At 41.9% G+C, this 129,550-nt stretch overlaps 2 protein-coding genes across 3 annotated transcripts; one reads left to right on the forward strand and one right to left on the reverse strand.

Annotated features, from left to right (window-relative positions):
* Positions 1-27,417: 27,417 nt before the first annotated feature.
* LOC307118074 (uncharacterized protein) lies at positions 27,418-65,237 on the forward strand. The gene is made up of 14 exons (XM_079803444.1): positions 27,418-27,464; positions 31,060-31,700; positions 36,533-36,628; positions 44,104-44,337; positions 44,841-44,988; positions 45,095-45,121; positions 47,596-48,135; positions 49,777-49,866; positions 51,892-52,541; positions 59,279-59,374; positions 62,511-62,744; positions 63,538-63,685; positions 64,401-64,427; positions 64,544-65,237. Exons 1-14 carry the CDS (start codon positions 27,458-27,460, stop codon positions 65,095-65,097), a joined length of 3,492 nt encoding a protein of 1,163 aa, XP_079659570.1. The 5' UTR covers positions 27,418-27,457; the 3' UTR covers positions 65,098-65,237.
* Positions 65,238-68,824: 3,587 nt separating this feature from the next.
* LOC307142473 (E3 ubiquitin-protein ligase TRIM21-like) lies at positions 68,825-103,908 on the reverse strand. 2 transcript variants are annotated; one of them, XR_013818480.1, is made up of 8 exons: positions 103,783-103,856; positions 88,830-89,407; positions 88,121-88,216; positions 74,206-74,439; positions 73,966-74,107; positions 70,704-70,730; positions 69,364-70,481; positions 68,825-69,034 (listed from the first exon to the last, which is right to left on the reverse strand). XR_013818480.1 is itself a non-coding variant. In XM_079843387.1 (7 exons), exons 2-7 carry the CDS (start codon positions 89,382-89,384, stop codon positions 69,925-69,927), a joined length of 1,611 nt encoding a protein of 536 aa, XP_079699513.1. In that variant the 5' UTR covers positions 89,385-89,407; positions 103,783-103,908; the 3' UTR covers positions 68,865-69,924. The 2 variants fall into 2 exon arrangements, 1 of the variants encoding a protein (XP_079699513.1); XM_079843387.1 differs by having other exon boundaries at positions 68,865-70,481; positions 103,783-103,908.
* Positions 103,909-129,550: the final 25,642 nt, after the last annotated feature.

Here is a 129,550-nt window from a genome sequence, read left to right on the forward strand (position 1 = left end):
ATTTTGAAGAGGTTGAAAATGATAGTTTTGAGAATATGTTTGAGATTGCGAATATGTCTCAATATTGGATATATTTCCGTTTTAAACCATTAAGGCGAACCAGTGGATATCACAAAAGCAATGTGCAAACTCTGTGTGAGAGTTATGCCGGTGAAGAAGTCTCAAGCAAGTCAATTCACTACAGAGTGTGAAAGTAAAAACTGACTGCGCTTTCTGCATCTGACGCTGCATTAATGTCGCATATTCTCTCAGAGAGCTGAATCTAGTCAACATTTGCTGATAACGGTATATAACATCTAAATTTATTTTCTTAACATTTCGTGTGGCCCATATGTAGTGAAAAAATATTTTCTGTTTGTGTAAGTTGTTTTTGAAAGTCTGTGTTTAAAATAAGCATAAAGCTGCTATGAATTTTCATTGATGACTGATTATTGCAGTGTTTGAACATATTATAGACTGTTAATACTTTTAATTATAGGCCTGTAAATCATTGTATAATAGACCAAAGTGTTTTAAAAAAAAAAAATTCTATGAAGAGTAAGATTATCTATCTAATATTTCATTATCCTCACACTACGTCGGTTATGGTGTGATTCATTATGAAAATATTGCGGTGCAAATGAATATAATACTAATTAAATAATAACAATAAGTTAATATATTTATTGGAAATGCCCAATCCTCTTGATATATCGCCGATAGATTATGCTTTTGACGATATCTCTGGCTATCGTCGGTACACAACATTTGTAGGAGTTTCCCTTTCAGATGCAACATTTATGGGAGGAGAGTATTTAAATGAATCATGCAAGTTGATTTACTAAGGTTTACGCTCATCAATTTACTGGTGTTTGTACCCCAAAAAACAAACAAACCAGTAAGACTTACCATAAAAACACCTCAACATCATCAACTCAAGATGTTTGAGTCACATGCATTTGATTTTTTTTTTTTTTTCACCTAACAACTGCAGTTCAATGCAATAGTTATCATGGCATTAACTGTAGCACAGTTCATTTTGCAGTAGAGCAGTTATACAAAGCTGTCGTACTACTGCAGTTCAGTTCTGTAATTGATACTTGCATTACACAGAACTGTGGTTGTAAATAATGCCCTATGTATTACACTAACTATGGTTGCACTGAGTCAACTGCATTTATATTCTGGGGAAGGCAACTGGCTGTACTACAGTTACACTACAGCAGACTACAGGCACTTGTGTAATAAAAGTTAAAAGCCTTGTACGTACTTCAGTACTGTTTTTGATTGTGCAGCACAAAACTGCACTTTTTACTGCATAAATTGCAATAATACTGCAATCATACTGCAGTTAATTTTGTAAGAGGATGTTTAGCATAATGTTCACAATGCTCTTTTGTTATGCCGTGAAGTAATATACTGACAAGGGACTTGGACTTATTTTCTCAAGCATACAATAACTTTATGTAATAACCAGATTGAAATACAGATTATAGGTGTTTATAGATTTAAGGGAGTACTGTTGTTTAAGCATAGCCAGAAAACGCTACTGATTTCCAATTCTTCTCTGTGACAGCATGAAAATGCAATTGTATTTGTATAGCGCTTTTCACAATACACCGTGTTCCAAAGCATCATTACAGAAAGACATGATATTAAGGTTTATCATATCGGTAACACTTTACAATAAGGGTGTATTAGTTAACATTAGTTAATGCATTAGTTAACATGAACTTACCACGAACAACACCTCTGTTCAGCATTAGTTAATCATTGTTAACGTTAGTTAATAAAAATACAGCTGTTCATGGTTTGTTCATGTTAGTTCACAGTGCATTAACTAATGTTAACAAGATTTTAATAATGCATTAGTAAATGTTGAAATTAACAAAGTTAAATAAATGCTTTAAAAGTGCAGTTCATTATTAGTTCATGTTAACTAACGTAGTTAACTAATGTTAACTAATGAACCTTATTGTAAAGTGTTACCATAATATCTTATATCTTCATGCCTTTTAGTAGTAGATTAGAGCTGGAAAAATACACTGAAAAAGGTACTAGAAAAGCTCCTGTCTTTGTAAGGAAGTGAAAAAATAAAATAAAATCTGAAAGTGTCTCATAACTTAAAAGTGTGAGCTTCCTGGGAGGGCTGTATGTATATGCATCCACTGAATCTTTAATGGTGTTTTTTTACAAGTTTGACATTCCCTGGTCATTGCATGTTGAAAAAGAACAGCTTGTGTTTAAAATGACATAACGGTGAATAAATGAGGAAAGAGTTTTCATTTTAGGGTAAACTATTCCTTTAAACATCCTCCACGGGCCTGGTTTGCAATAAAATTATTGATTGTATGTAAAAATATTCTGCAGGACCTACAGCATTATTGAGCAAAGGGCAACACTTGGGAGTGTTCACTGTTGTGATCTCAAACAAGCGCGTGTAGCCCACAGCAGACAGTATATTGCTGGCGTGTGTCTGACCTTCTCTCTCTTTCTCTCTGCCCTCCAGCGTGGACACACAGGGGAGGCCAACAGCAGCCAAACATCCTCCACAGACAACAAAGGTCTATCTGCCGCTCCACTTATCTCTTCATACAGTCACTCTCACAATGAAACACTGGGACAATGTATCTCACATAATGTCATTGTGAATTCCAGCTGTAATTTAGACACTATATACTTTGCAACTTACAAGCAATGCATTATTAGTGGGGTTCAGAGAGTAAGGCAACTAGCATCCATCCAGCATCACGGCAGCGAGTTTTGCATGGGCACATGCAAATGTACAAATCTAGTCTCATTTGTGTCCTTGTTGAAAATAAATGCACTTAATTGCATTGAATGTGCACTTGTAGTGTAAAAATCTTTAGACATTTTTTAAAAAATGAAGACAAAACAGTTTCACTTTACAATAAGGTTGTATTAGTTAACATTAGTTTATGCATTAGTTAATATGAACAACACAGCTGTTCAGCATTAGTTAATCTTTGTTAACGTTAGTTAATAAAAATACAGCTGTTCATGTTACTTCACAGTGCATTAAAGGGTTAGTTCACCCAAAAATGAAAATTCTGTCATTAATTACTTACCCTCATGTCGTTCGACACCCTTAAGACCTCCGTTCATCTTCGGAACACAAATTAAGATATTTTAGTTGAAATCTGATGGCTCTGAAAGGCCTCCATTGGCACAATGCACGGTTCACTCTCAAGACCCTTAAAAGGTACTAAAGACGTCGTTACAAAGTCCATCTCACTACAGTGGTTCTAAAATAACTTTATGAATCGGCGAGAATAGTTTTTGTGCGCAAAACGAAGCGTTATGAATCAGTGAGCCGAATCAGCAGTTTGAATCTCCAAATTTCAGCAGTTTGGCGGTTTGACACGCGATCCGAATCATGATTCGACTCATAAAGTTATTTTAGAACCACTGTAGTGAGATGGACTTTGTAACGACATCTTTAGTACCTTTTAAGGGTCTTGAGAGTGAACCGTGCATTGTGCCAATGGAGGCCTTTCAGAGCCATCAGATTTCAACTAATCTTAATTTGTGTTCCGAAGATGAACGGAGGTCTTACGGGTGTCGAACGACATGAGGGTAAGTAATTAATGACAGAATTTTCATTTTTGGGTGAACTAACCCTTTAACTAATGTTAACAAGATTTTAATAATGCATTAGTAAATGTTGAAATTAACATTAACAAAGGTAGATAAATGCTTTAAAAGTACAGTTCATTATTAGTTCATGTTAACTAATGAACCGAAAAACAAACAGTACACTTTCATGACTGTTTCTTAACATGCTTAAGTACACTTTTAAAAAGTGCACTTTGTAATAATGACAAAGGAAAAGTTTAACTTAAAAGCACATTTTAAATAAAGTTTTTTTTTTATAGTATTTTGTCATACATTAAAGAAATACACTTATTTTGAGTCCTCTAGCTAGCATACCTAAAGTATATGTAAAGTACTTTAATTTTAACTGTAGTGTTATTCAATATTAAGGTTCAATATTAAGGTCTTAAGAGTTTGGAATTAATGTAATTAATGACAGAATTTTAATTTTTGGGTGAACTAAAGAATATTTTAGTTTACCACAATCAGTACATTCAGCAGTACACTTATTTCAATAGACAATAGAAGTAGCTTTAAAGTTACATATAAAGAAGCACTTAAGTGAAGTCCTACTTAAGTGAGTCAAAAGCACCCTAAAGTTTAGCTAATTACATTTAATGTTTAATTAACATGGAATTAAGTGCCTGAAAATATTACATTCAGTTTGCACTTCTGTTCTCTTAAATATTGTTTACATAACACTTTATAATACGGTTCTATTAGTTGACATATACATTTGTTGCAATATTTATTCATCTTTGTTAATGTTAATTAATAAATGTACAACCATTCATTGTTTGTTCATGGTTGCTCAGGGCCATTAAATTAGATTCATAAAGATTAATGAATGCTTTAGAAGTATTTTCCGTTTTTAATTCATGTTAACAAATGCAATTAACCAATGTTTACACATGGATACCATTCTGTAATAAGTATTCATTTTTATAATCTTTTTTTTTGTGCTTCTTTTTCACAAAAGTGAACTGGTGTTCTGATGAGTTGATTCACTCGGTGGTTTGGTCATTGTGTTCTAGAGAAGGCATCTGACTCCGCAGGAAAACCTGAGCAAGAGGAAGAGGTCGATATCGACCTGGAAGCCCCGGAGACGGAGAAAGCAGCCCTCGCCATCCAGAACCAGTTCAGACGCTTTCAAAAGAAGAAGAAGTAGAGATACTTGAACAATTAGGACATCTTACACATGCTTTAGGAAGAAAATGTGAGGAGGGGTAGAAAGCAAGAAAAAGAGAGAGAAGCATAACTTAATCGAGCATGAAACGTATCTAGTCTCCCCTCTGCTGCTCCTAAAGCCACATATCTACCCTCTGAACCCCTGCCCCCCAAAATCCCTCTTTAAAGTCCCGCTTTATCCCCGTCCTATATGAGAAGCCATTCTGAGAAAAACGATCTTCTTCTTTCACACATAGAGTAAGCACAGCACATGACAGTCGCATCAGAAAAGCACATTGCAAATGTCCACCGCACATCTTCTCTTGTCTCTTCTTTCCATTTCTCACTGTGGTTTTGAGAGTAGCGTGGGACAAAATCTCAGGTTTGGTTCCATTTCAGTCGATGGAAACCGTGACTAATGACGATCACTAGCACGGTTGAGTAGTCCAGAAACCACCTAGTGCCCAGTTCTCGTCAAAAAAAACCCTTAACCTAAAAGGTATGCAATTTCTTTACCAACCTGAATTATTGATGCAACTGCAGTCAGCACAGAGAAGAAAAAGACAACAAGAGCCAAGAGGACCTGTAAGGAAACAGAACCCACTGCTTCAAAAAGTGGATAAACGCTGCAGCCAATAGAAGAGATGTCTAAACGCAATGTAGTTGTTGGCAAGAAACTTTGCCCTTGTCCTTGCAATCAACCCCATTCTCCTTGTGACATCTGATCAGAATAGAACTTAGAGTGAGTGCTGATGGCCACTCAAATGAAATCATTGATCAGTTTTAGCCAGTCATTGAAGAGGATCAGAATACGTTATAGTGTTACAACGTTGGTAACGTGAGCTGAGGCACATACACAGTATTGACTGACTGCGCTTCCCAACACACAAACACAGATTTAAAGACACTGGAGAGATCAGACAAGAGAAACACGTGTAAGATGTGAGGAGGAAACAAAAACGCACAAGATTGTTCTCAATTAATAGTAACTCCAAATGCTCAATGCACAACTTTGCGGGCATTCACACTTTTCCTCGCATTAAAATCTGCATGTGGCACACTGACCTGCTCTGAAAAGCCAGGCCTCTATCTACACCAGTCTCTTGTCTCAAACTAATTAATGCTCTATTAATTATTATTGGAATGTAACCTCTTTCTCTATTTAAAGGAGAAAATCTCTTTGCTAAGACTCAGCTTTGTATGAAAGTTACCTTCATAACCCAATGGGCCAATTTGCATAGTCGAAATTTCCAAGGCGCTGTATGAGTCAGACTGCTGCACCCTTTAAGGTAAAATGCAAAAGGGTTAAAAAAACAAACTGACAAATTTCGACCACATTCCCTTGGTTTTTCCTTTTGTTTCTGCCTCTCATTAACTCTTTTTACCCACAAGACCGCTTTCATTTATCGTTCTTTATGGCCCATTTTAAGCATGGCCTCATTTTGCTTCCCCTGAAGGCTTTTCAATCCTCAATCTCTCTTGTGTGGCATGTCAACTATACTGGGATTTCAAAGCCCGTTTTAGAGTTTGATGGAATATATGACGGAGCAGCTGTGGTCCATACTGATGTCATAGATACTGTATTACAACTAGAACATAATATTATTCAACATAGAGACAAAATGAGTAGGGTACTGTATATTGAAAGCATGCAGCTGTATATCTTCAATGCCCTGCTTTCCATTCAATTCAACTGCTTTCCTTGATTCTATCCCGCACTTGAGTGATTGACATCGGTCTTGTTCCAATTCTTCAGCTGCCTGCTTTCTCCTTCGCGCCCTTCATCGCAAGCTAATCCGGTTAAGGGCTCAGAAATGAGCCGTAATAGAATTTGGCTCACAGAGAAAAGAACCTCACCATTCATTAAGTGTGTAGTACTACAGCCACATTTCACATGTGTCTAAACCTTTCCAGCCAGCTGAGAGTAAGAGAAGGGCTTGTAGAGGAGATGTTTTCTTGAAAACTGCTGGAACCTTTAGCAATAACGGTGATGCTACGAGAGACGGGAGCATTTCCAAGTGCCGGAGACACAGACAGACCTCCGCATTCACTGCAGGGAATACACCAAAGTTAAGAATTGCCATTGAATGCGTCCCTAACCTAGCCTCGCTCATCTGCTAACCTCTTTAAACAAACCAGATGGCATCGTTTTCTGTCTTTTATTGCTTGTATTCTTTCTTAACGGGCTGCTCAGATTGAACAAGATAGATGTCAGTCACGTTGTAATCTGTCCTCGATAATCCTGTTTGAATTTGACTGAGAATCCATCATTTTGTTCTTTTATATCTTGGTTTACATCGAGATGACGCAACGGTGTGGATTCGGACGCATGGGGTAGTTTGGGGTTTACAGAATATTGCTTCTTTTTCTGTGTCCTAGAGAGAAAAGTGGATATGCTTGTGACAAATCATCTTTTTGAGGTGAAGAACCCTGTATTTTCTGTTTTCAGCTTCTGTACTCTATGTGTGGTAGGAGTGAGAGATACGGCATTCAAACAGCCCTCTGTTCTTTTAACTGTGCACAATTAAAACTTGCTGCAACTTGCTTAAGAAAACCTCTACCATGGTTGTTTTGTGTTCTTCTTGCAGTATTATTTGTCTGTTTTAACTGGAACCTCACACAATCAAACTATAAACTTCCCACTGCCCTGTTGATTAAAATTTATGCACTAATTATTTTGTCCACATGGTGGCCACACTTGCCCGGGTCGGAAACGGAGGAGAAAAAACAACAACAACAAACTACAAAAGACAGCAAAAACAATAGACACCCACGTTGCCGTGCTTGTATGAGGGCAGGGCCTAAAACAAACTTTCTGCCACACCTGCCAATGGCAAGTGACTTGAATTTAATAGCCATAAATATTTTTATTACGGACCATGAAACTTTTAGATACCAGTAAAAATTCACAATTTTATATTCCAATTTCGATACCTAAAACTACCAGCCTAACTAATATAAATTTAAAATATCATTAAAGACAAGTAAACAGTTAGTAATAAAATAAGAACAAGTAATCAAATTATAAGCAATAGCACAAATACATACAAAATGACATTGATACAAATTAAATAAACAATGCTTTCCAGGTTTGGTTTTTCAGGTAGATCTAACTAGTTTTCAGGTATATAAATTGAATAAAGTAGGTGAATAACACCGCATAGCCTTCACATAAATTAAACATAGATTAATCCTTATTTAAAGTTACAAAAGTTATTCAGTCAAGCGCCGTGAGTGTTTTCATTTGTGATATCAATTAAGTTTTTGGGCTTTTGGTCCAAGGAAGGAACAGTGGTGAACCGGCAACAGGGTCATGGGTGGCCAAGTTTCATTGATGCACGTGGGGAGCGAAGGCTGCCCCGTGTGGTCCGTTCAAACAGACGAGCTACTGTTGCTCAAATTGCTCAAGAAGTTAATGCTGGTTTTGATAGAAAGGTGTCAGAATACACAGTTCATCGCAGTTTCTTGCGTATGGGGATGCATAGCCGCAGACCAGTAAGGGTGCCCATGCTTACCCCTGTCCACCAACAAAAACGGCAACAGTGGGCACGTGAGCATCAGAACTGGACCACAGAGCAATAGAAGGTGTGCGTCGCTTGTGTGTGTATGTATGTGTATATATATATATAGTAGAACCTCGGATTCAGGAGGAACAGTCTGGTTTTCACCCGGGCCGTGGTACACTGGACCAGCTCTATACCCTCTACAGGGTGCTGGAGGGTTCATGGGAGTTTGCCCAACCAGTCCACATGTGTTTTGTGGATTTGGAGAAGGCATTCGACTGTGTCCCTCGCGGCATCCTGTGGAGGGTGCTCAGGAAGTATGGGGTCCGGGGTCCTTTGCTAAGGGCTGTCCAGTCCCTGTACGACCAAAGCAGGAGTTTGGCCCGCATTGCCGGCAGTAAGTCAGACTTGTTCCCGGTGCATGTTGGACTCCGGCAGGGCTGCCCTTTGTCGCCAGTTCTGTTCAAAATTTTTATGGACAGAATTTCTAGGCGCAGCCAGGGGCCGGAGGGTGTCAGGTTTGGGGACCACGCGGTTTCGTCTCTGCTCTTTGCGGATGACGTTGTCGTGTTGGCCCCTTCTAACCAGGACCTTCAGCATGCACTGGGACAGTTTGCAGCCGAGTGTGAAGCGGCTAGGATGAGGATCAGCACCTCCAAATCCGAGGCCATGGTACTCAGTCGGAAAAGGGTGGTTTGCCCACTTCAGGTTGGTGGAGAGTTCCTGCCTCAAGTGGAGGAGTTCAAGTATCTAGGGGTCTTGTTCACGAGTGAGGGGAGGATGGAACGGGAGATTGACAGACGGATCGGTGCAGCTTCTGCAGTAATGCGGTCGATGTACCGGTCTGTTGTGGTGAAGAAAGAGCTAAGCCTTAAGGCGAAGCTCTCGATTTACCGGTCAATCTACGTTCCTACTCTCACCTATGGTCATGAGCTTTGGGTCATGACCGAAAGGACAAGATCCCGGATACAGGCGGCCGAAATGAGCTTTCTCCGCAGGGTGGCTGGGCGCTCACTTAGGGATAGGGTGAGAAGCTCAGTCACTCGGGAGGAACTCGGAGTAGAGCCGCTGCTCCTCCACATCGAGAGGGGTCAGCTGAGGTGGCTCGGGCATCTGTTCCGGATGCCTCCTGAACGCCTTCCCGGGAAGGTGTTTCGGGCATGTCCAACTGGGAGGAGGCCCCGGGGAAGACCAAGGACACGCTGGAGGGACTATGTCTTCCGGCTGGCCTGGGAACGCCTCGGTGTCCCCTCGGAAGAGCTAGAGGAAGTGTCTAGGGAGAGGGAAGTCTGGGCATCTCTGCTTAGACTGCTGCCCCCGCGACCCGGCCCTGGATAAAGCGGAAGAAGATGGATAGATGGATATATATATATATATATATATATATATATATATATATATATATATATATATATATATATATAGATGGATAGATAGATAGATAGATAGATGCGCCTCAATTTGTAAGAATTAAACAAATGTACATTTATATAAAATAGCATCATTTTATGAAAAATTTACTTTAAAGAAGATCTACATTTCTCAATTTCATTCAAGGTAATAACATGACAAATGGAAGATTACTGCCATCTGCCGCTCACGAGCACCCTTCTTTAAGCTTAAATGAAGAATGGAACACCCTACGGTCTTATGGACTTAATGGACACGCGCACGCAGCAGCCATTTTAAGTCCACAAGACCGAGAGTGCACATGAAGTGTGCCATTTGGGACAGGGCCGAAGTGTGCCATTTGGGACTGGGCCGAAGTGTGCCATCTGGGACAGGGCCATACACCGGATGTTGCAATAATTCAAGTGAGTAAGGTGTACAGCAGGAAAAAAAACCATAAAAAAAAAAAAAAACTAGTAAAACACTAAATAATGTTTTTGAATATGCAGAATTCTTTTTTTTTTTTATTACAATGACCAAAACTTCTCAAATCCAGTACATTTTTGCGTGTGTATTCCAATTTCAAATGTGCCAAAAGTGAAAAGGTCTTGTACTGGTTCGATGAACACTTAGTTTTTAAAAATTAAAAGAAAATTAATTTCCAGTGACTGAGGAGGGGATGAAGTTTAAGCATATATATATTAACTTCAGATGCAAAAGCCTCTAAGTCCATCTGACGTTTTTCTTTAAAATAAGCATTTTTGTCAGGCTTCTATGTATAGGTTTCTACCCAAGTACCGGTACTTCTGAATGGGCTGAGGCTGGGATTTAGTTGGTTTGAAGTGAAAGTATTTTATGAACATATACTATATGCGGAGAGCTTTCACTCAGTATCGTTATCTCATTTTTGACCGAAGTGGCTTTTAGAGGCTTTCTATAGATATATGAATGAGAGAGAGAGAGAGAGAGAGAGAGAGAGAGAGAGAGAGAGAGAGAGAGAGAGAGAGAGAGAGAGATTTGTGTATGTGATTTCATGATTGCATGTGATTTCATGCAAACTACAGATAATGAAGGTGGCTGTAAAAAAACATTTACAGGCCAGAGGATAATACATCTGATACTCACACTTTAGAACGTTGACCTCATTAATCCATGTTATGACGTCCTTGTGCTAAAATGTTTCCCTCCGTCATCTCCCATCTGTGCTATGTTTTCCTACTGATAGGAGGCCAGTGTTTTGTTCCCTATAATAATGGTTACCTGTGTGATTAGAACAGGGCAAGCTGGTCCAAGATCAGCGCTGAAGGAAAACTTCCTCCCAGTTCGTGTAGTTATTCCCACAGGAGGCTTGTTTCCGTCTCTCTATCCCCCGAGTCTAGCTGTTTGGCTTCACGGCTGATGAGTATAGACTTCAGCTTCATTAGCCGCTGTCTCTAGAGTGCAAAAGCCCATCAGCAACTGCCTTGGGCCTCTGTGTTATCTCCCAAAAGCAGCACATGGGAAGAGACAGAACAGCACTGGATATCAGTATGGAAACTGATGTGCAACACCTATGAAGCAGGAGATAAACAGAGCGGATACAATTTCCTGGATGCTGACAGCTGTAAACAAAATTAAACCGGTGATTGTAAAAATTGTCATAATTCATTTTCATCTCATAATTAGTATGTATTATGTCATAATTCATATTTATGAAAGCATGATTTTCATGTGGCAGAAATGGGCTTCCAAAAAAAATTATCAAATGGGCTTCAGAATACCAGTAGAGTGCACGTGTCTGCAGCTTCAGTTAAACACATAACAGTTTTTTTGAAAGACTTGCCCTAAAAGGGAAAAACATGTATCAAAATGATGATGCAATAAACTGAGCCATGAGACCCCTCCAGACGGCCCTTCCAGATATCGCACTGAAATTAAGCGCCGTAACACCATATCACACTCTGCTCAGAAACATCCCTGGAGCTGCTCTCGTACAACAAGCACTCACAGTGTGAAGAGAAAGCACAGTGTCAATGCAGTGAGACAGGCTGTTTAAAAGGTAAAATATGGTATGATTAGCACATGAAGCTCTGGTGGAGAACTGCCCAGTGTTTACTGTATTGTGATCAGTGACAGTGAGAAAATGGAAACAGATGTGCAAAAATGAACTCGATCCAGAGTGAGATTTCATTATACCACTGGAGTCACATGGATTACTTTAATGATGTCTTTACTTCCTTTCTGGGGCTTGAAAGTGGTGGTATCGTAGGCTGTCAATGGAAGGACAGAAAGCTCAGATTTAATTAAAAATGAACATTAAAATTGATGTTCCAAAATGAACGAATGTCTTACGGGTTTGGAATGAAATGAGGGTGAGTAATTCATGACAGAATTTCCATTTTTGGGTTAACTAACCCTTTAAGAGGAGAGTGTGTTGTCATATCAGTAAAAGTCTATCAAACTTTTAAAAGCCTTCCAAAATAGGGCCACATTCAAATAATTGACAATAATAATTGTGATGTCACTTGCCCAAAAAACAAAAACGTTTTAGTCAGAATGTATGGCTAATTTTTAATCACTGGCTATTTTGTGGTCTTTCTTATGCTTTTGTAAAATCTGCTTATGGTTAGGTTTAATGATACACCTTCTTGCTTCCTTTTTTTTTCTTAAAATAAAAAAAAATTGCCACGTTGTAAAATATTCACGTTTTCTCATGAGATCAGGTTTGACTGTGAATTAAGATGATTTTGTCTACATAATGGTCCTGTTAGAATTAACCGGACCTAACCAGCCAAACTTTGACCCAGTGTAATTGCAAAGCATTTGTGCTTGTGTAAAGTATGTTTCCAGCCTTGAAGGGTTAGTTAACCCAAAAATTACTCACCCTTATGATGTTCCAAACCCGTAAGACCTTTGTTCATCTTCGGAACACAAATTATTATATAAATATTTTTGATGAAATCCGAGAGCCCTCTGACCCTCAATTGAATTACCACTTTCAAGGGCCAGAAAGGTAGTAAAATAGTTCATGTGACCACAGTGGTTCAACGGCGGCTTTGTATTGGCCAGCTCTTGCGTCAGCATTATACAGACAAAAGAACAACACACTCGTGGAAATTCATAACTATTTTCAAGTTATTTAAGTTACTTATTTCTATAAAAATTTTTTGTACGACCTCACTGACCTTAGTTTTAGGGGTGGACCTTCATGCTTACTTTTCCTAAAAATTGCACACTTCCATATGAATCACATTGGCTGCGTCCGAAATTGCGTACTTTCATGAGTAGAGTTTTAAATAAGTAATTACGAATGCTAAAAAAGTATGTTTTATATAGTATGGGTGTGTGTGTAGTATGAATGCAATCCGGATATACATTCGCCATGCTGTCATTATTATGTGACCTACCAGAGTCAGTTACTTTCCTTCATTGCCATTTACAAATCCTCTCCCGTGGCTTCATGGAATAGTGAAGGCTGCGTTTAACTCCACTTTTAGACATAGGTTGGTAATGCAGCAAGTTACATGAGATGTGAACGACCAAAGAAAACGTCTCGGTTACGTATGGTAACCCTCGTTCCCTGAAGGAGGGAACGGAGACGTACGTCGGACGTACCGACGAATTGGGATCACTTCTGGGAGCCCCTATCAGCTTCGAGCTATATAGAACCGGCCAATGGAATTGGCGTGCGAGACAATTGGCGGACGTACCGACGAATTGGGATCCCTTTGGAAAACGCCATAGTTACTACCACTTCCAGCGCCCAGCGATGAGCCCCTCAGACCCCGATCTGATGCGGGCGGGGAAATTCACGCAGGGAGAGTCAAAGCTGCTGTTCCGCAAGACCCATTCAGCTGACTGTATTGGATAACGCTGGGAAAGCGAGCCTTTGAAGGCCGCTGCGGAAGCCACATCTTGCCCAGAGGGAGTTACCATGTGGAGAATACACGTATGGGCTGGCCGTAGGCAGCACAACATACGGAAGTCCCAGGGGTGGCCCCGGCCAATTAGAGGAGGGGGACAACACCTACCTGAGACGGCAGAGGGGATTCTGCCGAGGGAAAGACATGGGCTCGCCGTAGGGAGCCGTACCGTGGAAGAATACACATATGGGACCGCCGTGGGGGTCACTACATATGGAACCCAGCCTAACACAAGTTCCACCAATGCATACGAGTGTTAGACCTGGCGTCGAACGCTCCGCCACGCCGTTCCGGGGAACTCGACTGGAGCAATAAGCGCACGCATCCGTCTACCATAGGGGAGGGAAATGCGCAGCAAGCCGACACTAGAACAGGCACTTCGGTGTTACTGACTATGGGAAGTGAGCACACAGGAAGATACCGGCTCTAAACGGAGGCTATAGAATCTAGCGAACGTGTTAGGTGTCGCCCAGCCCGCAGCTCTACAAATATCTGTCAGCGAGGCGCCACAAGCCAGCGCCCAGGAAGAGGCAACACCCCTAGTGGAGTGGGCTCTTAACCCGAGCGGGCAGGGCACGTCTTGGGACTCCACTATCCAGTGGGCCATCCTCTGCTTGGAGACAGCCTTTCCCTTCTGCTGTCCTCCGTAACAGACGAAGAGCTGCTCTGAGGTCCTGAAGCTTTGCGTTCTGTCCACGTAAGTCCGGAGAGCACGGACGGGACAGAGAAAAGCTAGGGCTGGGTCTGCCTCCTCCGAAGGCAGCGCTTGCAGGCTCACCACTTGGTCCCGGAAGGGAGTAGTGGGAACCTTGGGCACGTATTCCAGGCACGATTCGTCGACCGAAAATGCCTGCAGGTCCCCTACCCTCTTGATGGAGGCCAACGCAGTCAGGAGTATTGTCTTTAACGACAAGATTTTCAACTCAGCAGACTGCAAAGGCTCAAAGGGCGCTCTCTGTAGTGCAGTTAGCACCAGAGTTAAGTCCCAAGAGGGTATGGAGGGAGGACGAGGTGGATTTAGTCTCCTCGCCCCCCTAAGGAACCTGATGACCAGATCGTGCTTACCTAGAGATTTTCCATCTACTAGCTCATGATTAGCGGCGATAGCGGCAACATAGACTTTGAGGGTGGAGGGAGACAGCCTTCGCTCCAACCCATCTTGTAGAATGGAAAGCACAGATCCGATCGAACATCTTCGGGGGTCTTCTCGGCGAGAAGAGCACCAATCGACGAACAGGTTCCACTTCAACGCATAGAGGCGCCTCGTAGAGGGGGCTCTAGTGGAAGTGATGGTGTCAACTACCGCTTGCGGTAGGTCACCTAGAACCTCCGCGTCCCGTCCAGGGACCAGACATGGAGTTTCCAGAGGTCTGGACGCGGGTGCCATAGGGTGCCCCGTCTCTGAGTCAGGAGGTCCTTCCTCAGAGGAATGGGCCAGGGAGGTGCTGTCGCAAGGAGCACTAGTTCCGGGAACCAAGTCCGGTTGGGCCAATACGGAGCGACCAACAGGACTAGATCCTCGTCCTCCCTGACTTTGCATAGTGTCTGTGCAAGAAGGCTCACAGGGGGAAACGCATACTTGCGTTCTTCCCGGGGCCAGCTGTGGGCCAGGGCATCCGACCCGAGGGTTCCCTCTGTCAAGGAATAAAACCACTGACAATGGGTCGTCTCTGGGGAGGCAAACAGGTCTATCTGTGCGGCCCCGAAACGACTCCAGATTAGCTGGACCGCCTAGATGGAGTCGCCACTCTCCCGGAAGCACCTGTTGACGTGACAGCTCGTCGGCTGCACGATTGAGCAGGCCCGGAATGTGAATGGCACGAAGCGACCTCAGATGCTTCTGACTCCATAAGAGGATATGGCGGGCGAGTTGTGACATGCGACGGGAGCGTAGACCACCCTGTTTGTTGATGTACGCTACGGCCGCAGTGTTGTCCGTCCGGACCAGAACGTGCTTGCCTCTGAGCGGCACTTTGAAGCGGCTGAGTGCAAGACCAACTGCTAACAACTCGAGGCAATTGATATGCCATTGCAGTTGAGGCCCCGTCCACAGACCCGAAACTGCAAGCCCGTTGTACGTGGCACCCCAACCCGTGGATGAGGCATCCGTGGAGACAACGGAGTGCCTGGACACTTGTTCTAGGGGAACTCCCGCCGGTAGAAACAAAGGGTCCGACCGCGGGCTGAAGGTTTGGCGGCACCTCGGAGTCACTTGGACTCGAGGGAGGGAAGGGCCGGTGTCGAGGGAGAATCGAGACATGAAAGTACGCGTCCTTCAGGTCGATCGCTGCAAACCGCTGCAAATCTCGGGGACGGATGCACCTGAAGATGCGCTTCTGCGTTAGCATACTGAACGGCAGCCTGTGAAGGGACCGGTTCAGGAATCGCAGGTCCAAGATCGGTCGTAACCCACTGCCTTTCTTGGGTACAATGAAGTACGGGCTGTAGAACCCGGACCTCATATCGGCTGGAGGGACCGGCTCTATCGCGTCCTTCGCCAGTAGGACTGCGATCTCCGCCCTGAGCACTACAGTCGTGAAGTGAACGCCCCTGAACTTGGGGGGACGCCGGGCGAAATGAATCGCATAGCCGAGTCTGATGGTACGGAGGAGCCACCGAGACGGGCTGGGAAGCGCTAGCCAGGCTCCCAGACTCCGAGCAAGGGGGATCAACGGCACCACAGACTTACCCGCAGCGGGGCAGCGAGGCGGAACGCAGGGATACGGCTCGGACGGCATGGAAGCGGCCCGAAGCGGGATCTGGGGCCAGCGGCGGAACAGTCAAACAAAAGATCCTCCCCCAGCCCTCCTCCGGGGGAGGGAGTGGTGCTGCAGCCATCTCCCGAAGAGCAGTTTCCTCCATCTCTGGGCGGCCCGTCTCAGGGTCGCTTGCGACGGCGCTTGCCACCTGGCTTGGCAGCGGCCTGAGCGGGCTGGACATCCTTCCCACGGCCAGCCCCACGCCGTCGGCTGGTGTTAGGCTGCTGCGGTGCCTTGGCGGGGGCGGAGGCGGCGGCGGGTGGACGTCCTCGGCGACGAGCAGTCGGAGGCGGAGCCGCCGGCGGCGGGGTGGAGGCAGCAGCGGGCCGCCGGGGCAGGATGTGTTTAATCGCCTCCGTCTGCTTCTGGGCGGCCGAGAACTGCTTGGCAAAGCTCTCGACCGCGTCGCCGAATAACCCAGCTGACGAGATGGGGGAGTCCAGGAACCGACATTTATCGGTCTCCCTCATGTCAGCCAGGTTCAGCCAGAGATGACGCTCCTGGACCACAAGCGTGGACATCGCCTGACCAATGGCACGGGCGGTGACTTTCGTCGCCCAGAGGGCGAGGTCCGTCGCCGTCCGGAGCTCCCGGAGGAGCTCTGGGTCAGGCCTACCCTCGTGCATGTACCCACGAAGCAGTGCCATGCCATGCAGGGCGGACGCAGCCTGTCCGCAAGCCTTGTAAACCTTTCCAGTCAGACCGGAAGAGAACTTATAGGCTCGGGACGGGAGACGTGGGTCACCGCGCCAGTTAGAGGCGGTCGCCGGACACAGTTGCATCGAGGGTAGTGAGGGGGGAGGAGTCACTCGGTCGGTTTCTGGCAGAAAAAGGTGCCGTCCACGACCTTGTGAGCTCCTCATGCACCTCCGGGAAGAAAGGTGTCGGGGTGGGACGCTGAAAACCAGCGACCCGCTCCGAGGAACCAATCGTCCAACCTAGAGGGTTCGGGACACGGTGGAGGGTTCCACACAAGCCCTACCCTTTCGGCGGCCTGGGAAATCATAGTAGCCATCTCGGGGTCCGGGAAAGCCGTTGCCACTCTCCCAGAGGGAGGTAGTACAGCTGACCCTTCATCCTCCAAGGACTGAAACTCCCCCTCCGATGCAGCGATCGACATCTGCTCGTCTGCTGGAGCTCCGAAAGACACCACTGGTCTCCCGTGGGAGGGTCCAGCGGGTTCTCCCGAGAGCTCTACCGGCTGCGGAACCGAGGGATTAGGGGCCTGCGGAGTTGTACTCGGCGGGTTTGCCCTAAACATGATCCTCAGATCACCCTGGCCATCCAAAGAAGTAGGTCTACCCGGGTTAGGGGTAGAACTAGATCGTGGGATGGGTAAGGGGACTTACGGGTAATGGGTAAGGGGACTTAGCCCGGAGGTAGGAGAGTCTTGATCTTAGCTCCGAGATAGTCATGTTCCCGCAGTGGGAACATGAACTATCCACAAAGGCTGCATCAGCGTGCTGTTTGCCCAAACACGTGATACAGCGATTGTGACCGTCAGTAGGCGCCAGGGAACGACCGCATCCAGAAACGCACGGGTGGAATGCCATCTTGAAAAAGACGCAGCGTCACCCGTGAAGCTCTTTTGTGAGGAAACGCTCTTGTGCTGAAGCACTCAGGGGGAAACGCGACAGCGCACAGGGTTTGTGTGCAGCCCGTGCCTGTACTCAGCAGGAAAAACGCCCAACCAGACCAACAGTGCTGTTGCTGTGAAAACAGCAGTTTTTCTCTGCTTGCAGAGGCAGCCGATGAGTCAGCGCGGTCCCACTGAAGTGTGCCGTTCCTCCAACACGCGTCTCCTCTGGATTCTCCGGTCTTCTCAATAGTCTTGCTGATAGCAGCGAAATACTCAAACAATGTGTTGAGAGTCTCCTTCATATGCCGTTTGGCTCCGAAGTGAATGACAGCGTGCATTTGCTCTCGCTTCCTGTTTATACCCGCAGTGCGGGGCGGAGCGCGAGATGCAAATCTCGCACGCCAATTGTCCATTGGCCAGTTCTATATAGCTCGAAGCTGATAGGGGCTCCCAGAAGTGATCCCAATTCGTCGGTACGTCCGACGTACGTCGAACGTGACCGACTGAAAGGGAACAGAAACACAGGGGTATAAATACACAGGGAAACGAGAACTAAGGAACATCAGGTGAGAACTAATCAGGGTAACTATAGAAACTAACATGGGACAAAGCAAACAGGAACTGAACACAGGAAGAAAACACAGAAACAATAGGAACAGAAAACCTTAAAAGTCCTAAAGACAGGGAACACAAGACAGGAATCATGACAGCTGCATGCTGGCACGATGAAATTATGATGTTGCCATTATGAGTGATTCTCCATTAATCAGCCAGCATAATTTTATTTACATTGATTTTTGTGACCGTCTTAATGAGTGAGTCATTGAGTCGATTCGTTCAAACGGCTGATTCATTCAAGAATTTGGCGGTCGTTTACAAATAGGTCATTGAATCTTTGATTCAACCGATTCATTAAAACGCTGAATCATTCAGTAACACGCTGTTGCTGTGAGATGCGCTATGGTTCTGCTGTGATATTTGTTTGGAACTATTTTCACTGCTGAAATAGAACAAAAACAGTCCATATTGCATCTAAAATGTAAGTGACTTAATGTTAAATAATTGTTTATGGAACTGGCGTATGAAATCAGTGTCATTTTCAGTCGTGATGGTATTCAGGAAAACAACACTCTTGTTAGTGTAATGTTGCTTAACTGTATCATATGTTATAAATATAAAAACTACACATTTTTAACCGTGTATGTTAACTGAGTTTCTTTGTATGAGCAGCGCTCATTTGTTTTCGATTTTCTCCTCGAGAGGCTGCGCGAGCCTCAACAGCACAACCTTGTCAGTTCGTTTTATATTATCTAATATCGATCGCCACTTACACTAACTGAATGCAGAGCCATTATTGCACTTTGGTGATTCCCTAGTTATTTTTTGTTTTGACGTTTTAATCAGAATACTTGTCCGTCGGGCAAGTAAAATTATTTTTCACTTGCCCCTTCAAAAAATCCACTTGTCCCGGACAAGCGTTAATGTCGAGCCCTGTTTAAATGGAAAGCCCTAAGCCCTAAGCCCTTGATCGCTTGGAATCTGCAATGGATCTGATTTATTATTTAAAGTTTTTTCCTTATGAATTTGTTTTACGCTCCATTCTATAAGCTTCTATGTACGTAAGTACAACTCCACTTTTAGACATACACTCTTAGTTTATCTTAGTTAGTGAGGGAAGGGCATAGGCTGCATCCAAAAACTTAAAAATGCTGCCTTCAGAGGACGCATTCCAAGCATAGACCGTAAAAAAATATGGACGACGCGACTTCATTGACTTCCGCTGACCAGAGTTGAAGCTTTCGCAGGCCCGCACACGGCGCTGACATCTTGGGACCGAGTCTGCGCTGTAGCGATCTCGGGACCGGAGTTGCACAGTAGAGAGCAGGAAGTAGAGGCGCGATTATCAAAAGCCCGCCCACACTCTCACAGATGCAGAACAATTCATTATGTTGGTGTGAAATAAACAGTTATAGAACTGTAGAAATTAAAGCTAAAGCTCCAATCTCCTCCCCAAAATCCAGAAAAGTCTGTTAGTGCCAACAGTGACAACAAGCCGTCAACCCCCCCCCCCCCCCCCCCCGTTTTTATAGCATCAAATAACTAACTTAAGCTAAACTTATTTAAAAAACGAACACTTGAAATGAAATCATCATAATAAAAACTGCCTAAAGTGACAGAAACCATCTTTAGGAAACAATTATTTGAAGTGTAATCGAATTGTTTAGTGTGTCTCGCGTCCATTCTAATACATGGATGGGTGGGGTTTAGGAGCTATACTGGGACCAGCCACCGGAGGGCGATCGAGGCACGGAAGCTTCAGTTTCTGACAGGAGTGCTGCAGGCTTGATTCCAAGGTAGGGAGGCATCAAGGCACATCCAAATCCAATATTAGCTTCACTTCCTGTCTCCTGAGATATCTTCACCAGATTTTTTAAGGCAGCATAGATGTATCCTTCGCTACCTTTGATATCCCACAATCCTGTGCTTTCCATTCTGTGACAGCTGAGCTAGAAAAAATAAAGATGGCAGTTGCAATTGCTGGTCTGTTTGTAGATTTGCTTAGTTATCACCAAAGCTCATGCACTCTATTTTGCTGTAGATCATTAAACCGCTAAGGGCCGTTCATACAGAACAAGTTTTTCCATTCCAATGTGCTACTTTTTCATTTTTTTCGATGTAAACACGCGCTAGATGGACGTGTATAACCATTACACTCAAGTTTTGCGTCTTTTGCAGCATCTCGCGCACGACACAGCGTTCTAAAAACACGGCGCTCAAGTTAAAATCAGTTCAACTTTTTAAAAAACGTGTTTTTCCCTATTCCACTGCCCGCGTCTCACGTTTTTTAAAAGCAAAGATGTGTTCTGTGTGAATGAGCCCTTACGCTGCCTCAGAAGTATTTTGTGACGTACCTTTGTGCGCAAACGCTGCCTGTAAAGTCATCGCCTAAGGCAACTAGGTAACAAGTCAGCTACCTAAGTTTTCGGACGCAGCCATAAAAAAAATTGGACTTAAATGCAGCCTCAAATGCAGGCTGCAGCCAAATGGTGCTCATTGAATGCACACTTCAGAATCTCGTCGGAAGTCATCCGGGAACTTTTTTGCCTACTCTTTTATGAGTACTGAAAATTTGGACATACTTCTTTTGTCATATATTGTTTTTGGCCTACTAGGCTATAGTAAGGAATGCGATTTTGAATGCAATCGTTGTATGTATCCATGCAAAATCGCTACCTCGCTAAATAGTTACATTTTCTAATGAGAATTAACGTAAAATTTCCATAGATACCTTTTGTCCATATTATGTTCGGAATCCCTCTTTTTACTTGCATGTTTTCTGTACAGTTTAAAACAACTGTGTGACTCAACATGATGTAATGAGAAATCTCGCCTGTATGTTCTTTTCTGGGCTCATAGTGGGTGGGAGTGAAAACGAGAGAGGGAAAGAGAGAGAGGGGGGAGGAAAATTAGGTGACATAATGGGTTGTGTGTAAGTGTACACTTAAAGAATACATCGACACAGGATCTGAGGGGAAGAAAATGTGTGTGCGCGCTTGTAGCAGCAGCGTAAAAGTGCTGTTACGTGGGGGTGGAGAGACAGAGGGAGAAAATAAAAGAGAGAGAGAGAGAGCAGAGCTTCTAATAATAACTCTGAAAGGGAACACAATGATTGAGGCACATAACACACGGTGATAAGAGAAAAAAAACAGGGAGAAACCGTGAAATGAAATGCAGACTGAGTAGCTAAAAACAAGAAAAAAGAAAAGAGGATTAGATGTGGAATTAATTAACATCTATCAGACACAAACGCATATTTCAGAGTGGTTCTGTTCATGTTCACATCCCCACAGTATAATTTCTAGCAAATAGCAGTTCAATGCTGCATGTGCCTCTTTGTCCATGAACAGCTTTAGGCCTATGTAGGCTATAGAGTATGTGCAATGATTAAAGACGTCTCAAAACAACACAAACTGAAATGACTCCAGATGAGAATGTGAACACTGATCAGGTGTATGTGTGTACTGTCAGGGCACTAAAACATTTAAAGGATTGCGGCAATGCTGTGACAGGAATAAAGATGGCTGAGTGCTGCCCTCCTCTGGTGTGATGAAGGTAAAACAATCTTCCTCTCAAGACTGTCAGGAACGAAAATGTATCTGAATGTATGTATACATCTGCAGCTGAATAATGTGCACCCTGTGTTCATATGAATGTAAAACTAATAACTAAAAAAATATAAACATGTTTGAAATAGCCTACAAATAAAAATAATAAAACAAAATTTAAGATTAAGAAGTTGGTAGTAAAAAACTTGTGGATATATGAAAGAAACTACTCAGAAACTTGTACATTATGGTACATTATGTACAATGCTGTTCCAAATTTTGGGGTCAAGAAATTAATACTTTTATTCAACAAGAATGCATTAAACTGATCAAAAGTGACAGTAAAGACTTTTATACTTTAAAATAAATGCTATTCTTTTGATATTTTTATTCATCAAGAATCCTGAACAAAAAGTAAAGCGGTACAGAGTAGCACAACTGTTTTCAATCAGCTGAAATCAGCTTAGAAGAGATCAGATGTGTTCCAACAGATGTGTTTCAACAGTGGCCACATTCAAATCCAGACTGTTAATGAATGAGCACTGTGCTTGTCATGGATTGCTCTGAGACTTGCTCTGCAGAGGGGAGGGTGGCTAGGTCCATGGAAGGGGAACTGGAGACAAAGGCAGAGCAGGCAGCCAGGGCGTAGAAGGCTAAGCAGGCGGCCAGGGTGGAGTGGGCTGAGCAACCGGCCAGGGCGGAGCCGGGGGGACGGACCAGGTGGGCTCTGTTGCATCTGGAGTCCCGGCAGAGGACCAGAGGGGTGCTGGAGGGACGGGCCAGGTGGGTTCCGTCACATCTGGAGTCCCAGCAGAGGACCATGGTGGTGCCGGAGGGACGGGCCAAGGAGGCTTCGGTTTTTCAGGAACCTGGGTCAACAGATCAGAGAGCTTTACTGGGTCCGGTTGAGCAGGAAGCTTGAGTGGGACCAGCAGAGCAAGGGATTTAAGTTGGGAAGGCATGACGTGAAGAAACTCAGGCTTGGCAGGCATGACGTGAACAGTCTCTGGCTTGGCAAGCATGACATGAAGAAACTCAGGTTTGGCAGGCGTGACGTGAAGAGGCACTGGCTTGACAGACATCAAGGGCGGCACCGGAGGGCAAGGAGCACAGTTGGCACCAGGACGGCCTCTGGGGTGGCCTCCGGGACGGCCTCTAGGCCTTGAGGGATGGAGAAAGCCTTCTCCCTCTTCTTGCTTCTTTTGTGAGGACGAGGAGGTGGCATGGCGGCTGGAAGCTCTGGCGTGGCGGCCATCTTGGCTGAAGACTCTAGCGTGGTGGCCATTCTGGCTGAAGACTCTGGCTCAGCGGCAATCTTGGCCCAAGACTCTGGCTCAGCGGGCATCTTGTAAATAGGCTCCACCCGACCAGGAGAAACAATTTGATTTTGATATCGAAGATAGTCAATGAAACCCTAAAAAATCCAGAGTCTTAAGTTCCTCCATCTCCCATGAAGGCAAAGGGTAGTTCAGGCATCCATTAAGAAAAACTATTAGCACAGTATCATTATATTCCAGCCCCACGGCCAGGGAACAAAATAGCTGAGCAAATCCACCTACCCCGCACCCCCTGCTGACGTAGGGCAGTCAATGGCTGATGTCGTGCTCTCCACTCCTTTTTAGTGGCTGGAGGAAGAGTCTGAATTCCCATGCTGCTGAATCTGAGATGATCAAGGTTTTTGTCAAGGATTGCTCTGAGACTTTGGTAAGATCCAAGCGCAGCTTTACTTGAAAATCCAGAATTGTTGTAATATGCCAGGCAAAGGGTCAACACACTTGCAAACAATCCACAAGGGACAAGGGAGAGTGCTCAGACGTGCAGTGTGACAACTACAAAACCTTGATGAGAAATGACAGAGAGGACATGGTATAAGTAGGCTGAGACAAACAATGTAATGATAAACAAGTGAATGCAATAATTCATGATGAGTCCGGGCAAAGGATTATAGGGACTGAAGTTCATGGCTGAGTGGCAAAGGTCAGGGAAGGACTACCCTCTAGTGGTCAACCTGGGCACACCAGCTGGTGAATGTGACAGTGCTACGGCTGACTGATTGCACTGCATCTTATCTATGTATCCTTCTCTTTTTATCTCTGTTTTTTAAATAAATATGCAATAATTTTGTATTTATTTGTGTATTGTTTTTATTGTATGCTTTTATTGTTATTTTTTATTTCTTATGCATTTTGTGATTATTTTATTCTTTTTTTTAAAAGAATATCCTTTTTTTTACCTTTCTATGTAAAGCACTTTGAATTGCCATTGAAATATGCTATTTGAATAAACTTGCCTTGCCTTGCGTTGCTGTTTTTACTTTTGATCAAATGCAGCTTGGTGAGCATAAGAGACCAACTCAAACTTTTGAATGGTGTATATACAGTACAGTGTATATATGCATTGATTTTTCAACTACAAATGCATACATATATGATTGATTAATGTGCTAATGTTTCACATATACGACTGTGGATTTATATCAATGAATATTGGGTGCAGCTCTATTCTATACTTTCATGAATTCTATTGAGAAACCATGAGAAAAAGGTGAATAAAGACGGAAAGTCAATGTTCAGAAATTATTTATTCATAATATAAAACTATGCTGTATAGCTGTTTTGTGGTGTGTTTGCTGTCAAACACTATTATTATACTATTATTATTATTATTAAAAAATAGCCTTATTTTATTTGAAACCTTGATAATTGTATTTTTTTTGTCTTGTATATTTTTATGATTAGATCAGATAACATTTTAAGCTGTCATATGGTCATGTTACAATGTGCCCCTCACATGTTGCAATGTACCCCACCTATGGGGCATGTTGTCACATTTCACTTCCATTCTTTTGGGGTATATTAAGAAAAAAGTATGCACTGTATTGAAGGTAGGGTATAGGATTTGGTTAAAAAACTTTTTTTCCAAATTTGTTTAAACTTTCTTTATATATCAATACATAATTAAAATGTAAGTACTCAGAAAAAGAAAGTATAAAAATTGAGTGTCTATAGACCTCTCATGACTGTTTTAAAGACAGCTCATTATTTCCATTCACTCCACCTTCTCCCTTCTGGGCTCTTTCCAAAGCCACGCCCCCAAAACACATGAACGCGCAACGCCGACCACGATCAGCTCAGCTGAAAGACGCATTATTTACCTGAGGCGAGCGGAGAAGAAGTGCATGTAGTGACATCATGTCAGAATCACATAAAAAATCGAACTTTATCATTATGAATATAAACAAATAAGATGTCTTTTAGTAGGCTACTCACTATCAAGCTAGAATAACGATACTGGTAAAGTTTAAAATACACACACAACACAGTGTCTACGACACACACAGATACAAGATAAAAACATCAACATAAACATTGGTAGAGTATATAAAAACAAACCAAGGGCCGAAATAAACGTGCAGGTAAAGTTCCAGGTGAACATGGTAAAAGTTTAGACAGAAGGTAGTAGCTAAAGCTAACTTAGTTCTAAAAAAAGGTCCTGGATGCGGTGTACTAGCTTTTACACATGCTTTTTGTTATCTAAAGTTACATTTTGTGAAATTCAACACGACAGCGATCAACTTGAGCTAAGCATATTGAGTATTTATCATCTCTACTAATGGTTCGCTAAGTGTATAACATTGTAACTTTATGCTAAGTAATGTTATGTTAGCTATATTAGGCAGCTACATGTGCTAGTGAGACATTCTTCATGAAAACATAAACCAAAAAAATGTATAATCAAAATGAAAGATTACCTGTCCAGCAGAAATACAGCCTCTTGAACTCAAATCAAACGGGTGCGCCAGGGTTGCCAGGTTTTCACATCAAAATCATCCGCCCAATTGCTACTCAAAACTAGCCCAAAACAAGCCCAATCGTGTTTCTCCGGTAAAAATCGCGTTTGGGGGGTAAAATATGTGTCTTTTTGGTAGGGCTGCCTGCTAAAATTCGCCAATCCCGGGGCAAAATATCACATAATTGGGGTCGCTTCAACCCGCGGACATGAAAAACAGCCCGCGGCAACAGTGTTTGAAGTAGCCCGACTTGGCAACACTGGGGCGCGCGCATGTGGGCAGATCCTGGAGCAAAAGCGGCGGTAGCCATGGTAGCGAGAGAGAGTGACTGTCCCCCAAGCCAATCACTTGTTTCGGCCCGAACTAAAATAATGAGCGGTGTTTATTGCAGATTAAAAAGTCTAGAGTCACTCGATTTTTATACTCTCTTTTTCAGAGTACTTACATTTTAATTATGTATTGACATATAAAGAAAGTTTAAACAAATTTGGACAAAAGTGTTTTAGATCATTCTTTCCTACCCCACCTTTAATGAAACAAAACCACACTGTACTAGACATGTGTGAAATTAATGTGGGAAAAAAGAAATACTCTGAACCCCAAGTGGATTTACACAAACTGATAATATCAAAAAGTGTTAGGTTGTGCCCTTCTTTCCCCTATAGAACAGCAATCACTCTGCTAGAATATCAAACAACGCTCAATCACTACGACACACTGATTGACAAAAGGCAACAACGGCAACTATTCTCTCTCTCTTGATCTCTGTAGTGTCCAGGTATTTCAAAATACGCCAGTCCTCAGGTGACGAATCAGCAGGTGCGCTTCCATATATCCAATTAGGGCGGAGTCACCTAAGAGCGAGAAAGACGAGAGAGAGAGAGGGGGGAAGGAGGGAGTGTGCTTGGGTGTTTATCTGACAACTGCTAGTGGTCACTCATATTGTGCTACAGCACTAGCAAAGCTAAATATGCAATTGCACTCTGGAAATAAGCCAATTAAGGTGGTCAGGATGGGACAGTTGTAATGCTGTGTATGATATGTAAATTATACAATTTATTAGGCACTGAACAGAGAAGCCATTAAAAGATCCTTCAGACAATAGAACTGCCTGAGTATTTTACCTTCCTGCGTATTTTTTACAATATCTTTGATTTTCTCTGCTTTGTGTAATAAAACGCTTAAGTTTTCCTAACATTTCCCCATTCTCCAAAGAAAAACACGTCAGTTGGTGTACCAATTTACATCACTAGGCTAAAACAGGCAAACCTCTGATCCGACTGTTTGCATTTCACACCATGCATGAACCTCAACCCATAATCATAAAACGATCTTACATCATGACACATGTCATTTGAATAATCATTATAATCATAAAGTGTCAATGATCATAGTGACTTGCACAAACTGTTCTGTGCTGATTACAGAATTCATCAAAGACCTTTTAAAAACAAAAATGTGAATTCAAATTACAAGGTTGAATTTCAAGTCAGCAATACAAACTGCTGTTTCCTGAACTTCCAGTCGCAGGTGCTCTGAAGACACACCCACATGAGCAAACAGACGAGAGAGAATGAGTGAGAGAACAGGTTTTGTTCAGGTTTTATTCTCACACACCCTTCACAAGCCAGGAGAGCACTGAACGAAAGTACAACACGATCCTTCATCATGCAGTGTAAGTCCCAATCTATGTTTATTCAACCTACCCAAAGTCTACTCTTGGGTTATCATTCTACTTTAAATGATTGAAAATTAATGAAATTAAATATGGTGGCTGTTTTAAGAAGCACATTTGCTATATTTTTTGATAAACGTTAAGCAAATCAAAACAGCATGATTCTGCGTTTGTTTGTTGCTTACATTGATGAAGCCACATGCACTTGTGTAGGCCTAAATATTTAAAGCATTTTTTTTAACTATACTTGCTAATAATATACACTTTCATGACTGTTTCTTAACACACTTAAGTACACTTAAGATCTGCACTTTGTAATAATAAAAAGCATTGCAAGTGTTAAATTACAAATATATTTAAATACATGTAATTTTTTGTTTAAAACATTTTGTTTATTATAAATGCTTATAAAGATATGAAGATGAACTTAAGATGTCCCATTTAATTAAGTCAACAGTTTGAATTTGTGTATTTATTTGGACACAAGTAAAAGAGCAGACAGGCACTTGTTTGGATTTGAATGTTGTTGAAGTTGGAAGAAAACCTGGTTGTACAACATTCCTGGGATGACACTGTGACGTCTGCTCTCTGCTATTTGCTCGTCCTTCACACGTCTGATAAGAAACTGTGCTGAGTTTGTGCTTATATAAGCTGTACATCTGGTGTCTCACTTGTTGCTGTTAGTGACCGGCTGTTGAGTCAGGGCTGATCCATTGTGCTTGTAAATCTGTTGCAGTTTTGTGCATAATAGTGATTGAAATAAGAGTTGAGTGTCTTGTTTAATAGTACTTTAGGGGTAAGCAGGGATGTAAACACATTGCTTTCTAATATTTCTTTCTGTTGTAGAACAATATGGGTTTTTCAGTGTCTGGTTCCTAAAACGTTGCATTTCCCCTTCCAATAGATTATAATCCTCAAATGAACCTCCGCATTGTTTCATTGTTTCAGTCTTTATTTCTACACAGCAATTGCAAAAAAAAAATTCTCACCATCTGAAAGCTGAAGTAATTTGCTCAAGGACACAATAGCGACCAAGGGCTCCAGTAACTCTTCAGATAATGGGCCGCCTTTACCTGAAATTAAACATGTGACCTTTGTGTTAACAGCCTACATGCTTAACACCTACGCTAACACTCCCAGTTTAATGTCAGGCCTTTTCTCTGATACCATCACAATTGCCTGCAGAGCTGTTATTAAATATATATATATAACATAAATATTATTATTTATGTATTTGTTTGTTTTTGTGAATGTTATAAGGATTTACTGCTATTTTTTCAGTATCTGTCTAAATTCGTCTTGCATTTTGTTTGCTTGGGTTTTCCTGAAAGTCCGTTGAATAGCAGGAGGGACCTAAAAGTCTTGGGTTCAATAGCTGTTTCCATCCACATATTTTTATGCAAAAAAACAAACAAACTCACAACTATGTGTTTTATTACTGATCATTTGCGACAGTTTGCCATGAAGTCTAGATTTTGTTCTCTTGAACACATGGAATGTAAAAAGTGCTGTATTTGCCAATATTTAATGTGATATTCAGATTTTTACATTTCATTCACAACTTCGGATGGAAAGATAGCCGATCGTTTAATAGAGATGTTGTAAAGAAAATGGAAATTAGACTGAAATATTTTTGTTTACTCGCACGTTTCAAAATCAAAGACAATGTCCAGATTGTCAATGAACTAAAAGCATGTATTTCAGTAGTGATGGAAAACATGCAATCAATCCGACTGAGGTGTTTACATGTGATTCGAATGAAATACTGATCGGATTGGAAGTGTAGGCCTGAAATAATCGGATAAACAGAAAATTTTTTTGCATGAAAACACTTGAATCAGACTTCTGATTCTTCTCAATCGAATTCAAAAATATACCTTGCAAATAAAAAATAGACTAACAGCTAATGCATTTCCGTAGTGATGGGAAAGTACATACATCAGAGTAGCTATACGTTTACATCCATCTAAATAATCCGTTAGAAATCAGATGGCTCGATTTGACTGAAATCTAAAATCTGAATTAAATATGAAAGAATTTGCAAGGAGTGGTGTAGATCCGAAATAATCTGATCAAAAGGAAAATTATTTCACATGTAAACACTTCAATCTGAATTTTTATTTTTTTTTTTGATTAAAAAATACTTTGTATAGCCTACACGTGCAGTGCCGTAATGTGCATGTTTTCTTTTTAGACATGAATTAACGGAGAACATCTGGGGGGTATTCCAGAAAGCAAGGTTAACTTACCGTCACATATACCTTGAACTCTCGGTTGATTAACCAAAACCTTGCTTACTCGAGGTATGCTGGTTCCAAAAACGAGTCCTGAAGTAAGTTCAGATAACTCAGAGTATGTTCCCGGTTAACACACAAGACATTCTCAACAGAGCAACAAATCTATGTTTAACCATGGAAACAGACGCTAAGAAAAAGAGTGCCATTCTACTTCCTTCTTCTTTTGTTTAATGCCGATTTACATAACCTACTTAGTGCATATCGCCACCTATTTGGTGGTTCTGCAATCATTTTTTTCAATCTTTTAATTGAATAAGTATTCTTTATTCACTGAGAATAAGGATTATATTGTTTGTTTGATGCTAATTAATTGAATGCAGATCCATGTGTGAGATGACAATAAAATAAATAATAAATATACTTGAATTAACATTTAAACATTACCTTGTTATAATAGTGCTTTAGAATTAATTTATAATATTGTATATTATATAACTGTAACTATATAACACATTTAGTTATATTAATAACTATTTTAATTATATAAAACACATCTGAATACCTCTTAAGTAAACTAACCCTGGAACATAACCTACTCTGGAGCAGGTTGTTCTGAGAGTGAGTTGCTCTGGCTGCTTACATACCCTGAAAGTTACCTCCGTTTTGGGAACCGGAAGTGAAGGTTATCCGCTTACTTACTTTTAAACATACCAGGGTATGTCACAACCTGCTTTCTGGAATACCCCCCCTACAATTTTTTTCCTACATATGATTTACCACAGGGGCAGGTTATAAGATAAATGACTGCTTTTGTTTTACAACTTATTATTGCTTTAATGTGAATCGATTTACTGGTATGAGGGTGCTTAAATGATGTGCAACGATACGTATAGCTACACTGATTACAAGAACCACTGCGATAGTTACCTTCTGGAATGAGTGTTAATGTATTTTGTGTTGTTATAGGAGAAAAATTTGATCTCACTAGATGATCTCTGATATTACGACCAAGTTTAAACACCGTGAGACGTTATCAAAAACAACAATTATACTTGTAGTGACATAATCGCGTCAGCTTTCTCCGGTTCTGACTGGGCAATGCACAAGGATGTTTAATACATAATGCACATGTACTAATTAATCAAACTGCAATGCTTAGGGTTCACATAAACAGAACCTTCATAATATGAAATTGTATTAGATTAATTCCAATCGATGAAAATGAGTGCATGTAAACATGCCTGTATTAAGACAGAATTGCGTCTTGATACCATGGCCTGCCATCTTCCTACTCTTTCCACTTCCACTTTTTGCTGCCACCCATCTAATTCCAATCTCCTTCACCCTAACCTTTGTAGGCCCGCAATCTCCGGGACGAATCCTGTCAGAGGAGCAGTTCTCCTGCTCCATCTGTCTGGAGGTCTTTGTCGAGCCCGTCTCAACTCCTTGTGGCCACACTTTCTGCAAGGCATGTCTTCAGGGCTTCTGGAATCACAGCAAGAAGTTTGTGTGCCCCATGTGCAAGAAAACTTTCTCCAGAAAGCCAGAGCTCAGTGTCAACTGTGTGCTAGCTGAGATAGCCGAGCAGTTCCAGGGTCTGTCCACACTGTCCTCCAACGGAAATGACAAGGGCAACGTTGAATTTGCCAATTCCCCAAGCACACAGAAAGAAGATGACTGGGGAGAATTCGCTAAAGCGGGAGACGTGCCCTGTGACGCCTGCATCGGCAGGAAGATGAAGGCCAAGAAGTCGTGCCTAAACTGCCCTGGTTCATTTTGTGAAGCTCATCTGCGGCACCATAGGAAGGGAAAGGCGATGACCTCGCACAAGCTGGTGGAGCCCATACACAACCTAGAGGACAAGATGTGCAAGGTACACAAACGTCTCCTGGATGCCTACTGCCGAAACGAACATGTGTGCGTGTGTAAGGAGTGTGCGGAGTCCTCACACAAAGGCCATGATGTTGTCTCCACTGAACGAGAGTGGAAGAAAAAAACGGTGAGTTTTAACACTTGTTTTTCAAAATTGGTACACTATTTTTGGTACTGACCATAACTGGATTCAGTCCAATTCACTAAAAGTCAGACCATGAAAGAATCAGGTAAAAACAGTGAACTCCGAGCCGAGCGGCAGCGGCCGTGCGCATTTACATTCTGTGAGTGAGATCCCTCCCCTGTGGACGGGTTGAAAACATGCGGAACTAGCTCCTTCTGGCTGTAGTCTTCTGGCCAAAAAATCCTCCGATGACGCAAAAGGACGATATTTGCGTCATCTGAGGATTTTTTTCCAGAAATAAAATGCATAATTCTCTCGTCTCAGGGGGATATGAGGGGTAAAAGTACGATAATTTGAATATACTACTGGGTTTCTACTGATACAAAGCTTAATGCTAAATCGCTGAAGTAACCCTTTAAACTTAAGTTGAAAATCTAACATAATACAAAAGTGAATAATTTGTTGCAATTTGCAACAGTTCTAGTAATACCATAATGAGATGTATTTCAAATCTAAAAAATAAAAACTATCAAATCAGTTAGATGTAGAACACCTATATACAGGTGTTAGTCTTTAAATTTCATTATAATCTAACAAAAGGGGAAAACTTAGGAATAATTGTGTCCTATAATACAAACTTGGATCATATAACAGATACTGCAGTTAATTCTAAACAGTAGATAGTGTCATTCTTGTCTTATAAAGATGTTTTTTTTTTTTTTACAAAAGAAATGATGGTCCCACTTTATAATGTAGTGTAATAATATAAGGTGGCCTTAACTAATAAGAACAATGTACTTACATATTGTGTTGCTAAACACTTTTGCTGATATTGAGGTGGGATATGGGTATGGTTAAGGACAGGTGTGGTGGTATGTGTAAGTTTAAGGGTAGGGTTGGAAGGGAAGTGTCAACAGTGTAATTATAAATGTAACTACATAAATTAATTACAGATGTAATTACATGAAGGTATTTTTTTTAATGTAAGTACAATGTAAAAACATGTATGTACACAATAAGTGCATTGTATCAAATTATTAATTTAAATGTTAGTACATACAAGGCCACCTAAAATAAAGTGGGTCCGAAATTATTGTGTAATGCTACCAGTTGTTAGGATTTTTGGTAACACTTTAGTATACTGTTCCGTCATTAATGTTCCCTTTCGAAAGGGAACTCGCGCTGTGTCAGCTTGACGCTACGGGGAACGCCTTCGGCGTGACAGGTGTCTGAGTTACAATCGAATCACATCAGTCCTACTGACCGGCGACAGCCGATGATGTCATCCAGGTGCGACCAGGAAGTATAAAAGGGCGCCTCTGCCAACATGACACCGCTTCTTCGTCTTCAGTGACTGTTCTGTCTGGTGTTGCAAGAGAGAATCGCATTAGTAGGATGAAGTGCTCACAGAAAACGCGGCACTTTAGGAAGTGCGCGGATCCGTGCCCCAGGTATCTGACGCCTGAGGACACGCACAATCTCTGTGTGTACTGCCTGGGGGAAGAGCACGCGCGGGAGGTTCTCGAGGGAGCCTCTTGCGCGAACTGCGAGCGTTTCCCCATCCAAACGCTCCGCTCTCGCCTGGCCCTCTTCTCGAGGGAAGAGGGGCCAGCTTCTGGGGACGGTCCCACTCACGCCAAGGCTGAGCGGCGACGAAGGTCTTGGGGTTCCCAGACGGACTTGGCTCGTTGTCTGGAGGAGGGTGTAGTCCTCACAGACGACCAGCCAGGTCGCGAGGGGCGGCTGGCGGGGGAGGAGTCGGATTTTTTCTCCTCGTTAGCCGATGCTCTTCCATTTGAGCAGAGATCGGGTGGTCGTAGGCCCCTAGGGTGGCCTCCCAATTAGATCAGCTTTTAGGCCAGTCTGGCCTTCTAAGTGTTTCTATCTGATAATAGCTCAGTAGATCCTAGGATCGAGCAGATTAACTCTCCTCGCTGGCAAGGGTAGAAAGCGCTATGCTGAGTACTGCACTCCGGGATTCCCGTCTCTGAGATCCGGTCTGAGGAGAACATTGCCATTCTGCAGTCCCTTGGACTGGATGCCTCTCCAAGAGGCGAGTACCCAGAGGCTCTGTTATCGAACAGACAGGGATGGCCCGGCTGAAGCGCCCGTTAGAAAAAGGGGCACCAAGCTAGGCCTCCTTGGTGGCGATAGTGGCTGGCTGGGGCGCCATAGGGCCCCCTAGCCACATTCCCTTAAAGGAGCCCCCTTCTTTCGAATGGGTTGGATCCAGGCCTTTGAGCGGTCTGGGTAGAACTTCTCTAAGTGTTCGAAGCTTCCTACTTAGGCTTATAGCTTGGGCTATGACCGAAGGGAATGCTGTCACTGACAGCCTCTGTGACCAGAGGGGGGGTGGTTCAGGCATTTCAGTTGAATTTGCTTGTTCTGACAGTTGTCACTGCCAGTGGGCATGCACTCCCCTCGGCATGGCGGCGTTGGTATTTCGTTCACCGTAGCGTCAAGCTGACGCAGCGCGAGTTCCCTTTCGAAAGGGAACGTCTCCGGTTACGTATGTAACCTAGGTTCCCTGAGAACAGGGAACGAGATGCTGCGTCGCTTTGCCATGCCTCAGGGCTTGCCTGCCAAACAGTCCTTGAAGACGAAGGGCGGTGTCATGTTGGCAGAGGCGCCCTTTTATACTTCCTGGTCGCACCTGGATGACATCATCGGCTGTCGCCGGTCAGTAGGACTGATGTGATTCGATTGTAACGCAGACACCTGTCGCGCCGAAGGCGTTCCCCGTAGCGTCAAGCTGACGCAGCGTCTCGTTCCCTGTTCTCAGGGAACCTAGGTTACATACGTAACCGGAGACGATTACTACACAGGAACAAATGAGCAATGCAATATTCCAGTAACTACTATTAACTAACAAGAAACTCTGATTAACGAATTAGTAAGTAATAGTGCTCAGTTGAAAGAGGTAGCTCACTATTAGCTAATCAATAGCCACTATTAGTGTGTAACCATTCGAAAAATGTGCTGCAAATATATAGTGTTTTGCAAATGGTGACGAATGAATGACAAAAGTGTTCAAGGGTTTTGGGAAATGTGGTCATTAACCACTTCTGTCAGGCCAATGCGGCTTTCAACGTGCTGGGCTAGGCTAATAGCCTCGGACCTGTAGCACCGAGCCCAAAACCATGATGTGTTTCCACTGTCGAGCCAGAAGCTCCGCAGCGCTTCACTAAAACCTGCCGGTAACACAACTCTCTGGAACAAAATCACACAAACCAATCATTTCACCAACAAATGGAAGTTTTATCAGAAAACTAATTTAAATTAAATTACCTGAAACTAGCGAGATTGCAAACGAACATGATAAAGCAGCTGTTTGTTGTTTACTTAAAGATATAAAACCCAAGCATCGATGTTAAAGAGATGATACATACTGACATACCCAATTTTGGAATTTTACCATGTTTACTAGGTTAGCGCGCATAGTCTTTTGCATCGCATATTAATATTTCTGACTTTTACGGTGATCAGGATCCACATCAAAGTTATTTCAAACACTCGCTGCTGTCTGAAAGTGAGTCTATAATGCTGATGTTAGCTGGAATATGAAATAATTCGCTGAGCTGCCGTCTCCAGACTCAGATAAACTCCGCATTTGTTTGTAACCACTCCTCAAGCCCGAGCTGGCCCGCTTTGGACCAAGGTATTCGGTGGGCCAAAAAACCCTGGACATTGTCACCGAGGAAGACACGATGAGGCCCCGGAAGTGACAGTGGAAACACGAATGGCCCTGACTACACTCTCAAAAAAAAAGAGTACAAAATTTTACCTTTTAAGGTACAAGTGTCCGTCACTGGGGTGGTACCCTTAAGGGTACATTTTTGTACCTCTAATTCAGGGGTAAGCAAGTTCGGTCTTAGAGAGTTGATGTCCTAGAGAGTTTAGCTCCAACCTTACTAAGCCACCACAGTATAAAACTCATGGCTAGTATGTCACCATTGTTGAGATTCATATGCTGATTCTTGATATCTGTGTGCGTCTAAACTTTTTTCTCCCTAGAATGTATTTAAAAATCAAAATTCAGAATGCCTGATCTGTGGCAAGAAAATATTGTTGGTGAATATTATTTATTTATATTTTTAGTCAGTGATGAGTTTAGTCAATCATTTTTCTTCATGACAATTTTTGTTTATGGCTTCTTTCGATTTGAACAGATTTTGTGTTTTGTTAACACTGTACAAAAACCACAAACTCGCATAAAAATATAAGAGTCAAACTGCCCAACTAAAGAAAACAGAAATCTATGCAGACCAAACTGTGATTCATTTTTCATTGCTTTTAAACAAAATGCATTCAATAGCCACGTTTCCACTGTCGCGCCCAAAACGGGCATGCTACACTCTCAGAAAAAAAGGTACAGTGGAGGTACAATTTTGTTCCTTGAAGAACAAAACGTATAATTGTACATTTAAAGGTACACAATTGGTCCTTAGGGTACAATTAAACAATTGGCATCGGTCCTAGTGAGTCGCTGTCCTGCAGAGTTTGACTCCAACCCTGAAAGACATCTATAGAAGCTCTTATTGAGAATTAACAGAGGTTTAGATGTTGGTTTTATTGAAAATATTTGGTCACCATTATGGTGATGAGTGTTTCGCTGAATGTGTGAAGAGTTTTGACATGGTGACTTCATTTTTGACTAATGTATGTTAGCGATCAGTTTAGTTAGGTAGATCCTTTGGATTAAATAATAGACAAATGCATTAAACTGAACGAGAAGACATGAAAATGAAAAGTTTGATAGAAAGATTGACCGGTAATGTAATTACCGAGCTTGGGAATTCAGGAAATGTGACTGGAGTTTGTTGTTTTGTTCACAGAGTCAACTGGGAAAGAAAAGGTCAGAGTTAAAACATCTGATCAAGGAGCGAGAAAAGAAACTCGAGGAGATCAAGCAGTCTATCAAAGTCCTGAAAGTGAGTCTATTTATACTTTGGGATGCCTCTTTTCTTGAAAGCCTGAGTGATCTTTAATAATTATTCTTTTATTTTTCACTTGTATATGGCCATTTTGAATTTAGCTAAAAGGACACTTTTTTCGAAGTCCTCAAATTTTGAAACCATTATATTCAAATGTAATTAAATGCTTGTGACCTATCCATTAATCTGTAACACGTCAAAAAACACAACTGATGACTAATTACAAACCAAAGTATCTGCTTGCAGCTACCTTTATACATCAAAATCCTTATAAACAACTGGTTAAGTCCTAGTACAGACACAGGCTGGTAACTGCTTCTACCTTAGCTTGTTTTGTTGAGAATATCTGTTTACCAGTTGTTTAATCTGACAAAACCCATAAGAGCACAACAAATATTTGCCCATGTTATCACACCCCTCTTTAACTGAGACAACTTTCCAATAAAAGCTGAACCATACAAGCACTTCAGGATAAAATAAAACAAATCTCACTTTCACTCCTCTCTGGTCTTGGTCTTGGAACTGTATTTACATTATACAGTATTAGTGTGCAAGTGTTTTGCTTGTTCGATAACTGTATAGAGCACAGGGCCACCACGAGTCACTTTTATAAATACAAATGGGTCCAATTACATAGTGGTTGGAGAGAGAGAAAGATACCATACAAATATCTGCAGGCAGAAATAACTCATATTAGACTTATTAGAACATTCATAATTACAGTAATTACTTTAGACAGAGATAAAGATGTCTGATTCAGGTATTAGGTGATATATATTATATGATGGCAGATGAGCCAAACTGGTGGTGAAACAACACAATTTTCAGTATAAGTTTAAGCAGTTCAACTGGTCTGTCCTGTTAAAACACTTACAATGACATTCTGCATGCTGCTGTTAACATGAGATCATGAGTTATGCTGCATGTGTTTGTGTCACGGCTCCTCTCTGGTCTCTGTCCTGGAACTGTTCTGTGCATTTTCACAACAGAAACATGGAAAAAGATTCCCCATACTGGTCTCAAAATCACAGTCAGCACCCTGAGTGTATGTGTGTGTGTGTGTGTGTGTGTGTGGGGGCATGTTTTTGTGAAATATCAGGACACAAATGTGTATAATGACATGGGTATGACATAGGTATTACAAAAAGAGGGTGAAATATGAGGACGTTCCCCATGTCCTCACTTTTCAAAATGCTTATAAATCAAACAGAATTCGTTTTTTTTCACAGAAAGTAAACTGCACAGTCTCCTGTGATGGGTAGGTTTAGGGGCAGGGGCAGTGTAAGGGGATAGAAAATACAGTTTGTACGGTATAAAAACCATTACGCCTATGGAATGTCCTCACATTTCACAAAAACAAACATGTGTGTGTGTGTGTGTCTGAATGGATGACTCTGCAAATATCACCTGTGGCATGATGGTCACACCTGTGGACACTCGCTGGGAGGTCCCTTGAGCTCTCCTTGAGGGCCCACACAAGTAACGCCCACAGTTCGGAACTGATTGTCCCGTTCACCTGGGAAAAGAGGCCCTTCCTCAGGGGAATTGGCCATGGAGCTGCTGATAGCAGTTGAATCAACTCGGGAAACCAATTCTGGGTCCGCCAGAGTGGGGCCACTGTCAAGACTGTGTGCCCACCCTCACTGATTCTTTTCAAGACTTGGGGAAGGAGTGGGACTGGAGAAAAAGCACAAAGCAGGCAGCTGGGCCATACGTGGGTCAGCGCATCCTTGCTCTTTGAGAAATATATTGGGCAATGACAGTTGTCTTCGGAGGCGAAGAGGTCGACCTCTGCCCTCCCGAAAACATTCCATATAATTTGAACCATTTGGGGATGGAGGGTCCATTCCCCTGGGGACACCAGACCCCTGGAAAGCATATCTGCTCCTTGGTTCAACCTGTCCGGCACATGCACTGCTTTTAGCGAGCACAGTTTGCCTTTCGGCCATAGGAGGAGACGTCTGACCTGCTGGTTGAGCCGTCTCAACCTGAGCCCACCTTGGCAGTTTATGTAGGAAACCACTGTCGTGTTGTCCATGCGGACTAAGACACGATGACCCGAAAGACGTGGTAGAAAGGTCCTGAAGTAAGTAAGCATATTTCAGATCCACTGAGAAAAAACAGTCCATTGGGCGAACCTGCGTGATGATCTGTCTCAGCGTTAACAATCTGAAGGGCCGTTTGATAAGGACCCTGTTCAGATGTCTGAGGTCCAGGATGGGCCAGAGGCCGTCATTCTTTTTGGGAATGAGGAAGTAGCGGCTGTAAAGCCTGACTCACTCTGGGCTGAAGCAACCGCCTACATAGCCCCGTACTCCGATATGCTTGTTACTTTAGCTAAGTGTGTATTATGCCCACGAAGCAGGGTGGTTTGTGAGCGAATTGGAGCGAGTAACCTAGTTGTATTGTAATTATAACCCATTGTGACACACTAGGGATGGCCTTCCAAGCCTCGGCCCAGTTGTACAGGGGTTTTATAGTGTCGAGTGGTGGCACGCTGTGCCTGAGCAGGGCGCTGACCCTCGTGTGGTGCGGAAGAGAAATAATGCTCTTTTGTTTTGTTTTTTATTGGGTTCGCTATAACAGCGGTCGAGTGTAAGGGAGCGCGCATTCGAGCGGGCTCGCTGCTTACACTCACAACACATAAAACAAAGTTTTTCTCCACAGCCGGAACTGGAACCTGCTGGGGGGAAACTTTGAGCATTTTGGAGGGCGGTCCGTCCTCGGCGAGACTTAACCCTTTCCTCTTCCTGTTCTGCAAATCAGGACTGCTTCCTCTGTTCAGGGTCCAGCGTTATCTTAGGCCGGAGTCCCTGACACTTGGACGGGACTGGACAGCTGCGGTGCTGGCTTCTGCTGCTGCTGAGTTGGCACTTTAGGCGCGGAGCCTGCTTGGCCGACAGAAGTATAGGCCCTACCTGCTAAGGCTGAGGTGGTCCTGCAGGGCTTAGACGGGTGAGAACGGGCGGGCTTCCAGCCCACCTTTGAAGGCGGGTAGAGGTGCGCGGCCGCAGTCTCTTCGAGTGGAGGAAGCTTCTCATATCCCTTCTTGTCAGAGAGCTATCTGCGAGTGGAGAGAGGAGATCGGCATACTCTCACAGTGAGGGCAGCCGGACCCGGTGAGAGCGGGGTCTTCTTCATGCAGATCGTTACTGCATGTGCCACAAGTGTGGCACGACATTAGAAGGTTGCTTGCTCTTTTTGTGAAGCTGGCTTAGTAAAAAGGATACCCCATGGTGCTCACCGGAGAGCACAAGAAAACAGCGCAACAGGATTACAGGATCGCTGCTGATTGAGCACGCTGGTATCAGGCCGCTGACTCGTTTGCAGGATAGTCCAGGCTGGCTAGCTCCCTGTTCCGCTGCAGGCTCTTCTTTTCTCGGCGAGAAGGTGAAGGTTTCGAGTAGGAACGTCGCTGAAGGAGAATAATCTGAATTCTATGGCAAGCAAGCGTCTTTTATAAACCGATGCCCCACCCACTTGGCGGGCTCTGCGCTCAGCTTCGTAGGCTTCACACTGATTGGTTCGCGCAGTTCCGCCGCTTTGCCATTGGTTCATGCAGTTCCCACTGGCCAGCCAATAGCGTGCGACTGGCCTCAGCACTGTTATGGCTGTGCAGTAGCACTGCGTGATTTTATAAAAGGCTTCAGTATCTAGCAAGACGCAATACGACTGACCGTTCGAAAGGGAACAGATATATCATGTTTCAGTTTTCATTCGCGTGTTCGCAAGCTTTAAAGGCTTCGCCCTCTGGGGTGGAGAGCAGCAGCTCATTTGCATTTAAAGAAGACACACACAAAGCAGCTCATTTTTCTCATACCCATGGTATATTAAATGATCTGTTAGGAATTTTGATCTAAAAATTCACAGACACACTCTGGGGATACCTGAGACTTATATTACATCTTGTAAAAAGGGGCATAATAGGTGCCCTTTAAAGAAAATTAAAGATGCATTGCTAGAAATATTATTCTTTGACGAATGGCCTATTATTCACAGCAGAAGCAAACCAAATTCCCATCAGGCTAATGAAAAATGTATTCATGCTGTACAAAAGATGGCATAAAACACACCTTTCAACATCTCTGCCATCTTAAGTGAAAATGCATGATAACTCATTGTAAGATTTTCATTGTAATCATTGTAATCATTGTAAGATTTTGAGGTTTTATCTTTTAAAAAAGAAATACAAGACTTTCTAAAGTAAAGTCATTTGTTTTTATTTTTATTTGTGTGGTTGAATATGATCATTGAAGGACAGCAGTGAAAACATTGGTAAATAAAGTGAGACTACCGTCAAAAAAATTGAAAACGATAATGAGCGAATGCACTCCGCACTTAGTACATTCCTCAAATACTTTCGCTTCAAACCTTAAATCCCAGCCTCAGCCCATTCAGAAATACCAGTTCATTGGCAGAAGCCTGTAAACAGTAAAACATTTCAAGAGAGTCCACACACTCTACCAAAGAAGAAGTCTACAAATGCGAGATAAAATCAATCGTTTACTGAAAAAAAGGGCAAACGTTTCAGTCGCATGTGACCTCAATGCCAGCTTTGATAGCTTTTGTCAATGCCAAGCTTTGACAGTTCCTAACCATTCTTCAGAAACCTATAAACACCATTACCCTTTTGGCAGCAAAAGCCACTATGTTCCCAGAACCAATGAATGACAGCATGTGTATGAACCGGCTTTCAATTGCCGAGCTGCAAAATTGTATCCAGTTTAAAGAGACTTTTAACTATACAAGAAGGAGCAGTATGATGAAAAGGATGAACCTGTGGTAGTTTCACTCACTAGAAAACCTTATAATTCAGCTCGATCTAAAGCTAACAAAAATTGTTACAGTGACCATGACAGGATTTCACGAGTAGCATGTAAACACAACAGTGTTTTGTGTGCTGCTGTAAACTTACATAATCTACATTAAAGAACAGCTCTATTCCACCCAAGACAAGGAAAAGCAAAAAACAAATCAAATTTTTTTAAATACCAATGAATTGACTAAAGTGAAATTTTTGGAAAATAAAGCATTTCAATAACTAATAAATAATAACTTTTTCATTGCCCTTTAAGTGAAATTACTGAACGTAAACATATAAAATGTAAAGGTTCTGTATGTAGTATTTATGAGGATCTATTGACAGAAAAGCAATATAATACACATAACTATATTTTCAGTGGAGTATAAAGACCTTACATAATGTACTGTTATCGTTTTATTACCTTAGAATGAGCCATTTCTATCTGCATACACCACGGGTCCCCTTACAGTGAAATAGCCATTTTGTGCCGTCATGTTTCTGCACAGACAAACTACTCTACAGAGCGCTAGTCACTCTCTGCTCTCTCCGACGACGACATTTTTGTCCTGTGTCGGCCCCCGTAGCTTCTCTATGTGCTCCGAAAGGGGGGGGGGGGGTGTAATTCACAACCTCACCGCTAGATGCCACTAAAAATCACACACTGCCCCTTAAAAAGAAAGAAAAATTCAGACAAACTTAGAGGTTTTGCATCTCAAGTCTTCATTCGTCATTTTTTAATTAGGCTTGCATAGAGTTTAGCGTTCCCTATCAAAAGCTACACTCAATGCTGTGTTTCCTTAACGCTAATGAGAATGTTCTTTGTTCGACCAGTTGTGAAGCAGGTGTGGCAAAAAAGGCAAGGATTAGGCATAAATAACCTCTGACGATTATATCATCAAAATGTTCTATCCTTCTTTGTTAGGAGTTAGAATTGTTAGGCAGGATTCAGCCTTCTCATTTTTTCTTTTTCAAAAAGACAAAAAATTAAATAAATCATGTCGAGAGAATCCATTAAGAGATGCGTGCCACCTTGCTCATGGCCCATCTCTGAAGATGATCCACATGATTTCTTTTTGGAGTGTCTGGGGGAAGAAAACAATGTTGTTGCCCCCAATGTTGCTGAGTGTGAGCACTGTGAGCTGTTTCCCATCAAAATGCTCTGCTCTAGGCTCACTTTCTTTCAGGAGGGTTGAGCCTGTGCATCCTTGTTAAGATATTGGAGCTTGCGTGTCAATCTGGCTGAGGGACAGGAGGCGGATTCTTCCCTTGAGGCGGTGAGTGGCCAGGCTTCTGTTAGTCTGGCCACAGAAGCAAGAGACCCCCAGACGCTCCAAGTTAGATGACAGATATCTGTAGGGTGACCAAGCCGTGAAGAACAACATACACGCTGGTGAGGATGGCGTTTTAGGCAGTGGGTCAGGCTGGTGCTGCCCTGCACACCATGCAGGCGTACCAGGCTGACCTGCTGAAGAATTTGAGCATGAGCTGGGGCATTAATGAAAATGGGGCATTAATGCGCCGGGCCACAGATCTCTTTCTTTGCATGACCAAGCAGACGGCCCCTGCCATCAGCTGTTCTATGGCTGCTATGGGCGGTATGGAGAGGCATCTTTGGCTCAACCTCATGGGTATCAAGGAGAAGGATAGGGTGTTTTTCCTTAATGCCCCCGTATCGCCTTCCAGTCTATTTGACAAATCTGTTAATAAGATTGTCAGTAGGTTCTGGGAGGACAAGAGACATATGCTCAAGGGTCAGGGCTGTCGGCCACCCTGCCCCAACCATGTCCGACCCCTCCATGGAGGAAAACCCAGAAGCAGACTGTGGCGAGTCGTGCCCCCCTTCGTAGAGACTTGGGAGCGACTAGCCGCACTCAGAAACCTAAGAAAAAGCTGGACTTAAGAACGGTCATCACAGCCAAAAATAAATGGGGGTGTTCCCCCTCGGGACTGGAGGGGGCATGAAATATTTCAACAAAGTGAACTGTTATCTCTTGTGGACCTCTTTGCTTCACAGGAAACAGACCCCTCTACTTCTCTTTGACACCTACAGCCCCTATGGGTCTGGACGTCATGGCCCTTGCATGTCCCAGACTGTGTCTTTATGCAGATGGAATGCCCAAACAGGGTTTTGACCTTCATCTGTCCAGCTATTTAACCCATAGCCGGGGCTTTCTTGGTGAGGGGCCAGGGTGTGTCCCCACGTCGGTGGGCCTGCACCCTTTATTTCTGGGGGCCAAGCAACTCTGAGAATTATTCAGCCTGGAGTGGCAGGGTGTCCAGTTTCCATGTAGGGGCACAACATCAGTCTTGGTGATGGAGAGGCTTTGTACCGCCAAAGGGAGGCTTACATACTTTGGTCCCTTCTTCACCTAGGCCAGTCAGGCTATAGGCAGTGGTAGAATTTATGGTGTTATTTGCTGAACATCTGCTCTCGATTCTCATTCTCAAAGCTCACACAACACGATGTCACCAGGAATATTTGATTGTGAATATGATTTCTGAGTGGGTGCATAGTTGGTTTGAGAGTGGTAGCGTGTTAAAGATTAATAAATGATTGGTAAATTATTTGAGAGCAGCAGCATGTTAAAGACTCTGTAGTAAGTCATAGGCAATCAGTATTAACTGCTATATGATAACACATAAATCATGGCATCCTGTCTGCATTCAGGAGAACAATCAAAGAGAGATCGAGGAGAGCTGGGCAGTTTACGCAGAGCTGCAGCGGCTGTTGGAGCAGTCGCAGGCTGAGCTGCTGGAGCTCATCACGGTGCGGCAGAAACAAGGGGAGCAGCAGGCCAGAGATCTTGCCAGCGGTCTAGAGCATGAGCTCAACACGCTAAGGAAGAGGAGCAGCGAGTTGGACGCACTGGCTCAAACACAGGACAGGGTGCTTTTTCTACAGGTCAGTTTACACTACCTAAGTCTTAGATTTTTTTCATCTTTGGAAGAAATTAATACTTTTATTCAGCAAGAATGCATGCAATTGATTTAAAGTGACAGTAAATACATTTAAAATGTTAAAAAAGAATGTTACATCAAAGAATCCTGTAAAAAAAATGCATCACGTTTTCTACAAAAACAAAAAGCAGCACAATTGTTTTTCAAAATTGATAATAATAAGAAATGTTTTTTGAGCAGCAAATCAGCATGATTTCTGAAGGATCTGAAATTACATTAAAAATAAATAAAACAAATAAACGCAGCCTTGGTGAATATAAGATATTTCTTTCAAAAATATTACAAAATCTTCCCGACCCCACATATTTTGAACAATACTGTTATGTAATATTATAAAAAGCATGACGATAAGGTCAATGGAAAGTCGCTAGCATGACACAAACAAGTGTGTGCATTTGAGCTGTATTCTGTAAAATTTCACCTAAATTTTCATCTCATCTCTCATAGTTCCTCCCATCTCTTCCTCCTCCACCGGAGCCGTCTGATTGGTCAGCGGTGTCTGTGAACACAGATCTGTACCTCAGCACTATCAGGAAGTCCGTCTGCTCTCTGGTTGACAAATTCCAACAAGAGGTCAAACGGCTTTATGGGAAAGGTGAAGCACCATGTCCAGCTCTCCCCTGCACTGTTCTATACACACACATCATCTGCTAATTTACATGATCTTTGTAACCTTCATGTAATGTGTATTTCCCTTACAGAGCTCAGGAAGCTGCAAAACTATGCAAGTAAGTGCTATTTATATAAGCTTTAGATTTGAAGTGATAGAATATATTTAATTCATAATATAAATAATAAAGGTAGAGCTCACATTTTCTTCACAAAATAACAGATTTCACAGGTCATCAAAACCTCAAAAACTCTTATAAAAATATCAGTCTCCATCTTACTAAGCTAACAAGATAAATCATGCTCTCATATCTGGTTGATTGAGTTTTGTTTAAAGCAGTCAATACAATCCATTGCAGTGTAAAAGGAAGGGCATCGCAAAAGCCACAAAAGACCAGCTTTTGACCTAAAGCAAAAACTTTTAATTATATAATTCTAGACAAACTCAACTCAAAATTAAACAGGATACATTGTGCAAATAAAGAGTTATACTCAAACAATAATACAATCAGCTGCTGATTAATTTAGTTGAGCAATAGCACAAGAGCAGCACAAACTTGAATGAATTAGCATTGTTGAACAAATTGGTTGAATGAATACAGTTTTTGGACACAAAACTACACGATTTGACACATTTGTCCAAACTCAGGTAACTGCTTTTAAAACAGTTAACACCGTGGTCTGAACAGTTTGTAATGTTCTTAAACTGTAAATTGTTGTTCTGTAAATTTTCATTTATTTCACACAAATTACATGCATAATTTTCTCAAAACACAGTGCACACCACTCTTAAATGTTTTCACAGTAGTTCATACAGCCAACCAAAACTTTCATATATCTGTCAGGAATTCCAAAAGGGAGGACCCAGATGCAGAATAAGCGAGGGGTGTTATTTATTGACAAAGTAACATCACAAGATAGGTGAGGTGGGAACACAGTCCAAACAATAGGGCAGGACAGACAACTGGAGAACAGGTTGGTCGTGGGCACACAACTGGAGAACAGGTTGGCCGTGATGAGACGGCTCCAGACTTTACAGCAAACAGGCAGCAGCTCAAGGAGGCAGAAGCTTGACACTGGGAGACGTCACAGAAGTACCGGAGTTGGCTGTCAGGAATGTCAGCAACCAGGAAGGACACACAGAGCAGGGCAGGGCAGGAATCAACACAACAAAAGACAACAGGAGAGACAAAAACAAGAGCAAAATAAAAACTGGCAAAACAATTACTAGGGAAAAAGCTAATTAACTATATAACTGGAATTAGAAACGAAACAAAAGAATAGAAGTTCTAAAAATAACCTAAACTAGCAACCAAGAGAAAAGCAAAGAAATACTTGTCAAGATCAACAACTATTAAGAGCATAAATACAGGACTAGCAAGACAAAAGGCACACAATGAATGTAGTGATGTTGACACTGAAGCTTCAAAGCGCGTATCGAGTTCACAGTGCAATTTCTCATGAAGCTCCATTTCAGAGAAACATGTGATCAATGAAAAACGAAGCCTCGCTTTCTTTCCAGTCACGTGAATGCTTTAGTTTGCGTGTCGGAATGGGTTTATGAAAGTTCAAGTCCATTTACTAACATTTATCATATATAAGCCTATTTATTATATAAATCTGGAGAGAGAATTTAGCCCAATATAAACATTGTGCCACAGTCAATGTCCCTGGACAACGAGGTGGCAAGAGCACTATCTGTGCCGCAATTTCAACCACTGGTGCTGTGGCACACAATGTTGTCTTGGGGCCATACAAATAAAGGCTCCTAAATTTTCCCTCCCTCATTGAAATCCACTTTCTGCAGGGTGATCAGGAGCAAATAGAGCAACATTTTGTAGTTGTTTGGGACAATGTCCAATTCTATCAGTCAGCACTGGTGCACGAGTGGTTTGAGCATCACCCACATTTTAGGATGTTGTTCCTTCCACCATATTACCCTTTCCTGAGTCCAATTGAGGAGTTTTTCTCCTCTTGGAGATGGAAAGTATATAATTGTTTGCACTCCTTACAACCAATAAGTCTTCTTCAAGTGATTGGAAGATGCCTGTGGAAAAGTTGTGGCACAAGCATTTCAAGGATGGATCTTTGGACTTGTGAAAATACATATGCAATGTTGTTGATGAAATTATCTGGCCAGATGTAAATAAGAGGCAATAGAAATAAATATTTAATGATTGCAGTAAATTTATTTATTTACTTGCTGTTTCCAATATTATTCTAGCCAAAAGCACATTGTTATACAACCAAACTCATCATTAAAGAACTTTGAAAGACACGGAAAACACCTATTTTCATCCATGTATTTGTGTATCTATAGCTTGAAAATCAACTGAGAACACACTTATAGTTTTGATGATAGTATTTTGTTGTTGTTGATAAATGCATTAGTAATACTATACTAATAAAATGCAGTATTTCGTTGTGCAGTGAATATTTCGCCAACATTTTTTGTTTGCTGTGTTAATTGTAACCACATTAATTTGGAGAAATGTGTCAAATCGATTGAGAAAAACTAATACAATGACTCATTGAAACACTTCTGTATGTCTATTTTTGTGTTCAACATTCATGATTTTGGTTTGCTCTATAGGTGAGGTGATCTTGGATCCTGCCACAGCTCAGCGTGATCTTTGTCTTTCCGAGGACGGACGGCAGGTGCTCTATGAAGAGCAGCGCAAGAGCTCCACGCATTCTGACACGCCGCGACGCTTCAGCCCAGCACTGTTTGTCCTGGCGCGTGAGGGTCTTTCCTCCGGAAGACACTACTGGGAGGTAGACGTGGGACATAAGACAGCTTGGACCATAGGAGTGGCCCGGGGGTCAGCGCGACGCAAAGGAGAGATCCGTCTCAGTCCAGAGGGTGGCTTCTGGTGTTTATGGCTGAAAAGCGGAGAAGTGAAAGCCCTTTCAGGGTATAGAGTTCCTCTCCATCTCACCACTCTGCCTCAGAAGCTGGGCATCTTTCTGGACTATGAAGCTGGCCAGGTATCCTTCTACGATGTAAAGACACACTCTCATCTCTACACGTTTATCGATGCTTTCACCGAGAGTGTCTACCCCATCTTCAGCCCTTGCATCAACCAGGATGGAAAGAACCCCGGAGCACTGGTCATCACCTCCGTCAAACACAGCTGAGACAACATACACTCTGAGCTTTTCTCATGGGTTTCAGGGTTGGACAGAAAACATTGAAGATTGTTACAAGAATGAAGATTTTCCTTGAGAAATCAAACCCTTTTTTTAAATAAGAGTTCACTCTATATAGTTATGCAGAGGAGTGTGATCTTAAAATACATGAATCTAGTATAAAAAATAAAGTTTCAGGTCAGTAAAAGAGAAATTAAGTCTTATTCCTCAAGGACACATTCAATTAAGTCAAAAGATGAAGTAAATACATTTATTTTATATTACAAAATATTTCTATTTCAAATAAATGCTGTTCTTTTGAATGTTCTATTCATCAATAAATCCTGAAGGGGGGAAAAAATGATTTTCTGAAGAATCATGTGGCAATGAAGACTGGAGTAATGATTTTGACTTTGACATCACAGGAATCACATGCAGAATATATTACACTTTAAAATATAGGTAAAAATTTAGTTTATAGTCCAGTTCTCACTATTAACAAGTTGCTTATAATTAATAATAATAATAATAATAATAATAATAATAATAATAATGTGTTACATTTATTTAGCACTTTTCTTGGATTTACATATAGAAGGGGGGAATCTCTTCAACCACCCCCAATGTGCAGCATCCACCTGGATGAGGCTACGGCAGCCATATTGCGGCAGAATGCCCACCACACACCAGCTTAATGATGGAGAGGAGACTGATGAAGCCAATCAGTATACGGGGATGATTAGGAGGCCATGATGGACAGAGGCCAATGGGCAAATTTGGCCAGGATGCCGGGGTTACACCCCTACTCTTTTACCAAAGGACATCCAGGGATTTTTAATGACCACAGAGAGTCAGGACCTCAGTTTAACATCTCATCCATAGGACGATGCATATCACTAGGATGTTGGCTGTTTATTAGTACTTAAAAAGCCAACATTAATGCCTTATTCTGCATGACCATATTCTACGTCCCATAATCCTATCCAATACCTAAACTACATAACAACCTTACTGACTATTAATAAGCAGTTAATAAGTTAATAGTGAGAATTGGACCCTAAACTAAAGTGTGACCCAAATAAATGCAGCTTGGTGAGCATTAAAAAATTTACAAAAATCTTACAGACCCCAAACTTTTGAAGGGTAGTGTTATTTGGTTCATGTTTGGATCCATGTTAAAGACACTATAAATGTGACCATTCCATTTGTGGAAAGTTTAACATTGTAATAACTTGCTAAAAATCCACTTTGTATCCCAAATGTTTATACATATAGATTTGTTTTACTTTGTGTGTGGATGGATGATATGACAATTTACATAAGCTAAATGGAGAATATATCAACTGCATAGGTCAGATCACTTGTATATTTCCTGTTTTAATTTTTATAACAAGGGTGTCATAATGTTTGGATACAGGTTTTCTGTGAGTTTACCAGAAACTTTTAAATAAAATTAATAAATAACATTAATTTGTCATGCCTTGAATGAATAGATAATAGTTATACATAATTGCTATTCAAGACAAAAGCAACTGCAGCCAGTGAATGGTTAATATTTCTGGAGGCTAGAATAGATCCTATGTAGCCTAAGGTGTAAAAGCGAAACTGGGCTAAGGGGGAGGGGTAAGGGGGGATATTTCAGGGTAATGGGGGCCGTCAGCTGTGCCGCATGTCAGTGCTGTCCAGACCAGGACGGTCATTGTGATCAGTGGCTTTCAGCTGCAACAGACCGCCGGTGAGTGTCCTTTAAAAACACTGTGACTCTTTAAGTCAAAAATGCTTGGGTGAATGAAGATGATTGAAGATACTGCACGTTCTGCATGTCATTTCAGCAAATACATAGCCAAGATGTATAAAAGGACACTTTCTAATGAAAGCATGCTAAAATCATTTTTTAACTCTTCTGGTGCTACATAATAACAATGAATAATAATTTCTTTCTCTGCTAAAATGTGTTAAACAGCCATTAAAAACTATAGACAAAATGGTGACATGGATCCAAAAATTGCATGCAGGTGTTGTTTATTAGGTAGGACCAGGAGCAAGAGTCTGTGAAGCCTAGTATTTTTGGAGTGATGATAATCTTCTATGAATAGACAGGCTTTACAAATTCCTGAAGACTTTCAAAGACCACTGCATGTTGCTAAGAGCACAAGCCAACAGCCGGATTGCTAATCAAATCCAAATGACTCTGTATATTTAGCACATGGCATAGCTGTCAATAGAGTCCACCAAGTCGGTTTAAAAAAAGGACTGGTAATTTGTCTGTTTGTGCTAATTTTGTTCTAGTTTTATGGGATGACGTTTCAACAGTTTAAAGTCAATATGAGATTCTTGACTTTCTAAATATACATTTCTGGTCTTATTGTGCACCATACATCCTCCACGCTATTCCATGGTAATCTTTGTAATGCTCTGAAACGACTTTCCTTTTCATCTGATTTAATAGGCTATTGGTTTATTAAGCATAGCTAATTTTCAAGGTAGTATTATATGTAATAAAACCACATGTGTAATCCAAATACAAATAATGAAAAGGTAATGAAAATAATTGTTTTCAATTGAAATATGTTAAAATTAGTTATCTAGAACATGAAATTTGCATTAAGGTCCTGCTCCATTCTGGTATAGAATATTTTGCTCATTGGCTATGAATTCTATTTCATGTTGACTTTAATAATCTATAACTGGCATATCATTGCTGTCGGACGGAAATCTCCATATTTTGTTTTTATGTGTATATATTTTTCATAAATCAAAGCTATTGGTCAACCTTTAAGTCTGGGTTTTACAAATATTCAACCAATGAAAATGATTAAAAAGAGCATGTGACTACTCAATTGGATTCTCAAACTGTTGGCAAAACCTTATAGAGCCACCCCACCTCAATCTTAAATTAAGTGCTGCACACAGTTTGGTCAGTCTTTGCTTGTTTACAATGCAAGGGTAAATAAAGAATTGGTTGTTCGAATAAGTACAGCATTTGTACATTTGGTACAGGCCAAATGTATTTAATAGGGAAAAAACTGAGCAGCCAGATACTATAAACTTTGTAACCTTTAAGTTGATGAAAACGTAATGCCGATCTAATGATGGACAAAACACAGCTCCAACATCTCTGGTCAAAAACCTCATATCTCCATTTAACCTTCATCCCTCCCTCACATCCTATAGCAAATCCTTCCCTCGCGGGTTAAAATGACCCGAAACCCTAAAATTATTTCTCACATTCCATTCATTTCAAAGGGGGTCAAATTGACCAGCGAAGGAAGGATTTGTTACTTTTTTATTACAACCACATAAACACCTTAAATCCAGTCATTGTGTGTGTGTGTGTGTGTGTGTGTGTGTGTGTGTGTGTGTGTGTGTGTGTGTGTGTGTGTGTGTGTGTGTGTGTGTGTGTGTGTGTGTGTGTGTGTGTGTGTGTGTGTGTGTGTGTGTGTGTGTGTGTGTGTGTGTGTGTGTGTGTGTGTGTGTGTGTGTGTGTGTATTCGTGACTTTTGGACCAGGTTTTGGACCACTCCTATGAACACTCAATTTTATTTTATTTTTTTAAATAAGATTTTAAATGAGAAGGATGATGGTTTAAGCTTGAATTTGGTAAAATGTTAATAATATTAATATAATATTAAGCGCAAGTGCCTGATCATATGCAAAGCCAAAAAACTCTGTTTTCTATACATTTTAAAGTTTCTTTTTGATCAATGTTAGAAGACTACAGCTGTTTGGAGGGCACATGATTCTCCCTCTCTCTCTATAGAAATGGCATCTCCCACCAGCATGTTAGCGGAGGAGCAGGTGCACTGTTCCATCTGTCTGGATGTGTTTACCAACCCTGTCTCCATCCCTTGTGGACACAACTTCTGCATGGCCTGCATCGGCAGCTACTGGAAGTCCAGTGCCCTCTTTATGTGTCCGATGTGCAAAAAGACATTCTTCAAGCAGCCTGACATCAGCATCAACACAGTCCTGAGGGAAATCGCTGAGCAGTTTAAGGAAATGAAAACCAACCCAGTCGGAAACTTTCAGAAGACAATGCAGCTAAACCCAGGACTGAGCCCTGTGGAACTCCCCACAGAAATGCCTGAACTGATTCCTCCTAATGGACCGTGGACCCAGGAGGTGTCCTGCGACGTGTGCACTGGGCCTCAGCGACGAGCGGTGAAGTCCTGCTTGGTTTGTTTGACATCTTACTGTGAGGAGCATCTGAAGACGCACATTGCCCGCTTCACCAAACACAAGCTGATCGAACCTGTGCAGAACCTGGAGGACCGTATGTGTAAGAAGCACGAGAGGTTACTGGAGCTGTTCTGTAAGAAGGATCAGACCATAGTGTGTGTGCTGTGCACCGAGATGGACCACAGGGCACATTACACTGTTCCTGTTGAACGAGAGTGGACTGAGAAAAAGGTAAAAGTGCCACTTGTCATGACAGCACTATTTATGGTGGCCAATTCTCTTGTTTTGTCCACTATAAATATTAAACAACTGGATGGCAGTGAAACGCTTGGATATACTATAAATATTGCGGTGGAATGGAAAGAAAGCTGCACGCTCTGTATGCCACTGATAATCATGACAAACACTGCAATACACATCATGCTCATACATGCTATGACTTTTCCAGTGCTGGCACACCTCTACATATCAGGCTACTCATATTTCTCTCAACATAAGAAAATGAACAGGATACTTATTTAAAAAAGTAAACATTGCTTTAGTCATTACTTGTTACTGACTGAATAAAGTCATCAGATATCAAAAATGATGGGTAACTTCAGGTCCGGCAGAATTTAGCTCCAACCTGAACAAGCTAATCAATGCCTTCAGGATTATAAAAAAGCTACAAGAAATTAGCTAAACTGGCGATCCCAGTGCCCCAAATAGCAATTAAACATCTAAAAGTATCTTTATTTTTACCTTTTCTGAGAAGAGTACCTTTCCTTTGTCCATTAAAAATGAAAATTTTCTCTGCCTCAGCATTCCAACTTTGTAAATATTCATAGCGAATTCTCGATGGCAAAGTCCGAACCAATGAAATGTGATTTTCAAACTCATGCTGATGGAAACAAAACAATCTTAGTCACACTGACTGACAGATCAGAAGCCTCAGACAGCGCACAAACTGGATTTACATGTTTGGTTAACTGTTGTGGAAAAACATCCAATCTAACATTATATTGATCTGTGCGGTACAGTAGGTCTTAATATCTGCTGTTGTTTCATTAATGTTAAAGGTGCACTATATAAAAAAAATGCAGTAAAATATACAAAAACCACTAGGCCAGTGTTATATATTTTGTTCAGTTGAGTACTTATAATATCCCAAATGTTTCCAACTATTTGTAAATCATGAGAAAATTGCTATTTTAACCAAGGAACCGGGACGTGTGAGAGAGTCGCCTGTCGATTGCGTCATATCTGCGTTACTCTCAGTTTTCGGTTTTATTTTGCAGAAACGCTTTACTCTTACTGCAGTGTGCAACAAGTGTCAAAGCAGCCGCCGAGCGAACGCACAGAGTAACGTCATATCATCATTTTCAACACACTCAGATGTATCTAATATGATAAACAGAGCTGCGTTACCTCATACTAATGACCAGAAAAGCGAAAGTGGCACCGGCGACTGTGGCATATTAAAAGTCCCGCCGGCGACTATGCCATAATTACAGTCCCACTGCTCGCGAGGCGTGTGTTCCACTCTTATTAACAAACGCTCCTGCGGCCTTGCTCAGCTTCACAACACTCGGTCCTCCTCTGCTTCATACTACAGTAACGTTAATAATCGCATCCATTTACAGGATTTCTGCCCGAGTCCTATCCCAATTCTTTTCCACCGGCTGTGAGGTGAAGACCACATGTCCCAAGATTCTGCACTAAAATGTGGCGTCATCAAACTACGCCTTTGTTTTGAATAGGAGACCTCTAGTGGACGGAAAAGTTACATAGTGCAGCTTTAATCAAACAATTGTGGTATCACAAAGAAATGCTTTTCCTATAGATATTTGGTTTTGACTTGTTGTGTGCCAAATTTATATATATATATATATATATATATATATATATATCCATCCATCCATCCATCTTCTTCCGCTTATCCGGGGCCGGGTCGCGGGGGCAGCAGTCTAAGCAGAGATGCCCAGACTTCCCTCTCCCTAGACACTTCCTCTAGCTCTTCCGGGGGGACACCGAGGCGTTCCAAGGCCAGCCGGGAGACATAGTCCCTCCAGCGTGTCCTCGGTCTTCCCCGGGGTCTCCTCCCGGTTGGACATGCCCGAAACACCTTCCCGGGAAGGCGTTCAGGAGGCATCCGGAACAGATGCCCGAGCCACCTCAGCTGTCCCCTCTCGATGTGGAGGAGCAGCGGCTCTACTCCGAGTTCCTCCCGAGTGACTGAGCTTCTCACCCTATCTCTAAGGGAGCGCCCAGCCACCCTGCGAAGAAAGCTCATTTCGGCCGCCTGTATCCGGGATCTTGTCCTTTCGGTCATGACCCAAAGCTCATGACCATAGGTGAGAGTAGGAACGTAGATTGACCGGTAAATCGAGAGCTTCGCCTTACGGCTTAGCTCTTTCTTCACCACGACAGACCGGTACATCGACCGCATTACTGCAGAAGCTGCACCGATCCGTCTGTCAATCTCCCGTTCCATCCTCCCCTCACTCGTGAACAAGACCCCTAGATACTTGAACTCCTCCACTTGGGGCAGGAACTCTCCACCAACCTGAAGTGGGCAAGCCACCCTTTTCCGACTGAGGACCATGGCCTCGGATTTGGAGGTGCTGATCCCCATCCCAGCCGCTTCACACTCGGCTGCAAACCGTCCCAGTGCATGCTGAAGGTCCTGGTTAGAAGGGGCCAACACGACAACGTCATCCGCAAAGAGCAGAGACGAAACCGTGTGGTCCCCAAACCTGACACCCTCCGGCCCTTGGCTGCGCCTAGAAATTCTGTCCATAAAAATTATGAACAGAACCGGCGACAAAGGGCAGCCCTGCCGGAGTCCAACATGCACCGGGAACAAGTCTGACTTACTGCCGGCAATGCGGACCAAACTCCTGCTTCGGTCATACAGGGACCGGACAGCCCTCAGCAAAGGACCCCGGACCCCATATTCCCCCAGCACCCTCCACAGGACGCCGCGAGGGACACAGTCGAATGCCTTCTCCAAATCCACAAAACAAATGTGGACTGGTTGGGCAAACTCCCATGAACCCTCCAGCACCCTGTAGAGGGTATAGAGCTGGTCCAGTGTTCCACGACCAGGACGAAAACCACACTGTTCCTCCTGAATCCGAGGTTCCACTATCGGCCGAATTCTCCTCTCCAGTACCCTGGCATAGACTTTCCCGGGGAGGCTGAGAAGTGTGATCCCCCTATAGTTGGAACACACCCTCCGGTCCCCCTTCTTAAAAAGAGGGACCACCACCCCGGTCTGCCATACCAGAGGCACTGTCCCCGACCGCCACGCGATGCTGCAGAGGCGTGTCAGCCAAGACAGCCCCACAACATCCAGAGACTTGAGGTACTCAGGGCGGATCTCATCCACCCCCGGTGCCTTGCCACCGAGGAGTTTCTTGACCACCTCGGTGACTTCAGCTTGGGTGATGGACGAGTCCTCCTCTGAGCCCCCAGCCTCTGCTTCCCCAATGGAAGACGTGACGGCGGGATTGAGGAGATCCTCGAAGTATTCCTTCCACCGTCCGACGACATCCCCAGTTGAGGTCAACAGTCGCCCATCGCCACTGTAAACAGCGTTGGTAGGGCACTGCTTCCCCCTCCTGAGGCGCCGGACGGTTTGCCAGAATCTCTTCGAGGCCAGCCGATAGTCCTTTTCCATGGCCTCACCGAACTCCTCCCAGGCCCGAGTTTTTGCCTCCACAACCACCCGGGCTGCAGTCCGTTTAGCCTGTCGGTACCTGTCAGCTGCTTCAGGAGTCCCACAAGCCAGCCAGGCCCGATAGGACTCCTTCTTCAGCTTGACGGCATCCCTTACTTCCGGTGTCCACCACCGGGTTCGGGGATTGCCGCCTCGACAGGCACCGGAGACCTTGCGTCCACAGCTCCGAGCGGCCGCTTTGACAATGGAGGTGGAGAACATGGTCCACTCGGACTCAATATCTCCAGCCTCCCTCGGGATCTGGTCGAAGCTCTGCCGGAGGCAGGAGTTGAAGATCTCTCTGACAGGAGACTCGGCCAAACGTTCCCAGCAGACCCTCACTGTACGTTTGGGTCTACCGAGTCTATCCAGCTTCCTCCCCCGCCATCGGATCCAACTCACCACCAGGTGGTGATCAGTTGACAGCTCCGCCCCTCTCTTCACCCGAGTGTCCAAGACATACGGCCGCAGGTCAAATGAAACGACCACAAAGTCGATCATTGACCTACGACCTAGGGTGTCCTGGTGCCATGTGCACTGATGGACACCCTTATGCTTGAACATGGTGTTCGTTATGGACAAACTGTAACTAGCACAGAAGTCCAATAACTGAACACCACTCGGGTTCAGATCAGGGGGGCCGTTCCTCCCAATCACGCCCCTCCAGGTTTCACTGTCATTGCCCACGTGGGCATTGAAGTCCCCCAGTAGAACGACGGAGTCCCCAGTCGGAGCACTCTCCAGCACCCCTCCCAGGGACACCAAGAAGGTCGGGTACTCTGCACTGCTGTTCGGCCCGTAGGCACACACAACAGTGAGAGACCTATCCCCGAGCCGAAGCCGCAGGGAAACGACCCTCTCGTTCACCGGGGTAAACTCCAACACATGGCGGCAGAGCTGGGGGGCTATAAGCAAACCCACACCAGCCCGCCGCCTCTCACCATGGGCAACTCCAGAGTGGTGAAGAGTCCATCCCCTCTCGAGGAGTGTGGTTCCAGAGCCCAAGCCGTGCGTGGAGGTGATTCCGACTATCTCTAGTCGGAACCTCTCAACCTCACGCACAATCTCAGGCTCTTTCCCCGCCAGCGAGGTGACATTCCATGTCCCAAGAGCCAGATTCTGTGTCCAGGGATCGGGTCGTCTAGGCCTCCGCCTTCGACTGCCGCCCGATTCGCTTCGCACCGGCCCCTTATGGTCCCTCCCGTGAGTGGTGGGCCCACGGGAAGGTGTCCCCACGTCGCTCCTTTGGGCTGAGCCCGGCCGGACCCCGTGGGGGAAGGCCCGGCCACCAGGCGCTCGCATACGAGCCCCAACCCCAGGCCTGGCTCCAGGGTGGGGCCCCGGCTGCGCCATACCGGGCGACGTCACGGTCCTCGTTTTATTTGTCATCATAAGGGTTTTTGAACTGCTCTTAGTCTGACCCGTCACCTAGGACCTGTTTGCCTTGGGAGACCCTACCAGGGGCATATAGCCCCGGACAACATAGCTCCTAGGGTCATTCGGGTACTCAAACCCCTCCACCACGTTAAGGTGGCAGTTCATGGAGGAGTATATATATATATATATATATATATATATATATATATATATATATATATATATATATATATATATATATATATATATATATATATATATATATATATATATATATATGTGTATTTTATTTTTATTTTTTAATTTTCTCCCCTCCATAAAATTTCATTTTCTCCATTGGGAAATCTATTTTTAACGAAAACTTATAAACTGTTAAAGACAGATACTGTAAACAGACCTGTAACTATCTGAAGCTGTTAATCGATAGTCTATGCATTTGTTAAAGTCATCAATTTGCATTATTTATTTATATTTTTTGCATTAATTTTTTTTTAAGAATATGCCTTTTTATATTTTTATTATACTTACATTTATTCTAATTATATTTAGTTTTTAGTTCTTAAATTTAAAAATAAAAATAAAAAACACTTCTGGCATACATTTAAATTGACACCTGCCATAGTGTTTCTTTAGCCTGACATCATCATACTCAATTCTAGTCAGAATATGAGTCTGATACTGCTCAATTGGGCTGTGATTATGGGGCGTGTTTCAACCGAACCAGGAAAGACTTCAGGATAGACCTAAAAACAATCAGCGCAACGGAACGACGCAAAGTTGTCAACAGAACTGCATGCTCACTGGAATAAGTAGATGAAGAAGATGAGTGTAAACAATCTTTGCCTGTGTTGTAAAAAATAATTTAAGGATACACGGAGTACTTACCAACACGATCATCATTTTTGAGAGAAATAGTAATGGTGAATGCATATACGAACAAATTCTCCATTTAGGATTAGAACAAATTCAACCCAAGTGCTCTTTGGTGACGTGGATGATTAAGTTACCGTTGATCATCTGTCCATCATCGTATAAAGCCCGCCCGGACAATTTCATTGGTCCGAACAGCTCTGGTTTGAGCATAGTTGCTCCACAACGGATCAAGTCCAGACCGAATTTCCAAAACTCAAATGTTGTGGGCGAGGCTAAATTCAGCTGGCATCCAGGCTAGTGTTTCTTATTTGTTGTCTCTGATTTAGATGTGTTCTCAGCCGATGCTCTGAACCATTTAAAGGTGAAGTATGTAGTTTCTGTGACATTAGTGCCACCAAGCGGAATTACAAAAATATAGCATATTTTGCAAACGGCCCTTTAGCAAGTCGCGCCTGACTCAACTCAAACACAACTCAACAGCTTTTACGGGTGCTTATGAAGGCATCAGCCAGTAAATTTAGGCTACTTTCAATAAAAGGGCAAACATATTAAGAATAGTTTTAGCTGTGTTCCTATATGTCATGAGAGTAAGCAACTGAGAAGCTAACACTCTGTCTAGTGAACATGAACACGCTTATTATAAACCCATCCAACATGATCTGCACCAGGGGCATTTTTGACACAATGCGCCACCCATCATACCCGATTAAAAAAAGATGCCGCTCGCCACTGATATATATAAATAGCTGTATATATAAATATATATATTGTATATATATATCATATATATATTGATTTGTTGCTGTGGCATCAGCAGCCACTGAGCTTGCTGCTTAACATTCAAATACTTGGCATTATTTGCTGGTAGCAGTCTGCAGTGCACTTCAGAAACCCTCCACCTTCCCCAGCTTCACCCGTATAGATCTGCTATGTGGGTTAATTATTGTATGTTACATGTGCATCAGCAGCATGCCAGAGCAGATTTTTAAAGTTTAACACAATATATTGTGATTGACAGGCCTTGTTGCGGAAAACTGAAGCTGAAGTTCAGCAGATGATTCAGGAGCGACTGAAGAAAGTTGATGATATCAAACACTCCATTGAGTTGAACAAAGTAAGTGTTTGTGTGTTTAAGTGTTTAGATTAGTTAACAGATGCTGGGCAGATGCTAGCCTTTCTCTCATTCTAACAGTATGTGACAAGAGTAGTAGGCTATGTGCAAATTCACAGTACATAAAAGAGTATGCAAAAAGTAGGATGGCCTACTTTACTTCTTCCGGCGAGATTCTGAAGTGCGCATACGATGGATAGTGCATTAGTGATGTTTGGTTATTGAATTAATCTTTCTTTTGAGCCAATTCATTAATCAAACTGAATCAAACTTTAGTTCTGGTTGATGACACAAGACGCAAAAGCCGAAGTAGCACGTCTGACTCAAAAAGAACCGAATGAGCCTGAGGCACGCTCTGGAAATATGCTTATTATGACAACTGTTATTAAATAACATTTTATTAAAACTTGCAAAAACCTTTCTGTCAAGAGATTTAAATATTTGTATTTATTTATTCCAGTTTATTGTGCATGCAGATTATATTTTACATTGTTTAGAGAAATGTATAAGTTTTTAAATGTATAGGTTTATTCTTTCTATATAGGCTACTTTAGACATATAACATATAACTGTATGTGTGAAACTTTTAGGAATCTTATCCAAGATGTAGGCTACTCAATTTTGGTCAGTCGTATCCGACATAAAGGATCCACGAACTGTGACCACAAAAAACATTAACTTAAGTGAATGAAAGGCAGTAATCAGCAAAATGCACTCATGCAAATAACTTTATTCGATTGTTTGAATATGCATTGACACAGATTACTTTATTTGAATGTTTGCTTGATATAACAGGACACTGAGGAATGCATAAAAAAAGCATTAAATAAATTCATTGTGAAATCATTGCATGATGATGTCAAGAATCTATGAATCGGCTTTTTGAACTGGTTCATTGAGCCGAACTGTCCGAAAAGAACCGGTTCGCGGAAATGAATCAGACTTTGCATCACTATAGTGCATACTATCCATGTGGCCACGGGAGAGGATTTGTGCATGGCAGTGATGAGAGGCAACTGATGCTGGTAGCAGTTGTAGCAGTCTGATATTGATACAAGTTGTATTACGGGCTCTCTCACTTTCCTTTTTGCCTGAAAGTTTTCTTTATTTAACAACAATTGATTCCTCAAATGACTACCTTTATGAACGATCCATTATGTTGCCCTTGTTAATGCTTTCATTTGAATAACTTAAATGTGCAAGGCTTCTGGTGTCATTTGCTTGCAGTTTTTTTAGCTGTACTAAAACAGTTAATTAACTTCTTGAGATTGCAAACTGTTATTTGTCATCATATTAGGCTATTTTAATTTAATTATCATAATCATCAACACTGGTTTGTATCGCAAATAGTTTTCCAGTTTACTGCACTTTGTAATTCTTCTAGTTATTTAGGCCTACCAATCCAACTTATTTCGCAACGTGGAAGTAATTTTAATATTCTCTTCTATGTTAATATTCACACACTTAAAAAATAATATACCTCCGCGTTGCAAAATAAGGTGGATATCCGGCTGGACCTTCATTTTTTATTTATGATATAATGTAACCGTGCAAAGACAAATTACGTGAAACTCAGCCGCGAAATCCAACCCAATAGCTCAAGTTTCAAATCATTATTATAAGTTTGCCATTGTGTTTCTTAGCAAGGTAAGATATTTTGAAAACAGGTAATTGGATATATTACATTCTGGCTCAATAACTGGTTTTTTTTTGTTAATTTTCAACCAAAAAATGTTATCCAAAGGTATATATATATATATATATATATATATATATATATATATATATATATATATATATATATATATATATATATATATATATATATATATATATATATATATATATATATATATATATATATATATATATATATATATATATATATATATATATATATATATATATATACATATATATGTATATATATACCGATCAGGCATAACAGGTGAAGTGAATACATCATCACAGCACCTGTTAGTGGGTGGGATATATTAGGCAGCAAGTGAACAATTTGTCCTCAAAGTTGATGTGTTAGAAGCAGGAAAAATGGGCAGGCATAAGGATTTGAGCGAGTTGACCAGGGCCAAATTGTGAGGGTAAGACGACTGGGTCAGAGCATCTCCAAAACTGCAGCTCTTGTGGGGTGTTCCCGGTCTGCAGTGGTCAGTATCTATCCAAAGTGGTCCAAGGAAGGAACAGTGGTGAAACAGCGACAGGGTCACGGCACATTGATGCACATGGGGAGGAAGGCTGGCTACTGTAGCTAAAATTGCTCAAGAAGTTAATGCTGATTCTGATAGAAAGGTGTCAGAATACACAGTGCATCACAGTTTGTTGTGTATTGGGCTGCATAGCCGCAGACCAGTCAGGGTGCCCATGCTAACCCCTGTCCACCACAGAAAGAGCAAACAGTTGGCACGTGAGCATGAGAACTGGAGTGGACCACAGAGTAATGAAAGAAGGTGACCTGGTCTGATGAATCACATTTACTTTTACATCACATGGATGAGTGTGCGTTGCTTACCTGGGGAACGCATGGCACCAGGATGCACTATGGGAAGAAGGCAAGCCGTCGGAGGCAGTGTGCTTTGGGCAATGTTCTGCTGGGAAACATTGGGTCCTGCCATCCATGCAGATGTTACTTTGACATGTACCACCTACCTAAGCATTGTTGCAGACTGTGTACACCCTTTCATGGAAATGGTATTCCATGGTGGCTGTAGCCTCTTTCAGCAGGATAATGCACCCTGCCACAAAGTTTGAGGTGTTGACTTGGCCTCCAAATTCCCAAGATCTCAATCCAATCGAGCATCTGTGGGATGTGCTGAAAAAACAAGTCTGATCCATGGAGGCCCCACCTCGCAACTTACAGGACTTAAAGGATCCGCTGCTAACATATTGGTGCCAGATACCACAGACAGCACACCTTCAGGGGTCTAGTGGAATCCATGCCCCACATGTCAGGGCTGTTTTGGCAGCAAAAGGGGGACCAACACAGAATTAGGAAGGTGGTCATAATGTTATGCCTGATTGTTGTGTATATATGTATATATTAAATATTTCATGTAAGATTTTAAATCATACGTCATATATATGCTAAACCGATTGATTAGTGCGTATCTCCTCCCAAACACAGGGCAGCGCTAAGAGAGAAATTGAGGACAGCATGCAGGTGTTCTCGGACCTGATCCGAGCGGTCCAGAAGGCTCAGGCCGAGCTGGTGCTGGACATCGAGGAGAAACAGAGCAAGACCGAGAGCTGGGCCAACGAACAAATACAAGAACTGGGGCAGGAAATAGATGTTCTGAAACTGAGAAACACTGAGTTAGAGTATCTCTCACACACTGAAGACCACATTCACTTCCTACAGGTGGAGCATTTTTAACCAACAGGTTTTTTTTTTCATGTAATCTGTTCTGTTATTTAATTTTTACTAATGTAAAATTCTTCACTGTCAATTTTGTTCATGTGTATTATCTGAAACAAATTTAAGAACGATTAAACACATCTAGAGACCCATAACTATTTAAAACTCATAAGTAACTTGCATAATTGTACAGTGCTAAAAATGACTTTAGATATACATAGATGGTAGACTCATATTACTTATGAAGGGGAGAAAAATGCAACAAGTAATATGACATAATAAGTCCCACCTTCTTAATAAAAGAACCAATAGCTGATTGGTAAAGTCATTGCGTTACTGCAGCTGCTGTTAATCTCTGGATGCTAAAGAAGTATTGCAAATATGGCCGCCGAGTGAACAGACTTTCCTTGAAAGGGAATTTGTGGTAAAACTTCACCACAAGGTCTCATTTATTAATATTAGTTGATATATTAACTTACAAGAACTAACAATGAGCAACATTGTTACATTTGCTACAGTATTTATTCATCTCTGTTAATGTAAGTAAGTTAATAAAAATCAAGCTTTTCATTGATTGTTCATGTTAGTTCACAGTGCATTAACTCATGCTAACAAATCCAACATTTGATTTTAATAAATGTTGAAGTAGCATTAACTAAGATTAATAAATGCTGTAGACGTATTGTTAATTCTTAGTTCATGTTAACTAAAGTAGTTAACTATTGAAAACGAATGTGCAGCTTATCTCTGTTGTATGTCACACAGCTTCTTTAATGTCCTCTGTCTTCTCCTCCAGAACTTTACATCATTAATGGCTCATCCACACACTAAAGACTGGTCTGAGACCTGTGTGCATGCGGATCAGTGTGTGGGCATCACCAGAAGAGCAGTGCTCAAACTAGAAGAGACACTTACAGAAGAAGTAGAAAAACTTGTAGAAATGGGTAAGAACTTTACTGTTACTGCATTCTACTAATGTACATCACTCTTTTTCTGCCTGTAAACCTCAACAAGTGGCACAGTTTTAAGACAAAAAAGAATTAGCTGTCAGGGTCTTCCTGCCCTTCTGAAGCAGTGCATAATTGTATTGAATGTGCTCTTGTAGTGTACTTCAAAGTAAGTGTACTTTTAAACTGTCATTGCAGATTATATAATATTAATAAAATAATAGTCCTATTAAATTTACTTAAAGAGAGTACACTTTCATTATGATTGGGGCGGTTTTAATAAGCCATTATTAAATATTCTACCTTAAGGCCTACTCCTCCCTGTCTGGGAAACCACCCCTATTTTTCTAAGCACACTTTTAAAAAGTGCAGATTGTAATTATGTCAAATTCAAAGTTTTACTTTAGATTACATTTTAAATTATTATTGTATTTTAAAAATATTTTGTTGTGCTTTAAAGATGTACACTGTTTTACGTGTTAACTATACTAATGCACAAACATCTTGTTATTCAATGTTGTATTTAAAGTATACCTATTTTAAATATATCAAATTGCAACTTCATCATTACAAATATTGTATTTGTGCAATATAAGGCTTTCTAATAAAAGGCAGAAAAAAACAGAAGTAAAATAACTATAAAAACCTCTCAGATACAACCTAAAAAAAATACTTTATTGATTAATTACTATATTTTTGTCATCTTAAACAGAGCTGAGGAGAGTTCAGAAGTATTCAGGTAATGTGTCCTTGTTCATTTGAGCTGTGATATATCACTAGACCACTTTGGTGTGTTTATCTCGTCCTGGTCTGTTTGGTTTTCTTCTCATGTCTCTGTTGTATGTCCCCATGAAGTGGATGTAACCTTTGACCCGGACACAGCTAACCCTTGGCTGCAGCTATCTGAGGACGGGCATCAGATGCGTCATCTGGGAGCATGGCAGGACCTGCCCGATACACCAGAGCGCTTTGATACAGTGGTTATTGCACTCGGCCGTGAAGGATTGTCTTCCGGACGCCGTTACTGGGAGGTTCAGGTGGGCGAGAAGGACGACTGGTACCTGGGTGTCGCCCGGGCATCTGTTAACAGAAAAGGGAGGATTTCGGTGAGTACGGCTCATGGTTATTGGGCGTTAGCAATGAAGAAAGGGCAAGAATATCGTGTTTCTTCCTCTCCACCCCTCCTGGTCTCCATCGAGCCCAAGCTAAAGAGAGTGGGCCTCTTTGTGGACTATGAAGAAGGACAGGTGTCATTCTATGATGTACAAAACAAAAGTCACATCTACACCTTTATGGACTCATTTAAAGAGAAACTCTTCCCGTTCTTCTACCTCTACTGCTGCGATAAGACCTCTGACACTATGATGATCTGTCCTGTGCAGGAGACGTCTCATACTAAACAGTGCTGAAACATAAATGACTTGGTCTGGTGACATGATCTGCAATAGTGCTGTTTTTATGTGTGTTTGAGAACCGCTTTCTTTGGGTCTGACTGTTATATGGATATTTCTACAAAATAGTAATCAGTTTTATTGCATGGCCATACAATAGCAATTATGACAAAGAACCAAAGCATACAAAACGAATTAATAAATAGAATCCATGTTTACACATTTGTAGGCTACTTATGTGCATAATTAAATGTTGAAATAAACATGTAAATCAGTGTAAGTGTAAGACTTATTTCCACATATCAAACTATTAAAATACCACCGCAAGCTTCACCATTATTTTTGTTAGTGTGTTATTGGAAACTGGTGTACAATGTGAAAAGAAATGTAGTGTACAACAAGGCTGAAGGTGCCTTTGATTTTATTTTCCTCTAAACCACTAGATGGCACAAAAACCTGGCGTAGCAATTTCCAAAACATCCTCTTTTCAAGATACACATGGAAATTTGGCAGATCCCTGACTCGATCGCGGGCAACAGATTATATGCTAATTTGATCTAATATTTAATGTTATTTTTAAATGTTGTAGATTTAAGTAGCAAAGGAGAATCGCTAAAATGATTGAATATATTTTGAGACAAAGGTCTTAATGATTTTCAGTTTTGTTCTAACCAAAGCAACAGTTTTGAAGAATAGGCCTATAATGTAATATTTTGGGAAGAATATGCATAAGTATGATATTTGGGGTAAAAAGCGCACCATGCTGTTGGGTTGGAAGGCACAATAATAAACAGCTGGCTGACTTTTCCATTTGTTGACATGACATCCAGATGGTAAATATTAAGTTGGGTGCCCACCTTAGAGATAATCACCATATTTATAATGAAACCATCATATAATAAAACATCATTTATTGTACTGTAAATCTATATTACATTATTTTAGGAATCTCCTTCAATGCTTTCAGAATCTTAAAATAAGTTTATATTAACATATTTTAATGACAGTATATTTGTTGAACAAAAGTGATTTCTTTTATTCATCAAAATAAACAGGAAAAAGTTCAAACTTTGCTAAAGTGATTGTTTTGAACAAGTATAAAGCTAAAGTATTTGTATCAATACTGTGTGCCTTTTGCTGGTGAGCCTTTCCCCCGTGTGTCTGTGGGGTAAAAGGCTCCCCTCGCCACCTCATACATTTATAAGATTTTTAAACAAAGTAAACCACTTTTATGATTTATTTTCACACAAAATCTGTTGCTCCATAATAGTTCAATACAAACATATATTGTTTTTCTGCATCCATACACTACGGGAGTAGTGAAAAGCTAATTTTTTTATTTATTTTTTATTTTACAAATTTGTTTACATTTTTGGTGAAGTTCAGATGAAAATTGAAAGACCAAAAAAAAAACAAAAAAACAAATTAAACAGTAACTATTTCAGTTTTTCTACTTAAAATTTTACGTTTATTCAGTGTGTTACTTGAAATGTAATTGCTATTTTTTTTTAAGTGTAGTGGACAGGTAAAATGAACAACCTTGGCAGGGGCAGATCTAGAAAATCATGTTTAGGGTGGCAACACCAAAGCAAGTGCTCATGCATAGTTTTTGTGAATTTATGGCCTGACATACATATTCAAGTATATGAATATGCAAAACATTGCATATTGCATTATCACAAAGTAATCTATATGTTTAAAAATATCAAACACATCAACATATTCTAAATGTCTCTGTACTTGTGTCATTACACATTATTTCTGCATGAAATTACAGTATATTCCAGGTTAATAATTGCATTACTTAATTGCAGTAATTTCACAGTAGGACTTATCTTGTATCTAACTGCACTCAGACATTTCCTGTAAAAACTACAGTTGTCATGTTGCAGAGGAGGATGAAGGAGGTGAGGAAACGGATTACTTGCCACTTCAAGACACTTTGGTCCTTCGGACCTCTGTGGTCATTAAAAATCCCAGGATGTCCTTGGAAAAAATAGGAGGGGTGTAACTCTGGCATCCTGGCCAAATTTGCACATTGGTCTCCTAAATCATCTCCATATATACTGATGGGCTTCATCACTCTGTCTCCTCTCCACCAAAAAGCTGGTGTGTGGTGGGCATTCTGGCATCATCCAGGTGGATGCTGCACATTGGTGGTGGTTGAAGAAACCTCTCCTTTCGTATGTACAGTGCTTTGATGCAGAAATAAGTGCTATATGAATGTAACACATTATTATTATTATTATTATTTATTTAACTCAATAAAATAAAGAGTTTTTTAAACAAAAGAAAATATCCAAAAAGCATTGCAACAGCTTACACGCAAAGAAAATCATGACTAGACCTTAAACAGAAGACAATGAAACTAAACAAAATCCTGAAAACAGTAAAAGTACTTTACTGACAATTCTAGTCAAATTTTTACTATTAAAAAAACGGTGGGTTTTAATGTGAGTTTACAGTATTGGAAACCCACAAAAAATACTGTAAACAAACAATATATTACACTGCATTTCTACAGTGCATATGTACTGTGAAGGCACAGCATGCAATGCAGCATGAATAGATTATGCTGTGGAGTTTTTTTTTGTTTTGTTTTTTATCGTTGGTTTTATCTGAGCTTATTTTTGTTTCCTTCACTTTAGTTCAGCAGATTTTATTGTTGGGTTTATTTTGTAATGTTCAGAGTTTTTTTTTATTTTTTTATTATTATTATTATACGCTCGTAATGATGATTGACAGGACTAAATGATCTGGCCTCCTTCTGAACCTATGTTTGGAACTTTTACTGTTTTTGTTTTCCAGGATTATAATAACCATAATTCTGATAAATTAAAGTTTATTTTTAGGGTTGTTTGGCGATGATAAGGTTAATGTTTCTTTGATAAGGAACAGCAAAACGTTATTTTAACTGCATCAAAATCATGGGGACAAAGTGAACGTGATAATATTGTCATGATAAATATAATCTCACCTAACATGACCCTGATGCAACTTCTACACAGAATCAATCATTCATTCGACTCCCGTGGCTGCCAGAAAACCCAAAATAACTCAGTTAGGAGTGTCAAGGACTGGCTGACTCATCATTTCTCAGAGTAGTTTGCTTCTTGAAGTCTTTAGAGACGCTCAGATGCTGACATTTCAAAAGCTTTCATCTTGAGGCATTGTCAGGATTTTTCCTCAGCAGTCTTATCAAACCTGACGCAGATTTTTCCCCATTCAAATGTTAAAGTCAAGCACGCATTTCAGAAAGTGACTAATACAATTTTTAAGATAGATATAATAATTTTCTTGCAAATATTCAGCACTCTTCTCCACTCTCTGGAATAATCAAAGCAATTCGCTCTCCTGGCCTGCTTTTGTGATTTACATGGACAACAATACACAATGTAAAATATGTAAATATCTTGAGTTGTCCATGAGTGCATGGATATACAGTCTCTTCCTATTAGTACCTATAATAAATAATAATAATCAATTATGTCAATATAGAAAATGAGAAAGTGAGTCTTAATGTAAAAAATGAATTCCATGACGATAATAATACCTGTTTAGCAATCATGTTAAAAAAAACAATCCTCTCTGATGATAACTGTTCAACTTAGAACAAATGTTATGACTATAAATCATCTATCAGGTGCAGTGTTTTGACAATCAAAAAGCTGCAAATCAAAAGGTAGCTATTTTTCCTCTTCATTTGCCATATATGATTGGAGATATCAAAAGCAATATCTGGATAGAAAGCACAAAACACACATTGTTTTTATTTTATTATATTTATATAACATCATTTATTATAATTATGAAAGGACTTCCCATCAACAATGACCCTAGAGAAAACTTTCTGCATTTTTTCCATAAAAAAACAAACAATTTTGTATGATTTATAAGCTGTTTTCCTCGAGGTCCCCACAAGGTCAAAAAGCAAGTTTAATAAGTTACAGGTAAACTATGACAGACAGACAGACAGACAGACAGACAGACAGACAGACAGACAGACAGACAGATAGATTTTTTAAGAAAAAGTTACATTTAGAAAGTTTATTAAAATATAGGCATTTTTAAATGTAATATAAATGTCACCAGATGTACAATGTAACCCTAACCCATTTTTTTACGTTCTGTAAATTCTTCAAAGTAACATATCAATAACAGTGTCAATGAAAATAATATTATTTAAAAAAATAAACCTTCCGTCCAATTTGGTATGATTTATAAGCTGTTTTCCTCGAGGTCCCCACAAGGTCAAAAAGCAAGTTTAATAAGTTACAGGTAAACTATGACAGACAGACAGACAGACAGACAGATAGATTTTTTAAGAAAAAGTTACATTTAGAAAGTTTATTAAAATATAGGCATTTTTAAATGTAATATAAATGTCACCAGATGTACAATGTAACCCTAACCCATTTTTTTACGTTCTGTAAATTCTTCAAAGTAACATATCAATAACAGTGTCAATGAAAATAATATTATTTAAAAAAATAAACCTTCCGTCCAATTTGGTATGATTTATAAGCTGTTTTCCTCGAGGTCCCCACAAGGTCAAAAAGCAAGTTTAATAAGTTACAGGTAAACTATGACAGACAGACAGACAGATAGATAGATTTTTTAGTAGAAGTAAGAAAAAGTCACATTTAGAAAGTTTATTAAAATATAGGCATTTCTAAATGTAATATAAATGTCATCAGATGTACAATGTGACCCTAACCCATTTTTTTACGTTCTGTAAAGTCTTCAAAGTAACATATCAATAGCAGTGTCAATGAAAATATTATTATTTAAAAAAATAAACCTTTCGATCCTCCTTTGTTTCAAAATCAAGATTTGCCCTTTCTCTCACACAGAGATGTCAGTTTGATTGACAGCACAAATGACCAATGGACTTGAGTTGTTCCCGTCTTTGTTGGGATGAGGATTAAAGTATGGACGGATCGCACCATGAAAGCTGCACTTAGTAAATGTGTAAATGTGTGACAGAGTCACCATATCATAGAAGGAGACCAGAGCCTCCTCAAAGTCCACAAACACTCCCAGCTTCTGGGGTTTGGTGTTGAGATGAAGCTGGACTGGAGGGTCTTCAAAAGCTCCATACATGTCTTGACCGCAGAGCACGATGGCCCAGTAACCATCGCTGGGTTTGTAGGAGACTTTCCCTTTCCTGTTTGCATCTTCTCTTATCACCCCCAGTTCCCAGCTCACCTTCTTCCCCACCTCCACGACCCAGAATGCTCTTCCCGACGTGATGCAAGGCTTTCCCAGGACTCCTCCGACCAGGTCGAACTGTTGTGGGCTGCCTGGTATGTTGTGGTTTTCTCCAGTACCGCTCACCTCTTTGCCATCTCTAGACAACTCTAATTGTGGATGTGCTGTTTCTGCATCCAGAGTTATGTCCACTGAGCAAAGACAAGTTTCTCAGTTACTGAATGTTTGAGAGCTTCATAAGCCTAGGTCAGGATTTATTTGGCAACACTTTACAATAAGGTTTCATTAGTTAACATTAGTTAACTGCATTAGTTAACATGAACTAACAATGAACGATACTTTCAAAGCATTTATTAATAATGTTAATTTCAACATTTACTAACACTTTTGTTAATAATTATTTATAAACATACCTGAAAAGCTATGAATTCTTCTAATTTCTGTAATGAGAACAGATAAGATCACAAAACAAATCATGACAACAGCCTTACATTTACAAGTCCTGAGACAGACACACCATGAATATCAGATTTAGTTTATACACCATATTCATATGATAGATCAATGTTACTCTAAAATACATTAAATAATACCATGGTATTGCCATCTATACCACTGTCCACCTCTCTCTCCTTAACACATTATATGAGTTGTCATTCATGACTGTACACCCTTGTGAAAAATAAGTGTGTTTCATTTTATTGAATGCACACTCGAGTGTAGGCTACTTCAAGTCTTTTTAACGAATTTGTTTGCCCATATAATCTTAAGATATTTAGGTTAAGCTTATTTGGCCTGCTGTCTACTGATGAGGGGCTCGATGAAGCAGTTTCAAATCGAGCTCTGATATATCCCAATAGTGACTAAATGATTACGTAGGGCAAGGTACCTAAGATAAAAGTGGAGTTTGGGGAGGTGGTGGGATGCTGGAACATCTGAGACTAAGGAGAGGTAAGCACTAAGCAGCTGTTTATATACTCTGGCTGTTGGCTGTTGATTGGAAGATTAGAGGGGCTCGCTCCTCCCTAAATTACGTTTGGAACTTCACAAAGTATATAAAAAAAACTGTGCATGTACATAATATGATATTAAATACCTAAAGAGAGTAAAAAATATATCTTAAATAATTATGTTTTAATAATCTTTTGTTGTGCTTTAAAGAATTACATTTATTAATATGTGTTGACTAACAGGCTAAGGCCAGATTTACTAACAGCTTGCGTCAATAGCAGCTTTTATTAAGTTATATGTCATTGTGGTTATGGCTTTTGAATTCATTTTGAATTAGTTAATAGTCATGTGCCCAAACAAGTAAAGTTATAACATGATACCTTTGCAAATCGTTAGCTAATGATTAATTAATGCAGACAACTGAAAGTTGAAATGCATGGCTTCAATCATTGGGGTAACTAACATATGAATTTACATTATTAGTTAATAATATGTTATTAAGGAATTAATACAATATGACACATTTAACTAATAACAATTTAATGATTACTTAATCTAATAATCATATAGAATCTTCATTAGTTGATTAGTAGATTAAATCATCAGCTGTGCTCGCGTCTCCAGACTCAGGTATAGAGGGTATGCACGTGACGTCACCGATGGCCAGAGTGACTGAGTTTACGCCCACTGAGTGGCAAAACGACTGAGTGGCAGCACATTTTCAGCGTGAATACCGCATAAAACACAAAACACATCTACATCTGGAAAGAGCTTTGAGATTGACTTTACAATAAATCTGAGGTATATTTTTTTACAGACTGCTGAAAGCCACAGAAAAGAGAAGCAAATGGATCGCTGCAATTAACAGAAACAACTGGACTTCAGGCAGCAAAAGTGAGTTTGCTGTTATCATTTTTTGCCAATATGGTGAATTTGGGGGTAAAATCATACCATATATCGTCGCTGCCCGATGAAACTCACATATGTCCAAAACGGTTACTTTTCAGGAAGTGAAAAAAAACACCGTATTTCAAAAGCAGTTGAATGTAGCGTTGTCATACTTGGTACGGCATCTTTACATGTAACCATATTCTTGCCAGTGTAATGATATAATCTACATTTGACCAAAATTTAGTTTAAATGGACATACGTGCATATTTTACAGTAACGGTGGTCGATACGCGTTCTTCCGATCATTAATTAGAATGGCCAAGTCGCGTTTCATATTGACAGAGGAATACGCTCAGTTTATTAAATAGCCTACGTCTTAGTTTATTAAATACGCTTAGTTTATTTAATATTAATTATAATATTAATTATAAATGTATTAAATGTCTCTTGCAAACTATGAAGGGACAATGAATCAATACACTGACATGGTAATGCTAGACAGATACTTTGTTTGTACAGTCCTACCGTAATTTTGTCACTCCTAGACGTACGTCTGGCGTCAAGGGGGAAACGTTTACCTCGATGAAGGAAAGTCATTGTCTCACCAGGCTATGTTTATTTGGCAATGTATTACAGAAAAGAAGAGACCGGCAAGATCCTTCCAAAGGGCGGGAGATACGCGGCGTGATTGACAGCTTTGACACCAAATGTATATACGTGAAAATCAGATGACATGATTTCACAACTTTTCATTGGCCATTTAGATATGTGAAGCATACTGTATACGGAAATGAACCTGGACATTAAATCCGTCGAAAAATCTCAAAATCGGCAAAATGGACATACGTGGTTTTCATCGGACAGCGACGATATATTGTATTTTTTATATTGTATTGCCAACTCATCAATTAAATATTTAGAAACTTATATTCTGTATAAATTGGATGTTTTTAAACAAACACTGTACAGGTTTTAGGGATGGACGATATGACGATATACATGGGCGACATTTGACTCTAGAGTTACGTTTTTTTATTGTAGGCCCTATTTTGTATTTATATAAAGCGTTCACAGGCAAATTTGCTTTATGTATCTCCCCAGCATTGAAATCAGGCACAGAAAACACGATTCCTGGCTGCAATTTAATATCCATTCATCACTGGATCTTTGGTAAGGAGCACTAAAACCGTTCGTTTAAACTGATACTGTTTTACTCGTGTTTTTGCAGTTTCCCCTTTTAAACCCAGTCACACAACAGCTCTTCTGCCACTCAGTCCGGCTGATGGTGTGTTTTCTGGTGGGAAAGTGACATCAATGCATACCCTCTATTCGGCCGGCCAAAAAACCCTGGACGCTGGCCACTCAAATTTGCATGGTTAAACCTCAATTTTATGAAGCGACACAAGTGCTTTGTTTGCACAACAAAATAATAATAATTGACCACGCTATTTTTGAACATATTGACCTGCAATCCAGTAGGGGGAGCACCACGACACATGGGTGTTGTGTTGACTCAAGACCAGATGTTTTTTTCTGTGAATCTGCTTTGGATAATATTATTTTGTAAATGTAGAGGTCAATTACATTTTTTTTTGTGTGAAAACAAAGCACTTGCGGGTTGAGTTAAACTCAGTCTCGAGGGTCCAACCCGGCCTGCGAGGGGCGATGGGGGTAGATGGCAAGCAGGACAGGGCCGGGAGTCGTGAGAATGGTGCGAAGCCGGTGGCCCGATTGATAATGAGCGTCACCTGCATGCCTAACCTTGCTACAATCAGCAATAACAATAGGGAATGTTTGCTAATTACATCACAACTTTCAGACATAATCACTCACCAACAGTGCAAAGCTGATCCAGGCGAGTCTCAATCTCATCTAATAAGTCTGCCTTTAAGTTTCTCATTGTGCCAAAGTTTAATTCAGTGTCAAGGGAAACCATCCAGTCATCTTTGAACTCAGTTGGTACAGACGGATAAGACTGGAAAAGGGACAAAACATGCGTTAAACATTTATTAGATATATAATAGTATTATTTGTATTTGTCAAATATTAGTCTGTATTTCATTATTAACTGACCTGGAGGAATAAAATGTCATCTTCCTCATTCATAGTGCAACTCAAAAAGTTGATGGCCTCCTTATACTTGAGGATGTCTTTTTGTATTTGTTGTGTCTTCTCGTCCATCTCCTTCTCCAAACACCTCCTTCCGTCCTCCAAAGGAGCCAGAAGCACCTGCTCTGATCTCTTCACAGACTCCATCACTGCAGCAAACACCTCCTTTATCTCCTGCTGCTCTCTCTCTATCAGAGCCTGTGAAGAGTGGAGGCATATTAAACACAAAAGACAAGCATATTTTGATCTGGAAAGCTCTAAATAATTTCTTAGTCCAGTGGCCGTATTCACAAAACATCTGAAAGTAAAAGGCTAAAAGTAGCTCATAACTTGCCAATTTAGCAGAGAAACTACATTTTACAATATTATTAAATTTAAATATTTAAAATATTAATAATAGTCCTATTTTTTTGCTCTAAGAGTATTACACAAAGCATTTTAGCGCTAAAACCAGCTCCTTAATCTGTGAAAAGTTAGGGGTTGTCAAGAGGACTCCTAAGTCACTAAGACCAAATCACAAACAATCCAAAAATGGATGTCCGCCTCAATAGGCGATATAACCTTGGGTGCTGAGCCTTTTCTTCATAAATGCAATCAATATTTTGATATACAGATAGGTTATATCTGTATATCAGCCTTGTGGGCAGCTCGGGTGATCGAAAAGAGTTCGGATTCCAGCTTGTGAACTTTGCCCGATCCCATCCCACCTTTCTCTCTTCCACTTAGTTTCCTGTCTACTCACTGTCCTAAATACTGTCCACTGCAAAAAATAAATCTTTGAAAAAATAAATAAATGTGCGATTACCTGTGGCAGTTGTTTTCACGAGTTCATACTTGTGATCGAATAGAATAAAAGAGTAAAATAAGTGTATTTGGCGTGTCCTGGGGGCTGGGAATAGGAGCCAGCTAATAGTGAGGAGTTAGGGAGGCGGAGGGATGTGGAAACTGTCGATGTAACTAGGTGAGTCGGCTGTGTTTATGTGCCTCCTCTCAAGCTGATTAGATAGATAATTTGAACGTGCTCCTCCTGAACTGTTTATAAAACATAATTTGTCACTTGACTTCTGCAGCACTTCCTGGTTCTACGTCAGAGTGCCGGCTTTGTTTTAGCCAGCTCCTGCATCAGCATCACACACATGCTTTATGGTGCTTACGCGAGCAGCGTCGGCCAATACAGAGCCGACGTTCTGATGTAGAACCCGGAAGCACTGCACTGCGGTTACAATGTAAACAGCGTAGGACACTGACACAGAAGAGACAAAATTGTTGAATAAAGTAATTATTTTATAGAGAGCTCTCGGATTTCATTAAAGGTCCTGTTCTTCGTGATCCCATTTTTCAAACTTTAGTTAGTGTGTAATGTTGCTGTTAGAGCATAAATAATACCTGTAAAATTATAAAGCTCAAAGTTCAATGCCAAGCGAGATATTTTATTTAACAGAAGTTCCCTTTCAAAGCCTACAGCGAACGGCTGGTTAGGACTACATCCTGGTATTTCCTGCTTTAATTACGTCAGTAGAGCAGTTTGTCGACTAACCTCCGCCCACAAGAGTACGCGAAAAAGGGGGCGTGGTCTTGTTGCTCCCGCGTGGAGAATAGGAAGTGTTGCGTTCGGTTGCGTTTGTATGTCGCCATGCCGTCGAGACGCTGTTATTTTCACCCCGGAGTCAAGTCACCTTTGTTTGGCTTCATTGAGCGCATGCATCCCCGTTATGGTGAGAGGCGTGACCTTTCCGGTAACGTGCGCTCTGCGTGCACTAAGCTGCTGTCGAATCACAACACGGGAACCGCTGCCACAATCAGAACTCATTACGTATTTCTGAAGGAGGGACTTCATAGAACAGGGAAATCTGTCAAGCCGTTTTGAGGACAGTGAAAACAGCAGTATACAGATAAGTAAATTGTGTGAAAAATACTGTGTTTTTTTACACGCGAAACATGAACACATGTTATATTGCACACTGTAAACACAATCAAAGCTTCAAAAAAACACGAAAAACGGGACCTTTAAAAATATCTCAATTTGTGTTCCGAAGATCTTACGATTTTGGAACGACATGAGGGTGAGAAATCAATGACAACATTTTCATTTTTGAGTGAACTAACGCAAGTTGAAAACTGAAAATATAAAAAAAAATATTACAAATATTAATAAATAGAGCGAGGGGAGAAACCATTTTTTGTTCCAGCACACATCTGTTTTAATATGTGTGTTTCTTGGAAACCAGCTGGGAGATAGATTTGGATTTGTCCATAACATACACATATGCATTTCTCCTCTTGTAGACTTGTGCTTTTAAATCACTAATTCTAAACCGAAAGTAAAATGCGCACGGCCGCTCTGGCATTTATAACGGTGCGGAGTAAAGCAAAGTTGAGCTTCAATAGGAATGAACTGAAAACGCACATGTGGACATGCACCATTGTTCCTGATGAAAAACACAACAACAAAACAGTACAATGAAAAACTCAAATTGCTGCTTTTACATTTCACTTTGAAATCAAATCTTCCGTGATCATCTTGTCATTCAGCTCTCATGATAAATGAAATTTGAATAAATGACTCTCGTTCGGCTCACGCTGTTTTTAATTGTAGTGTCTGTTCTGTAACTGAACTAAATGATTTTATAACTATAAAACAAATCAATACTCGTTGCGTCTGAACACCGGTAACACCAGCAACACCGAATATCGCAGCAAGCCTAATATGATGTAATGTTTATTCTCATTGGACGGTTGCTACAGCACCCTTAGGCAATGTATAAAAACTAATTTACGAAAAGTAAAAGCAGGAGAGGTTTTGTGAACAGGAATTGGCTGCATGTTAATGACTCTTTCCATATGCCTTTGTCATTTTCAAATTACAATATGATACATACCTTGCTTGCTTGTTACATATACATGCAACATTTTGTAACAGACGGTTATCTCTTAAAGGAACATGCCGACTTTTTGGGACTTATCCCCCGGAGTTAGATAAGTCCATACATACCATTCTCATCTCTGTGTGTGCCATAACTCTGTCTGATGCACCCACCGCTAGCTTAGCACAAAGACTGGTGGTAAACGGCTCCACCTAGCCAAGGAACTTTGCTGCCGTACCATGGGTGCAGCAGCGCAATGATATTACACAGCACCTGAAAATAGGCTTACTTCCGTCAACATAACCAACATGCTTGCACAGAGAGCGTGCTGGGGACTATTTTCAGGCGCTGCGTAATATCATTGTGCTGCTGCACCCATGGTACGGCAGCAAAGTTTCTTGATTACTACACAGGAATGAGAGTATAGTTCCTAGCCATATTGGTCTAGAAAATCCCAACTCAATGTTCCCACTTCAGTTTCGACCTGATATGATCTGGGCGTTGATGCTTCTCCCCAGACTAGTCCAGTGGTCTTCGATGTCCTGATCCACACTTTCTGTCCAGGTATGATGACTGGTAAATCTTTCACTCTGTGTCTAGATTTGAATGTTTCATGTTGTTTCTCTTTTAACATCCTGTCTTTCCTTCTGAACATTTTCAGGTCCGGCCATATCTTGGCATGAGAGATTTAGGTGGAAATGGGATTGTTGACCTTATTCTCCTCCCCGTCAGGAGATCTTCAGGTGAGATCCCAAAAGCTAATGGAGTCGATCTGTATGCCAAAAGAGCTTTCTGAGGGTCTTGGTTCTTTCTCAGCATTTGTTTTACTTTATGCACAGCTCATTCTGCCTCTTCATTGCTCTGAGGGTATCGTGGACTACTTGTGACATGTTCAAAGTCGTAGTCTCTGCAAACTCACAAGATGCAAACTGGACCGTTATCTGTCACCATTGTTTCCGGTATTCCAAACCTGGCAAAGATGACCTTCAGCCTCTCCACTGTTTTTGCTGTTATGAGTTTTGGGAAGTTTGCAACCTCAATGTATCTGGAGAAGTAGTCAACCACGACCAGATATTCTCCTTCCCATTGAAAGATATCAGCTGTGACTCGTTGCCAGGTCTTGCTGGTAAAGGTGTTGGCATCAATTGTTCAGTTTTCTGCTGTGAATGCTGACAGCAGATGTCGCATCTCTCCACTAACTCTCTTACGTCTCTTATAACATCAGGCCACCATTTAGATTGCTGTGCTCTCACAATGCACTTCTTCATTCCTTGATGACCTCTCTCTGCATGGGTTTTGGAATCAGAATCTGTTTTTCTTTCAGTAGAATCCCATTCGCACTGACACTGTTTTCTGATGTTCTGGCCAGCTTTTTTGTGTATACCGTTTTAGTTGTTGGCAGGTTAGATCCTTTTTCTGTATTTCCTGAATCTGTTTCAGTTTTGGTTTTGTTGCAGGGATTTGTTGAACTATGAGATCCACCAAAACTTTGCACTCATCCTCCAATGTTTCGTTGTCTGTTGATTTTTCAGGTCCCGATTGGCGCTAGTGACAATGCATCAGCAGTGACAAGTTGTTTTGTTAGAGTCAGCAGATAAGGTGAAAACTTCCCTACGTAGTTATCCATTCCCATGAAGTGTCTCACTCCTTCCACCTTTTGTGGCTCAGGCATGTTGAGAATGACTTTAATCTTGTCCTGGTCCGCTTCGATCCCTTGTGTGTTTATTGTATGGCCTAGGAACTTCACTCTATCGACAGCGAACACACACTTGTCATTCAGCGTCAGTCCAGCTTTTTCAAACTTTTCAACACCTCACACAGTCTCTCATTGTGTTCTTTCTTGTCTTTTCCAAACACTATGATATCGTCTGCATGGCAAAGTGCTCCAGTCATTCCTGCAATGATCTGTGAGATTCTGAGCTGTAAATTCTCTGGGGCCGAAGATATCTCAAAAGGAAGACGCCATAAGCAGTATCTCCCAAAGGGTGTAATGAATGTTGTTAGTGGCTCAGAGTCTTCTTGTAAGGGTATTTGCCAGAACCCAAATGTGGCGTCTAATTTTGAAAACAAAGCTGCTATCTCTAGCTGCGCTAAATTCTCATCCACAGCTGGCAGTATGTGTCTTTGCACACATTCTCATTCAATCTTGTGAGATTGAAACAAATCCTGATATTGCCTCTAGGTTTTGGCACAACAACCATTCCTGCACTCCTTACTTTCTCCACAAGCGGCAGTGGTACCCGTTGTGGGGTTGAGTCAAATTGATGCTGTAGCTGCCCTCTAATTTCCCAAATCCCAAGAAGACTTTGCGGAACATCGCCTTGTACTGCTCTCCCGGTTCATGTAGGTTGGCTTCCTGTTGCAGTAACTGTAATCTTTGAATTGCAGGCAGTCCCAGCAGTGGCATCACTAAATCTGTGACAACATATATATCCAGCCGGATTCTCATTTTGTCCTTTTGCAGGCATGCACTGAATGTACCCATCACTTTCAAAGGATTACTGTAGGGGCCCAAGATTATCTTTTTGGAATCTTTGAGTTTCCCTTGTTTTTCAGCTGAATACATAGATCCTGGAATCGTTGTGACTGCTGAACCTGTATCCATTTTAAAGGTAATCGGTTCTTTATTCTCCAGGACTTTCTGTTGCCACATATTCTCATTTTTGGGTATGGATCGCTCCCAAGAAAGCAGACTCGTATGATCTGTCAACAATCACTTCAAGTCTTTGAGCTGACCAGCATTAAAAAAATAAATAATTTCTTCATATTCTGCATTCTGATTCTCTGATTGGCCAAGTCTTCCATGGGTGCTGTGGAATTTTCCCTCATCTCTTACAGGAATCCATCCGTTTTATTATCTGAGCTGCATTATAAGTACTTTGCGTTCTCTCAGCTGTCCCCTCTGCTCTCTGCAATGTAATTTTTGCTTTAGACGTTCTCTTTGTCATGACTGTATCAACGTTCACTTATTTCACTTCAGACTTTTCTTAACTTATTATTGGCTGCTAACGTTTTATTTCCTCATTTTGTCCGACCTGAGTTATCATTTTATCAAATGTCAAATTCTAGTTGCGGTTTTTCAGAGAGCTTTGCATCTTTTATGCCCACTACAATACCATCTCTGATCATTTCTTCATGGAGGTCGCCATATCTGAAGTGTTCCGTGATAAAACTCTCTGCTGATTCACCAGGCTATTGTAATCTGCTTTTGAATTTTGTTCTCTCATAAATTACATTATGTCTGCCAATAAAGTGCTCACTTAAAGCCTTCTTGACTTCTTCATATCTCTTTTTCTCTTCCTCACTTAGGGGTAATGTATTTATAATATTGTCACTTTTCTCCCCCATAATGTAAAGAAGCGAGTTTACCTGGTAGGGTTTATCTGCAAGGCCCGATGCTACCCTGAATCCCTCAAAGCGGTGCATCGCACTTGTGCACTCTTTCTATTTTCTTTCTTTCTTTCCAGCAGTCCGTGTGCAGTATCACTCTCTTTTCTCACTCACTTCTTTGTTGTCTTTGCTGGTTGTTGAAACCGCTTCTGACACCTTGTAACAGCTGGTTATCTCTTAAACTCTGAGGTGAAACATCAGGACATGCAAACAGCTCAGTAACTGAACATTCATTTTTATTATTCTTCTCCTATACACATCTCTCTATATCCTTTACTGAACTGGAGTGCCCTCTAGTGTCCAGTGGGTTCCACTACATACTTCAGCCATAAATAAATTATAAATGTTCGCTAGATTATGTTCATAACCTATCTAGCGATGTATGTTTATTCTGAAATATAATTTAAAAAATGGTTTGTATTTTTAGTAGTTACGTATGTGTAGTGAGTTGGCTCACATGATATAAGCTTTGCACTTCAGAACTTCCGTTAAGGCAGCATAGTGAGTATCGATGCTCCCTGGCTTTCACGGTGCATTGGGGGACTTTTTAGGGAAGTACGTTTCAGTGCACTGGAAGGATTTAAAATGGCCAACTCCCTGATTCGACTACCGAACTAGGGAGCTGATTCTGACACACCCAAAGCAACTGGTCTGGGTGTGCAGGTTTTACCAGTCCACCAGTTACTGGGTTGAAACAATAACTTTTTTTGGATAAACCACATATTTAGAGTTTTAGTAACAAGTAGGTATGCTTAAGAACAACTGTTTTTTCCACTTTATTTCTGAAAGTGTATGTGAAATAATCTGTATGTATTCATGGTGTATTCATATAATCATGGTGACACTGCAATTGTTTCATTTATTTGTTTGTTGCTTAATATTATTAAAGTATCTATTTCAGATAATCCCTGCCCCTAAATGGCATTTAAAAACAAAGTAAACTGTGATTGAACTGTGACATTCTCGTCCTGCCTATATCATCCCAAAGTTAAATGTCTGTCTATGTGACACTACCCAGCAAACATTTGGACGTTTAATGACGTTTCCCTCCGACACGTCCCGTCATGGTTGAAAAATAGTTCCAAAATGATTTGCATGATCTTTGCATATTCTTCTTTACAAGGGACCTGACTTCAAGATGAATGTGAATACTAACGTTGCCGCTTGTCTTTATCTCATGTGGTTTGATGGACGTGTTGATGTTTGTATTGTCACTGAGAACATTCGCTTGTCCTTATCTTGTGTTGAAAACATGATTCTTCAAAAAAAACAATTCTAATTCACCTGTGTGGCATGTCTTTGAAAACCCAAACAAACACATGCAGACTCCACACAGAATGGCTATATTACTATTTTAAACTGCCATTAGCTTGGTTGTTTTGTCAACTGTTTATACACAGTATACAATGCATAGTGCCAACTACTTAAGTGAATGACATTACTTGTAGCCAAGTATTGTGTCCCATACTCGGAATGTGTGCTTTGCATTTCACCCATCCAAGTGCACACACACACACACACACACACACACACACACACACACACACACACACACACACACACACACACACACACACACACACACACACACACACACATACACACACACACACACACACAGCAGTGAGTATTGAAAACACACACACCATGAACCCAGAGCAGCCGTTTTTTGCTGTGGTGCCCAATCGCTCCGATTGGGGGTTGGGTTCCTTGCTCAAGGGCAACTCAGTTGTGGGTAATGAGAGTAGGAGAGAACCCAGCTAAATGTCCTGTTTGTACTAAGACTCGAACCCATGACATTCGGGTTACAAGTCCGACTCTCTAACCATTAGGTCACAACTGCCCAAAATCTGCTCGGTTAATCTTTAAAAGATTGTGATTTCTATTCAAACACCCATGCTATCTTATTCCTGAATGACAATGTAACAAATGGGTCAAAATGCTCTAGGCACCATAAAAACATTCCCCCTTTGGTCAAACTTGATCACCGGCCCAAAGAGTTGCAAACCACCTCTCTGCAACCACTGTTATCACCTCAGCTCTCCTGAACGACCTTAGAAGAAACGATGTCTGGAACCCTCAAAGACAGCACAGGAGACCAGACGGCACTAGACATTTGGTCAAAGACTAGAGACAAACTTCCAATACACAAGGACATTGACTCCATTTTTACTCACAATCAATCTGTCCCAACTTTATATAGTATTTCTCCTGCTTTTTATGCATGTCCTTATTTTAAATTAGCCTAGTTATGATTCTTTAGTTATGTTAGTGCAACTCCAAATGCTGATATCCAAAGATTATGTATTATTGCTTTAATGTCTTCAAATCCCCCTCTTGCTTGGTATCAAAATAAACCTCTTTTCATTTTAGAATTAATGGTGTATATGTTTTGATTAAAATGCATCATAGTATGTCTGCCATGCCAAAACTGCACAAATTATCCATGCCACCATGCAAATAGGGATGAACAAAGACTTTCTCCTGGTCATCTTTGATTGGTCACCTCACCAAATGGGTGTGAACTGATAGGGCCTTTTAGAGTTCCCTGATTAGGCACATCTTTGCTCAATCTCTTTTGAGACACCACATTTCCTCCTTTTTCTGAAGTCAAACGAAGTCAATGCAAGTACCCGTTCACAACCTTTAGATGCGTTTCTCAGTCATTGTGCTCCTTTTAAGGTTGACCTGATTCTTTGATGTTTCTCGTAGGTTGTGGTTAACTGACTGTACTCTTGCCATTCTCTTCTCTCTCTCTCTCTCTCTCTCTCTCTCTCTCTCTCTCTCTCTCTCTCTCTCTCTCTTTTGCTGTACTTTTCTTCACTTTATTTATTTTGTATATAATCTTTGCTTAGTTAAGTTGTGTGTGTAGCCTACCCATAGTATTGTTTATTAAACTATTATACCTATGCTTCATTGCCTCTGTGTTTGTCGCTCACAAAATCAAAGTCTTGATCTACATGCGATTACCCTGCTAGTACTTTATACCAGGGGTTTTCAAACTTTTTGTGTGTGTGGACCACTATTTGTAATCAAAAAAATTTGCGGACCACCTCATAACACACATAATAAAATATGTCTACACACAGTCCTGAATTAATCCGCACCTCTAAATAGGCTTACTAGCACTAAAACTAGTCATCACATCAGTACAACTGCTTGTTAAAAGAATGTTTACTGCACACAACGGCTGCCACATATTTAATTTATTTATTCTGGCTCATAGATGCATCCGACTCACTGTCAATCTCTTAATTTTTTGTAACTTCTGCCTCTGTCTCTTGTCTCTTCAGAGAACCTGTTGCTATCCACCGATCCATAACGGCACTGAACTTGAACGTCACGGCTGAGCGCCACTAGCCTATTTTAGTAATCGCACAATAACTTGACAATTTAATACAAATGTTATATCAATATAGGCCTACATATTTTTACTTTTTAATTTTTTTATGGGAATTTCCTGGCAAAATGAAGGTAAAAAAATATTATTTTATTTTATTTTGCCTTTCCACGGACCACCTGCAGTACCCTCACGGACCACTTGTGGTCCGCGGACCACAGTTTGGGAATGACTGCTTTATACAGTCGGAAAATGTTATTATTTCTTGGCCAGGAATAATTTATTTTCTAGAATTGATAACTGATTCCGGTGTGTGTCGAACTGAATAAATAATTGTAATATTAATTCTGCTACAGTCAATTCTAAAACGAATCCAAATATTTATAATTATATAAATATTATAATGATTATAATCATTGTTGTAGCAAATTAGCTCAAAAGGGAAATATGTATAATTAATTAATTAATAATAATTAATTACAATAATTCAAATTATCACAGAAGTATTGGTAAAAGAGTTTATAGTTCATATATAAACACTGTCTATGGTACTGATGAAAATAGAGTAAACCACCTTTTGAAACTAACTTGAAGCTTCAAATAAAGATTGTGTCAATTACATTGTTACACCAGCAGGTGGCGACAAGTGGCTGTTCCAAATTTTTGTCATTGAATCATTCATTCAAGAGATTTGTTCAAAAACGAATTGAAGTAATGAAATAAGTTAAGTCTTTATTAGTCTCAGCCTCAGATGTCACGCCCACGGACCGTGGTTGAACGCCTGATGCATATGACACACTTATCTGGAAACACTTCAGGAGTTTCAAAGTTGTCATCTGATTGAATGAGTTCTACAGGATGTCCACGAGACGTGTGTTTTGCGTTCTTTAACAGTCCGCCGGGAAACAAATGCCGTGACGCCAAACCCCCTCAGAATCAGAATTTTTATAACAATTCCAAGTATAGGGACCGGTTCTCGATGCCCAATACTAACAATGTTGCTACCAAACATTCTCGAGCGCTCTTTAGTTCCTACTAAATTGTAACATGGCGTGCCTTTCACTTGCCCATCTAGTATTGATGGTCATTGCAAAAACTGTCATGCAGATCGGCTGAGGATGGGAACCAATGATGGTGAATTAAAATTTTACTGTAACTGTAATCATAGCCGCGAGCGAGATGATTGACAGGACGATAGCGGAGGCACAAGCGCAAGATCACTTTTGTTAATAACAAAAAACACAAACCACAAACTGAGGGCACGATTGCAAAATGCAATATTAATTTTATACAACAGTTCAATAAACAACAATTGGTCATTTTTTACAGTTTTGCTCTATTTTTCCAACAAAAATAGATTCAAACAAAGGATAGGTTTCGTTCTCAAATAATTCACCGTTTTTGAACAGGTTAGAACGAATTAGTTGAATGATTTTAGAATCCACTCACGCCGCCAACTATACTGGCAGTTTATGGTTTCATAGGCCTTGAATTATTTCATATTTCTATAATTTAAATATTATATTTAGAACATAAATCTAAAAGTCTAATTAGATTATTTAGGCAATTGTAATTACTGTGTAAGTGGATTTTGATAAATGGTAAGATGGATTTTGTTGATACTGATTTCATTTCATTCTTATAACAGCCATAGTGTATCGTGGTAAATAGTGTAATGACTTAAAAAGAGTGTCAACAATATGTAACTTTACTTTATAAGAGGTGTGCCCTAAAAAGTAAGCATGCAATTTTGAGAACACCAAGGAAAGAGCACGTTCTTTAGTCTGTTTGGATACTTCAAACACAAGTTTGCACAGTCTGTTTGGTTTACCTGTTTAGCCTAGGCTACACGTTAATAACGTGCGTTTTGTCCGACTCATAGCGCGTCCTCAACGCGTGATTCACCATATAAGCGCGCGATCTTAACGTGCGCTCTGGGGTCACGCAAAAATAGCAAATCACTCGTCATGCTTTTTAATATAAAAACCCATCGCCGTTTTCCTTGACCCCAAAGCGCACGTTAAGAACGCACATTTTTGTGGTAAATCACGCATCAAGGACGCGCGTTTTGCTGTAAAATTGCACGCTTTTGACGTGTCAATGAGCAATCAGACACCCGCCCAAGCGTATATGAACGCTTTGGCTTGCCACCGGCGCCAGGCGCGCCCACTCGCGATATTCCATTATTATCCAAAATTCTATTATGGAATCTTATGAGGGCGCCTACTCTAGCCTGTTAGTCCTCTAAAATGTTAAATAATATTGAGGAAATACAGAAACTATTTAGAAACGCACAACAGTCGCTTTGACGCCCCCAAGGTGCTGCGCCCCTATGCGCCGCATATAAAGTGCATACCCAATTTTTGCGCCACTGTTTACAACTGTGACAATGAGCTCTTACCAGGACCAACTAAATGCTGGATTTTCAAAAGCATGTTAAGTTTGCTGTTCCATTGTTGCAGTAAACTTGCACAACGTTCTTAAATTAATAATTTATATGCACACCGGTCTGTTATTGTAGGGACATCGACTTCACATTTTCACGCCCCTAACGCCCGTTTCACACATACTCCGTCTGCAGTGCGTATGCGGTGCGTGTTGCGTTGCGTATGCGGTGCAGGAGCAGCACGCGCTGTTGTGCTTTCATATATGCTGCGTTTGCAGCACGCAACTGATCCGCGGTTGTACCACAAACACAGCATTTATTCATTATTATTTTCATTTCAAATCCAAAAGTTGTTACTGAACATGGCTTGTCAGAATTGCAATTCTCTTTGTTTACACTTTCATAGATGTCACGTTTTAACGTAGTACATTTAAACAACGTTTTATTCAATTCATTACTTTATATTTATATAGCCTATATAACTTTATATAGCCTATAGCCTACTTTAGCTCACACAAGTGACAAAACATTGAAATATAACTTATAGCCTATAAACATTTTAAATTAGAAACTTACAATAGAAACAGCCGACTCTCGTCTTCTCTTTCGTTTTTAAACCCTTTTAAAAGCAGGTCATAAAGACCTTTTTGTTTTTCCACCTCCAGGAACGTACGTGCTCTTCATTATTTCAAATTTTTTAACCTAAATGCCAGGTAAGGTGTCGTTTCCTTGCTTTACCCGAGAAAAAAAAGCCATGTGTTGACTTTGAAACAGAGTAGGCCTATATTTTAAATGACATACATCTGTGGTAAAATTACTAGATTTTCGTGTCAGTACATGTTTATTTTAAAGCGAACATTGTGCTGTCACTTTAATTACGCAGTGCAGCACAGCAAAAAATAGACTCGGTACGGAAACGATCGCCGGACTGCTGCAGACGCAACGCACCTGGAACGGACTGACGGACAGCATCCGCGCGCAGTGTGAAAGCTGTAATCCGTTAACATGGGTACGGAAAAAAATACGCACCGCATACGCACTGCAAACGGAGTATGTGTGAAACGGGCGTAAACATGATGCGGAACAAAACAAACTGTGATTGGTTGCATTACATGTCAGTCAAACGTCCTCTTGGGCGGTCCTTGACCAATGAAAGCTGCGAAAGAGTCCAGACAGAAGGTCTGGCTATACACTCTAAAAAAAAAAGGTTCTATATTGCACCAAAAATGGTTCTTGGCTCGTAATCATAGGGGAACCTTTTTTAGTGCTATATAGCACCAATTTTGGTGCTTCAGTGGTTCTTCAGCGGTTCTTCAGAGGTTCTTCAGCGGTTCTTCAGCGGTTCTTCAGAGGTTCTTCAGCGGTTCTTCAGAGGTTCTTCACCGGTTCTTTGACTAAGGTGCTATATAGCACCTCTGAAGAACCGCTGAAGAACCACTGAAGCACCAAAATTGGTGCTATATAGCACTAAAAAAGGTTCCCCTATGATTACGAGCCTTTTTTTTTAGAGTGTATGCAAGATTAAGTGTTTATGAGCGAGACACTGAATCATTCATTCAATCAATTTTTAAAAATAATAATTCAAATTAATTAAATATTTTAAATAGAATGCAGCATTTAACATTTTGTCAGAACATATTATTTTCTTTAGTTGTCTATACAGAATTGTGGAAGAATCGTGATCTCTATTTTAATCACACACAAAAAAAAGAGATTCTCAGTTTACCCAGAATTGTGCAGCTCTATTGTGAAACTATTGATAAAGTTTCAATAGAATGAAACATTGTGGCCACGTGAACTCATCAGGCTGCATGCTTAATTTTGAGAGTAGTGTCAAGTCATACATTTTATTATTTTAATACAGATTTGCGTGTTTTGTAGAAAGATGTATTTATGTACCTGGCATTTTGTGGCTGATTCCTTAAGCTCCTCGAGTTTGCTTTCCCTCTGATTGATCATCCTTTCCAGCTCATCAATAATGTTTTGCTGCTCAGCCTGTACACACACAGCCACACACACAGCTTTCTGAGTAAATCGGATTCATCTAAAGTCAATTAAAAGTATATCAAAACCCAGTGTGATGGGCAACTATGTAAATCTAAGGACCAGTTATTCATAGAAGAGTGTGTTATTGAGTGCTCTCTACAAGAGTGCTGCCTTAATAAAGAGTGGGGGAGTCCGATAAGAGCGGTCTTGGTTTTGTCACACACTTTTGCTCTTGAATTTGCTCTTAGTTGGTCCTGACTTGGACTGGAATATTTCAGATTCAGATTTTTGTATTAATCAGAATTGGATTTTTATTCTGATTTTTTTAAAATTCATTTTAATTTTAGTTACAGTTTTGTTGCTGTGATGTTTGTCAATATTATTATTATTATTATCATATTATTTAAAATACTTTTATTTCATATTTAGTTTTTAGTACATCATTATTTTAGTACATCAAGTTAAACTAAATGACAATTAGAAATGTAAGTTAATAACTTGTAATTGCAATGAGTCAATAGTCTTTCTCAAGTGTTGTTTATTCTTTTTGGGAAATAATTCAAACACTAGCTCAGGTGAAAAGATTAATTTGTGTTATTTCCCGAGAACTTGATGTTCTCACCTGTCTCCTTTCTCTCTCTCTCTCCACAGGTATCACATCTCCACCCAACTTCACACATAAGGCGCAGATGCAGCGTTCGTCCTGTCTGCTGTAGAGTTCCAGAGGTCTGCCGTGCACGTTGCATGATCTCTGATCCAACTTCTCGATGGGATTCACCAGTTTATGGCCATTGAATCTCACCATAGACTGGTGCTGCTTCAAGTGTTGATCGCAGTATGAGAGAAGGCAGTTCAAGCAGGACTTCACAGCTCTAAACGTGAGGTGCTCGTCACAGGTGTCACATGGGACCACGCCTCTTTCTCCACAAAAGAGGCTCATGTTGGGTAACTGCGTCTGGTGAAATTCCTGCAGAAGGGCCTCAAGCGCTGTATTCACCGATGGCTTGGTGGACACAGGCTCCTGGCAAATAGGGCAGTGTGGCTCGGACATGCTTATGTGCTGGTCCAGACAACGCTTGCAGAAGGTGTGCCCACAGCTGGTTGAGACCGGATCTGCTAACAGGTTTTTACAGATGGGGCACTGAAGGTGGCGAGAGACGTCTACGGGGATAATCATTGTGAATGTGTCAGCTGTCAAACCTGAGAGTAGACAGAACAGCAACATTACAACAACATTAATGTATTAACGGCCATGGATTCCTTACACCTAAAAAAACAAATCAAATTATTGATAAGACTGTCTGCTCAAAGATCTTACATTTAAGATGATATTAACTAGGGGCCAGTCAACAAAGCCCTTAGAGATGTTCCGATACCCTTTTTCCCTTCCCGATACCAATTCCGATACCTGGGCTCAGGGTATCGGCTGATACCGAGTACTGATCCGATATCTGGGTGTGTATCTGTATATACAGCTGTATACTACTAGCCCTGTATGAATTGCTAGAATTATTTTATGGTGTGCTTCAGACTTATCCCTTAATAAAACATACAGTGAACTACTGTATTTATTACAGTATTTTTATTATCTGACATGCATTTGACATTAATATTATTTATTTTTCTTAAGCGAAAAAGAACTTCAAATGCAGCCATATACAATATAACAACATAACTGTATAAAAAAACAGTGCAACAAATAAATGTAGGAATATAAAAATATATATATTAATCAAAAAATAATCTCTTTACAACCATCTAGGTATTCTTATTATTATTAGCAGCTAAAACTACTGTAGGCTACCACAGTAGCCAAATATATTCTGTCAATTTCTTCATGTTAAACCAAACTTTTATTTTGACGGGTTGCCGTGAAGACCTTTGAGTGTCTGTATTCATGATATGACAAGTTTTCTCAAATGAAACAGTAAATTTTCATCAAGTGATGGGTTATGTGTTTGTGTCCTCATATAGTGACCATAGACTGTAAAAATAAAATTAAAAAAAGGACGTAAAGAAACTGGAGGAGGTTGCCGCTTGATAGTGACACATGGCAGAGACTACAAAGACAGCGAGCGAGTGTCACGCACATGTGTGTGCGCGCGTGCCCGCCATCCACACAGATACGCATAATTTGCAGGAGTAATATTTAAATAGTATTTTGCAATATAATATTCACAGACACTAGAATATATTCGGCTACAGTCTGGAGCACTGCGCTTAGATTAACACGGAAGCGACTGAACACAGCTGCGGGTACCGAATATACTCGGGAGTTGTACTACCGGTACTACAGAAATGCTGGTATCATCACATTTTTTACATTTCAGTACCGACTTGGTACCGAAGTACCGGTACTTGTGACATCCCTAGTCGCCGTTTTACTGGCTGGTTGGTCCAGTCTGAAATACTGCTAAACAGCGGACATACTGCAAACGTGTTTCATTTCTTCTTCGCTGCTCTAAACAGTGGTTGCTTGTGGCAACACAGCAGAACTTCCTGTGTTTGCAATGCATTCTGAGCAGGGAAGAAGAACCGTGCAGCAGTTAGGCAAAGTTAGCGGTCATAATAACTGGGTCTTGTTTAAGAAAATGGTGTCGGATCGGTACATGGGTTCAAGTACTCGCCGATACCGATGCCAGAATTTGTAGTGGTATCTGTGATATTTCCGATACTAGTATCAGAATCGGAACAACGCTAAAGTTAAGAACAGTTATAAGTTATACGTTTAAGAATATCCTTAGTGAAACATTGGTTGCAAGAAAAAAAAAATCTGTCCTGCACGTTTTGTATGTCTCCATCATCAAGCACACCTGATTCAACTCATTAGGTCATTGGTACAGAATGCAAGACTTGTGCTGAATTTCTATGGCAGAAATAGTAAGAGTAGTATGCTACTATGCGTTTCTGAAAATCAGTATTGATTTGGGTGTGACTGCTGAAGGAGACCTCCAAAATGTGCAATGGTGGGGGATCCCCAGGACAGGTTTGAGAAGCACTGCCTTAAAGTCATCAAGTATTTCCCCTAAAAGGAATAATTCACTATAAAATGAAAATTACTCACCCTCAAGCCATCCTAGGTGTATATGACATTGTTTTCTGATGAACACAATCTGAGTTTTATTAATATGTATCCTGACACTTCCAAGCTTTATAATAGCATTGAAAAGGCCCATGAGTTTGAAGCTCAAAAAAGTTTATCCATCCATCATAAACTTACTCCAGGGTGTTAATCAAGGCCTTCTGAAGCGAAGCAATGCATTTGTGTAAGAAAAATATCAATTTTTATTACGTTATAATGTAAAATATCTAGCTTCCGCCAGACCACCCTTCTGAATACAACTTACGCCTACTAACGCCTCTCGCAGTTCAAAGCGCTTACGCTACATCCTAGACAGTTACGCTTTTTCTTAAGTTCAGAAGCTAGATATTTTACTTTATAACGTGTTAAATATGGATATTTCTTAACACAAACGGCAGAAAGCCTTTATTAACCCCCCGGGGTCGAGTGGAATACGTTTATGATGGATGGATGCACTTTTTTGCGCTTCAAACTCAATGGACCCCGTCACTGTCATTATAAAGCTCGGAAGCGTCAGGATATTTATTAATATAACTCTGATAGTGTTCAGAAAGAAGATAGTCATATATACACTTAAGATGGCTTGAGGGTGAGTAAATCCTGGGGTAATTTTCATTTTAAAGTGAACTAATCCTTCAATTGCTAAAGTTATTTTAAAGGAACACTCCACTTCTTTTGAAAATAGGCTCATTTTCCAAGTCCCTTAGAGTTAAACAGTTGGGTTTTACCGTTTTTGAATCCATTCAGCCGATCTTTGCATCTGGCAGTAGCACTTTTAGCATAGCTTAGCATACATAATTGAATCGGATTAGACCATTAGCATTGCGCTCAGAAATTACCAAAGACTTTGAATATTTTTCCTATTTAAAACTTGACTCTTCTGTAGTTACATCGTGTACTAAGACCGACAGGAAATGAAAAGTTGCGATTTTCTAGACCGATATGGCTAGGAATGAGTCTGACGTTGTCATACTCAATTCTAGTCAGAATATGAGTCTGATACTGCTCCATTGGGCTGCGATTATGGGGCGTGTCTCAACCGAAATGCCTCTGCACTCAATTGGATAGACCTACAACCAATCAGAGCAACGGAGTAAGTTACGTATGTTGAGCGACGCATAGTAGTTAGTGGGAAGTTGGGATCATTTTACGGACTCTGATCTTTGAAACTCGTTCAGCAAAATGACTTGTTTTTAAGTCATTTCGTTAATTTCAGCAGAATATAATTAAAATGTCACATGTTAAAGTCCCCAACAATCTAGTATTTATGATTGAATCAACCAGTGTTTTGATATCTATGTTCAGAGCAGCCAACCATTGATTCTTTTGTCCCTTTTTTTTTGTTGGTATTCTGTGAAACTTGATGGTAGAATACCAGTGGCCCCACAAACCCCACGCCGCCATAACAACACCACACACACCAATACATACAAAATACAATCATGTACTGTATGCACTATTGTTACGAACCCCGCTTACAAAGTGCTCGTTGGGAAGGTCGCAAGCAACATAAAAGGACACGCGAGACAAAAAGGCAATATAACTATTTATTGATACCACTGCACTCACATGTCACCGTTTAGGCAACTGGTGAAATGAATCAAAATCAACTTACTGACACAAATACTCTTAAACAAACAAACATAAACACAGACCAAGCCAGAGCAACTGAGCTCCTGCGAACAGCACTGTTGCGGCAGAGGAGAAAAGGTTAGACGGACAAATGGAGAACCACATTTGTGTAACCAAATGGGACTCTTATTTTAAAATGTCTATGCCAAAAATGTCAAATTCATAGGAGGGAGAATTTTTTTTTGTCTATATGTAAATTTCCACTGTAGACATCCAAATTTCTATCAGCTATGACATATTTAAATCTAGTATATTTCATATAGAAGCCTAGTGAAATAAATATCCATATTTTCATGTGATTTGACATTTTATATTAGTTTATTTTATTAAATATAAAAAATCTAAAAGGTGTGCATCATACCTGACACCTAGTTGAACACTTGCCAGTTGGTTTTATGACTGTAAGCCATTCTCTTCAAATGCTATTGAAGTTGTAAACGAGTATACCAATGTTGTATGTAACTTTAGAGACGGTCCCTAAATTCCGAATATTGAACGTCCAACGTCCAGCCAGCTTTATGCCAGTCACATCAGGTGCGCAATTTGTCTGGCTATCCCCAGACCAAGCTCCATTTCAGATTGAACATTGGTCTGGGGAGTCTGCTGTGTATTTTCTACTGCACAAAAGGCGTGATAAACAAACATAAATGAAATGACTCAGTACGCAATTGGATAGTCCTTCAACCAATCAGACCACAAGAGGCGTGATAAACGAGCATAATTCAAATGACTCTGTAAGCAATTGGATAGTCCTTCAACCAATCAGACCACAAGAGGTGTGATCAACGGGCAACGACCCATCGCTTTTCTATCCGTCATCGTGTTAAACCCGCCAGGTGGATAAGACAGTCTGTGATGGGTTCCCGCAAAAGTGTAACAGAAGCAGTAGAAATTAATGTACAGGTTTCCAGACTGAGTTGCAGGGCGAAATCAACTCGCCGGCAGATCAGGCTGGGTTTACCCAGTCTAGTGTGCTATGGTTCTGTTGTGATAATTGTTTGAAACTATTTTCGCTGCTGAAATAGAACAAAACCAGTCAATCGCTCTATGATTAATTAATCTCCTACGTACATCACACACACATCTCTGCTTTGTTGTTTATGATAAGAGTGCAGATTTCAGGGAGAACAAAACTCTGGCGTTTCAGCGATGACTAATCTGAACGCCTCTGATTATGACATTGCATTTATAAGCTCAACAGAATTGCATGTGATTGGTTATAATGCGCATTGCGATTATAACAGATGCCTTTTGAGAAGACCCGCCAAAGTGGCTAGTGGGAGTGACTGTGTTACACGTCACAGCTGAAATCCACCCGCAAATGGCGGGTTGGCGGGTGTTAATGTCAAGCCCTGTATACAACATACAATATAAATAACTTTTTTTCTTTAAAAAAATTTAATTGTTCATAAGAATTAGTATATGTGTGCACTATTCATTGATTGTGAACTGCTCTGAACTGAAGCATTCTGAAGCATTGTTGTGCATTCTGAAGCATTGTTGTGCAAGCCCGTAGAATGCTCAGAATGATCTGAAACGTGAAGCTCACATTTATTTAACGAAATAGCCTTTGAAGTTTGCAGTATCAAGATATGTTTTTATATCCCCAAAATATAAGATGGCTTAAAATAATCATTCATACGCATGATATACAATATAGCCTACTGTAAGGTATTGATGTTACATTTAAGAAAACGGGTGCTCCAAAATACATTGTACAGTTCGCACACGTCTATTTTTAGTCGCAAATGCGAGTGTGGTCGCACTGTGTTGAGCCCTGTGTGACCGTGCTTATGTGAGCGTCAAGTTGAGAAGTATTGAATCAAAGGCAGTGATTATCAGCTGGTTCCAACTAGTGGCTGATTGTTTGCACTGTTGTATTGTCATCACTTTAGTGACTTAGCCTCACGATACATTCATTCGCTTTACCAGTATTGTTCATCACCACGGCAACTGCGTGCGCGACCTTGATGAACGCCTACTTCTCGTGTGTGAAAAGTAGGCTATCTGTCTATAGAAGACCTACACATAAAGAGGCGGCAAGATTGCAAGAAAAGCTTGATGTGTGCCGGTAACCATACATTATTTAAGATAATTTTCTAATTCTTAATGAACTGTTGTATGTTCCCCTGTTGCAAGTCTGTGCGGTGTGCACTCTTTACACTGTACGAGCGCTGCTTTCGCAGTTGACTCTGTCGTCATTGTTTCAAAAACACCACATTATTAACATACCTTTAGAACATCGATTATTGAAATTTGTGAATCGATTAGAATTGTTAGAAGACAGAATCGCAATTGTGAATTGTGGCAAACACAATACATTTCGGGAAAAGCAGAAATTATTTTACCGTGAATGCTGATGGAAGCGGCAGAAATTGTTTTTTTTTAAATAGCTTAGAAATTTGTATGGAAAAGATTTTAGCATTGTAGAATTGCTTCGAGTGGCGTTTGGAGCCATGTATACAACGTGAATGAGTGGGCAGGCGGGGCGACCTGCCGGAAAAGACGTTCGTGCTAAAACAAAAACTGATTATTTAATTAGTTCACCCCTAAATGAAAATTTCCTGATAATTTACTCACCCCCATCCTATCCAAGCTGTTCATGTCTTTCTTTCTTCAGTCGAAAAGAAATTAAGTTTTCGGAAGAAAACATTCCAGGATTTTTCATCATATAATGGTTTTCAATTGCAACCAAAATGCTGAAGGTCCAAATCAATGCAGTTTCAAAGGGCTTTGAAGTGCTTCAAATGGTACTGCGTGATCCCAGCTGAGGAATAAGGTCTTATCTAGTGAAACGATCGGCCATTAAAATAAAAAAATATATATATACTTTTTTACCTAAATTGTTCGTACTCAATTGTACGACAGTAAGTACTCTCGTATTGCGTTTGCTAAACGCTATGGGGAACCAATGCAAAACGCCGTGCTCGCTTAACGGCTCTGAAAGCCTGGAGACACCATAGCCAAGCTGACCTAAGTGAGCCCGTAATATGATATAATAAGTCCCCAATATGAGCCAGACCTGAGTCAGGCTATTTAATGAGAATAACATGCAAAGGTACGTGTAGTATATATATGTATATATATATATATGTATGACCAGACATAGTCGGGCCAAAAAATATTGAATGACCAGACAATTCGAGTCGTATAAGGAATGTGCTTATGACTTATACAAATACTTAACCCAGACCAGACTGTCGAGCCTTAAGGGGTTAATATGTATTACACAGCGAGAAGCCCAGCCTGTAAGGCAGGGACATCCAAATTATAAAACCTGATAAAAGTGGACGGGGAGGCCCAGCCTGCCGCCACACAGATATCATTCAGTGAAATGCCAGTAGACCAAGCCCACGACGAGGCCATGCCTCTAGTAGAATGAGCTTTGACGCCTATAGGGCAGCTGAGATCTTTAGACTCATAAGCCAGCGAGATAGCATCCACTATCCAACGTGACAAGGTCTGCTTTGTAACCGCGCACCCACGGGAGCGGCCGCCAAAGCACACAAAGAGCTGTTCAGTTTGCCTGTAAGCAGCGGAACGCTCTATGTATATTCTCAGCGCTCTGACAGGGCAGAGCAAATTAGCATCTTCCTCATCTAACGATGATGAGAGTGCTGAAAGTGAAATGACCTGTGCTCTGAACGGAGTTGAAAGCTCTTTAGGTACATATCCATGTCTTGGTTTGAGGACGACTTTAGAGTTGTTTGGCCCAAATTCCAGACAAGAGGCGCTCACTGAGAGCGCGTGCAAATCATCCACCTGCTTAACTGATGCGATCGCTAGCAGAAAAGCGGTCTTGAGTGATAGGAGCTTTAAGCTCACCGAATGCAGAGGCTCGAATGTTGAGCCTTTCATAGCATCCAGGACCGTGGAGAGGTCCCATATAGGAACTGAAGGGGGGCGAGGTGGGTGAAGCCTTCTAGCCCCTTTAAGGAAGCGCACAATAAGATCGTTCTTTCCCAGCGACAGTCCATTCACTTGTATGTGATATGCTGCTATAGCAGCCACATAAACTTTGAGCGTGGAGGGGGAACGACCCGCGTCCAGTAGCTCTTGTAAAAAAGTGAGCACTTCTGACACTTCACAATTATGTGGGGTCAGGATTCGTGCTTTACACCAGTCCGAAAAGACTGACCATTTGCCTGAATAGAGCCGTCTGGTCGCGGGGGCTCTGGCTTCAGAAATAGTGTTTAATAAATTTTCAGAGAGGTTCTCATGTACCCGTTGATGGGCCAGAAATGAAGCGCCCATAGATCGGGACGGGGATGCCAGATCTGCCGTTTCGCCTGCATCTGACTTAGCAGTGAGAACCATGGTTGATTTCTCCAGAGCGGGGCTATTAAAAGCACAGCACATTTGCTCTCCCTGATCCTCTCTATGACCTGAGGTAACATTGAGATTGGGGGAAAAGCATAAAGAGGGAGGTTGGGCCATTCGTGGGCCAACGCATCCTTGTGCTTGGAGAAATATATTAGGCATTGAGCATTGTCTTGTGAGGCGAAAAGATCAACTTTTGCCTCTCCAAACATGCCCCAAATTGTCTGAATCGTTTGTGGCTGAAGAGACCACTCTGCTGGGGACACTTTGCCCCTGGACAGCATGTCCTGACCCAAATTCAGAATGCCTGGCACATTTCCGCCATTGTGTGTAGACCAATAGATCTTAGACCGCCCTGGCGATTTATATAGGCTACCACTGACCTGCTTTCCGTTCGGATCAGGACATGGTGGTGCTTTATGTACGGAAGGAAAGCTCTTAGCGATAGCGTGACCGTTTTCATCTCTAGACAGTTTATGTGAAGGCTCTTTTCCGAGTCTGACCAGAGACCGGAGACTGGCCTGCCCTCGTGAAGGGCTCCCCAACCTAGGTTGGATGCATCTGTCGAGATAACTTTCCACTTCGTAACAGTGCCCAAGCTCACACCCGTCTGATACCAGACAGGATTTTTCCAAGGAGCCAGAGCCAACACACAGCTGTGGTCTACCTTGATTTTTAATCGGCCCGAGAGCCATGCGTGAACTGGAACGCGGCGATTCAGCCAACGCTGTAGGGGGCGCATGTGTAACAGACCTAGTCTGAGAACTGGCGCCGCCGAGGCCATGAGACCCAACATCCTCTGAAAGTGTTTGAGAGGAGTGAGTGCACCGGACCTGAGGGAAACCGCTCGGTTCTGAACAGAGAGCGCGCGATGTGACGTCAGTTGCGCGTTCATCTGCAGTGAGTCTAACACTGTTTGCAGAAACTAAACGTTCTGTGTGGGAGACAATGAGCTCTTTGCCACGTTGATTCTGAGGCCCAAGCATTTTAAATGGTTGAGAAGCCAAGATCTGTGGTTCAATAACTATACTGAGCTACTATGAGCCAGTCGTTGAGATAGTTGAGAATTCTCATTCCCCGAAGCCTCAGCGGGGTTAGCGCCGCTTCCATGCACTTCGTAAACGTGCGGGGAGCCAGAGATAGACCAAAGGTTAGCACCTTGTATTGGTAAACTTTCCCCTCGAAGGCGAATCTCAAGAATGGCCTGTGATGAGGGGCTATTTGTATGTGGAAATAGGCATCCTCTAGATCCACAGTGAAAAACCAATCTCCCAGGCGAATGTGCGCGAAGATTTGTTTCATTTTCAACATTTTGAACGGGCGCTTCATAAGGGCCCTGTTCAGATGTCTGAGATCTAGAATGGGCCTGAGACCACCGTCCTTTTTTGGTACAAGGAAGTAACGGCTGTAAAAGCCTGACTCGCTCCGTGAGGGGTGTACGGCTTCCACCGCCCCTTTCATTAACAGTTTTGATATTTCGGTTCGAAGCACATGACTTGTGTCGCTTCTCACCGTTGTCTCTTCAAACTGCTTCTGCGAGCAAACTGTAGCGAGTAACCTTGTTCTATTATGTTCAACACCCATTTTGAAATGCCGGCAATGGCCTGCCAGGCCTCGGCCTTCGAAGCCAGGGGCTGAATTAATTTGTGGGGCGAGTCGCTGAGTAACAGGGACTCGGTGGCCCAATAATGTTGTGTTAAAGTGGCGCTTATCGGAGCGCGTTCATTCACGGGCTCTTTGATTGCGAGATAATTGAGTGCAGGGGGCCGAGGGACATAGAATATTGGTGCTTGTGTACAGGCGAGCGCGTTTGAGTACGGGCTCGTTGGCTGTGAGAATAGTGTTTCCAGCCGCCTGGGTGCAGGGGGCTGGGGAACATGGGAGAGTGATTGAGTGTAGGGGTACATGCTTTAATGCTGGCACACTGCCTACAGAGAAAAAACTATTTTTGTGATTCATATGGGTCGCCGTGAAATGGCGTTTGTGTACAGACGAGCGCGTTTGTTTATGGGCTCGTTGGCTGTGTATGTGATGTGCCCAGCCACCTGACTGAAGGGAGCTGGGGGACGTTTTGGACGAGAGCGAGGTGGTAAACCGGCCGAAGCGGGTATTATCCACCTTCTCTTTGTGCTTCTGGCTAGGATGGCTTCGGCGGCTCAGGTTTCGACACATTGCTGGGTCGGGGACCTCGACGCTTCGGCGGTCTGCTGCGGCTCGTAGAGTGGGAACGCTGTCCGGGCTTAGAAGCCCCGTGAGGCTGGTGGCGCAACCTTGGTGGGCTGGGCTGGTCCAGCTTTAGCGTGACGGCTAGCAGAGGAGCTGGAACGCTTGGGCAGGAAATGTCGCATTGCCTGTGAAGCCTTTTGCGCCTCTGTGAAGCGTTCTGTAAACCCAACCACAGAGGGACCAAATAGTCCTGAAGGCGACATGGGTGCATCCAGGAAAGCGGTCTTGTCCCAGTCTTTCATTTCGGTCAGGTTAAGCCACAAGTTGGCCATGCATCTGCCGATCGCTGGCCTTGGTCGCGCGCAGGGCCAAGTCAGTGGCGCCGCGCAGGTCCTTCAGAGCCTCGGTATCAGGGACAGACTCGTCCAGGGAACGGAGGAGTTTGGCCTGGAAGACCTGAAGCACCGCCATAGAGTGAAGCGCTGAGGCCGCCTGGCCGGCAGAGGCGTATGCTCGACCGGTGAGGCTGGAAGTAGTGCGGCAGGTCTTAGATGGGTGCACAGCTTTTGACTGCCATCCTCTGGCGGAGGGCGGGCAAAGGTGTACAGCGACGGCTTCCTCGAGGGGAGGAAGAGCGTGATATCCCTTTTCCTGAGCACCATCGACCACCGAGAACTTAGATAGTTCCTCGTGGACTTCTGGGAAGAAGGGAGCAGGTTTTTGAGTGGTCGGGTGGCGGCGGTTCTCGAAAAACCACTCGTCCAGTCTGCTTCTCGTGGGCTCCTGGGGTTGAGACCAGTCAATGCCGAGGTCGTCCACGGCCTTAGTGAGCAGGCGCATAAGCTCAGCGTCCACTGAGGTTTTGCCACTGCTGGCAGTCTGCGTCGAAGTGGCGTGCTCCGAGACGGTATCCGACCACCCGCTTTCAGATGCAGCAAGCGAAAGGCTGTCATCCTCCTCCTCTTCCGGTCCGCCGAAGGAAACAGTAGCAGCCGCCAGACGAGGGGAGATGTGCTGTTCCTCGGCGAACATGACGGGCGATGGCGAGGCACGCGGGGAAATGCCTGGCGTGTGCTCGTCAGAGCGCTCCAGGGGCCTCTGGTCGCGGCGTTTCTTCTTCCGCGGCTCGAGAGGCTGAGAGCAAGGGACGGGATTCAGATCGAAACTGGCGAGCCGAGCCCGAAGGGTCTGCAGCGCCAGTTCGTCGCACTCCGGGCAGCCGCCCTGGTTGAGCGTGGCCTGCGCGTGGTCTCGTCCGAGACATGAAAGGCAGATGATGTGCCGATCCTTGTCCGAGAGAAAGCCTCTACACGAGGCACAGGAACGAGACATTTGAAACAACGTCTCGGCTCTTTTTGAGTGAGTTATGGTATTTGTAATAAAAGTATATGTGCTGGATGGCGCAGCTGGAAGGCAGGCTGAAGGCGGAGAGTCCGACGTCCTCAGGCTGCAGAGTTCCGCTGGGTGCGTGTCGACGGCAGGCTTCGATCCAGAGCTCAGCGAGGTGAGTCGCTGAAGAAGAAATAATCTGACGAACCTAGCGAGACAGGGTCTTTTATACCCTTGGCTCTGCTGCTGCTTGTGGCGGGAATATTAGAAGGACCTGATTGGTCCGTCCCACCCAGCGGTCTTGCCATAGGTTCCTGCAGTTGCAGCGGCACAGCCAATCAGCACGCAGCAGCTTCCTGCTGAGAGCTGTGCAGCTGCACTGCGTTTTACATGGTATTTTTAGGATAAAAATGTTGCTTCAATATCTCGAGGAAAGGAATTCCCCATAGCGTTTAGCAAACGCAATACGAGAGTACTCTCGAAAGGGAAAAGTATACACTGTATTCAGTGCTTAAAGTGGGCCGGTACTCAGTACCGCCACTTCCAAATATAGCTCTTGAGCGTACCGCCACCTCTCCGTGCGCCCAGAACGTGCTTTTAGCATACCGGTACGCTAATTTGCGAGCAGAGACTACATTACCCATACACCCTTGAGTTTTACAAGTGAAAAGCGCATGCGTCGCTTTTGCCGCTGTCAGTGTCAACAACTCAACGTGGTCCGGAGAGGGTGTGTGAAACGCGCAACCATAGCTGCTCGGTTAAAATACAAAGCACTTGTGCCGCGGTCGCGGTCACAAGTGGTGACGAGGACGAGAGTGACACTACTTCTACTGATGACAACAGCCGCATGTTGTAGCTATAGTTTCTAACTGTGTTGCTATTTGATTAGAAAAAAGAAAGAAAAAAGTTAACATTGGCCTGCATGGTAATGAGGTGCCGTCAATGGTCTTGCTTTGTAAATAAACCCTTATTGTAACAAATGATATAGTTAAACAATTACAAGAAATATATGTTAGTTCTAAGGATGAGAACAAATTAGAAAGAGCTTTAAAATACGGACCTTCTTGAATTATTGACTAAACAATCCCCCCATAACCACGCCCCCAACAAAGCCCCGCCCCCTCTGGTGAGTACCGGTGTTCTGTCGATTTGTCCTACCTTGTCAGATTTTGCTACCTCCCATTAAAGCTACACTATGTAACTTTTCCGTCCACTAGAGGTCGCCTGTTCAAAACAAAGGCGTAGTTTGATGACGCCACGTTTGAGCGCAGAATCTCGGGACATGTGGTCTTCACCTCACAGCCGGTGGGAAACCGGTCAGGAAAAGTCAGGATAGGACTCGGGCAGAAATCATGTTCATGGATGCGATTATTAACATTACTGTAGTCTGAAGCAGAGCAGGACCGAGTGTTGTGGAGCTGAGCAAGGCCGCAGGAGCGATTGAAGAGCGGGACTGTTATTATGGCATAGTCGCTGTCGGGACTTTTATTATGACACGATTGCCGGCGGCACTTCCTCTTCTCCAGTGCTGAGTGTGAGGTAACGCAGCTCTGTTTATCGTATTAGATATATCTGAGTGTGTTGAAAAGGAAGTTATGACGTTCTCTCGGCGGCTGCTATGACACTTGTTCACAATGCAGTGAGACTAAAGCGTTTCACTGAATAAAACCGGAGACCGAGGGTGACGCAGATATGACGCAATCGACAGGCGACTCCCTCACACGCATAGCTCACACGTCCCGGCTCCTTGGTTAAAATAGCAATTTTCTCACGATTTACAAATAGTTGAAAACATTTGGGATATTCTAAGTACTCAACTAAACAAAATATATAACACTGGCCTAGTGATTTCTGGATGTTTTACTGCAAAAATCCTACATTGTTCACCTTTAAAACAATAGGTAGCACAATTCGACAGCAAAAAATGCTGCCTATCAGATTGTACTACCAGCATCATATTCATCTGATTTGAGGCTTTATTAATATCCATACCTACCCCTACCCTTAAAACTATGTAAATATTTTAAATAAATAAATATGGATGTAAAATGCTACCTATCAGATTGTGCTACCAGAATCATATTAATGTGATTTGCTTTATTAATATCCATTAATATCCATACCTACCCCTATCCCTACCCTAAACCAACCCTTAAAATATAAATATAAAAAATAAAAATAAAAGATATTGATGTGGGCATGCGCAGTAAGCCTTGGTAGGACAATCTGACGGGTAGGATGAAATGTCAGGACACCTGCACTTTATTTTTTCCACTTCAAGCACTGACTATATTCATGAAACAAAACAACATATTGTATTAGACATGTGGGAAATTAATGTGGGAAAAAATATATACTCTGAACCCAATGGATTTACACAGATTGAGAAAGTCAAAAAGTGTTGTTGTGCCCCGCTCTACACTACAATATAGCCTACTACAATTTAGTATCTTTACTATAGGCCTATGGTTCAAAAACACTACTTTACTATAGTACTATAGTAGGCTATTTACTAGAGTAATTTTACTATAATATAGGCTATTATAGTATTTTTTCATGTGGCCACAATACCGGCGCTTATAATACGATTAAATAAGTTTTATTCTTTCACGAAAATCACCACGGCCTTATTCAAGCAGGAGGCCGAGCAAATGTTTTTATATCCGGCCTGCTCCTCAGCAGCAATAGGCGTCTTCCACAGTTACGCCAGGTTGCCCATACACCTGACACCACAACGGAGCGAGAGAGACGCTGCATCAGGCCGATAACTTTTTTAAATCATCGGGAGGTCGGGAGGTGCTCGTAACATTTTCTGCTCGGCTTAAAATTCCTCGCACACACTGCGAGCCGCGCCCATGTGCATTAACGCGATTTTCTCCTGAGTGAAAAAAAAAAATCATAAAGCGAGATACTACGACAGTAAAATCGCTTTGTTGTTTTGAGGAAAAAACAAAACAAAAACTCCACACAACAATAGAATAATGATCAATATTATTAATCCTTTCCTTTGCAAACACCATTAGAAATAAGCAAGAATGAGACTTACCTTAATCAGAGGTATGATATTGTTCTGTGACTCTGATCTGCCTCTCCCTCCCTCCCCTCCACTCCTATTTATGTACAGTAGAGTTTCGTTTCCTCACAATGTCTCTCCATTGTCACTTTCATTCCCAGGAAAATAAGCTACACCCTCTGTTACGCCAATCCACATTTACCTTCATTTTAATTATTACTTCGCATGGTCGTGTGCATTGCTTTTGACGTACGTGCATTCAATACATCAAAGGCAACCTCAATAGTTATTACCCACATCAATTAGACCATTATCTATCTTCACTTTGTTTTGTATTGCCTGATGACGTTATAAGGATATTAAGGTAACTGGACACTATGCTATTGCTATGAGAAATAACTATGGTGAATTAGGCTATGCTTCTTTTGTAGTCAAGGTCAGTAAAAACATATATATGTATTACCTGCTTAAGGTAATCATATTACAGGATGTTGAGGAAGACCAGGGTATGTCTACATAAGGTTAAAATAAGGCCTTATAATAATCTGTTAATTTTTTTATCCAATCAATTCTGAAAGTCTTAGTTTTATGATATTTATGATGAATATGCATATCAAGAAGAGTAAACTGTGTATCTGACCATTTAACTTTGAAGAACTTTACCACTGTGTGTGTGTGCGTGTGTGTGTGTGTGCGTGTGTGTGTGTGTTTGTGTGTGTGTGTGTGTGTGTGTGTGTGTTATTCCTAATATTTGGGCTTGCATGAAAAAGTATAAAGCAACACGGACGGAACAACTGAGCAAAGTTCCTGGGAAAAGATTAACTAGTGAATTCATGTTCTTACATAAGTGTACACACAAAGTGTATGCCTTTGCACTATTATTACACACACTTTTATTGTGCTTTTATTATATTGAAACCCGACATCCCAAGCCCTCATTCACAGGGCATCCAAAATATTCTTCAAAATTTCTGTACGACTGCGGTGTTAAACTGAACATGTTGCTTAACCTTTTTCACAATCCATTATGTTTAAAAGCGAACAGTGAAAATGAAACCAAATGAGCATGTTACCATGAACAAGAAAGCTTGTGGTGAAATGAAACTAATATGTGAAATGAAACTATTAAACTGTGAAAATGTGTGAGAAATAAGAAAAGTGAATTGATATTAACAATAAAACTAAAAAAGAAAATTAAACGTGAAATGTCTATGGAGGAATGTCATGATGAGCAGTTCTCAATCTAAAAATGACTAAAATAATATGGACACATAATAGGCAAATATTGATAATTTAATAATGGTAAAATGAAGGATTGTATCCCAAGAAACTTGTCATTGAAGAGCAAACAAATCAGTATAAGAGCAAAAAGACGTAGAATCACCTTGGGATGCATAGAAGGGGTGGGAGACTGAATAGCAGTGGCGGCTGGTCAATAGAGGGCGCTGCGGCGCCGCCCCCATCAAAATTCCAGAAATATACATGTATACAAAAATGATATAAAAGTGAAATAAAAATAAAATAGTTTACTCATACGATGTGCTGGCTGTTAGTAAGAGCCTCAGCATTTAATAAAAACTGGCTTTGATCGGTTAACTATTTTATATGTTCTTCAATATGTCTCATGCGGTTTCATGCGCGAGGGACGCCGGACAAATGGATGTCTATCTGAGTCTAAAAATATACGGGCAGCATGTGACCTGAAGCTGGTCTCTAATTGGTTCTTAAAGATCCTCCTCTGGACGCAGGTCGTTGCGTTCCTGGCAAATCAGAATTGGATGCGTGTTATTTTATCCAATCTGATTGGTTCTCGTCACCTGTCATTCAACTTTCGGTTCTTGGCCACGAAAGCGAAAGTGCATGGGCGACACAGTCACTCTGACTCCGCCAAAACCTTGCTAGGATGATCAGTTTGGTAGTGATGGCAGCAGTTAAACCAAATTCTTTCACAAGGCGTTCGTTGGAAGATCCCAAACCGGACCAACGCGATTTACAAATCCAGCAGCATGCCAGTGACAGGACGCAGCTGCACTCGGAGCTTCACGCTTGTTATGAGAAACGTAGGTGGCTGGCTGGATGTGTTGTTAGCAATGCCCTTTATTGCTTTCCCTGTCTTTTATTTCAAAGTGTCGGTACTGAAGTTTTGTGGACAACAACAGGGGTAAGAGATCTCAAATATCTGACTGAACAATGCGAACGTCATGACACCACTGAAATGACTGACTTTAGTCAGAGAGTCATTGAGAAATTTGCTGGCCAGAAAGAAAGTAGAGCAAAATGTATGGTCAATAGTCAACATGCTAGTCTGTTGTGGCTGTTTTGTTTTGTTTTTCATTTCCTCATTCAATTAAATGTGGGAAATGAATGTGTAAAAAGATAAAAGTGAAGACACTGTTTTCTCTTTAATGCTTGAATTTAGTCAACATGCATCTTGATACTAACCCCCCCCCCCCCAAAAAAAAAAAATAATTATCACCAGCCGCCACTGCTGAATAGAGTAAAGTACAATAAGTAGCTGAAATAATCTCTGGCCAAAAGTAGACCAAAAAAAAAGGTGTTTGGACTTTGCCTGACATTTAATAAAAACTGGCTTTGATCGGTTAACTATTTTATATGTTCTTCAATATGTCTCATGCGGTTTCATGCGCGAGGGACGCTGGACAAATGGATGTCTATCTGAGTCTAAAAATATACGGGCAGCATGTGACCTGAAGCTGGTCTCTAATTGGTTCTTAAAGATCCTCCTCTGGACGCAGGTCGTTGCGTTCCTGGCAAATCAGAATTGGATGCGTGTTATTTTATCCAATCTGATTGGTTCTCGTCACCTGTCATTCAACTTTCGGTTCTTGGCCACGAAAGCGAAAGTGCATGGGCGACACAGTCACTCTGACTCCGCCAAAACCTTGCTAGGATGATCAGTTTGGTAGTGATGGCAGCAGTTAAACCAAATTCTTTCACAAGGCGTTCGTTGGAAGATCCCAAACCGGACCAACGCGATTTACAAATCCAGCAGCATGCCAGTGACAGGACGCAGCTGCACTCGGAGCTTCACGCTTGTTATGAGAAACGTAGGTGGCTGGCTGTATGTGTTGTTAGCAATGCCCTTTATTGCTTTCCCTGTCTTTTATTTCAAAGTGTCGGTACTGAAGTTTTGTGGACAACAACAGGGGTAAGAGACCTCAAATATCTGACTGAACAATGCAAACGTCATGACACCACTGAAATGACTGACTTTAGTCAGAGAGTCATTGAGAAATTTGCTGGCCAGAAAGAAAGTAGAGCAAAATGTATGGTCAATAGTCAACATGCTAGTCTGTTGTGGCTGTTTTGTTTTGTTTTTCATTTCCTCATTCAATTAAATGTGGGAAATGAATGTGTAAAAAGATAAAAGTGAAGACACTGTTTTCTCTTTAATGCTTGAATTTAGTCAACATGCATCTTGATACTAACCCCCCCCCCCCCCCAAAAAAAAAATAATTATCACCAGCCGCCACTGCTGAATAGAGTAAAGTACAATAAGTAGCTGAAATAATCTCTGGCCAAAAGTAGACCAAAAAAAAAGGTGTTTGGACTTTGCCTGACATGGCTATGAGTATTTGCAGTCTGTACCAGAGTCATTATCAAAAACTATTTTGTTCACTGGAATAAAGTTAAATAAAATATAAACATAAGATGGAAATCTAAATCAAGATTAGAAATGTTGCTGTCACAAACTCCCATCACCAGCCCAGTCACTTTAGCACACTACATTTCCCAGCATCCCTCTTGTTCCTCACCAACACTCTCTCATCCATCCCCTGCACCTCATCAGCACACTCATCATCTCTGGCATATAGAGGGTATGCACGTGGCGTCAGAGGGTGGGTCGGGGAGGCTTGGGCATGGATCCCATGGACAACCCTGTGCCCCCCTCCGGACCGAGGAAGACGTCTTGATACTAGCGTGTCATTTTCTCACTCAAACCACTGCCGCCTTCTGCTACTGATTGCTTTTAAAGAGAAAAGCTGCCCATAACTGCTGGTCTAAGATCTGTTTTCTTTGCAATAATAGCATATTATTAGCGAAATAGAGTTGTCAAAAGATCTCCTGCAAATCTGTATTTGCGCTTGTCAAATTATTCAATTCCCAACGTGTTTTCGCTTCGGTGAGTAATGTAGCCAATCATAGACATGTTTGTTGATTTCTACAATGCAATGGCCAATGACAGGTGTTGATGTTAGAATCCACTCACCGCTCGAGTTTTTGTCCAGCGCGGAGTTCTGCATATCTTATGCAAATAAGAGATTAATTGTGTCGTCAGCTTCACTGATTAATATAACAGAACTTTGTGAGATTGTGTTCATTGAATGAGTGACAGCTTTTAGTGATTATAAAGGGAGCGCTCTTTGCGCGTTGTCTAGGCTATATAGAAAAATAATTACTAGGCCTATAACACATTCAGAATTTGAATAAAACTTGAATAAAACACGTTTCAACACATAGGTTCATCCACATATACATGTGGGATTCACTCTTGAAATTGTGATGACTGACAGTGATATTTATGTATATAAATGTCAAGAAACACGATTCTTGGCTGCATGTCAATATCCATGGATCACTGGATCTTTGCCTAGTTGTAAGGGACACAATATTGAGTCCAACCTTTAGTTTAAACTGATAACTGTTTTTTAAACTGATGTATTGTTTTACTCGCGTTTTCTCCTATTAACGCCAGTCACGCAGAAGCTCTTCTGCCACTCAGCCCCGGCTGAGGGGGCGCGTTCCAGCGGGAAAGTAATGGCAATTCATACCCTCTATAGAGGGTATGCACGTGATGTCACCATGGGCCGGAGTGACTGCGGTTACGCCCACTGAGTGGCAGAAAGACTGAGAGCATTGGTTTTCAGCGTGAATGCCGCGAAAAACACACAAAACACAGCTAAAATGAGAAAGAGCTTTGAGATTGACTGTTTAAATAGATTTGACAAGAAATCTGAGGTATATTTTTACAAACTGCCGAAAGCTACAGAAAAGAGAAGCACATGGATCACTGCAATTCACAGAAACAACTGGACTCCAGGCAGCAAAACATATGCAGTTTAGAGTTTAGATTCTCTGCCCGAGCCCGAACTGGACCCGACCCGACCCGGCATTATCCTTGGGCCGGGCCAGGCCCTTGATCAAGCACGTGTTTTTTAAATCTTTACTTTATTAGCCTAATTGGGTGGGGGAGAAAGCTATGCCATAATCAGAAAAATTATATATATTTTTAGCAAAGTAGGCATAAGTAACAAATGTGTACAAAGTAACGTTTCTTCATTCGGATCCATTTGCGATCCATTCCATTCTGAATAAACAAACAACGCAGTTTACATGCTTCGTAGGGATGGTTCACCCTGAAATGAAAATAAAGCCATCTTTTACTCACCCTGCTGTTCCAATGCCCTATGTCCTTCTATCTTCTATGGAAAGTGTTCAGGAGGCATACATAATAGGTAAACACACTTCATAAACTCACAGGCGCGAGCCGCATGACATGCATGAGACAGCATTTATTTCAGTATTTGAGACGTTATAATAATTTTGTAATTACGTTAAAATAATATTTGTTAAATAACAGTTGTTTAAATGATTATATTTGTATAATAAACTGGGGAGGCCTAGTCATCATAGTAGGCGGGCCTATGCCCGTCAGGCCCGCCCGCTGGCTTTGCCCCTGACATAACGACACGCGATAGATGTTTTTAAAAATACAAACCATTATTTTATTATATTTCAGCATAAACATACATCACTAGACAGGAAATGGACACAATCTAGCAAACATTTATAATGTATTTACGGCTGAAATGTTGCACGTATATATAACATTCTAAGTATTTTCATTGACATAACATTACAAGTAGGTATAATGCCAGAATGTTATCAGCTCTGCTCTGATGTTGTTCATAAATACCAGTAATGATGTTGTACAATGAGGACGATGTCATGTTGCTGGTAAATCAGTCATCAGTTTCCCAATGTGTTTGAGCCACCGTCCTTTACCAGTGCCTGAATTTGTGTACACAATATACTGATTCACGAGATCGGAAGATAGGGAGATGATTGAGACTATGGACTATAGTCCCTTGGACTATGGATTGCTTACCTGTATTCCCTACCTGCGAATATTACTTCCTGCGATTCCCAAGTTCCTGTCTCCTTGCTCCTGCATCTGTTCTTCTTCTCTAGTGTTTCCTTAAGTCCTGTAAGACAAAGACTTTGATCACTATTCAGCCTGCTAAACAGCAATTTAAGGTCTGTGTGTGGATTTACTCACCTACAAAGAGGGTCAACAGCCAGGAAAAAGAAGAGGAGTAAGGAGGCGTGGTAAAAAGAGGCCAAGATTTTAGTCATGTTTCTGATGAAATAAGGGCCACTACGGTGGATCAATCATGACCTTATTGTCGAGGCAGGTACAGCCAAATGTCAGGACAACCCTGTCCTCAATCATTCAAATGTTTGTAGACAGAACAGGTAAACTGTAAACACAAACTAATTCATTTTTTAGTATTTAAAACTTTCTTTTTCTTTTGAGTTCTCAAAACTGACACATTTTAAGTAATCTGAATTGTTTCATTGTTTTGAGTTTTATGAACTAGACTAACTTAAAGAGACAGTAAATACCAAAATTAAGTATTATATTGTTTTTTTTTGTGCAAGATTAACTTTAAGATTAACTCTATTAACTTTAGATTTAGTAGCGTTTAATATTTTGTTATGCTAGTTCACAAGAGTTTCTATTATGTTGGGGTTTTATTGTAGGGTTACGGTTACCATCATGGTGACGAGTGGAGCATGAGCTTAGTTTGAGAACAAATTCCCCCATATTAATATGTTCCATATTGCTGTACTCAATCAGAAAGTAATATGCTAATGCTATTAAAGCATTGTGTTAGCAATTAGCAAGGTAGCATTAATTGAATTAGCTAGATAAAGCTAGCAAAGTTTGCACTACTAAAATATTAAAGTTTATAGTTTAATTTTAAATGTATGAATTAGCTTACTCAATATTTGAAGTTAAGAGCAATTAATATGTCGGAGTACAAAATGAAAATCTGCAAGTTCTGCTTGAAAAAAAAAAAATATATATATATATATAATATATATATATATATAAATATATATATATAATATATATATATATATATATATATATATATATATATATAAACATGAAAACACAACGTGTGTGTGTGTGTACATTTGCATGCATGTGTGTTTGTGCTTCATATCTGCATTTGTGGCTGATTTTGTTTTCCAAATTCTATGCAAATTCTGTCTGTTGTAGTCACATCTGTTTGTTAGTGAGTATATTCCACATTGCATTTGTCCTCTAGTACCAGGACATCATTTCTGTGTGAACATTTTCAGATGCTGGATTTATTTATGTTATTAAAAAAATAAAAATAAATACCTTGCCTTCTTCCCAGTGCATCCATGGTGCCATGCGTTTCCCAGGTAAGCGACGCACACTTACCCAGCCATCCACGTGATGTAAAAGAAAACGTGATTCTTCAGACTAGGCCACCTTCTTCAATTGCTTCATGGTCCAATCCTGATGCTCACGTGCCCACTGTTGGCGCTTTCGGCAGTGGACAGGTATCAGAATGGGCACCCTGACTGGTCTGCGGCTATGCAGCCACATAAACTGTGATGCATTGTGTATTCTGACACCTTTCTATTAGAACCAGCAATTGAACAATTTGAGCTACAGTAGCTCGTCTGTTTGATCAGACCACACGGGGTAGCCTTCACTCCCCACGTGCATCAATATACTCTCTTATTTCCCTTGGAACAGCCTGCAAGAGCTGCAGTTTTGGAGATGCTCTGAGTCTTACCCAGTCGTTTGGCCCACTAGCGTAGCTACGGGTGACAGCTTGCCCATCCTTTTAAATAATACTATTATTTAACATTTAACAATTATTCAATAATTATTTTAAATGTGATTTTATTTTGTTATGTATTAGAACTCTATTCTAATATGAATAAAAATATGCTAATTCGTCTCTTCAGTTACGCCAGTAATAATGTTATGTTCTTCTTCGCTGCAATATCCGGATTCGATTTCAACTAGTAGCGCCTTTTTTGTTATTAAAAAATGTCTAAACTGCCATTTATGACACATTTAAGAAAGAAACACGTCTTGAACTTTTGTCGTTTGAAAGTGAACTAACAGAATATGATGATATTATCAACATCTTCAATTCAAAACCCAGCCAACTCTGACTTGTTTAGAACAGACATCAGCCATACAAGGTAAGCTATGGGTATATTTTTAGTCTGGCCCGCCGTGGCATGGCTATGCAATAGTACCTAGCGGAATTGAAAAAATAAAGCGACCTTGCAAATCGGTCTTTCTGTGCGTCGTGCTCAAACATCACAAGCACAGCTCGTACAGGGGCTTGAGAAGGCATCAAAATGTAGAAGTAGACTATATTAAAAGACAATAGACAATAAAAGGTCCAACATTTGAGGAATATTTTTAGCTGTGTTGCCATGTTTCAATGTGATATTTGGATTTTTCTTCCAAATTAAGGGGTAATGCAAATTATTCCGGCACACCCACACAATTAGAGGCCCACCCATTATCCACTTTCTGCCTACGCCACTGGTTTGGCCCTTGTCAAACTCTCTCAAACCCTTATGCTTGCCCATTTTTACTGTTTCTAACACATCAACTTTGAGGATAAATTGTTTACTTGCTGCCTAATATATCCCACCCACTAACAGGTACCATGATGGAGATAATCAGTGTAATTCACTTCACCATAATGTTATGCCTAATCGGTGTGTGTGTGTGTGTGTATATATATATATATATATATATATATATATATATATATATATATATATATATATATATATATATATATATATATATATATATATATATATATATATATATATATATATATAAATAAATTGATAACTAATTGCAACAATTACAACATTCTTTATCTCCCTCTGCTGGTGAGAAATAAGATGATCACACTGAGAAAGTCCTTTTTATTAAGGCTTTGTTTCTACTGAAGTGCTGCACTCAATTCCCAAACTTATCCTCCACATCACAAATAGTCAATTTTAAATTAGCCTCTTAAGATCTGGGAACATTTTTGGGATTTCCGCCTGGATTTGGCCTACCCAAATTGAAAAGCTTCCCATACACACATACAGTGGTATAAGTTCAAAATGTTGGTGTCATTTTACAGGAAACCCTTTGAAGTTACATAAACTAAAATTGTTACATGCTAAAAGTGATAAACATGTAAGTATATGTTGTCTAAGCTGTAATAACCCCCCCAAAAAGAGACGCTTTTTGATATTTTTTTTTATAAATTCAGTTTTGAAAGTCTGTGCTCTTGCACCCTGCAGACAGCTTGGGCTAAATTCCAGAAAATAGTGGGAAAAAATAATTTTGTCTGTGTCATGTTGTTTGCAAGATTTATTCAAATGGCTCTGAAGGGAGGACCCCCCAAATACTTAACCCTGCTACACTTTAAAACAATACTTAAGTGTGAATTAAACACTTAATTGCAGTTAAAATGAAAACTTATAGATTAGATTTATATTAAATGCAATTATCTGAACTTTAAAGTGCTTTTTGACCCACTTAAGTGGGAATTAAGTTCATAATTATTTATATATATTTTTTTAAATAAACTTTTCAATTGACATTTATTACAAAGTGCACTTTAATTCAGTGGCCTATTAGTTAACTAATATTAAATGATCAACAAATACTTTTACATTTTGAAATACACAAGTGCTCAATTAATACAATTAAGTGCACATATTTTCACAAAGGATTTCGTGCATTTTTGCTGTTTTTGATTCTTGAAAGTATTTCAGAGTCATCGTGGCATGTTATTGTTGCCTTTGAAAATATCATTTTTATGACATCCCACAGTCAGAGGAAATATATAAGATTAACACGACAGTTATAGGAAAGTCTGCAACATTAACGGTAATATGATTCTATGATTTAATTATTTATTCTCTGTCTTTTTTTTCTTGGAAAAATCTTAATAGGTTGATCTACTTGGTAAAAGTTTTTTCTGAAGTTCCTACTGATACATCTTTCACTTTGCCATTGCTATCCGGTCCATAGTAGCCCCTCTCAATGAACCCACTTTGCTTTAGACAGCAGGTTGCGCTCCAGTAATACTTTGACACATTGATTCTATAATTCAGTTTGGTGGAGGGTTTTGTGCTAGGAACTACACCAGTCTAGACGCACCCTAGCGTTCCCTGCTCAGTGCATGTGCCAAAAAACACATTGTGTTCTCTGACTAACAAATTACCCAGTAGTTCTTTTTTGAGTGTGGGTGGTAGCCTAATTGAAATAAAATTACTGATGGAAGAGATACAATTACAGATTGAACTATCTTATTATTAATATTAATATTATGTGATATTATATTGCCTCAATGTTTTTAAATTCCAATTCCAATGTTTCTTTAAGTTCAACCTATGCTAATGGTCTAATTAACATACCATGCTAACATTACAAACCAGTTTTTTGATATTTTGAATGAAATGCAAAGCTAAACTCAAATAAGAATAGACAACACAACAATAATAAACAATTCTGTACTTTATTTAATGACCACCTAAACATCATCTTACTGTAAAAATGACAAAGCAAAGAAAAAAGGAAGAAAGAATTTTGTTAGTGACTTTACTTTTCATCTTCAATTGCATAAGGTTTAATAATAACTTTACTTTCTGGTAGGTGACTGTTCTTTCATTCGTTTGGCAATCGCAATTCCTCGACTTCACTAAAATAATTGCCATTGTCAAAATTATATATTTTTTGCAAATGCAAATTACAAGCATACCTGGGGTGATAAGTAGGGACACGGAGGAACACCTCCTCAGCCCTCCTGTCAGGACAATGCATGCGTCTCACATAGGCCATGAATGATGGCCTGTCCATATACATTTATAAATGATTTAATTAACATATAAAACATTGCATATATGGCAATAATAGAAACAATCCAATTGACAAACATGTTTGGGCTAACCTCAGGAAAAAGAAAACTACAAATTAACTCCACTTCATCTGTGAAGTTCAGTTGAGTTTTAGACTTATCCAGCAGAGCTTTGAGGTGTTCAAAGAGAATGACTAGCTGCTGCTCACTGTCCATGTAGACTGGCACACATGGCTTTAGGGGAAACCACTTTGATGGTTTCCCATTGAGAACATCCTCTGGGGCAAACAAAAAGTGTTATTTTATATACATTATTTCATATTCATATATATTCAGATACAGTTATTTCACATATCGTTAGCCTCATAGCATAATTGCCCAGCTCATATTTGGCCAAAAAAGGACTTGGGCAATTATGTTATGAGGCTAACGATATCTTACATTTGCAGGATCCTTCATATCAACAACTTCATATCACAGTTTAATTACCATGGATTCATTTTAATACGTAAGTTTTAATACTAATTTAAGTAGGCTACATAAATTATATAAAGTAAAATAATTACTCCATCTGACATTACTTAATTCAATTTATAGTTTGGTAATTTAAAAAAAAGATCAAACTGTAAATCTGATTTAAATAATTCATGATGACATTCTTTGATATTAACACACTCAATGTATTTAATTGGTCTACCGTTAGCTAAGCTATTAAAATATTTTCTTTATCTTTACAAATATTAAATGAACTATTCATGTTGGTGTATCGATGAGCCATAAAGAGGTTTGATTAAAAAAAAAATGTGTTAAATAAAATTGATGATACTCACGTTTCAAAATATCAAGTGCTTCCATTTCAGAGTGCCTGTTATCAGATCTGTTGAAGATGTTGCTGTTCATGTTTGTTAGCCCAGGGAATTTTACAAATCCAGACCAGACGATGTTCTACGGCCATGTCTGGAATAAAGAGTAGCCTATCCATGTCACACAGTACAGTTAGGGTGATATGACTTAACCCGTGATATAAGATTTTGGTCATATACAGTACCTATCCATGTTATTCATCACATCACAGGCTATATACTTATTGCATTTCATCCAAACCAAGGTGTCACTGTCATAGATATCCATAATAAAGGCTAGATGTCTTACGGCGGAGTCTCTAACGTCATCACCGGCGGCCATCTTGTCACAGGCAGGGCTCTGTGGTACCTGATGTAAGGCGATGATCTGCATGAACACAAATACTCTTATCTCACTGAAATCTTGACGGATTTAATTATGGATGCTTGAACAAATTATGAATAATTTTTCAGAAGTATGCAGTGTCATAACTACATCTCTGACGTTTATAACAAACCAAACAGTTTGAAAATCGGTAGAAAATCGAGCAAGTTATGGTTATTTAAAAGGTGCAAGCACCATGAAAACAATGTTACGAGTGAGCGAGCTGCCTGTGACAAGATGGCCGCCAGGTGCGGACGTCGACCTCCATTGGCCAGCAGCGCGCACGAGACATCTAGCCTTTATTATGGATATCGTCTCGGTTACGTATGTAACCCTCGTTCCCTGAGGAGGGAACGGAGACGTACGTTAGTGACTAAAGAATGGGGGTTTCGCTTAGAAGCCAATCATCTTCGAGAATTTAACAGCGCCCAATGGCGTGCCACTTATCACAGGATTACCAAGGTACACTGGGAAGCATATCCCAGTGAGGGAATGCCAAAGATGCCTACCCGTGGGGAGGACTTAGAGAGTACACATATGACCCGCTGTGGGCTGCATATGGGAAACTCTAGGGTACCAGCCGAAGGTGGATTTTTAACCCTAGGGGTGGCAGGGGCTTGCCAAGGGAAAGACACCTGCTCACTGAGGAGGCTTACGGTGGAAATACTCGTGTGGGGGTCGCCGGAGGGAACCATGCACATGGGGCACCTGGCTGGACATGAGGGTCTGGGCTCGAAAGGGCAGACTGAACTGATGTCGGCGTCGGGGAGCTCTCGGGGAGCTCACCTGAGAAGAATATCGCACGTATCCAGTCCGTGGAGTGGAGTGGCGAGCAAGCGAAGACACCAGAGCCTGGTCCATTACCGGCCCCTCGGGGGGCGAGTACATAGTCGGACACTGGCTCCAATCGGAGATTGTAGAATCTGCCGAATGTGTTTGGTGTCGCCCAGCTTGCAGCTCTGCAGATGTCTGTTAGCGAGGCGCCATGCGCTAGAGCCCAAGAGGAGGCCACACTCCGGGTGGGGACATGGTCGACCTTGCTGCTGGTAAGCCAAAACAATGGTGTCCACTATCCAGTGAGACAACCTCTGCTTTGAGAGAGCTCTTCCCTTCCGCTCTCCACCATAACAGACAAAGAGCTGGTCTGAGGTCCTGAAACACTGCGTCATGTCTACGTAAGCGCGGAGAGCGCGTACTGGACAGAGCAATGCCAAGGCTGGGTCTGCCTCCTCCAAAGGCAGCGCTTGCAGGTTCACTACCTGATCTCTGAAGGGAGTGGTAGGAACCTTGGGCACGTATCCAGGCCGGGGTCTCAGGATCACGTGAGAGTTAGCCGGCCCGAATTCTAGGCACGCTTCGTCAACTGAAAAAGCCTGCAGGTCCCCGACCCTCTAGAGAGAGGCCAATGCGGTCAGCAGAGCCGTTTCATCGACAGAAACTTAATATCGGCCGACCGCAAAGGCTCAAAGGGAGGCCTCTGCAGAGCACTTAGGACTACTGAGAGGTCCCAAGAGGGAATGAGAGGAGAGCGAGGAGGATTCAGTCTCCTCGCCCCCCTCAGGAACCTGATGATCAGGTCGTGCTGACTTACCTTTTTGTCTTCCAAGAGGTAGTGATGGGCAGATATTGCAGCCACATACACTTTCAGGGTGGAGGGAGACAGTCTTCGCTCCAGCCCCTCTTGGAGAAACTCAAGCACGGACCCGATCGGGCAATTCCAGGGTTCTTCTTGGCGGGAAGAGCACCAGGTGACGAAGAGGTTCCACTTCAACGCATAGAGGTGTCGTGTAGACTCTGCCCTAGCGGAAGTGATGGTGGCGGCCACCGTAGGGGTCCTGTCCAGGAGCCCGCGGCTGCTTGTCCATTGCACATGGCACCCCAGCCCGTGGAGGAGGCATCTGTCGATACAACAACATGCCTGGAAACTCGTTCTAAGGACACGCCGGTCCGTAGAAAACTGAGGTTCGACCACGGAGTGAGTGTCTGTAAGCAGGCCCGGGTTATTTGGACCCGGAGCGTGCCAGACCGCCATGCCCATCTCGGGACTCGATCGCGAAGCCAGTGCTGAAGCAGTCTCATATGTAGCAATCCGAGCGGCGTCACCGCGGCTGCAGATGCCATATGCCCAGGAGCCTCTGAAAGTGTTTCAGTGGAACCGCACTCTTGCTCTCGATTTGACGGAGGCAAGTCAGCAGAGACTGCGCGCGCTCGCTCGTAAGCTGTGCGCACATGGCGACCGAGTCGATCTCCATACCGAGAAAAGAGATCCTCTGCACGGGGCAGAGTTTGCTCTTCTCCCAGTTGACCGGAAGGCCCAGACAGGCTAAGTGGTGGAGAACCAGATCTCTGTGTTCGCAGACCTGCTCTCGAGAGTGACTCATTATGAGCCAGTCGTCGAGGTAGTTTAGGATGCGAACCCCGTGCTGCCGTAGGGGCGCAAGGGCTGCCTCGGTAATCTTCGTAAAGACGCGAGGGGACCGAGATAGCCCGAATGGGAGGACTGCGTACTGGTATGCCCGCCCCTCGAAAGCAAACCGTAGGAACGGTCTGTGTCGAGGTAGGATGGAGACATGAAAGTAGGCGTCCTTCAGGTCGATCGCTGCAAACGGAAGCCTGTGTAGGCAACGGTTCAAGATGCGCAGGTCCAGGATTGGTCATAACCCACCGGTCTTTTTGGGTACAATGAAGTACGGGCTGTAAAACTGGGCGGACTGGGCGTCATCCTGCAACCACCTCCATGGCACGGCCCAGGTGAAGGCTGCTGCCGGGCCGGGCGGGAGGGGGGAGGGCGCCCTCGGCGGTAAGCGGGCTGAGGCGACTGAGCCGGCGGCTGGTGCAGCAGCTGGCCGCCGGGGCAGTACGTGTTACAGCCTCAGTCTGCTTTCGGGCGGCCGAGAACCGTTGGGCGCGGTTCCCAGCCGTACCGCCGAAGAGGCCAGCCTGGGATATGGGCGAATTGAGGAGGCGGGCCCGCTCAACGTCCTCCACATAACCAGGTAAGGCCAGGTGTTCTCCCGGACCACAGCTGTGGACATCGCCCGACCCAGGGAGCGTGTGGCAACCTTCACCGCCCGGGGGTCAGGGGGCCCGGATCAGGGTTGCGGGACGCAGCTCATTGAAGAGCCCTGGGTCGGCTCCACCCTTGTGCATGTGCAAAGGGGCGGCGGCCTGCCCGTAGCTCTGCAGGACCACGCCACCGAAGTAGACGAGCCCACAGGCTTTGGGAGGGTGCTTAGGACAGCCACACCACGCCCTCTGTGGACACCGTAGTGCGCAACAGAGAGTTCAACAGTGGGGGAGAGGGGGCCCCAGTGTACCCTTAGGCCGCGGCCCCATCAAGGGCAGAGAAGGCGGAGGAGGCCATCAAACGATCGCGGGAAGCACGGGGACTTCCGGGACCGCGCGATCTCCTCATGCACCTCGGGAGCGAAAGGTATTGGGGGCGGGGCCCAACAGCTGTCGGGTGCCGCCCCAAAACCAATCGCGCAACCATGAGCACTCGCGACTGGGCGGAGTTCCACACCAGCGCGAGACTCGCGGCTGCCCGAGATAACATGGCTGTCAACTTTAGGTCGGATCAGGCAGCGCTGACACACCCGGAGGCGGAGCACAACCTAATCGTCATCCCCAAAGGACTCCAGCCCACCTTGGGATGCGTTGATCGACATCTCACTGCTATCTGGAGCGTGAACGAAACGAACGAGGCGTCAGAGACGGGCCGCTGTTTCAGTCCAGCACTCGCGGGAAACGATGTGCGAGAGGGGGGCGTGGCCCGAGGAATGATCGTCGGGGTTCTTAATACCACGGCACCGCCCTCAGGTCACCCTGGCCACCAGCCAAAGTACCACCTCTCTCGGAGACGGTAGATTGGGGTGTGGCAGAGGGGACTCTCTCTCCTCACGGAGATCACTGAGTCTCGACCGCGACATCGCGATGGTCACGTTCCCGCAGTGGGAACATGACGCATCCACAAACACTGCCCGAACGTGCTGAAGCCCAAACACATCGAGCAGTGAATGTGCCCATAGCAACGGAGATCGATCGCACCCGGAAGTGCACGGGCGAACCGTCTTGAAAAAGACGTGCCACGTGCAAGCTCTTTTTGTGAGAGGAAAGCTCTGCAGAGTGCCGAAGCGCCCAGGGAAACACACACACAGCTGTTGCAGATCACTGCACAGATCAGCAGGCAGGCAGCATGAGATCGCTGGAACGCGCCGTCACACCAACACCCTGGAGAACCGCTGGTCTTGAAGACTGAAGAGAAGACTTCAGAATTCAGGCTTGTAGGAGTGAAGAGATGCTCTTGGCTCCAAAGTAGAAACATAATGCGATGTTGCCAGCGTACTTCCTTATATACCCACACGGTGGGGCGGAGTTACGCATGCAAATTCCGCATGCCCATGGCATTGGCACGCCATTGGGCGCTGTTAAATTCTCGAAGATGATTGGCTTCTAACCGAAACCCCCATTCGTTAGTCACTAACGTACGTCGTAGTGACTGAACGAAAGGGAACTATAGTCACTGTGGCCTCAACACTTCCCCTTCGCATACTCTGAACTTGATTGCTATGTCAGAGGTCAATTTTTTGAGATAAACAATTCTGGAAATGTTTTAAAAATAAAGGAAATTTGTGATGCAGCAGTGAGCTATAATGCTATAATGTTCTTATTTATTAGAGGTTGAATTCAAATCAAATACTGCTAAACTGCCTATACTACTTCTGAATAGGATGTCTACTTCATAAAATGTATGAAAATTATGGAAATATAGGGTTCAGATCACTCAAACCATATGGAAATGGAGGCGCCATATGGTCAGTAATGGAGCATGGATTTCATCTAGAGGAAACGTTTTTTACTGCGCCCAAACAAAATCTTACTGAAAGCCAATTTTTTTTATATATCAACCTAAAACTTTGATATTTCTGGCTTTGATTGTCTTGTAGTTTTAGAGTAAAACATATTTTGTAAAATACATATTATTATAAAATATGATATAAATATATATATATATATTTACATTTTAATAAACTTAAAATTTTATAACTTGTTTTCTATTTTACTTTCATAATTTATTGAAAGTAAAGACATCTACAATAATCTGCCAAGTGTCTTCTTTAAAACAAGACCAACCTTAGGTGTATATTCCAAAGCATGCTTGAATTACAGCCATTTAAGTTTGGATAGTGCACTTTCATGTCTATGCGGAAAAAATAGGGTGACAGTTATTTAAACCTGTTTTTCTCAAAATTCCGTTCCTAAAAATCATAGCAATCAGCCAACTTCAGAAAACCATAACTTTTGTAAATAAACATATTTTTGAAAAGGGCTTGATCCTAGCTTTCATATGGTATCAAAAGCTGTAAAAGGTAAAATTTCACCATGTGATGTTTTTTTTTTTTTTTTTTTTTTTTTTACATTTCTTTGTATATTTATTTATGTATTTATTTTTTTATTTTGTCAGACTTGGCATTCCATACCATAGGCGGGCATTATGCACATATAATTTCTAGTGATGTAGAACTGTCATGCAGTAAGATTCTAACAAACAAAAAAAAACGACTGGTTCAGAGTCAATTCTTTCTTTTTGGAGACAATAACTTTATTTATTGTGCACTTTAAACTTTACAACTTTGCACAACACTTACATTCACAAACTGCTATACACACTGCATGAAAGGGAATATTCGAAAAACCATAATGGGGCACTTTAAAATTAATAAAAGGTTTGCAGAGTCTCAATGTTCACTGCAAAATAGGGTCCTTCATTCCCAAAGATCAAGACAAAATTACACTTGATGAATCATTTGACTAAGCACACAGAAACCATCACGTATACATCTCAAATGAAGATAAGTACTGTATGTTTGAACAGGATTTGAGAACAGGTTTCGATCATTATCATCTCGTATGTGTTAAGTAAATTAAAAACAAACAGCGACTTATGTTCATCATGTGTGGTTAATGTGTCCTGTGAAGGATGTGGCATCATATTTTGGGAATATATATAAATATAGGCTATATATGAATATAAATAAATGTACATATACATAAATCAGTTTGGTATATAAATATATATATATATTTTAGGGCTGTCAATGTTAACGCCTTAATGCATGTGATTAATTTAAAGTCTGCGTTCAAATAATTTAACACAATCAATGCAAATAAATTACAGAAGTAGGCTACGTGAAGCTGCGACATTAACGTAATTTTCGTCACAATCACACTGCATCTACAAGCACCTGTAACCCTGGTAGGAGGAAATTTCCATTCTAAGTAACTCTTTAACTCAATTCTGCTTCTGTGTTTTGATCAGGCCATTTTAAGCCGTTAAACTCTGGGGAAGTTTTCAGTGATCCAGTAATCAAGTTCATTCAAACAGTCCAATGCTGCGTTCCACTCCAGTTTTAGACATGCACTTGTGAACTTCCCTAAGCACTTCCCCGCGGGGGAATCCCCGCCGCCATTTTGAAGTGCATTCCACTTCGTGAAGTGGACAAGGGAAGTTTATGTACAGACCCTTGCTCGCTCGATTTTAACCGAGGGAGCGAGTCTACTTCCTATGTACACTTCAGGCAGCTTCATATACCACAATGCAACACGATTGTGACGTTACCGTATATCGTGTTTAATTTACCCCACCACAAACAACTCTATTATATTTGTATTATTTAAAAAAACATTTAAAACAACCCAAATACACCTATATACATATAGAATGCTGCATTAAACAATTTCGTAAAGGAAAAAAATAAATAATAAATCAACTCCACAGTGGATTCGAAGTGATCAAGGGCTTAGGACGTTCCAGTTCAGTCCATTGCAAATGTTCCTCCAGTAGCGGGCACGCACTCATGCAACGTAAGCAATGACGCACATCCGAGTGAACGAGACGGAGAGAAGATAACGAGTGAAGGGCATAATGCTGTGTTCACACCAAACGCAAATAGAGCGTCAAAATTGCGTCTACCGCGTGTAGTTTGACGCGTGAAAATTTGGAATCCATTCGCGCGTCCGCGGCGAATTGGACGCGCATAGAAATCGAGCGCTGGAAGCAAAAAAGGCACTCCAGGAGAAATATGTCATAAAACACCACTCTGCCTCTTTTCTTTAAATTAAAAATATATATTAAACATTAATAGTCACACAAATGTGGTCCAGGCAACTCCTACATTATCTTCACTGCATGTATATTTAAATATCCTTAAAAAATAAAGTTGTGAAACTTCTCTTTGCCCTCAGTCAAAACGATTTGGCAGACAACAAATTATAGATTCATGAGAGCAAAGATCGCCCGTTAGATCCACACAAGACAAACCACTACAGAACATCAGAGCTAACGGCAGACGGCAGAAGGACTGGCCGAGCCCTCAGCGGGGTTATGAGTGCTGAGCGCCTGGTGATCGCCTGGATCTCACAACTCCAAAAACACAAGATTCTTTTTTATTTTTAAATAGGCGCTCTCTTTATAAATAAACCCCATATTTGAGCTTTAAACAACTACATTCCCACCTGAAAAAGTCTTAAAACTACATTTTGTGACAATAGTAGTATTTGTAATTTATGCAGGGTTTGTTATCAATATACAATTTCAATATTTTTCCTATTTAAAACTTGACTCTTCTACAGTTACATTGTGTGCTAAGACCAACTGAAAATGAAAAGTTGCGTTTTTCTACACCTATATGGCTAGGAACTACTTTCTCATTCCTGCGTAATAGTCGCGGATCTTCGCGGCCGTACCATGGCTGCAGCGGTGCAATGATTCGTTGGTATTCTGTGAAACATGGTGGTAGTATACACCTTCGACTTACTTGTTGTGTCCACTAGAGGGTGGAAAAGCACTGTTTAAAAAAGAAAGATAGATTGTTCTGTGATCACAATACATGTCTGATTGTTACGTGTGTGATTGGTTCTGCCTAGTTAGTGGAGTGGAGTTTTTGGAGAGTGAGAGTAAACAAAAGTTGTTCACTGCATTTCTGGTCTGGTCGTGTTTATTCTACACCACATTTTGGCGACAAGGATGGCTGATTTTTCTCTACCTCCACCGCAGCCTTTCCTCACTCTCCCGGGTGAACCTCCTATACCCTGGCCTCGTTGGCTGCAGTCCTTTGAGACATATCTCATCGCAGCCGGCCTCACAGAAGTGAGTGCAGCACGGAAAAAAGCACTTCTCCAGCACTGCCTGGGTGCGGAGGGACAGCGAGTGCTCGGAACAATCAGCGACAGCAGTGAGGCCACGTATGAACAGTCTGTGACGGCCTTAAATGAACATTTTGCCGCTCCACAGAGTGTTTTACTACGGCGGTTCATATTTCGTCGGCGCCATCAACTTCCCGGTGAGTCTGTGCATCAGTATGTGGCCAATCTGAGAGGGCTAGCGAATTCTTGCAAATTTGGAGTGCTGCGTGATGAAATGATCCGCGATCAGCTGATTGAACACACCAATGACAACAAAATTAGAGAAACCCTGCTGTTACAGCCAGATGACCTGACGCTATCTAGAGCAATAGCGGTAGCATTTCAAGTGGAAAGCGCTGCTGAATGTGTGGCTACCCTCACAAGCCAAAATAGTTTGACTCACAGCCATTCAACATTTATGGAAACAACTCCACCAGTTGAACAGCCACACGAACATGGTGCAGAAGCGGCTGCAGATGCCCCTGACTCGGTTATGCAACTCATGCGGCAACAACGTAGGCGATCACATCAACAACAGCCCTGCGCTAATTGCGGATCTCGTTCGCATATCACTAGAGCCCAAAGTTGTCCAGCCCAGGGCCAGACATGCCATAATTGTGGAAAACAAAACCATTTTGCCAGTGTATGTCGTTCAGCCCCAACTAGACAACAGACGCGCACCAATCAGTCCCAACCTGCCATCATCCACAATGTAACTTCAGGTCTTGTGCCGTTCAGATCATGCACTGTCACCCTGAATGATGTGAACATCCCGCTGCTATTGGATATGGGGGCCAGTGTGTCCCTGATCAATGCAAGCACTTACAGTCAGTTCTTCAGCGCGGTTCCCCTGGCCACGCCTTCTACAGCCCTGTGTGGTTATGGCGATTCAAAAATCGAGCTATTGGGGTCACTTAAACTGACTGCTCGCTACGGTACAAGAACACTGCCCTCATTCATCTTCCAAGTGGCCCACAAAGGAGCAAATTTGATGGGGCTGGACTTGTTCACTGCACTGGGGTTCACCCTAGTGGACACGGAGGGGTCCGCTATACTGGCTGTGACCGCAATGTGGCATCAACAGCGACTAACACTATTTGATGGACTGGGCTGCCTCACCTCATTTATGCACCAGCCCCTCATCGACCATTCCATCACACCGGTCATTCAGCCACTACGCCGCATACCCCTGGCCCTGCGGGAGGGGGTGTCGACAGAACTAAAACGCCTGCTGGGGGCAGGCATCATTGAGCATGTGGATGCATCACCTTGGGTCTCAAATCTGGTGGTGGCCACTAAAAAATCTGGTGCTCTGCGCATCTGTGTGGACCTGCGTCAAGTCAATAAGGCAGTTATTCCGGATAAGTACCCTTTACCAACGACGGAGGAACTCACCGCTCAGTTCTACGGCTCCACAGTGTTTTCTAAGCTGGACCTGAGAGAAGGTTATCTGCAGGTGCCTCTCCATGCCGACAGCAGGAATCTAACAACTTTCGTGACACATGAGGGAGTTTTTCGTTATACCAGGATGCCATTTGGCCTTAGCTCCGCCCCTTCCTGTTTCCAAAAGGTCATGACCTCTGTGCTAGCGGGAATACCAGGCGTGGTCATCTACCTCGACGACATTGTCGTGCACGGGCCCACAACGCACACTCATGATGAGCGTCTCAACAGGGTCTTTGATGCACTCGCCAAGCACAGGCTAACATTAAATGGTGGAAAATGTCTTTTTGCTGTACCCGTCATCGAGTTTGTGGGGTTCAAATTGTCAGCACAGGGCATTTCTCCACTCCAGTCTAACGTGGAGGCCATTCAGTCCATCCCGGAACCAAACTCACCTGCCCAGGTTGCTTCTTTCCTAGGGATGACGGGCTACTACTTAAAGTTTCTTCCTCAGTATTCGGCCACTACTGCCCCACTACGGAAATTACTCCGGAAAGAAGAGCCCTGGGTGTGGACGCCGGCATGTTCGGAGGCCGTGCACACCCTCAAAGCCCAACTTACTTCACCCCCCATACTGTCACACTTCAGCACCTCCTGTAAGACCATGGTCACCTGCGATGCATCCGCCACAGCCATTGGAGCGGTACTGTCACAGGTACAGAAAGGTGTAGAAAGGCCTATAGCTTTTGCTTCTCGGGCTCTTAACCCAACAGAGCAACGATATTCAGTGGGTGAACGGGAAGCGCTGGCATGCCTATGGGCATGCGAACGATGGCACCTGTACTTGTATGGCCGCCATTTCACTCTGAGGACAGATCATCATGCCTTAGTGGCACTACTGGCAACGTCAGGAACCGGTCACAGACCACTGAGATTACACCGCTGGTATGACCGGCTTCGTCAGTATAACTACAGCTTCCAGTTCACACCAGGCCATGAAAACGTGGTGGCTGACCTCCTGTCCCGCTCTGTTCCAGTTCCGGAAATAACAAAAGACTTTAGCCCCGAAACAGACATCATCCAGCTGCTACACACGCCTCTGCAGAGCGTGGTGTCACTACAGGAGCTTAAAACTGCTTCAGAGCAGGACGCTATCCTTTCCCTGCTCCGCACTTACATCCGAGAAGGCTGGCCATCACATGTCTCAGAAGAGCTAATACCATTTGCCCTTGTCAAAGATGAACTATCCTGCTGGAATGACACATGTGTGGCACGAGGGCATTGCACTGTGGTCCCAGGTCCCATTCGTGCTCGTGTGCTCCAAATGGCGCATGAGGGGCATCTGGGGATAGTTAAGCTCAAACAGCGTTGCCGGGACAGGGTCTGGTGGCCGGGCATAGACAGAGAAATTGAACTTTTAGTTAAAGACTGCCCAGCCTGTCTTGTGAGCGGGAAAACAGGTAACTCACCTCCCCCGCCCCTCCGACCCCTGGCCTGGCCCACACGTCCGTGGCAGCACCTGCAGATGGATATCTGCGGTGAGATTCATGGGGTTCCCCACAACCAGCGATTCCTGGTGGTAGCATATGATTTGCATTCCAAATGGCCAGAACTAACCACCACCGGCTCCATCACCACTCAAGTCATTGTGAACTTTCTGGACTCGCTGTTCTCCCGTTGGGGCCTCCCTCAAACTATTACAACAGATAACGGCCCTCAGTTCATCTCAGTGGACTTCTCATCTTACCTGGAGAATAAAGGTATCCAGCACATTCGCACCACCCTGTACCACCCCCAGGCCAATGGGGGTGTGGAACGTTTCCACCAGTCTCTAAAAAATGGCCTTAGAGCACACCTGGCACAAGGGTGCTCTTTCAACCAAGCCATTTGTCTGACTTTGCTACACTACCGGGCCTCGCAGCATAGCACCACTGGGGTCTCCCCTGCATTATTAATGTTGGGCAGGGAACTCACCTTGCCACTGGACAGACTCCATCCCTCCACAACCAAGGGACCCCCCGGGGGGGTAAAAGCTCACATCACGCGCCAGCAGCGCCGGATGAAACAGAGATATGACAGACTCAGACGCGCCAAAGAGCCAAATATTGTAGCTCAGGACTGGGTGAGAGTTCGCAGACCCCACAGGAGTAATAAACTGGCCTCGTTCTGGTCTGCCCCCTTGTTGGTTACTCGTCAGATCGGCAGGGCGTCTTATCTCCTGGAGGATGGTACCCGATGGCACGCTAGCCGTCTTCATAAAGTAGCTGCACCTACCCCAGTCAGCCCACAAAGCAATGGGAATCCGCCACATACCTTCCTCCCACAGGAACGGGAAATTGCAAAACCTCAGGTTGGCCAGCAAGACTTAGACCCCTTTTTGGCCCCAACCCCTGTTTCACTTAACCCACCAATAATCTCACAGGCCCCACAGTCTCCGGGCTCTTTAGCTCTATGCCAGGACCCTTCCCTCCCAAGACCGGTGCGTACCAGAAACCGACCAGGTCATTTGAAAGACTTTGTTGCCACCTTTCATGTGTAAAGAGTTGCATGGGAGGGTGGGAGAGGGGGGGAAATGTTGTGTCCACTAGAGGGTGGAAAAGCACTGTTTAAAAAAGAAAGATAGATTGTTCTGTGATCACAATACATGTCTGATTGTTCCGTGTGTGATTGGTTCTGCCTAGTTAGTGGAGTGGAGTTTTTGGAGAGTGAGAGTAAACAAAAGTTGTTCACTGCATTTCTGGTCTGGTCGTGTTTATTCTACACCACATTACTGTCACAGCCCTTTACAACACACAGAACCATGGCTAATCACACAGGTAAATCCACAACACAATTTGTCGGCTGCAAGCCCGAAACTTTCTCTGCAACTACACAAACTTAGTGCCGGTCACATTGAAAGTTACCTAGCAGGGGGCTTCTTTCAGGCGCTGCGTAATATCATTGCGCTGCTGCAGCCATGGTACGGCCGCGAAGATCCGCGACTATTACGCAAGAAATAGGAAAGTAGTTCCTAGCCATATAGGTGTAGAAAATCACAACTTTTCATTTTCAGTTGGTCTTAGCACACAATGTAACTGTAGAAGAGTCAAGTTTTAAATAGGAAACATATTGAAAGTGTCTTTGGTCATTTTTTGAATGAGATGCTAATGGACTGATCAGAATCAATGATGTATGCTAAGCTATGCTAAAAGTGCTATCGCTAGATACAAAGATCGGCTGAATGGATTCAAAAATGGTAAAACTCAACTATTTAACTCTAGGGGACTCTTTAAATTCAAAAAAAAAAAAAAAAATTCAAAAAAGTGGAGTGTTCCTTTAACGCGGTGCAAATTGACGCCAAAGTAAAAAAAAATTAACTCGGGCGTCAGACACGAATTCGCTTCAAACGCGTGAATGCACAAAAGCACCACTCGCGTGTAACGCGCGTATCAAGCAAGACGCTCAATTTGCGTCCTTCGCGCGAACTGGACGCGCGAATGAGGCGGATCGCGTCCTTCGCACCACGTGAAACGCGCCTTCCGCGCCGCGGGACCTCCAGACGCGCGTCAACGCGCCTTTCCATTGACTTAACATTGAAATCACTCGCGCCAGACGCTCTATTCGCGTTTGGTGTGAACGCAGCATTATAAAAACGAACTGGAACGCAGCACATAACAGCGCTAGTGATGTCCGGTTCGCAAACAAATCGTTCTTTTGAACCGATTCTTTTTAGTGAACCGGTCGAACCAGTTCACCAAATCGGACTGAACCGTTCCAAACACTCGTCTAAAATGAAAACAATCTCGTTGTTGTTGCTCTGTACATATATAGCCTACTATAGGCTGCACTGTGAATTCTGTAAAGTTTTTTTCTGTAATGTTTTTTCTATTTCTTGGGTGCTTAGCTAGGTGTGTATAAATGTATAATATAATTATATGGACTCCTTATATTTGGTTGTTTGGTGTCGTTTTGTAGTCTCCAATGATCCTTGAAAATACAGCTTTGTGAGAATCACCCTTCAATCTGATTGTTTACTTTGGATATAGCAAATTATGACTAAATGAATGTGT

This window comes from Gobio gobio (genome assembly GCF_949357685.1).
Source record: "Gobio gobio genome assembly, chromosome: 2".
In the NCBI taxonomy this organism is placed as follows: domain Eukaryota; kingdom Metazoa; phylum Chordata; class Actinopteri; order Cypriniformes; family Gobionidae; genus Gobio; species Gobio gobio.

Excerpts from the sequence above, each read along its gene's own strand:
- LOC307118074 (XM_079803444.1), top strand. Across the intron at positions 36,629-44,103 it reads AGTCTATCAAAGTCCTGAAA|GAGAACAATCAAAGAGAGAT; the intron begins GTGAGTCTATTT and ends GTCTGCATTCAG. Across the intron at positions 45,122-47,595 it reads GAAGCTGCAAAACTATGCAA|GTGAGGTGATCTTGGATCCT; the intron begins GTAAGTGCTATT and ends TTTGCTCTATAG.
- LOC307142473 (XM_079843387.1), bottom strand. The coding sequence starts at position 89,384 with ATGATTATCCCCGTAGACGTCTCTCGCCACCTTCAGTGCCCCATCTGT. Across the intron at positions 74,440-88,120 it reads AATCAGCCACAAAATGCCAG|GCTCTGATAGAGAGAGAGCA; the intron begins GTACATAAATAC and ends CACTCTTCACAG. Across the intron at positions 70,482-70,703 it reads AAGAATTCATAGCTTTTCAG|TGGACATAACTCTGGATGCA; the intron begins GTATGTTTATAA and ends GTCTTTGCTCAG.